Raw genomic sequence first — 142387 nt, forward strand, 5'->3', positions numbered from 1 at the left:
AAATTTACTAAAAATTCCAGTTGATGAAAAATCTGCTACTGTTGTGAAAACTGCAAAAGCCTTGTGAGAATGGAAGGCTGACAGGCAGAAGGTGTAAGGAGGTACCTGGGATTAGCAAGGAGTAAATGGTTACATTGCACTGCATTGCAATATTTGCCATCTTTGTTAAAAGTTCACCTTTTCTTACTTTATTTTACTTAAAAAAAAGTTTTAGGAATGTGCAAAGACACTGGCATTTTAGTTTAACTTTCATGTCAACACCAGAAACTAAGGCATGCATTCAAGAAAATGCAGCCCATGTTAAAATAATGGTATTTCAGTATACGTCAACTTTTTTCTTTGCTTTACAAGTTCCCCTGTATAATTACCAGCTTTAAAAAGTGTTATTTTTATGTGGTTTGGATGCTGTAGGGTAAGAGGCTGGTAACCTTTTCAACACTATCTGCAAGGTTTTAGTCTATGTAAAGACATGTTAAATCTTTGTAAAGTGTCACATTGATCAGCATTATATCCCAGATCAAAAATGTCACCACACTCCAAAAGGAAAGATCATCCAACCTGTTTTGTGGATCCATTTCCTCTTTGCACTGGATCGAAATTTCTCAAAGCTCAATGAAACCTGTGAAAGATGGCATTACTAACACTGAGTCTGTCCAGATATAAAATAGGAATGTCACGGCAAAGTCTAAACACAGGATAGGAGTAGAGCTGGAAGCAGAAATTTAAACAAACATTAGTCAAACCTGCTCAGGTCCCCCCTTGGTAGAGCTTGTGCAGTAAAAGGAGCAAGTAAAACAGCTTCAGCAAACACTCTGGGAGAATAAATTTAAATCAGGAGGAAAACATCCAGAGATATCAAATGTTTGGCTTCACATAAAAATGCACTACACAGTTTTGGCTATGGTCAATCTTGCTTTGGCTTTTGCCATTTTACTGAGTGGTGAGGTAGAGAAATGAGCTGGCTGACTTATGGTCCAGATTGCGTGTTGATGGCATTTGCATATGGAGTGTTGCTCAGTTACATGAGAGGTAGAGGATCTCTCACACAGGGAACTGCCCTGAGCTGGCTAATGCACTGGAGGATGTGAGAGAAAAAAGTGTGTTTGTATGTGTGGGCATGTCAAAAACTATTGGGTGAATGTGCGTGGATTAGAAAGTCCAGGGTGTTTTTTATGTTTCTCCATATGCTGAGGCCTTGTCCTTTAGCAGATCCAGACACAAGTGACAGCTCCAGCTTCCTGTGGGGAGACACACAAACATAGAGGCTAGAATCTTTGTCCTCCTTGATCTTTTCCATTTATAGGCTTGGCTGTAGCCTGTTTTAAATATACAGCACATGACATAGAGTATATAGTATCAGGCCTCTTGTTGTATATATAATAACATTTCTGAGAGTGGCTCTCAGCTGTTGTACCTTCGGGAGGCTGGGTCATTGGAGGCTTCAGGCAATACATGTGGTACCCTCTGTCACAGTCATCACAGAACAACAGCTGGTCCTGCGCAGGCAGCACACAATGAACATATTACTGTATATACAACTGACAGAATAATAAATATAAACTCTGCCTGGAAAATTATGTTAACTAAAGTATTTGATGACATTGCAACAGTAAATGTTAGCAGTGTTTAACAGCTGCATAGTGACAAAAGCATGCAACCTAATGGAATCCACTTAGTTCCAGTCTACATCATACATACATCATTCTCTGAGGTGCCACAGAGGCTGCAAGACTTGCACTCGATGCACTGCCACTGGTACGTCCTCACCGCCTGCATCATGTTCTCAGTGAACTGCAGGCATGTGGGGTGACCTGCAATGTGACGGTGAGGAGATACGAAAAAGTGAAGAAGGGGAGTTCGGTGGGAGGAGATAGTAGATAGCCAGAGGAGTCTCTAAGGCATAGTTAGATGTGTGGCAGAAGCCCTGAATTGGTGCTGACAGCTGACACAGATAAAGGTTGACATGCATCTAATTGTATTTAAATATTACATTAAAAGTACTTCAACTGGCTAATTCAGGCTATCAGGTACATTCAAAATCAACAGCTTTGGGCTTGTCCCTTCAGGGGCCGCCGCAGCAAAATGTCTTCCGCACGTTGATCTGGCATTAATATTTATGCGGGATGCCCTTCATGCCGCAACCCTCCAATTTTTATCCGTGCTCGGGATCGGCACCAAGGTTGCCCCTGGTGACTGGGCGGGGCCGTACCTGGTGGGGTGGGATTTGATCCTACGGCCTTTTGTGTCCCAACCCGATGCTCTAACAATTGAGTCACTTTCATTAATGATGCATGTTTTTAATATATAAAAAAACAACTATTTTGCTAAAATGATTGCTGAAGTTTTGTTTTTCTCCACTTATTCATTAAAATGAGATTGTTATGTCTTTGTGAGAGTTTAGAGTAAGTGCTAGCTCACAGTTATGTGTTTATAGTTGGATAAAATTTAGCATCCAAAGCAATTTAGCCAGAGATTATGCCTGAAACACAAAAGACTAAGATGATAATATGTATACAGAAAAACACAGCTGAGAAATATTTTATTATTTTCCTACAAACCCTATACAGCTGTGACAACCCAAAAAAAAAGATATCGAAGAGGAATCATATCTGTTATATAGGACATTTTATAATAGTTATTTAAAACAGTGTTATAGATACTGCTGACGTCTTTCATGGCCTCCCTGGAGCCTCCCGATGTTGACTTATGAGCAGTTATCAACATTAACCTAGCATCAATGGGGTATCAATGAGCCATGAATGAGCCATAATCCCGGATAAACTGATTTATCTCTGGGCCGCGACAGCAGGGAGAAACATCTAACACTTTTCCTATCAGCCTCTGATGGGTGAATAGAGACAAATGTGACCTGCCTCCCAAACTGTGTGGGGAATTGCAGTCAGGAAGAAATTAGCTGTAGAAGCTTTAACACATGGACTATCAGCCTAATTGGACACCAGTAGCAGGCATTAGACAAGCATTTCTACTCAGCATATACCGATGAAAAAAAAGATCTAGTCCTTAAAGACAGAGAGGAGCAATGGAGTGCCGACTGGCTCTTACCTCTCAGCTACCTGTCCTCTTTAGCCATTGGAGTGACTCAAGAGTCCACGTTCAATCCTGCCCCTGCAACTTTATTGGCCGCTCATGTTATTCTTTCCATTTTCTCTGGTCCACCATGTCTGCTACTTGTCTTTTCAGTCCAGAATTACTGAGATCATAGCTGTATGGTTTCTGATTATCATACGCAAACTAAGTGTGAGGATCTTAATCTCGATTATGAAAAAATAGGGAAAAAAAGCCTAATGGTACTGAGTTAAATCCATATGAGAATGGTAAAAAAAATGCAACTATGTCCATCTGAGACCAAATGTCCAAGTAGAAGCTGGCTCTTGTCCATCATCGTTTCTTAAAGTAAAAAAATTCAAGTGACATTTAATGTAAAAGATTCTTTAGGTTGTGCCACAGTAGTCCAATCTTTTAGTGTTACCTCATAGAAATTGTTCAAGGATTTATATTGCCACATGGTCCAACTATTCAAGAGGTCCCATTATCAGCTGTCAGTCACAGCACCATCATCATCTGTAAACAAAATATCTTCCGGCTCTGCGTCTTCAAAGCCATGAAACGTAGAGGCCTCACTGTCTGATGCGTTGCCGAACAATTCTTCGAGAGCACTCATCTTCCTCCCATCCTTCTTCGCTCTTCCTCTTCCAGCTACCATGAAAACATCAGCGTCAGAGCAACACAGACAAGGCCACACAATCTTGCAGCTGTCCTATCAAACTCTACCGTAGCAAGAAAACATCTCACTTGTTGAATATCCTACAATCTTACTGCTTAGGACGGTCGAGCTGATTTGAGAGATGTTTTGCTGAAACATCCAGCAGATGTAGCTTTGGGTAGTGTGGAAAAAAGGGGGGAAAAGAAACAAAAAGCAGCCAAATGTGCCTTAAGGTAATGCATGAAAACTGAGCAACAAAAGAGTGAATGCATGTTGTACACAGAGCTCCTTAATGATGAGGTTGACATGGAAAGCATGCAGGATGGACCCTATGAATCAACATTATTGATAATGGAAAATTGTAATAAGTTCCAGCTGTTGGCCCTGAATTCTCATGGTGTACAAGGCTCATTGATAATCCATTGAAAATAAACTGCACCATCATGAAAGCTCACTTTAATGGACAACATAGATTTCTAATTAAATGTACATAATTAGCTACAGGTAGGTCAACTATTGTTTTTTTATTTTACCGATTTTGTACCGAGTCTGAACTGTATGAACATTATTGAACATTTCAGCTTATAAAAAACATAACTGAAATAATTTATGGAATCATTCATTTACAGAAAGATATAAAGTTATTAATCCAAATAAGGTTTAAACTGCTTCAGGTTCTTGGCTATTAGGGAAGCACCATTTCAGTCCATGTAGTACAGGTAAATATTGCAAGGAAGCAAGAAATATACATGATTGAGATTGTGGAGAAAAAAGAAGTAAAGGGAAACCAAAATGAGAGGTGCTGTACATAGAAACTGAAGTATGAGTCTAGAATACAACTTGTCCCATTCCCCCCAGATTGTGGATGCGGGGCCTCACCGGAGCGTCCACAGTCAGAGCAGGACACCAGCTCCTCAGCCTGGCCTGTCTTCCTGTTGGAGTCTTGGTCTCCTAAGCAGAAGTCACAGTAGTCGTTGGGGATAATAGCACCATCTGGGCCCTTCTGAGCTGGAAGTAGCCAGAAAAAGACACGTGTTAGTTGTAGAGTACAGGGCTCGCTGTCATTTTCTAGTTTTCCTAAAAGCTTGTCGGTCTGAGTTATCATAAACTGTAATTTGAATAATTGTTAAACTGTGTGTGTGTGTGTGTGCATAAGCTTCTTACGTTTATGGTTTTCAGAGGTCTGTGGAGGAGACGGAGCCATCTCTGTCTCCTTTTCCTCCTCACCCTCCTCCTCTGCCAGGTGGGTGTGGGTGTAGTGGTAGCTCAGCCCAGGGCGGTTCTTGTAGCGCTTTCCACAGACTACAGGTAAAATATCACAGGTCCATTAGAAACATGTAACCTTGTGTGTGAATGTACCATAGTGCATTTATGTTTTGAGCAATTATTATAGTGGAAAAGAGCATACTAACAGTCAGCTCCTAACTAAAGACTAATGGCAGAGATTCTATATAAGGATACATTTGGAAGTACTCCGTAAAACTGTGGAGTAATGCACACTGCAAAAATCAAGTACACATATTCAGTTTCAGTTGACTGTCTCTATGTATAAAATTAATTTAAAAATCAAAGGATATCACTAGACTAACACATAAAACTTAGTAGTACAGGAGGTCATTTTAGATCATCCTTTTAGTCGATATGAAGAACTAAGGGCCCATGGAACCACACAGATGATTAGAATACTATAGCTAGATATTAATGAGAGACTATGAGGATTACTTGCAGCCTAAACTACAAAAACATGTTTTATCTGTTATTCCTGATTATTAAAAGCAAGCAGTCCAGGTTAGAGCTTAATGGTATTCTGTTCTTATTATAGTGTAACACCATCACTTAAAGCTATAGCATGCAACTTAAGCTGGTGCTAGCATGAAAAAACAAACAAAAAACAAACAAAACAACAACAACAAACAAACAAAGGGCACCCTGCTCTATCCAGCCCTTCCTCTCGGCTCTGTTACAATCTGTTACGCTCTGCCCTGTGCCTTGCATATCTGCTCTAATGAAATTAGCATACATTTTGTAGTACATTTTCTAGTAAAATCTGTATATATTTGTAAAAAAGATACATACTGTAGCTTTCATATAGTATGTAAAGATAGTTTATAGAAAAAAGCAAGCACGATGTGAGCCAAAAATACAAATCACTGACTATAGATCTAGGCTAACACTGTACTAGTTTTTAATAATAGTTAAGGACTCTTCACAGTGACCACAATGGAGCTGTAGCCATTGTAGGAATGTGTTATTCTCTATAGAAACAGAAGGTGGATAAGGATTCTGATTCTTGTTCTGGTTCCTGTTCCATCCTTGGTTAAAACTGGTATTGATTTTATAAAAAAAAAAAACTTCTACGATGGCTACATCTGTGGATCACATCTCAGCTATAAAGTGACCTAAGAAACATGCGTCATTTAGTGCAACATCGGCTAAGCTGCTGCCACCGTATCATTTGGTGCATGCTTTGCAATGAGCAAGCATTACTGCACATGGTATTAGTGTCATGCAAAGCTACTACTGCAGGAAGAGATGCCTGGATTGGCATAAAACATTCAGTCAGCCATTTCCACACCAGATGCCCAGGAGCAAAAAAAGGCAATCATAAAAACAGTTCGAAGAGATCCTAGAAAGACAAGATGGTGACAGGTTGAGATACCTTCTTCAGCCTTTTTTGAGTTATGCTTTTGTTTGTATCTATCTGGAACAGAGAAGACACAAAAGGAAATGATAAAGGAAAGACAGAACAAGACACAAAATGAGGATGAGATTCATTTGTTTGAGGGTCAGTCAGCTCAGTCAGCTACAGTCTTTGTCCACATCCCATTGGCAATCCATTCCCGGGGCGGTTTCTGTTCAAGTACGCAAGTGGCATGCTAGTCAAGTCTGGATTGACTGCAAAGGTTTCTTTCATGCTGCAGAGGACTGCTCTTAGAAACAGAAGAGGAGAGGCTATCATTGGAAAATGAAGAGAAACATCTTCGCGGTTGTTTTTGTAGTGTTTAAACCTACTGGATAAACTAAGAATGTGAGATTGGCATGTACAGAAAAGAATTAAGTGCAAGTATTGTTTAATAGTTACTGCAGATCTAAGGAGAAGAATTTCGCCATTTATCTGAGTTTTAGGGAACATTGTGACATTTTCTTGACTAACACGTAAACCACAAACTGATGACACTGATTACATGATGGCACAGGATGTAGAAACAATCCAGCTTTCTTTTTTCTTACTGTCACAGACGTAAGGTTTGTCCTGGTCATCAGTGTTAACAGGTTCTGTTCTCCTGCGGCTTGATCCTCTGTTCTGAAAGGAAACACAACACGGGGTTGTGTATTTAATTCTTCATGTTCCAACACAAATTTAGGTTTTTTAAATTTACATCCAAACAACACAGTGTGTCATGCGACACTATGGTGGAAAAGATTATACCTGCTTAGCATCAGCATTTTAACACTGACAGAGTAAGTTCACTTATTATTATTGGTTATTTAGCAAAAATAACAAAACTGCTATCATTGCTGCTTTTGCACCACACATACTCACACATACTCACACAAACACACACTAACTCAAACACACACACAACCTCTTTGTTGTCACTGGCACTCACTTTGCCTCTGTTTCTGTTCTTTCTCTTTGGAGTATCCAGTTCAAAGTCCTCATCATCTTGGAAACCATCCCCATTCTCATCTGCCTCCAGTACTCTCTACAACACACACATACATAGTGCAAGAGTGCAACACACATACATAAAGACAGAGGGTTAGACTACTGTAAAAATAGGAAGGAAGAGGAGAGAAAAGATAGTGAGCAGTAAGAAATAGAGGTATAAGTAACCCATAATCTAATATTTACAGTTTTACATTCTGTATATTTGTAACACAGAGACAGATCATACAATATTTATGTCAATGAACCACCATGAAAACATTTATTTGTAAACTAATACAATGAAATTATAGTCATCCATGTCAGGCTTTATTTAGAAATTGTAATTATCTTTGTATCTAATATAACGAAGCAATCAGCATATTTTAATGACGTCTGACGTACAAGTAACATGTAACCAAATAACCTGTATTTCCAGCAATGTCTCCTCATCTTTACTGAGGCTGTTTTTTTTCTCCAGCAGGCTGTCTCCCCTAAGGAGGGCTTCCAAGGCTGTGGCCTCCCCTGGAGCTCCATCACGCTTAGGAGCCAGCTCAGCTTCTGTGGAAGGAGGTGGAGGCAGGACAGAAGAAGATAGAAGGTATTTGAAATGACAGGTACAGGTGAGTCTGAGTGTGCATAAGCTGATGTCCTTACTTCTAATTTAACAAGGGCAAACAATTGTGAAATATGAATTGATAGAGGAAATTTTATTAATAGTTGCAAAGCAGACTGGCAGCATCAACATTATAAAAAAGCCAGGATAAACATCACAATAAAAGTGGGGATGTGATAAAAAGCAGAGGGTTACTGAGGCTGTAAGATCCACTTATTAAATACTGTACCAAGCTTCTGTATTGTGCCATCACTCTATATGTGATGGCACATCACATATAGTCTATGGCATTTCCTTCCTCCCTCACCACAGACCCTGATCCTGTCTTCTTCTGACACCTTCCTCACTTCTCATTTAACTCTCTGGGGCAAACAGGGAGAAAACAGAGCCGAATGTTCTGCTCTGCAAGCAAAAACAAAATCCTCGTCTCCAACCCCATTTCATATACACAAACAAAATCATATTCATCTGAACAGACTAATACTGTAGAACACCTGATTTATAGTACATCAGGACACAAGAACTAAATTAATCGTTAGAAAGGAATTATGTATTAGGTAAATGTAGACTCGGTGCTCATTTTTCATTTTTTGTTCATCCTAAGTTGGCCTCACAAAAATGTATGTAATTAGCCTTGAATGTCACCTACCTTCATGCATTTCCTTCCAGCACTCATCTTTACGCTGTGACTTAAAGCAAAATGGCTTCTGAGTCACAGCCCCTGACTTGAGTAGTGCAGTGAAGTAATAAAAAAAGAAGAGGATCCACAAAAACAAGCAATTGAACCCTGTTTTTAAACTTTTTAAAAGCAACTTAGTGACAGTGCCTCTGTGTATCTTCACGCAGACAAACCTCTCTGCTCAGGAAGCATTAAATAAACATAACGCATTTCCAAAAGCCCAAGAGGAGAGCACTCACATTCCTTTGCCGTGTTATGATAAATATCTGGGCCCAAATGTAGAATTAGATCACAGAAAAAAACTAAACGTGAGACTTGGACTCTTTCACCCTCAGCTACAAAAGCTCTCCTTTCCTTGTTAAGCACAGTATATATTTCTGGTGTTCTTTCTATTTATGTGCTTTAGTTGCTTGCTGGTTGCAGCTCTGGGGAGTTTCTTTGTTTTGTTTTTCTGAAAATGACTGTTCTCTGAAAGCTAAAATCATTCTTGGTGGAGAGGTCTGGGGTATTATATTGCGTCTGGAAGACAGCAAGAGGCAAACAATAGTGTGGCAAAGCAGAAACAAAGCCTTGCCTTTATATCTGCCCCTTATCAGCTTCTTGGGGCCTTCATTTATATATATGCATGCATGGCTTCACACGCACAAAAAAAGCACACACTTCCACCTCATAAGCCTCGCTTACATTCTAATGCCTCATGGACAAATGATTATAGAGGCCCAGTTAGGGTGCTTCCGTACTGCAGCAGAGAGCAAGAGTCATGTGTGTGTGTGTGTGTGTGTGTGTGTGTGTGTGTGTGTGTGTGTGTGTGTGTGGTGGGGGTGTTTGTGTGCTTATGTATGCATGTGTACGTGCATTTGTCTACTTCTGGAGAACAGTGAGAGGAGGCATTGATTCAGGGGACAGAATGAACCTGGAGACCTGGCGAGAGAGGCAGGCTAACCAGAGCCAGATGGTCAGATAGTGAGCATTAATGCCACTCGGTACGCTTGATGCTCTGTGCAGCTATACAATAGCACAGAGGGCACTGACATAACTGTATTGTAAAACTAAGGGAAATTAGTTTAAATGCAAAAATCAGGGGTTACACCTGGTATTGTGTGGCCGATATTTGTGGACAAGGATTTTCACAGTGTATGGAAGTTAATGTGCTGCATGGTAGTGTATGTATATGTGTGGGCTGTTTGTCTTACCTAGTCGAAGCTCACACAGGCGTAGCTGGGGATCCAGGGGAGGGTGGAGCCGCCTCTTCTTTCTCCAGCAACGAGCGGGATAGGTATACATCTGTCCCGCTGCCTGGCCTGGACACACACATAAATGGATATATATGCAGAATCCCAGGCACACAGGAAGAATGTTAACAACCACTGGCAGGCAAACGATTTAACAAAACTTTCATTGAGAACCCTCCACGCACACGCACACGCACACGCGCACACACACACACACACACACACACACACACACACAGCATAGTTTCTCTGATTTCAGTATTCAGCCTATTGGTCCAATTAATGTCGTCCAACTGTTTCTTACGCAAAACATAAATTTTGTTGACAGTGTTTTAGCAATAACTGCGTAGAAATGTTATCAGTCTTACATGAATTAACAATTTTAATAATACTGCGTTGTAACCTTTCCAGCGAAGCAGGCTTCTTTACTTGAATATTTTGTCTCTGTTTGTGTCCACCATTAGCTTAACAGGAGACAGGGATGGAAGCAGAAAAGTTTTTTTGTTCTGCATGAGCAGAGGAAAAAAGTCAAGAGAAGGAGGGGGCATGGATAAACCCAGAATAAATGCATATAATGTGAGTTAGGCCTGCCACAAAGTATAGGGTGGGGCCTGAAGGGCTTAGCATACAAGATGGAGAGCATGCTATTTGTGTCCAGTAAAGAGCAGATTGTTCCCTTTGGCTGAATGGGTGACCCACATGTGCACCAAGCATTCGGACTGTTTAGGGTAAATCAGCTAGTGATAACTCAAAAAATATATTCAAACAAAAGTTGACTTATATTTATATTGGGGACAAAAATGTATGAATTCATCCATTATAGCCATGTATGTTTTCTTTAATCTTAAAGTAATAGTTTCATATTTTGAGGAATACACATATTTAATTGCTAGTTAGATCAGAAGGCTGATACCAGTTTTGTGTTTGAACTATAACTCTGAAGCTCTGTCCAAATGTAGCAAAATCCAGCACTCTTACAAATCACTAATTATTCCGCAGTGAATTTCTGCTAATAATGGCAACAGGAGTCGCTCTTTACAGATTAACATAATAATCAGGGATCATTACAGATGCTGGTCAGGAGATTTTTTTAGCCTTGTGCAGAGTCAGTTAACTAAACTAACCTGTTTGGGGATATCATACAGACATGAGAGCGGTATCAAGTTTCTCATCTAACCCTTGCAAAAAAAAAAAAAAAAAAGATATATTTCAAAATTGGACTATATGGACTTTACAGTGTTACTCACCTGGTTGTCGGTGGCACTTCTCCATCCAGATATAGCAGTTGTTTTGTGCCACCCCAGTCTGCGAGTCCAAGAAAGGCATCCGCACGCTGCGCTCAGCACACAGACGGGCATTGTAGCTACGACAGTGTTCAATGGCCTCTTTATAGAACTGGTCACCAAGCCTGAACCAGATTATAGATAGTCAGAGAACACAGCAGGTAAAATGATGAAAAAGACGGGCAATAAAGACAGGGATCAGCTTAGATGTATAAAATGTAATGTATGATTTAGATTAACATGAACGTTCCCATTCCTTCCTCATGTGAAGTAAATTGAAAACATCACAAACATCCTTTACCATAGTGTCAAGTTATGTGGAGTATGCAGCTTTGATTTTGGTTTTCTGTGTGCCGAGTTATTCTTGCTCCTGAAGTCCTTTGAGTAAACGCTATTTTTTCGACTATTTTTTATGTGTAATAGTTTTGGCATGTGTTGGGCCGCTAATAATTTAGTATGGTCTGCAAATCAAGTAGGAGTTGCTCTGCTCAGTCTTGGGTAACTTTAGCTTAATGTAACACACCCAGACATTTTTGCTCTGTTTGGTGCATACATCATACTCAGCATGAAGACAGCTGTGCTGAAATGGAACATCTCCTTTTAAAACTACATAGTGAATGTCAGGAGGGTTAAAAAGTTCAGATAAGGTCATTTTGGTTTAGCGAATATACCCATGAACATGTATCTGCCTGTCTATTATCCTGTCTCTCGGAAGAGGGCACGCAGAGATGGACACTTTTGTCGATTCCCTGGACAGATATGTAAAGAATGCCAAGCTGGACAAAGACTAGCACTCTGGTGATGCTAGATTTTACAAAGACGTGCAGTGTTTAAAGGCAGAAGGAGTGGAGGCTGGCTGGAGTAAATGGAGAGTGGTGGTGGGGGGAGTAAAAAATGGGAGTCAACTTGGGGATGCATTTACTGCTGTAGCCAAAAAGGTGTGAATTCAGAAGAAGGGATTCGGATGAAGACGGAGATCACTTCCAAAAGAAAACAAAAACATATAAATAAAAAGTGGAACTACTGGACAAGACGAGTACAGATGATGGTACTAACTCTTATTTGCATTAAAGCATCTTGATTTACATCAAATGTAAATTACAGCTACTGCTACATCTGGACAGAGCAAAAGGACAAGTTTGTCAATTTTTTCCTCTGCTTCTGCTTTAGTGTTATCAGAAGGTGTAAAACTAGATAAATGGAATCTAAATAAACAACTCTGCATGCGTTCATTCATTTACTTTAAGTGTTTCAATTTTAAATATTTGTGGCAAAAGCGTGTGAATCTGTTGAATTATCATTTAAGTTTATATTAAACTATCAAAGTATAATATTGACAAGACAGGTTTGTTTAAGTGTGTCATGGGGTGAACAAAGGAGATTTGCGAAAAAGAGTTAATAATTTTTTATCAGACTAAAAAGAGATAATTTCTAAAGAACTTGGATCCCACCAGTCAGCTGTCAGGCAGCTTGTGTGCAAACCAACAAACAACAATATTATGTGTGGCAGAGATGCAAAGAGGAAACCACTATTCTCCAAAGGGGACAATTCTGCCTTTCCATAGTTTGCTCAAGCCAATGTGGATAAGCCAGAGGGCTGTTGGAAGAATGTTCTGTGTGAAAAGTGTTGTGTTTGGGGGATGACCAAACACTGCATTCCAACAAAAGAGCCTTAACCTATCTGTGAAACACGGTGGTGGCAGTGTCATTGCTTAGGCCAGCTGTGCTGCCTCTGCACAGTGTGGTCACGCCAGTTAGTGAAGGCATGGGTTCACATACTTTTACCACCTGCTACCCTACTATCAAAATGTATGCATGCATATGATTTTCAAACTTTGAAGAGAAAATGTGTTAGAACGATTTTAAGTAGCTTATACACAGATTTTAAGGGTCCTGAGCCAGGATAAAATGGGAAGGTTGTGGCAGGAAGGGCATCTGGCGTAAAAACTCATGCCAAATTAATGTGTGTGTGGAACATGTTCTGCTGTGGCGACCCCTGAAGGGACAAGCTGAAAGCCGCTGATCTCCGATACACAGATTAGAAAGATTTCAGTCTTCACCTCTTGACAGAGGTAACACCAGTTGCTAAGAGCATGGGTTCACATACTTTAAACACTCAAATGTTTACAAATATGAATCGGTGTCAGGTTTGCTTTATTGGTTTAATAGGGTTTCTTTCATGGACTTGCATGAACATCTGACAAATGTTTTTAGTTTATATTTATGCATGCATATAATTATTAAACTAAACAAAACATGTGTTAGGAAGATTTTGAATAGCTTATACACAGATTTAGCAGATGTCACTCTTCACTCTTGATTTTACTAGTGGCTGTGCATGTGGCTCCAGTGCCATACTGTAACATCTGGGCTTCAACATGCGGTGGTTGCCGGCTGAGGTATTTGTCTGGAGACGTACAGAAATTAGGAATTCAGCTGATGTTTTTGATGCTGCGTGTTTGTAAAGTACGACAAAGCAGACGTCCCAGTGATCCAGTCAAAGCCAAATGTGTCATATACCTCAAATTCCCAAGGGGAAATTGTTACTGTATCTCTGCTGTCACTATTTGTTACCTGAATTGAAATTTGTAGACCTACAGGCATTTTTCCTCATCTGACTCTTTTCTATTGTCCTCCCTGTGTCTCCCCATATTGCCTGTATGTTTTTGTCCCATTTCTAATAACAAAGTGTCTGTGTAACATCCTCGGGCAGCTTCAAAAACTATTACATAAGGGAGGGTTTGTGTCTGCTTGTTCGCCTGCTGTATATTTGTTCATATGTTTGGTCAGGGTGAAGAGACACTGAGTGTGTGCATGCATGTGTATGCAGCCGAGAGCATCTGTCTATGCGTTACTTGTCCTGAGACATCCCCCCTCCACCTCTCTGAACCCAAATCAACACAGGAGTATATGGCTGATCTTGGATGATGGTACTTATATAAGTTTAGTTTTGCATATTAGGCAACACATTCCTCCTGGCCAACAGCTTCCTTGATACTAAAAGAATCTGCAGTTGCTGTGTGTGTGTGTGTGTGTGTGTGTGTGTGTGCGCTGAGTGTATGCCACTGATTGTCTCAATTGCTCCCATACTCGCACAGAGAGAGTTTTGTTTTTGATGGTCATTCTTATCACTGCCAAGGAGAGAAGCAATCTCAAGCTAATCACTTACAGGTCAGTGTGAGGAGAGGAGAGGAGAGGAGAGGAGAGGAGAGGAGAGGAGAGGAGAGGAGAGGAGAGGAGAGGAGAGGAGAGGAGAGGAGCGGACCCTCTCATTATTTCAATCCTTCCTTTGTTCTCTGTTTAGATCAAGCACAGTAACCCTCACAGGTGCCCATGAATGATTTTTCTCAGTTTCATTTGCACTAGACTTCAGGTGAGATAACAGGGTCTAACACACACACACACACACACACACACACACACACACACACACACACACACATCATGAATATTCAAACTTGCACTTGTAGTGGAAGCTCTAACAATCAGACTTTGTGTTGAGGCATTTGCTGTCATTCCTCTCCATCAGTCTTCCTTTCATGTAATTTCAGTTCTGTATCACTCACAGCACTTTCTCTTCCAAATATTAATTCATTGAAAGAACTCATCAATCAAAAAACAATTACTATCATCCCTCTCTCCACTTTTCTGTTCAATTCTCTGTGTTTTCATCCACACTGTTTCCTTCCAGTTTCAACAAGCTTTGAAAAGTTTGCTTTTCTGTAACTAAAAGAATTAGTTGATTATTCAATTTGTCAGTCAACAGAACATCTGAAGACGCTATGTGAAAGCGTAAACTTAACTATTTTCTAAATTACCACATTTGCAGCCATGTCTTATTTAGAATTTAAGTTAATATTCGTCTCATAATCAAAATCATTTGGTTTAAGTTACAAAAATTATAACTTTAGCTCGAGGCTAGATGTGTTTGTCAGTCTCTTGTCCCCATCTCAGTTTACCTTAATCCCTCGTCTGTCAATCATTTTAATGAGTTCTGTACTGTAAAGCAACATTTCAGCTAATGGCTGAGCTTACTGCATCCACAAAGACACCGCAAGCATTAAAGACATCGACAATCATTTCAAGAGATGACAGACATAGACTTAAAAATGTAACAACATATTCTGCTTATGTTTTGTCAATGTTCATTTTAATATCCAAAGTAACATTTGGTAAAAAAGAAAAAACATAAAATTTAAATACTATCATTGTAAAAGTATCATAAGTAAATTGCAAAGGCTTTAGGTTTGACTGCACTCAAGCAACCACCAACTAATGCAGCTTCATTTCTACACTACAAAATGAGACCCCTAATTAAATTAACTGGTCTGGCAAGATCGCAGTTTGTGTGCAGCTAAATCATTGTTCAAATATTGCTCTTTCTCCAAAATTATTGGCATTTGCCACTTTTTTTTTTTGCCACATTAGAAGGATATTGCTTTTAGGTGCATTATATTATATTATATGCATTCAGTGTTTTTAAATTTACTACTAAATAGATATTTTATTAAACATATTTTTAAAATTAGTTTCATATATTATTTTATTAATATTAGTAATACGCTGTTTTTGTTGTAGTTTATTGGTATTTATTATATCACTCATGGTACAAACTATTATTGGTGGTTGTTTTTATTCTACAGTTTTCTGAATTACATCACTGCCTGTTGCGCAAACAAACGGTTCTTTTGACAAATCTACTAATTTACTAATGAGATGATAATAGCCTGTGAGAGAGACTTTACAGGCACATTTTCCAGCATGCAGAGCTGGTAAAATGTGTTTTGCATGACTTCATACTCATCACTGAGCCAGAGGTAAACACAATTCTGTAACTCTTTGACAACCTCAATACAACATCTGCATTCAGACTAATATGTTAGACTTCATACAGACACATCTTTACAACAAAGCTTCGAGCTTTGCCCACAGAAATATAAATATAGTGTAGCATCTCAAAGAAAACATTGAAATACAAACAAAATGAAGGGGTTTACCACAAATTTGGTTAAATAAAGTGAGTCCAATTTTTGGCTCTAGTATAGTAAGCTGGACCCGGGGAAGCACAGGGAGAGCCATCAGTATGTGTGACTTTGTAGGCTGGGCACCAGGTAACGCAGAGGAGAGGAAGATGAGGAGGAGCAGGAGCCAAGGAAGCAGAAGGCCAGGGAAGAGGAGGGATCCCATATGTCCTGAGGCACACGTGTTCCCTTTCAAATGTTGTCACACTTATTTTCTCTCATACACGCCAATGTGTACGCACGAGTGCACTCTCTCACACACACTTTTGGGTGCACAAACAGACCCACAAAGAGAATGAAAGAAAAAGGTGCAGAGTTCAGTTGAGGAGGGGAAAGGGGAGAAATAGAGCAGTTAAAGAGGAAAGGGTGTTGCAGAGAGGAAACCCTGATTCAGATGCTGCTACTGTTGTCTTGCTGTGGGAAGGGTTCGAGGGTGGTGGGGGGCATGATACAGAAGCTGTCTGTGGGCATGTGAAGGACTGGAAGATGTAGATGTGTGGTTGAACGGTAACGCATTTCAACTCAGCATGGGTTCCCCGGAGGAAATATGAGAGAATGTGTCCCTGAAGCAAATCGTAAGTCATTTGTTCACTGTCCTTCTGCACACGTACACATAAAAACACAACGAAAGAAACGTGCCTGGTCCGTGTGCAGAAAGGGGGAAAAAATGGATGGATCACTGCATAGAGCTCTCCCTAAAAAATTTTCCTGGCCGCATAATTCCCCATGCCTGGAAACCATTCACAGATATTCCCAGTCCCCAGGCTCAGATAGACAAAGGCCAGGGTTTGCCCCTGTGCTGCTGGTGTAGTATAAATGTATGCAGTAAATGCAGCCAGACAGACAAACCCCCCCATACCCCCCAGACCTCCATCACTCACTCATGCTTCCTCTCACGCAAACTGGGGGAGGGGCAGATGGCTACACAACCATGCATGCAACAAACACACACAATAACACCCCCATCCATCGTCTCTGTTACATTTCCCTAAATCTCATGTCGCACACTTTCAATCCTAAATCACACACTGCCAAACCACTTTCCACATGAACTCTTTGGTTCATTATAAACCCAAACATAATGATATAAGAAAGAAGGAATAAGGGACACGTAATGCACATAAACACTTCCATTTGTATAAATTATTCACTCATTTGAATACTTCTCATGTCAGCCCCTCTTCAAACCCTATCTCACACAGTCTAATGTCTAAGCAAAAATGACAACTCTAGAAAGCCAGACATATTTACGACCAGCTGCCGATGGTTGTATTTCATCTTTCAGCGCTGGGGAGTGGTTGGAAAGGAGCGCTAGATTATTTCCACATCCTTATTGACTGCATATTATTTGTTAGCCACACAGAGGACAAGTTGGCCCTATTGTTTCAAGCACAGAGTGGACTCAAACATCTACGCTGGCTGGAAAAGAGATCACACTGTTTACAAGAGTGGCAACTCATATGCTGCATGATATTAACACTTTCATTCCTAACATGATTGTTTCCGGATTATTGTAATGTTTTATGTTTATGTGCATGTCTGTATGCCTCTCCCCGCACTCCACACATACACACAATGCTTTCACTTTTAACAGATATTAGATGGGGTGGGGAAAATCCATATATACGTATATATGAAGAGTAGATGGGGCTCACTCCCTCCATCTCTGCCACAGCATCAGTCTTTCTTATTATGTACCTCTTATCGTTTCTCTTAACAGGACCCGGCACACTCCTAATCTGCTGCGCTACATGCACAACTGTGAACATATAACAGCAAACACACATACCTACATTCTCTGCAGCTTAATCTGTTTTGGCACACCAGATTAAAGCCTTTTTTATACACTGGGTGTACACTGGGTCAGTTTTTGGCTGTCAACAAGAAGCTTTACAAACAAGAGCATTATCGGTTCTTTGTACTTTAGGAACCTTTCACACTCTGTTCCTTCTATATTAATTCATAATTCAAGTATAATTTAAACATTAATGACTTGACATTAATGCTAAATAAAATGCAGGATATAGAGATGATGGCTGACAGTCGAAAGGATTTACACATCCAAAGAATTATAGGCTACTGCAGATTGACATTTTACTGTAACTGAGTGAAAGAAAATAGATGCATTTACACCATCAGATTAAGTTTCTTCTTTCTATTTCTGTCAGATCACATTTTGTTTAAAAGCTTTGCAGAAACGAATTATCTGCACATAATAGTAAAAAGATGCTCTCAGCCATGCAGGAAGATAAACATACAAATATGTAAAAGAAACTCAACTGAAAGTAAAAAACAAATCACTATTCCTTTGGTTAATGTTAAATCAATTTTTCCGATCATCAATAGCTTAGTCTGCAAAACTGATAGATTCTGTTTTCATATTTCGCATTTTTTTAATTAAGTTAAAAAAATCATGTATTCCGTCTGGATTGTTCGTGAGCAGATTTTTAAGATCAGATAAAGTCATCACACACACCCAACACCAACACCACAGTCTGTAATATATTGGTCGTTTTTCCTAAATCTGTTGTAGGTTTATATAATGTAAACATGAAATAATCTGCTCTGTTTACACCACTTAGAAAGTAGCCGCAAAAGATGGAGCCGCGCAGTGCGCTGGGGTCGCTTACTTAATATGCGCTTTGTGACATTAAATACACGAAATCGCCGATGCAAAATCGCCGATAAAGAGCCCACCATGCAAACTTTCTCTCACCCCTGTTTATAAAGCAGTTGTTGACAACTGCAACTTTCTGTCCACGTGAACGCGCGTGAATGTAGACATTTACGCGCGGTGTGTTTTCTCTGCAGATTAGACTGAGTGCATGCCTTTATATCAGAATTACACAACCCAGCAAGTAGTCAACGGGACTTGCAGACAACACACACATGGAGACTGTCTAAGAATATAACAAACGTGTTAATTGTGTTATGCATATTGCAACGCTCCTGGTCCCCCTATCTTGTGCGCTATCACTTGGTGCAAAAATTTTATCAAATATATGTAAAAAAAAATACTCACGATTTTAGAGGATTATGAATGACAGTCGCCATTTTCCTGCAGGACTGTAACGTAATATTCCAAATCTCGGTGTAGTTTGGGACCCTTACGGAAAAAAAGAAAGAAAGAAAGAAAAATTTTGCAGCCAATGCGGCTCTGGGCACCGTGCTCGCTACCAATACAACACCAGCATCAAGAAAATGGGCGTGGCTTCAGATAAATCTGTCAAAATCAGTGTCTCCGTTTTCAATTTGGAATAACATGATGACGCAAACTTAATTTAGCTTTAGTAAGTTTTGGTTTCACACACCATGGGCTGTATCTGGAAGACATGTATATAGTATTTGTTGTATTTGATGCTTGTGTAGTCCATAACAACGCTAAAGAAATGCAAGCTTTAATTATGAATTATTCAAAAACAATAAAGGGTAAAATAAAATACACTGAATACATGATCTAAGCATGTACTTAAACGTATTTTGACTGTATACTGTTCTGCAATCCAATCTACTGAAATCAAAATAAATTTCATTATAATCATCCTGATGCGTGGCTGATACATATGTCACAAAGAAATCAACCAATGAATGGCTACTGCGTCAAAAACTATTGTAAAGTATTGACCAATAAATGACATTTGGAGGCGGGACAATATGGCAGGAATTCATTGGATAGCAGTTAGCTCACAAGGTGTTTAGTTGAACTGTGTCGTTAGCATTAGTGTTAAACTGAATAACTTTTATAGGGCAATAAAGAGTGTGTATCCTTACGAAAAGCGTATTTATTGTCTCATAAAACGTTCTTTACGTATTGTGTAGTTCTAGCATGAGTAGAAAAGGCAAAGAAAGATGTTTAGCTAACATTAGGCCAATAGTGCTAACGTTAACAACTTGTTATCTTAGCTCACAAGCTAAACACGTTTGCTCTACTGGCTCCACACTTCCGTAAACACAGGACTGAGTGAAAAGAAGCTTTGTGTAAAGATCCCTAACTTTACTTTGGGCCCCAAACAACAGGGATGAAGAAATGGAACTGTCGAGAAGGGCAGCGACGATACGGTCGACAAGGTGGTGGTCACCGCCAGAGATGGAGCAGAGACAACCGGCAGAGATCGACACAGGACGAACAGCGGTAACTTATGTTGAGTAATATGCAGACACATATTTGAGGTACCTATGTCAAAGAATGATATTTGAAATCTGTCCTAGTCCATACTGGGCATCACAGTCAGCGTTTGTAATGTCAGTAATTATCAACCCCCTTCTTGTAGGTATGGAGAAAATGAGGCAGGGCCATCACACAGAGGACCCCAAAGAAGACATGATAACCAGTCTGCTTCTCCTTCTTCTTCCTCATCCTTCTCATCATCGTCATCCTCATCTTCTTCCTCAAAGACCAGCAATGGGGCCCCAGGTCAGTACCATACATCAACCATCTCCCTAGCAAATGACTGTAGGGAGCAGGTATGGTTCATAGGCACAGTATCAATGTGTGACACATGGGCCATCTAATACAAGAAGACACTAAACTATGATTGCAGATAACACATCTGCACTGGAGAATAGTCCAATGTAAATGATGGGCCCAATGATTAATTTGATGCGCACTTCTTTTGTCAGAGCTGCCTGGTTTCTACTTTGACCCCGAGAAAAACCGTTATTTCCGGCTGCTGCCAGGGCACAACAATTGCAACCCCCTGACTAGAGAGCAGCTACTGGAAAAAGAAAGGGAGAAACAGAGGAACAAGATGCTTGCAGAGGATGAAAACCCTATAAAAGTAAGCGTGCTATTTGGGAAATATTCTTAAAGTTTCTCTATGTTTTCTCAGTAGATTGAGCTGAGACATTTTAACCATGACAAGCAACTGCAGGGGTGCATATTGCACTTAGTTACTCACATTAGGGAACTAAGAGAACAGTCTGTGGGATTACTGTGAAAAGCCGCATAAACAGTTAATTTTTTTGTAATCTGTAGCAGGCAGGTGCTACAATATTCAGATTTATTCAAGAGAAGAAATGGGGTTTTATAAATCGTGTTTGTAAAAATATTAATTGTGATGTGTTTTTCCAAACAATTAGATGTGAACAAACCATGTTCTATAACACACAAACATACAGTGGGTTGTGATGCCTTTGTTGCTTCTTTAAGGGTATCTTCTACTTTTTAGAAAGCCCCAAGAAGAGGACTGAACACTTCACTGCTGTTACAGAAAAGACACCTTGGCCTGTTACCAAGGAACTCCTATTGTAGGTACTGTATCAAACAGTTTTTTGCACATGCATACATGGACATGTACATTGACCTGTGGTACCACAGCTGTAAAATGTTACAGAAAAAAAAAATCAAGACTAACTTGGTGCTAATCAGTTTTGACATAGATTTCAAATAGGTCACAGAATGTTAGAAATTTAAAATATTGTGCTGCCTGGCAAACATTTCTGGTAATAAAGAAATAGACTGACATTGTGAGATCGCTAAAAGAAAGTGAGAGAATTATTATTGTTTAAGGAACTGTCTGCAGACAGTGGTATTCTGCTTTAACTTATTTACGGTGTGTCTCCCAGGCTCATCCATGAGGTAAAGGTCAGTGGAATGAGACGCCACAAACTGGATATCCAGAGTACAGACAATGGCAACCCTGACATGGACAACTTTAGACTCATAGTGGTGAGAACACACTTAGGCATAATGGAAACCCTGGCCCTAATACATAACTTCAAACTGTAGAAGTAATTTATAGTTACAGAAAAATCTAGTAAACGTTTATCTCGCAGAACATTTTTCCGGGTTTATGTGAAAAATATTTTTTTCTTTGCTTATTCTCCCCTGTGTTCTGTGATTTTCTCAGGGAGACTCGGCATGTGAGCGAGTTTTTACAGTCAATGACGTCTCTCATGGAGGCTGCAAGTACGGCATCATGAATTTCAGCAGCAGCAGTGAAGGTTCTCTGTCTGTGGAAATGTGTGATAACCTTTACTTCACCAACCGCAAGGTGGGACTGTTACACTTGGAGCAGGAGAGGTCACTCTGAATAAATAATATCTATTGCAATTCTATTATATCTTAAAAAAAACTTTTTAAGTTTGGTTACTGTGGCCTTTAATATATTCATTAAATATCTGTATGAATCTAATTAGAAATTAGTTTTAGATGGCCTCAGATCTATTCAGTGTCCTATGAAGTCTGTTGTATATCTAGAAAGTTAGTTCTTTACAAAGATGTAAATGTTTGATTTTACAGCTTTGTTGATTTAAATATTTTTGTTTTAGGATTTTGACACTTGTGCTCTGGCTAAATGTGTTTCAGGTGAATTCCATCTGCTGGGCCTCAGTCAACTACCCAGACTCCCATGTGTTGTATCCTCCTCCAGCTTTACTTTAGACATTATTTTTGAATTTCATAATTGTCTTCTATTTTGGACACAGATTGTATGTTCCTTAACTGAGTTTACTCCTAGACTATGTCTGGTAGGAATGGCAGACACCCCTGGCTGTGTTAGTTTACTTCCTGCTTCCCTCTTCAGTAACTCCAACCCAGGTTAGATTAAATAGAAATTTCACAGGTTTATCACTTCATTTAATACTCTCAAATTAGCCCGCTAAATTGTATTATTCCTAAAGCAGATTACAGGTACTTTGCAAGATTTTGCAGGTACTTTGGTTTGAAATAGCAGTTTTGCCAAGATAATTACAGTGCACTTCAGTCAATGATCCCTCAGTTGGTTCCAAAATGACTTTGTTTGGCAAAAGTATTCATACGCCTTGAAATTTTCCACATTTTGTCATGTTACAACCACAAATGTGAATGCATTTTGTTTGGGATTTTGTGTGATAGACCAACACAAAGTGGTGCATAATTGTGAACTGAAAGGACAATGATAAATGGTTTTCAAAATTGTTTACAAATAAATATCTGAAAAGTGTGGTGCGCATTTGTATTCAACCCGCTTTACTCTGATACCACTAACTAAAATGCAGTGGAAATAATGGCCTTCAGAAGTCACCTAATTAGTAAGTACAGTCCACCTATGTGTAGTTTAATCTCAGTATGAATACACCTGTTTAGTTACATAAGTTCAAAGCAGGGTTGGATTATAAAAAAAAAATCCCAAGCTTTGAACATCTCATGGAGCACTCTACTATCTATCATCTGAAAATGTAAATTGTATGGCACTGCAAACCTTCCAAGAAATATCTGTCCTAAACTGACAGGCCGGGCAAGGAGAGCAAGGGCAAGGAGACTGTTAGTCATGCACTCCACAAATCCACAAGTGGGGATGCTTTTCTTCAGCAGGGACAGAGAAGTGGGTCAGAGTTGATGGGAAGATGGATGGAGCCAAATACAGGGCAATCATAGACGAAAACCTGTTAGTCTGCAATAGAATTGAGACTGGGAGGGAGGTTCACCTTCCATCAGGACAAAGACCATATACGTCCAACCAGGGCTACAATGTAATGCTTTAGATTAAAGAATATCCATGTGTTGAAAAGACACATGAATATTTTGCAAGGAAGAATGGGCAAATATTGCACTCTCTACATGTGCAAGGCTGGTAGAGACATAAACCAAAAGGTGGTTCTACAAAGTATTGACTCAGGGGGGCTGAACACAAATCCACAACACACTTTACAGCTCTTTATTTGTAAAAAATTTGAAAACCAAATAATTTTCCTATCACTTCAAAATTATATATCACTTTGTGTTTGTATGTCAACATAAAATCCCAAAGAAATACATTTGTGGTTGTAAAGAATGTGTAAAATTTCAAGGGGTATGAATACTTTTGGAAGGCACTGAGTCTGCAGACTGAGAGTGAGCAGAAAAGGCATCTTTCATGTCGTCAGTGTTCGTCTTCTTTTTAACGCCCCCCCTCTCTCTCCTCAGATCAGCCAGGTATGCTGTGTAGCTTTAAGATATCCTCTGCTTGGTCGTGTGCTTGGTGCCTCAACCCACAGTTTGACAAGACTTTCAGCACTGGTCAGTTCCATTATAACTGTTGCAATCATAAACGGAGTCATCTGCGGATGTACAGTTTGATTGGCTTGGCTGGGGCAGATGTTAAATAATATAATCTCACACATCCTACAAACTTTATTTTCACAGACAGAACTGCAGGACCTCTGTTATAATCTAATCATACATACATACATTATTCAAATTTACTTTAGGATCAGAGATGCTTCTATTATATTTAAAAGACGGCAGTATAGGCAGTATACAGAAGACCTATCAACTGATAATTGTTGTAGATGATTCGTAAAGATGGTTAAATAAATTTCTCCTCACAGTTTCACAGCAACACCTTTTTGCTTGCCTTGACAGGCCTGTCTCGTAGGGTAATTGTGAAAGATGCAGAGACGGGGCGAACACAGACGTACAGCGTTGGCAGCGATGTCTTGGCTCAACAGTTTGCCCTTAGAGTAAGATGTTTGCCAACATCAAATGATTAAACCATAGTTGAGTTCACAAGGAAGATCTTTTGAAGATTTCTCTCTGACTAAGAACTTACTCTGTTCAGGTTCCTGTGTTGTTCAACGGTTGTAGATCTGGGGAGATCTTCAGTATCGATCTGCGTCAGCGTGGCCGGAGGGATCAAAGCTGGAAGGCCACTCGCTTCCATCAAGAGTCAGCAATCACCTCTGTCCGTGTCTTGCAGGATGAAAACTATCTGCTGGCTGCTGACATGCTAGGCCAGGTCAGGTTATCTGCCCGACAAAAACATGTTTTATAAAGAACAAACTTTGAGCCCTGCTATAAACACTGGGTCCAAAATGGCTCAAATGTTACCATATTTCACAGCCTTTAACCAAAAAAAACCTCAGTTTGAACAATTGGCTCGTATTAACCTAAATTCAAACTACATTACAGGATCAAAGTTAAATATTGTGACACCTATCAGAATACAATAAAACCCACATGGATACTATTTTTGTATTAACTTTGATTGTTTTTTTCATTGATGAGCAGATTAAGTTATGGGATGTGCGAGTGACAAAGCCAGTGCAGGAATATAAGGGGCATTATAATGAGCATGCCTACCTTCCAATCCATGTCAATGAACCTGAGGGGCTTCTCCTGGCAGGTAGGAAGAAAATAAACATGTTCTATCAGTATATTCACTACCTAGGAGCCAGTTTGGTTTCCAAACCATTCAGTTTAAATGTTTTACTGATCATTGTTGTGTCCGCAGTGGGTCAGGATTGCTACACAAGGTTATGGAGTCTAAAGGATGGCCACCTACTGAGGACCATCCCATCACCACACCCGACTGCAAGTGACTTAATCCCAAGCATTGTCTTCTCCTCCAATTTGGGTGGCTGCAGGGGGCTCCCTGGCCTGCTCATGGCTGTCAAACATGATCTATACTACTTCCCATACAACACAGACTACCAGGAAGGAGAGCTGTCGACTGGATGTTATCAAAAGACTGAAACTGTTTCCTCTCTCATATGATTTCTTAAAAGCAGAGAGGATGCTTTTTTGCCCTCAGGAAAAGTTACAGTTAAGTCTCAGGGGAATGTTTTTTGTGATGGTACCAGGAGTGCTACATACGTAATTGCACACAATTGCTTGAAATCTGTTATCTGACATAGGATTGACTTTGACTTTGTGTGATTTAGGAGGTTTCTGGTCTGAATAGCTGAATGTCCTGTTAATACTATAAACTGTTAAACTTTCAATTATTATAAATAAATTTTAAAAAATAATTTGTTGTTGTCCATAAATAATACACAGAGCAGATTTTTATCGGTTTATTACATAATATATGAGCATATATGAACAGAGTTATTGATTTGTTCCATATGATATTTGTTTTCATGTGGTCTCTGAGATAAATTCAATTATTCAGGTCAAGTCTTTTTATTACAGCTTATTTGATATTATAAAATAAACTCCCAGTCACTGAAAACAATCCCAGGTTACCTGCACTGTTGTCAGACCATATAATCTACAGGGGTTTGGTTGGCTGTATCATACATTGCATTTATTACGTAATTGTCAGTTAGTATTGTTGCAATAAGGGCGACCTTACCATCACTCAGTCCCCACCAACTAGCTACATAGCCTGAGTCAACAGAGTAACAGATTTCTAAATGTCTCCTATTTTGAGGGGCCGGCCTCAAAAAGACAGTCTATCTTTTCTGTACCATTTCTATTGTGAGCCAGTCACTCTTTAAAAGCGGTTTCATGTTGTCACACTGCAGTTATTTGTCGTTAGAAGACAGTAGTTTTGACATACTAATGAAAAAACTAAGGTATTTAAACATTTGACTGTTAAAGTAAACATTTTCCTATATTTTATGTAAAATGTAATGTCAAGATTGACAGGCTTGATTAAGGCTGTGATCATATGCTTATTCTAATGCACAAACCACAAAGGAGTTAGGGCTCATGTACACGGGGGAATAATTGTTGGTACCCTGCCGTTAAAGCAAGAAAAACCCACAACGTTCTCTGAAATAACTCGAAACTGACTAAATTAATCTTTAATCTTTAAGACTTTACTGAAAATTAACTAATGTAAATAAGACATTGCTTTTAAACGGTGGTTCAACAGAAACATTTTAAAAGACAAACTAATGAAACCGGCCTGGACAAAATGGCTATGGTATCGTTAGAAAAGATAGGGACATTTTGTCTATTTAGAAAGTGAAAAGTAGTCCCAGTTCTGTTTGGTGCCATGGTGTGTACCACACTGAACACGGACTACAGAAAGCTAAGGAGAGAGTTGTCTCAGAAGATTAGAAAGAAAATTATAGAAAAGCATGTTAAAAGGAAAGTCTATAAAACCATCTCCAAGCAGCTTGATATTCCTATGACTATAGCTGCACATAATATTCAGACATTTAAGGTCCACAGAACTGTGAACAAAACTGTAGCCAACCTCCCTGGGAGAGGAAAACTGAGGACAAACTGGGATAATATGAATGGTAACCAAAGAGCACAGAACGTCTTCCAAAGAGATTAGAGATGAACTCCAAGGTCAAGGTACATCAGTATCAGATTGCACCATCCGTCACTGTTTGAGCCAAAGTGGACTTCATTGAAGATGACCAAAGACTCCACTCTTGAAAGCAAATCATAAGAAAAGCAAGACTGGAATTTGCCAAAGTGCATATTGACAAGCCACAAAGCTTCTGGGAGAACGTCCTTTGGACAGATGAGACAAAACTGGAACTTTCTAGTTACATCAGTTCAATGTTCACAGACACAAAAATGAAGCATACAAAGAAAAGAACACTGTACTGTAAAACATGCAGGAGACACAGTTATGCTCTGGGGCTGGTTTGCTGCATCTGCACAAGGTGTCTTGAATCTGAGCAGGGTACAATGAAAGCTCTGTGACCCAAAACACACAGCTAAAAACACCCAAGAATGGCTAAGAACAAATAAGTGGACTATTCTGAAGTGGCCCTCTATGAGCCCTGATTTACAACCCAAATTCAAAAAAAGTTGGGACAACATGTAAAACCTAAATAAAAACAGAATGCAACAATTTGCAAATCTCATTACCCATGATTTATTCACAATAGAAGATTTAAAAAAAATATATCAGATGCGCAAATTTTACAATTTCATGGTAACTATTAGCTCATTGTGAATTTATAGGCAGCAACACAGCTCAAAAAAGTTGGAGGGTGAAAAGACTCTGAAATGTTTTCATAACCAGCCATGTTACTGACCTGTTGCCAATTTACCTAATTAGTTGTCAAATACAAATTTTGATTTTCAGCAATTAGTTTTCCAGCCTTTTTTCCCCTTTGTTCTAACTTTTTTGAGATTTGTTGCTGTAATCAAATTCAAAATGAGCTAATATTTTCCATTAAAATGTCTCAGTTTCCACACCTGATATGCTGATAATGTTCTATTTGATTTGCAAATCATTGCATTTTGTTTTTATTTACGTTTTATACATCATCCCAACTTTTTTGAATTGGGGTTGTAAATCCTATTGCCCATCTGTGGATAAAACTGAAACATGCAGTCTGGACAAAGCACCCTTCAAACCTGAGACAGCTGGACCAGTTTGCTCCCAAGGGGTGGGCCAAACTACCGGTCCACAGGTGTAGAAGTCTCATTGTAAGTTAGAGAAACCTCTTGATTGCAGTTATTTTCTGTTTTTTGTCCTTTCGGCTTATCCCGTGTCGCCACAGCGGATCATTGTCCGCATATTGATTTGGCACAGTTTTTACGCCGGATGCCCTTCTGACGCAACCCTCCCTGATTTCTACCAGCCTTGGACCAGCACTGCACAGCTGGGGACGGGAAGGGGCTGTTAGGGGTTCAGTTTCTTGCCCAGAGACACTTCGACATATAGCCGGGACCAGGGATCCCTGACCCTTTGGTCTATTGACGACTACCTTACCAACTGAGCTACAGCTGCCCAAACCGCTTGATTGTGTTGATTGCCTCAAAAAGTTGTGTGACAAAATATAAAGTGTACCATCATTTTTGTCTCGGCCAATTTCATTAGTATGTTTTCTAAAATGGCTGCGTTGAACCACAATTCAAAAGCAACGTCTGATTTTTATTAGTTAGTTAATTTTCAGTAATTCTTTATTTTTATTTCATTATTTTAGTCAATTTTAAGTTTTTTACAGTGACCTTTCTTTAAGGGAAGGGTACCTACAATTTTGTCTACGTGTGTAAATTTGATTAAGTAACTCTATAGGTTGCATTGCATCTCGGTGCTACAGGACATCAGTGGCTTGTGACTGCTAAGGCCAGAGTGGGAGAAAGCTAGCAGGGTTGAAGTAGAGGTGATCTACAGTAGTCTTTTCCTTTGTTTCCTCTAAAGCTAGTCTTTAATGCTATACCCCAGGCCCCCACAGAAACAATTTTTTTTAGTTTTGATTGCTCAGAACTTATTAAATGTTTAACACATGACCTAGAATACAAAAGGTGCTTACTGTGTAATACTGGAAGAGATTATTTAAGGGGAGGGGCTATCGTGCATCAATACAAATTGAAAGCATCTAAAGGGCACATGGAAATTTACCTGAAATAAAATTTAAGCAAGCACACTGTAGAGTAATCGCCATCAGTACTTTGAGATTTCTTTTATCTCTCCTGCCTTCTTGTCAGTTAAGTCTCACTCTAATTGGTACTCTTCACAGTGTAAAATATAGGCATATTAAAGTGAGAAAGCTTTGAAAAACTGAAATTACACGAGGGCAGAGTTTTAAAACAAGCACAATCCAACCTGCCACATAGTCTAGTGGTAGCAGCTGAATTGTCAAAACGTAACTTCCATTTAACTGCTACCACTCCTCATCCTGCTAGAGGTCTCCAGGTTTCTGGTTGCAGCCATTGCAGACCCTCACTGGATGGTACCAGCCCCGGGAGGGCACAGGGCGTCGCGCCTGGGAGCAGTCGTCACACACGCCTTGGCCACAGGCTCGACAGTGGTGGATGGAGAGACGTGGGGTAAACTCCCTATGACACTCGCAGCAGGAATGGATGTCCTGGTCCGGGACCCAGTAGGCTGGGCGAGCTGCATCCTTGACAAGGCCTAGTCACACAGGGGAGAAAACATGGGTCGTTGTTAAGACCCTAAGCAGCCAGAGTCCAATGTGTCTAGTGATATAAAAATGTATGACTTCTAGTTTTAAATTACTGTGGGTACAGTTATGAGACATGTTAAAGAAAAAAGGTGCAGTTGATTTGACACTTTGGTCAAATCCTGGTTACTGATCTTTCATACACATACATTTGGTTTGAACTGAGGTTTTTAAAACTGAAAATAGTGTATATTATTCTGTAAAAATAAATTCCCCTAAATCTTCAAACGATAAATATAAATACAGTTAAAGTTTACAATTCAGCCACCAAATTTAAAGGCTATTACAGGTAAAATAACTAGTCGAGAATCAATTACACTGCTCCTTAGTGGCAAATGTAAGGCTAGATTCATATATTTGGCTAGTGATCATTTTAGGTTAAAGTAATCTTTACTGTGGCGATAATGCTGACAGCTCTTATGCTTACCGACAGGTATGTCAATAGCACCAACTACGGCTCCTAAAGTGTTTTGTACAGCCTCTCCAACCTTCCTGGCTATCAGGGTCCCTCCCTCCTCCTCCAAGGCCGCATCCAGCAGCTCTACCACATGGAAACATGAACACAAGTCAAACAAGAATCACATGCGGAAAACTGCTAAAATTGCATCAGCCATTAAGAAGGGCCCAGGTAAAAGCGACTCACTGAACAATGATTGAAAAGTGTTAAACTCAATTTGTATACCAGTTGGGATTCCCCTGTTGTGGAAACATGCATCGCAGACCCTGACTGGATCGAGCCCCCAGCCCCTCTCAGGGACCGGTCGAGTTTTTGAGGAGCAGGAATCACAGAAACCCTCTCCACAGGCGCGACAGTGGTGCTTGGTGTCATTGGGCTGGAACTCTTCCCCACATTTATGGCATTTCTACATCGCACACAAGAAAGGTGACACTCCATAAAATAGAAGATTTTAAAGATGCTTTTTCACTTCACAACAGTGTAGTTCTCTGAAATTGTGGTCAAAGTTGGGTTCTTTTGGGGAATTTTGGGTTACATTTAGTCACTCTGCTATATGTGTTAAATGTTACACAGTTTCAATTAAGTAATCAATTTGATGTTTTTGTTAATTATCTGACAATACAGCTCTATTATTTTTATTATTCTGAGTTTTTTTAAAAGTTATTATTTATGTTATATGGTGCATCTTTGGAGATGAAAGCAAACGGTTTGACTTTTGCAGTTGGAAAGTTTCTGCACATAACCAACCAGACAAAATATTAAAAGACATGAATGAAAACTATCACACGCAAGATAAAAATCTGCCTGAACATTAGTTGTTTCTTTCAGGTTACTAATTTACTTAACCCCTTTTGAATCGTCTTGAATAACTTTTAAAAATACCATATCATATAAAGCCCTGTTTTAATTGCGATCTCACAAACATTTGTCCTAAATTTTGCCTTGAGCATTGCTGCATCTGAACAACAGCTGCTCCTCTGGCTGCATTACTGCTATCAATTGTCAATTTGCCAGCTGTTTCCTCAGAAACTACAGTTTCACAGTTACAAATACTGATCAGCATGACATTCACAGCACAGTATTTGCTCTAGATGAGTAACTTTACAGTGAGAGCTGATGTCAGAATGAGTGAGATCAAGGCAGCAGACACTCAGATTTGGTTTCTTTTCCTAGCATTCAGAATAACACTTGTCACAGGCTGTGATTATTTTTTCTAGTTTGATTCCAGCTCTACTTGTGTGCTGTACCAGGATAAGGGAGTTGGGTTTCCAGTAGGTGGGAGCAATCTGGTCAGTAAGCCAGGAGGTGACTGCTTTTGCAGGCTTGACACTCAGTTCAGACACTGACTGGGAAATGTATTTCACTCCATCCAGCAATCTCTGAGCAGCGTTGTTGTTGTCTTTCAAAAATCCATCAGACTGAGAAAAGGCAAAAGGAGAAGATCAGACATACTACCTGACAGGCTCTTATGTACATAAAGTAAAAAAAAAATACAGCATGGTTTATTATTGCTGTGTATTCTTATGTGCTTCATGCCTTTCAATGAATATGGTTACAAGATGTAACATTAAAAATATCACAAGCCTTATTTTGCATTATTTTCTCGTGCATATACAGTACAACCGAGTGATAATAACTAACCCTGAACGCAGCTCACGGTGGCCCTGACAAGATTCATTCCACTTAAATAAAACCTTTGAGCTCTTGGCTTGCGTCTTTACTTAATTGCTTTAAGCATAAGCTCATTTAGGCTGCTCTACTGTGGCCTTACCCCAGGCCAGATGTGCTGGATCTCTGTTCTGACCACTGTTTCCACTGGGTCCTGGTTTCCATACCAGTATTGTCTGCTTCTGTAGATCACTGAACAGTTGGGGCATTCAATTACATACCTGGAGAAGATAAGAAGGTTCACGTATTAAGGGCTAATATTAACTGCTCTCTGTTGAGATGCTGCATATTTCGACAAAGGAATTTCTGTCCCAGTTTTGTGGGTTGTTCACAGTTAATAATGTTTTTCTTTTTTAAACACAATGATTAAGGGATTTATTCAATTTGCTGTGCTAGCAAAGAAGGCATTTCCAAACATCTTCCAAATGTTTCTCTGGCATTTGGACTCACCCAGACCAGGCATAGATGGCGAGGCCAAACCATGGTGAATCAGAGGATGCTGTTGTTTTTGGAACCACTATTACCTCTTTCCCTCCCTCATAGCAGGCCTGGAAATGTTCAGGGCAGATGCTCAGAATTTCATCAGGTATGTACTACAGCATTTCTATGGATTGCATTGTGAGTTGCTACTTGCCTTGCAGGTGTAGATGCGGTTGTCATACTGTGCAGAGTAGCGGCAGCGTTGTTTGGCTTCGTGGTCGAGTCCTTCCTTTAGGTGATTCATGCTACTTTTACAACCAGAGCTGAAAGTGGGAGCACACCAAATCAGGTACAAAGGTCCTAATTTATGCATCTCTTACTTTTTACATGAAATACATTTTAACCTCTACTACCATTTACAATTTATAGTGAAGCTGGGAATATAAACATTTGATGATTATTACTATTAGATTTGTAATGCTTTTGCAATACATATAAATAGTACCATAATTGTGTGAATCTAAACAAAAATAATAGCTCTGTTTGAGTTGTTTGAGTTTCTGTTTCTGTTTCTGTCCCATGTTTGTGTCTGTCCTTCTGTTACTGAAGAACATACCCACAGCTGAGGCAGATGCTAGAGCAGGTAAAGTACTCATCTGGAAAGAAGGAGTTACTAGTCATGTGCTCATCTGGAATCTCCCCACTGAAGCGCTCACTGAGGGCCTGAAGAAAAGAGCATTGAGATAAAAAAACAGTGTCAATAATATTTTCTGTGAGTTTTACTAGCTTTATGTACTGCATGAAGTATTAACAACACATTCATGCTGCCTATACAAAAATGTGTTCTCTCTAAATCACATTAGAAAATCTTCAGGTGTAGGATGGCAGACAATCAAGCATTGCTACCTGCAGAGCCTTGTATATAACACTTGCAGAACGTGCTGAACGAGTAGTGTTGTTATCCAGCTGTTGCTCCAGGCTGCGCAGCAGACCACTGAAGTCTGTGGGAGGGTTGTAGGTCCGAGTTCCACGGTACTGAATAGAGCTGAAGGCTTCTGGAAATACACCTAACTTCCTGAAACGCTCCTGGAGCAGACGCTCGGCTGATTCAGATGGTTTGTCTATATACGAAGAACAAATAGAGACAGAGACAAACTCAGAGAGAAAGAGAGATACTTGAGCATCTTTGAAGAATCTTTTACAAATCTTGCTTAGTAAAGTCCTAAAAACTATAGTCTGTGAGAGAAGTTGACTTGTTTAATGTACCTGATCCTAAAAGCTTAGTGTGGACAGTCTCATGGAAGATAATCACTGCCGGGCCCAGAGTGGACAATGGGACATCTAGACCACAGCGAGTGGTAGTCGCTTTCAACTCCCTAGAGAAATGTTTCAAGTAGGCTTCTGATGCATCACCAAGGAATTTGAAGAGATCATCATGGAGACGGTCAGCATGGGTCCGGTAAATGACGATGTCAGAGATGGCTAAGACCTTGAGCAGAAGCCTTGTTCGCTGGCCCTGGTTGGCTCCTGATGAACAATGAAAAAAAAACAAAACAGTAATGAATACCTGTTATAGTGGGGGGGGGGGGGGGGGGGGGGGGGGGGGGGAATACTCTGCCTGTCGTTTGTTTGTTCCATACCAGAGCCAAGTAGTCCCTCTGTGTCAATGACTACGATACAGTGCACAGGGTCCATAGCTGCCCATACACCCACAGTGCAAGACTCTTGGGTGGGTGAGGTCTTGAACACTTCTCTCCCAACAAAAAATGTGTGGTTCAGAGTATGAGACTTGCCCTCCCCGGTGTTTCCAAAAATGGAGACCACCTTGAGGAGCTGATCTGGCCTGCAGCCTAGTTTGTTGACAAAGTCATCCACATCTTTCACCTGAGACACAAGATCATCTATATCAACGTAACATCACATTAGTGAGGTGGTATCCAAAGTTTAAAATGAGTTGCCAAGCATTTACCTGCACCTCCTCCTTCTCATCCACCAAAAGGAAGCTGCACACCTTCTCCAGCTTGGCTTTGAGAATCTCCATTGCTGACTCCCCAGCAGCCACGCTGTTCTCCTGGGGAGCAGTAGCAGGAGGATAAGTACTCATAGGGTGCTTCCTTTTGTTAGCTCCACTATGGGTGCGCTTCTGGCAGTCCAAACACAAGTTGATCTTACATCCCTGGCAGCGGACCACTGCTCTGAGCCGTCCGCCATTGACAGCACAGCTACTGTCACCTTTACAGGAGTCACAAAAAGGAACATGACCGGGTGCAATTCGCACTCGGTCATGATTCCTCATTCGCTCCTGGCGATGGAGCTCCAGTTCACAGCGAGCACACTGCAAGCTACCGCATTCATCACATTCAAATGCAGCTTCATCTGAACCCCCACAGGCATAGCTTTCTTGACAGACTAGGACTGTGTTCATTCCTTTATCTACCACTGGACCTTGACCACTCATCTTAAGCCTGACAGGTCAGGGTGATGCCCTTGGTTTTGATAAGATGGACGAACTATGACCTAAAGTATTAATAGATTTCTAAAAGACGCAAGGTTATGGCACAGTTTGTCAAATCTTTATGACCAGATAGGATATAACTCTGTTTGTTCAAATTCTTCAAAAAAGCAAATTGACTCTTGTGCAATATTGTCAAAACGCAATATACAAATTATTCAGCTGAGAAACTTAAAACTGTTTACTATGAGGATAATTAGTCTGTAGAAGATCAGGTGCAGGCAGCAGTTTAAAACACAGTTGTCCAGACTGATAAGAACTTGATGATTTGGCACAACAATTTGCTAGCTAACATTATCTGCCCTGCATCTTGTCTTCTTTTAGTAACACTGCAGCTCTGCTGAGGATGCCACGTTATTAAAACAGTTGGATGTGCTCGTTAAGAATAAAAAGATTCCGTTAAAAGCAGTAATAGAAAGATATTAGTTTTTAATAACTAACGTAACACAAACATATACACTTCTGAGGAAACAACATTCATTTTAACAGACTGACCTAGCTGTGGTTACAGTCCGACAGACGACGACTGATTCGTCAACTGCAATGCTGCCTAGAGTTAACACAGTCTAAAACTGGATACGTGCACTGTCTAAAATGATACCGCCGACTTACATTACTGCCTCATAATAGCTTACGATGCTGAAAAAGCTCGCTATTTCAGTTATTTTGTGTTAGACTGCTGTAGATGTGGTTGCTTTTACACCAGCTGATCGGCTTGTTTTTATCCAGAGGTCAAAAGTCATACAACGCAAGGCATTTCGGGTAATGAAGGAGTTCTGATTTGCATATGGCTAAATTGTTGCTTTAATTCTGATTTCAAACTATTGCCTACGGTTTGTAGCACACGGCGTTATACCAGTTTACAGTCTTCATAGTTTCTAATGGTCATTTTAGAATTGCAACGTGATAAACAAACCATTGATGAAACGTATTGAAAAAAATGCTAATTGTTGCCCATAATGCTTTGCTCCTTCCAGCTGCTAGGACGTTAATTCTTTGTTTTCACCGTCATACACCGAAACTTGAACAGCGGTAGGCGGAGATAGTCTTTGATTATCACTACACAGCGTAAGGGTTCTGTATCATGTGTTTTTTATCATTGCGTCGATTTAGTCCCTGAGTGCCATGGGCTACTTTGAGGCGCTCGGTTTGCTGTCGTCTTTTGCTCCCTAAACTTTATGTTAGGTTGGCCACGTTTACTTCAACCACAGTCATTCTGCAGGAGTACGCAGGTGACAAAAACGAACGTTACAAATGTGCTGTTTAGTTGTGGTACCAGTACAGGGAATAATCTGCATTTTTAGCCTTTAATCATTACTATTTTATTTTTAAGATTTAGTGAACATCGAATACCTTTATTCATTTAGCACATCGTATCCGAAAAATAAAAAGCAAAAGTGCTTGTTTTCATATGCTGAAGACCTTCCCTGTTTACAATAAACAACCAGCGTTAGCTCAGTGCTAATTCTGTTAGCTTAGCTAGGCTAGCTAACTGCATCTTTGGGACCTCGGTCAATGCTAGTTTGTGGGGTTCACGATGGAAGATGAAGCCTTCACTGACATTAATGGCAAAGCCATATCACTGGACTGTCAGAGCCACTCCAGCTTTTGCAGGGAGTTTACTGTCAACTCCCAAAAAGTGTCTGTAGGCAAGGTGATTGCGTACACCTGCTGCGTTTGGCTTTTAGCGTACGCCGTGTTCTTCTTCACACAGGTACGTTGGTATCCCTGGTGTCACCGTACTTTCCCACTGAATCATTGCACCCACATTGATAAATATTGTTAGTGATTATTAATTACTGTATTATTAAGATGTTCTGCATCTTGCGTAGCCATGAAGGGATGTAACGTTTCTTTAATATTTTGTATCGTTTTAAACATGTTATACACACCACGTTGTGAGACATTGTATGAGAAGTTACATTGGCATATAGTGACATGTAGACATTAAAATGTATACTATTATTTGTTTAGTGTCCATATTGTCTAAATAGGATAGCAGTCATAGCTTTCTGATAATGTGGTATTTGTTTGTGCCGAGCTAGATCAGGACCTGCATGTGATTGTATTTCACTTTCCTGCAGAACACGGCTGTTCTTTCCAGTGCCATAGTCATCACCTTGGTCGGCATGATGCTTTACATCCATTTCGTGAAGGTAGACCACGAGTCCCTTCTCGTCATTGGTTCCATGGGAATTCAGGTGTCCTCCAGCTTTGCCTCAGGCCGTGAGACAACCACATTCATTGAGATGAACAAGATTAAAGATATAGTCATAAATGAAGCTATTTACATGGTTAGTAAGGGATTTTATGTCTCCATCACTTTCACAATTTTACATTCTTCATAGTTATTCTATATTATTCCTACTACTGTTGTGTGAGATTGTGTCTAATGCTTCGATTTCAGCATCGAATCATCTACTACCTTTGTGTACTGTTAAAGGACCCCTTAGAACCTGATGCTGTGTCAAGTGTTGTGCCACTGTTTCAGGTGAGGATGAATGCTGCGTGTGGTTATTTCTCAGAAAGAAATTTTCTCATGGAAGTTACTGTCAGTGTCCTGTTTATTGTTTTGTCCTCCATAAATGTGTTTGTTACACACAGTGTGGTTCACAGAAACCTGTTTCTATTTGACATAATTTTTTTCTCTTTCAGAGTTCAAAACCACGGCTGAACTGCTTGGTGAAGGTTTACAAAAGCTGTCAGGAAATTATTTCAAAGTGCCAATGACAAACAACTCATAGTGTTTCTCTATGTTAATGTAATCTGAGAGATGGTTACATTTCTCATTTGTATGAAATAAATACATGTGATGTGACTGTAGCCTATGTTGTCATGTACTGATCTTTTTCCTTTAGTCACTTGAAAAGCTTACAAACCTTGTATATTATGTTGTATTAAATGTTAAAAATCACGTTAAGTTTTTTTATTTATTTTATGTGTCCATTTAGATTTAAAATGAATAATTATACTAATATTTGGATTTTAGAATCTTTCTCAAACAGTATTTTGTTTTTCATAAAATGAGTCGAATTAAACATAAAAATCAATCTTGTACTGCATTTATTTTCTGTCACTGGTAGTTTGTGAAGGATGTGTATCTTTCTTTCCCAGGAGGTGGCAGCACCACACCTATGCCCACTAGATAGTTCATTAATCAACTTTTTGAGTTGGTAAGGGATATATGCTGCCAAAATCTATTAGTTTATCTATTCATTTATCTTAACCCTAGTAGGTCTACATTGTTTCTAACGTATGTATTTACCCTGTATGTGCAAAAACACTCCATAAAGGAGTTTTTTATGATAATCTGTGTGGTGTCAGCTGTATTATACGCACAGTACTTTTATAAATAAACCTCCACACCTTCTTCCTCAAATATATTTTCACTTCCTCATAACTGTACGTTCACCTCTTACAGACAGTTGGTCACGTTTATGTCTGTCCTCTAACTTACTTTAGCTGCTGATATTACCAGACCTGTTTTCAGAAATGTTACTTGAGGTTAACTCGAGAGCCCAAATGACAGTGGCAGTTTGTGTTGGATTAGTATCAGAATGGGTGTTGCTGCAGTGCAATGACATTAACATATACTTCTTTGAATTATTGGCCTCATTTCTTGCTAAGTTCTCATACTAGTGTTAAGAATGGGAAACAGTTTTTCTGTTAAATTGCAGCCAAAATTATTATTCCCCTACAAAAAGCATAATATAAATGTAATCTTAATTGGATCAGTGTGCAGGTTATTAGCTAGTGATTTTGTAGTTTAAAATAATGTAGATGTCAAAAGAAGCAAAACACTAACACATAATTAATACTGAAACACGCACTGTGCAATGGTGTTTAAATAATCTGCTGTATTAATGCAGCCAAGCAAAAGAATGTGAACAAGGATATAGAGTTCAGCATTTTCCACTATGGAAACTAAATATAGACTGAGACTGTTTCTGACTAATAGTTTAACAGTCTTCAGTGCCCACAGTTTAAAGTTAGTAGTCATTGTTTCTGCCACCACTCTCCCTGTGTTTCCCCCTAGGCCTTGTTTTTTTTCAGCTATTCTAATTCTCAGTGACCATCTGCAGCTTCCAATCAGACCTATGTGTGAACTCAAAGCTCCACAGGCCAACAAAACAAGCAGAAGGGTGCGATTTGCATGGGGCAAAGCATTAAACTGGTGTGAAGAGGGGTCCTCTGACAGGATAATAGTCCCTCCTGGAGGCGTGAAGCAGTTGGGAACCAGTCAGGGAGTACCACCTCAGGGCGTCTGAATAGACCTCATACACGAGCAACCCCCTATGAGTGTAAAGCTGACGATGGGCACGGCAAAAACACAGCAAGGCTTTTTTCAGCCAGAGGTGTGGACTGTTAATTATCGCTATTTAGAGCTGTAATTGCACTTTAACTTTTGGGGTTCATCAATCATCCTACTGATTCTATCAAAAGTGTTTTATACATTAAACTACTCATTACTGAATATGCTAGTGTTTTCCCGTCACTCTCACTGCTGGTTTTCATTTAACGTACATTTGACTTTATCACGTAGTTCTCTAGTATTTTAATCAAGGCTACAATGTTTTGGGTGTGAGAATCTTGTGGCTAACGCGGGAGACGAAGAATTGGAGCCCCACTGAGACAGGGAGTTGCCTTCTACCCCCTGCAGTGCATGCCCCCACCCAAAACACACACACACAAAGCAAATTCTGCACAAATATTAAATCATACTCATGATACGCTCACTCATCATAAGGTAAGTTAAAGGAACAACAGTTAGATACAGTACTATGCTTTTATAGTTTGAAACTAAAGCCTGTAGGCCATTCGGAAAATGCCTGCAAGCAGGGGTCAGCAGCTAGCACCCACCTATTTACCAGGCCGGGAAACTTCCTGAAGTCTGCTCTCAGCCGAAAATCCATGTGACACATCACCTTCCGTGAAACTGTAGATTGTATTTCTTAATAAAGGTTCAAGAAATGTTCATTGGGTAGTGTTTGAGTTGCTGTTAGATGGATTTTGTTTTTCTTTATTGTCTTTCCAGCTTTTATGCTAAGTAAGCAAACCAGTAACTATTGCCATGGGAATATTTACCTTACAGAAATTACAATTGTATTAATTAATATTATTACTTATGAAATGTATTAATTAATTGTATTAATTAATAAGTTTAAAATGCTGAACATATACTGAATAAAAATATTGATACAACAATAAAGTTTACAAAATATAACAGTATACAAAGGCTTGTTGTCGGTTGGCCCACCAAAAAGCGTTTTCATGTAGTCCCACCATGTTGTGTTTTGTATTATTCTTCTTGTGTATTGAGTTCTTGGTTAACAGACAAGTGCTGAAGGAAGAAAGCGTCATTGAATTGTTTGAAAAGTTTAAGTTTCCACTCTGCCTACCAGTTCATACTGGCAGGTGTAACTTGATGTCAGTTTGGATTTGAATCTCAAAAAAATCCCTTCCTGCCTCACTGGTAACATCAGAGGAAGTTTTACATGTCAGACATACTCTAACACAGGCCTGTGTGTATCTTCCTGTAGGAGCTACCCCAACCAGCCGGTTTCTTCAATGTTTACTTTCACATTTTTATGTCAATGGAAAAAAGGTATCACATTTTTATATTTGTGCATTTTTTGGGGAGGTAATGACTATTAGGTATGAGGGCTTGTCTCTGGCTTTGGTCCGCAAAACCCTATTGTTCCAATCCATTATACTCCAAAACAAAAAAACAAAAAAAACTCACTATCTCTTTTTGTGTCTTTGTATATATTCTGCATACAGCAATAACTCCTCCATTACAGTGTATTCACTGAACACATACTTTTAAAAACAATATTCAAAAAAGAAAAGACTTTGTTAGCAAGCAAAACACTTTCTACAAATGTGTTCATAGATTTTAACTAACTGAAACATAACAGATATGCAAATTTACAGAAAACAGAATGAATTCACCCTGAACTACACTGTGTTCATAATATTAACAACTAAAAGGCAGATAAGACTAAACTGCAGGTCTAATAGTTGCCTTTGCAGAACCGGTCTTGGCACCCAGGGGAACTTTTTGAATTCTGTGGAACCTCTGTGGACTAAAAATAAATCTAAAAATACTTTTCAATGCAGGATAACTCCATGAAAAGAAATGAAATGTCATTCTAAATCTTTTTTTTTTGTCTGCCTTTTCTGACAGTCTTTATTTCGTGACACTGATCTTGTGTTCAAATGATTCAACTGCTGCCCATTGTTCTTGAATTAAAGCTAAATGTTCCCAACAATGTTTAGTTTATGCCCAAAATTACTACTTTGAATAAATGGCTCCATCGTTTTGGAACACAAGGACAGAAGTTACACTTTTTGATAACAGCTCTCTATATAAATACATATTCAAAGGGTTTATGTAATCCATAGCCAATCAATAAAAACCGTGGCACACTGCTATGACATCAAAAGCCACAGTGTGAAGAAGGCTTATTTGCTCAAATACCAGTTTGCTTCTTGAAGAGGCAAAAAAGTGATGCCTTCACGGACAGCAGCCTGTTAAGGCTGCCAAAGTATATTTACTCAAACTGTGATCTGCAGTCAGCAGTCTGCCGCTGCTGTGAAACTCTTAATGGTATGGATGAATATGAACTGATGGATCCTGTTTAGCCGTTAGCATGGTGAGAGCCCCTCTTCCTCTCTAATCTGCCATTTGACATATTTATGGATTTTGTTTATACGTTGAAAGAAATTACCGAGGTTATGGCCTTGTTGTATCACCAGGTAGTGCTGAGGTAAGAGAGACTAACAGGTTCTTGTCAGACCAGCTGGAAGCAGATAAGAGGGCGAGAAGCCTGTTTTACAGGTCTGTCAGGGGAATTGACTGCAGAGCTACCTGCAAACACACATCCGTTTTCTTTTGTTTGTGTCTATAGAAAAAAGACAGGCCATTGTGTCACAAGTGTGTATGCAGTTTGCAATGCAGTGTGTGTGTATGTGTGTGTCCGCGCTAGTGAATCTAAACCATCTTATTACAAAGTTGCCTTTATTGACCTGGCATTAAGTCATTTGATTGTCCCTCTGTTGTGTGTGTCCTCATTAAATTGCTGTACTCCCACTTACATATATCAATGCTGGGATGACAGCTCCTCAGTTTTTTTCACTTTCAGTGGAGCCGTGTTGTCTGTGACCAGCAATTGAGTAAGAAATAATGTGGTTTCCATAAAACTTTAAAGGCAATAAATTTTAAAAGGGGACATTATTAAGCACACATGACTTTAGAGGGGGGTCTTCAAATTCATGGAGTGTTCAGATTTATTATTTTTATAATAAATCACAGCAGTAGCAAACCACAAACAGGCCTATCAACTTTTATGATTTTGGTGTTTTGTTTTTTTTTTCTTTTGTATTAATCCTCATGCTTAGCTTTTGTGTCAGACCTGATTCTGAATCATCCCATCATTCTTAACTAGTTACCAGAGTAATAACAGGGCTCCTTTTCTCATGTATGATAATAGATAGGCATGCACAGATAGTTTGTGTCAAGAATGAATGCTCTGTAATCAGCTGTCTTAGAGATGTGTATTATGAAGAAGTCACTAGTTCAGAAATGCCCTCATGATTACTACATACCGAAGGCATGCAGTCCACACGCAAAATGACATCATGTATAAAACCCAAAAGACACGAGGAGTGAGGGAGGATTAACATATGATCAGCATTAAGATAAAAGATATAAATACTGTATTATGTCTCCACAGCGAGCTAAACATTTTTATCCAAAGGAAAAATCTCTCTAAACTCAGGTCACAAATATAAGCTACGGTATTTTTTTTTACTGTATTTACAGTTCATGAGATAACCAGATATTTTCCAAGATACAAGGTTTATCAACATTTCTATCTTAGATTTCTAAGACGCGAAGGCTACGTACTTTGGAAAATAACATCCTGCGGGCTGAGCAATAGTCCTGGGAGGGCCCACGGCAAGTTTGTGTTACATCATGAATCTCTGCAACATCCATGGTGTCAATCTAATGTATCTGTTATCAAGTTTGGGGGCTCGCACCAGTTAATGAGCATTATTCAGTGTTGTTGCTGTGTCTTGGTCTGTGGTATTTTTATGTGTCAACCCAAGCTTCCTTTTGTTTTCCTGATGTAAACAGTTGTGCTCCATGGGCCTGTTTTACATTGTTTTGACAGGGAATAAAATGACAGTTCTAATATCACAAATCTTTTGTATATCTTGAATGTTTCTAGTTGACACAGAGGATTTTATGACTAACGTATTGTTTTATGGCTAACTTTATGACTAACTTATCATAACACATGTGTAGTGTATCTCATTTGAATTATATCTGTCTCAAATGAACAGTTATAGAGGGAAAAAGTTATTATTTCTGGGATTTGGATTTTTTGTTTTTTACCCAAGAACAGTTTTGAGTAGAGTGTTTTCTTTTTATTCTACTTTATACTTGTTATCCATCCATTCTAGTTTTAGAACAGCAGCTGTGACCAGCATTGGCCTCATATTTAGCATACAAACATGAGTGGTTTCGATGTTGGCATCTCACTCTCAGTAAGAAAGCAAAGTTAGTAAAGTATCTGAATATGTCTCCAACCCCTGCTAGCCAGTTATGGTGATAATAAAGTTATAGATGTGGCAAATACATTTATTCTAAGTGGGAAAAATGCCTAACTGGGTCTAGAGATCACATCCCATACTCTGATTTTGAAATTATATTTGAACATTGTTTCCCAACATTGAGAGCTGGGATGAAAATACTGATTCATGAAAACGTGTCTCTTGTTTTTTTCTCAGGAAAAAGTGTTCCAGCCATACAGACACAAACTGTTGACGGTGGGGACACAGACTGAGTAAGCTGATTTACTGTGCTGTGACTAACTGGACAGCTACCAGTCACTCTCTACTGAACATGTCTAGACACACCTTATTGCTCTCCCCGAAAGTTGACTGAAACACACAATATCTGTATTCTTTAACCCATTAGACCACATCATGGGATGGCAATAGACATCAGTGTCTCTCTGTCTGGGTTTTTTGGCAAAGAGGATATTAGTATGCACATGTATACTTTTACTTTTATCTACATACTTGTGCTATATTTCAGTTCTGATATTTCATGCAATTGTATACACGTGCGTATATAATTTCCTCTGTGCGTTTGCACGTGTGCATCTCCACATAGAACAATAAGGGTAGAGTTGACTTGCGCAGAGTTGTCTCTTGCCTCACTGCCACCATCATGTGTTGTTGTGTCAATGTGACAACACCCCCTGCTTCCTTCATCCCCCAGCATCACTGTGAGAACACCTCACCCCCTTGATTCCCAGAGATAGACACACCCAATACAGAGACTCACATCCAATCAAATCAAACACTCTCACAAGTGTCACTCAGAATTCCCTCCTAAACACGATTAACTGTCACTTTTCCAAACTAGGAATAAAAGTAACTGACACCTCCAAATTGAAACCGTCCGCTGCAGATTAGTGACAGATTAAGATGCATGTCGATAAATGTGAAACAAAACCCAATGTTACTGAGTTTTTACTAGTACAGAAATACTTCATCAAGTCATCTGACTTCAACATGTACCAATGTCATATAATATTAAATTTGACTTTATTTTTATCATATTCTAATAAATACTTACACAAATATGTGTAAGTATATGCACAGATATGTATTTTAAATTCCTGTTTTAGCAGAATGTGCGAGTCCTACTCAGGTTAAATTAGAAATTAATATAAATGAACTGAATCAGCAAAAATTAATCAATTCCAAAATTACACTATTGTTACAAAACACAGGTAAACATACTTGAATCATGTGTTTTAAATGTAAAAAACACAGGTAAACATACTTGAATCATGTGTTTTAAATGTAAAAAACACAGGTAAACATACTTGAATCATGTGTTTTAAATGTATCCTGTTCTCTAAGTTATGATCCAAACAGCAACAACAGTGAATTATAAAGCAAATTAACATTCACACACACTTAATTCTAATACACAACTACTTCCCCAGTTTATCTATTCAGTGCTTCTCACAACAGATTCCAATTGACTTTTTAATTCAAATAAGAAGGAAGAGATGACTTAGCTCTCTATTCTGGAAGGATAATACAGTCGTTTATTGGTAATCTTTGAAGATGTGAAAGGACTGTCTGTTACCGTGGCAGCTTTAGTGCATAAAATACAAATGATTAAGAGCTTCAGGTTACTCAAGTTCATAGGTTGCATCAAGTTCATAAGTTCATAAATGCATCTTTTTTTTTACTTAATGCCACAATACGCTAAATATATCTATTTAGCTTCACTTATAATGCATATTAATAATGTGTAACATGCATGAGCAGCAGTGCCGGTGCACCCAATTGTGAACTTTGTTTTGGGTCAGGATTAGGATGCAAATCTTTACTGTTATCTGATGCTTATTGATTTTTGCTGGTTGATGTACTGTAATGTTGCAGCAGTGTCCGTTCTTAATAAAACTGATCTACAGAAGTGCGTCTCCAAAGGATTTCACACACCAGTCTCCTCTTTTTGAACACTGCAGACAGTTGATTGCACTGCTTTAGTATTCAATTGTGTCCTGAGCTGATCCTGCATCCTGCATGTCTACCGGTCATCAGTAACCCAAGCTGAGGCTTGTTTGATGTGCTAATCACCTCATCGTTCACTGAGTGTTAAATGTCTCATCTCAATAGCAGCATGTACCACCAAGCCGCTTTGATCATGTGTGGCCATAGATGGTCATTCTGAAGAGATTATGTCCCTTGATGCAGATTAAGACAAAAGCTACAAGTGCAATTAGACTGCAGCTGATAATGCTTCAAAAGATAAAAGTGTATTTTAAAGTTTTCTAATACAAAATAAGCAAAGGCTTGTGATAATGCACTGTTGTAGATTTTTGCAAGTGTTGGAGGTCATTTGCATTTCAGGCTCATTGTGTATTACACAACTGCATGTATGACGAGCCCAGCAGATTCATGGAGGTGAAGAAAAGCTGTTGACGCTGTGACAGAAATAATCGTTGTTGCCTACAGGCACAGTCACAATCAGGATCTAAGTTGATTCTCACTGGTTTTGCTCGACACCGAAACTGACAGTTTATGTTGTGACAGTAATAAGGGGAGTTTGTTTTTATTAATCAACAGAGTTACACAGGTAATGTGACTGACAGGATTGCATTTGTTATGCAAATGAATCATGTAAGTGCCTTAACTGGGAAACACCACCTATTTAAACAGTGTCCAATTTAAAGAAAACACAACGATGATAGATGGTGGGTTTACTCTTATATGCTAGTCAATAAATATACTAATTTACTCAATTTTGATGTTTATAGCTAATTTATGCCTTCATTTTTAATTTAAAATGCTGTCACACAATCATAATGTCATATACACCTGACACATAATCAGCCAGTAAAGGTAGAAATACGACAACACCAACAAAAATCAGAACAGAAAGGGCTGAAGTCTCAGTGAAAGAGACACTTAAAGCCATGCCAAATCTTCCTCAAAGCACAACTGTTCAAACTGCCAATTTAGATGGCCGAGAAGCAGCACTGCTAAGCCAATAGGCTTTGTCCTAGTGCAGGCAGACCTGTTGGTCTACCTGCTGATTCCCAGGCCTCTTTGCCAATCTTCGACTACAGTGAAACCCAGCAAGGGTGAAACTGGCCTAGAGCCAGGGGAAGAGCTGGTTGACTACTCCTGATACAATTGCTTAAAGCAGGGGATCCTGGGAAGTGGACCAGCCCTCAGTGTGATGATGAGAAATAGATGACTAACCATGAGAAGAGAAACAGAGCAGCAGGAGGAGAAGGAACAATTCACTAATGTCCTGGGAACCTAAAACCTGTTCAGCATGGTTTTCATGATTGCTCAATGTACAACTTGTATAAATTTCTGTGTTTGCATTGTGTGCGTGTGCATATGTGTGAACATATGATGGTGAAAATGGGCAAGAAAATGTTTATACAGAAATTTAAAAAATTGCCACAGACTCTATGAATTAGAATATATCTAGAACATATAAAAATATGTACACAGTATTAAAAACACAAAGCTGTAAAAAAAACTTATATAGGTTAAAGTGAGGTATTATTAATGATATAAAGTATTTTGGTATTTTGCAGTATGTCTTAAACTCTCTTCAGAGATCCGATTCACTGCACATGTGTTGCCCCAGGTTTATTTATTAAATCCATGCAAAATGCCTCTTAGTAATTATTTAAGCTACTTTTGGTTGTATGACTCTGAGTTGGGTCTTAATACTTGTTTTGTTAAGCACTAAATACACATATTAGAGTTGTAAGATTTAAGTTCAATCATAATTTTTATTTCAAAATAATTACAGATTAATTAATTACTTTTTCTTAAAGAAACGAGAAGAAATCCTGCAAGGACCAGGCTCAGCATCTGGCAGCTTCATCTGGATGCCAAGATTGATCCCGCTACAGTCGGAAGACGTTTGATCAGGAACGGCCTTTGTGGAAGAATAACAGCCAGGGAACCACTTCTTGGAAGAACCGGAGAAAAGGGCTGAGATATACAAAAGGTCACAAAGAGAGTAAAGATCAGTGGAAAAAAGCATCATAGAGTGATGAATCAAACATTTTCAGGTCCAATTGTCAACATATGTGAGATTTGGAGAGAGGTGGAAGAATGAGTGCTTGTGGCCTCCACCCATAAGAATAATGGAGGGCCTCTCATGGTTTGGGACTGCATGTCTGCTGGTGGTGGTTAACTGAAAGGATTATGATTACTGAAAACTGTAGACTGGTTCTTTTTAGAAAGCATCTAATTGAGAACATGTTTTTGTGTGTTTTTTAGCATGTCGACCATCCCAAATTCACTAATGCAGGGAAGTTATGTATCTATGCAAAAAAAAAAAAAAAAAAAACTACTGACAGCGAGCCATGAACTGACCTCGACCTAGTCTAGTCCAGACTTGAATATCATGGAAGCAGTATGAGATCACCTGAATAGAGAAAGACATAAAGCAAGCTTAAGACTAAAGAAGAGCTCTGGGAAGTAAGAAGATGAAAGTTAAAAGAAGCCTGGTACAAAAAGATGACAGTCTCTTCAAAGAACTCAAGATGTGCTAGGTGCAAAGGCAGCTCACACAAAATACTTACTTGTGCAAGTAGAAACTGCTTTGTTCTGAAGAAAAAAAAAGATTGTTTTTCTTTTTAAGGTTGTGTACACAGTTCCTATACCTAGAAATATGTAACCTTGCTAAAACAACAGAGCTGATGATAGCTGAAGACTTTTGTACAGTACTGTATAGATAATGCAATGGTGGCCTGCCTTGACCCAGGACTGCAATCTTTCAAAATGTTAATAACAATAGTTCTTATCACCTTCGCTTTCCCTCGCACAAACCTAACCTTTTAGCAAAGCACACATGAATACCAAAGCAAAGCAATACCAACAGATTAAACCTTTTCATTAATGATCACATTTGAAGTTGTTTTCCTCTTTTCGTCTGGAGCCATTTAAACAACTAAACAGAGGACTTGAGAGGTACATTCAATTCTGAGGGACCATAACTCAACCCATCTGAGTTTTTTACTCTGCTTCTCTGCTGGTGGACAGGCAGCATACAGTCAGTTTTTGGAGGTTTTTAGTTCATAACAACTGCCTGCTGGTTTGGAATACAAACATGTGAGAGACATGTGATAGTTGAGAGTGATTGAAAACAGTATGTTCCAAAACTTGAAGACAAAACAATTGGCTAAAAGATGTTTAAACACTACAGAACTGACGGAACTGGTCTTGCACAGCTTTGTAATTATTTTCTGTGCATTCATAATTACATGTGACCCCTTTCACACAAAGAGTTGTTGCATTCACCATCAAAATAAAAACCTAAATCCTACGCGGCTCTCTTAAAATGTCAGCGTCGATCTTTCCAAATGTTCATAGTGGCCACTGCTCATTGAGATTTTAAGCCAAGACTATCATGAGTCCACTTATCAACTCCTTTCTTTGATCTCGCCTTATGAGGTTATTAGGCTGAGACGTAGGATGCCCTGCTAAGCCACCGATAACAGCCGTTCAAACAGAACCATGACAAATAACTGGGCGATGGACAGCCCACTGACTCATGGCAAACAGATTGCTCGTGTTTTGGAGTGAGTGTGCGTTTATAATCCTGTTGCTCATCTGTGACTCATCTGCCCTCTTTGGAACATCTGTGGCGCAGAGCTGTCAGGACCTCAAGTGTTTTATAACCTGGTCCACTCTCTTTTTTTGTGCATCTTCTGTTATCTTCTCTTCACTTTGCCAGAAAAAGAATCATGTGTCCAGGCTAATTTTAATGCTGTTTTTAGCAAAAGTCACTGATGATGTCAAGTTTCATAAACAATGTGCCTACTGTGTTGCTAAAATAAATTAAAAAAAAGAACACTACTGCTGTTTATTCTCAATCACTGAATGTGACTCAATCAATTTTTCTCTGAATGCCACTCTCAAGAAGTCATGCAGATTGCATTACAATCGGTCGACCTATGGCACAGCTGGTGGCCAGAGGTTACTTAACATATCCTTAGATAGAGAGAGACGGGTCAGGAAAAGAACCTGGTGAGATGATAAGCATTATTCATACTCCCTGCTGACACAGTACCCACTGCTTTTTACAGTATTGCTTTTGCTTTCTCTATTGAAAAACTCTTCCAGAAATGTAAAGTGGACCGTAGTAGACACAAGGAGTTCTAAAAAATATACATAACAGACACTATATTTCACACTTAATTTATTTTCCTCACATCAATAGATTGAAGTGAAACACACTTAGACAGGGATATGCAGAGAGGGTGATGGTCAATTGGGATTAGTGGCAGCCATACAAAATTGAACAAAAACTGTTTCATGGAGTACATAATCCATTTAAAACCCATGTCTTATGTAATATTATATAATCATAAACACAACAAATTAACTGTTTTAACAAACAGAATAGATTATACAAGAAAATGACTTCTACAAGAAGCATAATAAAGTTGAGCAATGGTTCTAGTCACATTTATTGCAAAATGTGATCTGAAATTTGTTAAGCACACATGGCTTGTTAAAAAAGTGTATCTTACACTTACATTCCCACGGAGTCCTCAAACTCTGTACACACATGGCTATTGAGGAGATAAACTGTAAGCAACAAAGAGGGCTGAAAACAAAAAGGCCTGGCTGATGGTGGTTCTGGTGGGAGGATCAGCAGGGTGGAAGTCAAGACCCCTGTGGTGCTTGCCTTTGCAAATGCAGATTGATAAGCCATAGGAAATAAAAGCTGCTCTCCTGCAACCTTTCACCTGAGACAGGAGGATTGTCAGATAAGTTCCTGTGCAGACCTCAACTTTCAAAACAAAAGCAACACATTTGTCTTTGCTGTGCTTGTTTTCCTATAAGTGTTAAGACAGTTAATAATCAAAATGAATCTCTGATGTGATACACTGTCATACATATAACATATAACATACCTGCCCAAACCAGCCAGGGTAGCTTACTTACACACACACACACACACACACACACACACAAGAATGTTGCTTCTTGCAGTACAACATTGACTCGCAGCTGCCACATATAAATAGGCCAGACAGCAAGAATACATCAGAGAAGTGGCTAACGCCCAGCTGCTCACCCAGAGCCTTCACACTTTTTTTTTTACCTACAACAAAAGGCTGCAGTTGGTAGCAAAGCACACAATGCAAATTCATAGTATTTACATAAAGCCCTGGTTTTTCTCTGTGTATTGGTTAACTTGATTTGTTCATCTTCTTTCTGGCCTCAATTCGCTCCTTTTTCTCCTCAGTGTGAAAAGCCTGCATAAGTTTATACATAAACAATGTACTCTGTACATTACTGTCCTGAGTCTGTCTTTAAAACCAGAATCTGGCTGAAAATTACTCAGAATCCTCTGCTGCCTCCACTGACGTCACTTTCCAATGCTCACAGTGATCATGATTTCCTTCCCTTGTACCATTTGGCATTCCAGAGTATAATAAGCCAAGTATACTAAACCACCACAGATTGGAGCTGTGACATCAAGAAAGAGTAAAGAATTTAAATAAATAAAATTTTTGTCCACAACCCACAGGGTTAAAAGTCTGAGCTTAGACGAAGCAGAAGAACTTTTTCCAGCTGCACCTGGAGAAAGCTTTGGTGCGCCTGTCAGAAAACCGTCTCTTCTTAGTCTTGCGAGCTTTGTTCTTAATGGCAGCAAAGATGGCTGCATCAAAAGCCTCCTTTAAGTTCTTTTGCGTGAGTGATGAACATTCAATATAGTCTATCGCCCTGATCTTGTCCGCCATGCTCCGGGCTCGGGAGCTCAAAACTGGCTTCACATTAGATTTGTCCAGGTTGATGAGGACATTCACGTCCAGTAAGAGGTCCGACTGAGTCCCAACAAGGATAATAGGTGAGGATGGGTTATGAGCACGGATTTCTGAAACCCACTTCTTGGTAATGTTGTGAAATGAGGTGGGGTTGACCATGCTGAAACACAGGAGGAAGACGTCTGTATGGGCATAGGATAGAGCCCTGAATTCATCAAACTCCTCCTGAACGGAAAATGAAGTTAAAAAAGAACAAGTTAACGATAATCAATTAAGGAACAGACATGTTTCAGAAATTAATATAAGAGACTGACTCATTGTTAGGAAACCAAATCCATTATCTTAGACTGTAAAACCATGTCATTGACTCATTGGATGTGATAGTTTGTAGCTTCTTGAGTCATCTCTCATTTTAAACAAATAAACCCAAGCCATATAATATTAAATGAAAACTGCTTTGGGTTTTCATTTAGTCAAAAGAAAAACAAATACAAAAACAGCTGATAATCTTACCTGTCCTGCTGTATCCAGAAGCTGAACTTTGACCGGAGATCCTTCTACTTGGACCTGACCTGTTGGAAACCAGAAACATGGATCAATTTCACTTTCAAAATTTTTTTACAAACAAATAAATAAATAAATAAACGTGTGACCATCGAAATTATACAGACACAGCACACATCATCTAAACCAATCAAGAAACAAAAGCTTGTTTTCAAATGAATCTCGATTGGCAAATGAATGTATATGTGCACCTTATAATACTTAAAATGTTTACGACTTGTTTACAAAATGTATGGTCTCTTATTTTAAGCAGCGAATGTGTAAAGTGTGTTACTGGGAGAAAAAATAAATAATAATTTATAATGATTCTCACCTGAGAAGACGTCAAAGCCTGTCTGTTTGTACTCTGTCGGGTATCCATTAGACGTGTAGCTGACAATCATACTGGTCTTCCCAACGGCGCCGTCACCGACCAGCATACAGCTGATGACACCGGGCTCCAGCTCATCCTCCCGTGTCAGTCCACAAGCGGAAGGGACTCGGGACTCGTGGTAAAAGTAATCCATGTGAGGTGGCATGTCGGGCCGCACAGTAAACTTCTGACTGAGAACTCCCCTCCCGTTTGATCTAGGTTTGACTAGTTAGTGAGAGTCAGCTGAGCAGATCTCCTCTCACATAGTGTCAGGCTGAACGTACTGCTGTGACTGATGGCGACATGTGGGGAGGCGTCTTTAGTTCACGTTGGGGCAGGTAGTGATTTGCATAGACACTCCCCACCAGAAAGCAAAGTAATTTCCCCTAAGATAGATGGATAGATAGATAGATAGATAGATAGATAGATAGATAGATAGATAGATAGATAGATAGATAGATAGATAGATAGATAGATAGATAGATAGATAGATAGATAGATAGATAGATTGATAGATGGAAGAAAGGGAATAAGTGCATACTATAAAATTACATTATAATACGCTAAAACGATATTGGTGAAAAGTGGCATGTATTACTGCGCAGAAATTGGACTCCTTTCCTCGTTCTTTACTGATATGTTCAGTGGCTTTTGTTGTGCTCATGCCGCTTGAACACTGTATAAATCCGTTGGTGTGCACACTCTACGGGTGCAGGACATCGCGTTAGGTCCTGTGATATTCGCATGCAGAGGTGCTGTAATTCTGAGTGTATGCCGAGCGCCACCTAGACACCATATGCTGTTATTATACCTAGAGACCAGATGCTGAATGTGAATCCTGGAAAGAGAATTAATGCCAGTGATGCTCTGATCAGCTGTTTTATTACCAAACCAAAAAACATTTGTAGAGACAATGATCCCCATAGTTCCTACATTGTCGATTCAATACTATTCTGATTTTTGAGACTGTTATGGCAACTGGAGGAGTTGTCAGAAGAGATCAAGCCCTTTGTAACATCCAGAGAAGTTGGGATGTGCCTGAATGACCCACTTTCAGCTAATGAAGAAAAACACACTGCGGAGCTAATGATGTACAACCAGCCACAGCTAGAGCTGGCACCACTATCCCAAATTATGGAACCCCATCTGACAAGTGTTGCTGGCAATAATGACAGACCACCAGGGAAAACAGCCCAGATGACTCCATCACTGCAGGGAGAAGCCATCCCATACAAACAAGGCCGCTTCACCTGTTACTCATAATTCAGACACAGCTGTAGAGTCTCCCAAAACTCGATGTTGTTCTAAACACACCGTAAACACACACAGGAGACAGAAGTGAAGTGAGTGTAATGACAGAATGAAAAATTTGATTTTACTGTCCTCTAAGTCTTAGCAAAAGTCTACATTTCCATTAATTTTTTTCAAAAAAACCCAGATTTTTCACCTCAACAGTAAAACTAGATGTAAAAATTAGATGTAGATGTCCTTGCAGTTATTTGTAGTAGAATAAGTGAAGTGTGTGCGTAGTTCTCACCGCAGCAAGTCATCTCAAGTACTGATCTGTAACTGTGACACTTGAGAGCTCTCTAGTCCATCTCATTAAGAAAACAGAAAATCACCAAATTAAATTGTTAGTCAGCAGCAAGTTTGGAGATCTGCTAGATTTACTTTCGTTTTTTAAACAACAGAACCTATTTTTATGTTTTACTTTCTGTAAGTGACAGAGAAGACAAGGTAACAGCAGTGTAGTGTCCATGGAGGAAATTCGGGAGAACTGCGCCCTCGGGTGTGAAAGAAAGGCATCGCTCAACTTGTGATCACATGACTCATTGTGTCACCTGATTATCTTAGCCCACCCTGTGTTCGTCGTTTGAAGCTAAGTTAGCTGTTTTGATAGTATTCCTGGTTGAAAATTTATTTATTCATGTGTTTATCCTGTTGCTAAAAATTTATATAATACACTCTTCTTGTCAGTTAGGACGCAGCCTGCAAGAGGAAAAACGTCAACTGGAAGTTAACATGTGGAAGCTGTGATAGCTAGCTAGCTAGCTGTGAAGCCATGTCGTCTTAAAATTAACTAAGTCTTCGTCAGTTTTTTGTATCTGGAGAAATCGTTTGCATTCAACCATGACTTCGATTATTGAGCAGTTTGAGGACTCGCAGAACACCAGGCAAAGTGTGCAGCAGCGCAACCGTCTGTCCAGTGCCAACATCGGGATGACACATTCAGGTAGGTCCGCAGACGCCCGCTAAGCTACAGCTAACGATGCTGTGACGAGTGTACCTGTCTAATAAACGCTCCAACTTAAGAGTTATTTTGTTGAAGTTTTTAGTGACATGTTCCTTCACGTTAGGGTTTGTGAACGTGCGCCTTGAAGAAGAGAAGCCGATATTCAACAAGCAGAGGATCGACTTTACACCACCCGAGAAGATAAACCACCTTGCTGTCTGCAACAATCAGCTATGCATGAGCCTGGGAAAGGACACTCTGCTGAGGCAAATGAGCATTATAGCCATTTAACACACCCATTCACTGATCACTAGTGTTTGCATACTTTTGACTGGTTTCGTTTGAGTTGATGGCTGTTGGTTTTTGGAGCATGCGGGGCTGCAGCTAATATCACTGTTCTCTTGTTTTGTTCCCTACAGGATCGATCTGGCCAAGCCAGATCAGCCTAATCAGGTTGAATTAGGAAGGAAAGATGACAGTAAAGTGTACAGACTATTCCTGGACCCCACAGGTGAGAAAAGGCGACACACTCATTCAGCTATTATTAGATGACTGAATTATTAGAATGCCTATTTGTTTGATTAAAAGTTTTTTTTTATTTTGACCTTTAATCATAGCATTTGATTTATATTGATTGTGACCACACATTGTATTTTCCTTTTGTTTTTGTAATCTGTGTGGTGACGCTGAAGGTAATTTTCCAAAATTGGCTTAGTTTAAAACTAATGTAACCCAACCATTCTGTATAAACAATAAACACTAAAAGGGGAGATGGAAGTTGGGATAGAGAACTAATATAGTATCTGGACAACCAGTCATCAAAAAGCTCAAAGCACACATTTCCTCACATTCATATTTTTAGACAACTGTGTGTGATCAAAAGATGAAATGTGATTAAAGTGCATCGGTCAAGCTACAAACAATAGGTTGTGACTAATGACCCCAGTCCTTAAGTTAAATCCCAATGCTACTTACTACATATTTTTCTAATTTTACATGGCTGTGTCATGGTTACGACTTATTAACAACAGCAGATATGTCCTCCTCCTTTGTATTTTACTATTACAGGCTCCCATCTGCTGATCAGCGTTAGCACCAGTGAGTGTCTGTACCTCAACAGAAACACCCAGAAGGTGCGTAGTCTGTCCCGCTGGAAAGGCCACCTCATTGAGAGTGTGGGCTGGAACAAGCTGCTGGGTAATGAGACCAACACAGGACCCATCCTGGTTGGCACGACTCAAGGCATCATATTTGAGGCTGAGATCTCTGCAACTGAGGGCAGCCTGTTTAACACCAACCCTGATCAGTTCTTCAGACAGGTCAGAGAATGTCTGTTGTTTTTTATCAAGGTTTATCAGGTTAATATGTATTACCATGTTTTAGGACATAGTAAAAAAAAAATTGTTTTCCCAGCTATACCATTATTTTGGAGTGCAATACTCTTCTGTGTGAATGCACATTTATTAACAGTATATACTAACTTATATAGGGAATTTTTCCCTAAACAATATGGATGTTGCGATGCCGACACCAGTATTGGGGATCAGGTCTGATCGTGCCTTTGCGTACTTGTACTCCAGACTAATGCGCTAGATACCACGTTATTCGTGGCAGGAAGGTGGAGGTGAAAAAAAGTCTGTGGTTTAAAGGTGTTTTATTATAACGGATGATGACCTAAGTAAAGCCGAAGGCAAGCTCTGCTGTGCTGAAGTCTTATACTCTAGTTACAGCCTTGTAACAGCTATACTCATGTGTCTCAAGAGTTTTTTAAACATATTTATGACTGACATCAGCGATAACGAGGGTTATATACAGTAACAAGAGCTTACCTGTAGTTTGCTTTGTTTTCCATATTCCTCTCTAGACTCTACAGTCGCTCAGAAAGTTGCCCCGTTTATAAAACACCAGTTGCTACCATATTTGTTTTGGCAGAAAAACAATATTTTCATTCTTGTGGGATTAGCTTAACTACAGTGGATTGGTAAGGATTTTACTGTCCTGCAACTCATGCTAGAATACTACTCATACTACTGAAACTGGTATCGGTACTTGCTATAAGCAAGTACTTGTATTGAGTCTGGAAAAAAGTGTTATCGTGAAATCTCTATCAAAAAATATTATGTTTTTATCCTGGGGCAGGTCCACTCGCTGGAGGAGGATGGGAAGCCAGCACCAGTCTGCTGCCTGGAGGTGGAGCGGGGCCCGGAGAACAAGTACTTCATCATTGCCACCACTCGCAAACGTCTGTTCCAGTTTGTTGGTAAGGTGGCCGAGGGGTCAGAGCAGCAGGGCTTCAGTTCCATCTTCAATCAGAACCAGGAACTACTGCCCAGTTTCCAGGAGTTTCCAGCTGACATGGGCTACAGTGAGATCACATTCTACACCTCAAAGTTGCGAACCTCACCTAAGGCGTTTGCTTGGATGATGGGTAATGGAGTTCTTTATGGCCAGCTGGACTATGTCAGACCTGATTCCTTGCTGAGTGATGTGCAGGTCTGTGTCTGGAAGACTAATCAGATGTATTAATAATGTCTTGTTTTATACTTTTCCCATTTATTGCTCCACATTTGATAAGACATTCATTTTTTCTTTCTCTTGCAACACACAGGTATGGGAGTACACGCCAGACATTGACATCAATCTCAGAAAGCCCATTTCCATTGTGCTGACACAGTTCCACTTCCTTCTGTTGCTCAGTGACCGAGTTAAGGCCATCTGCACTCTGAATGGACAAGTGGTATATGAGGATGTGTTCCCAGATAAATTTGGCACGCTTCAGAAGATGATCAAGGACCCAGTTGGTGGGTTAGTGTGGATTTACACCGAGCGGGCAGTTTTCCGGTACCACATCCAACGTGAGGCCAGGGACGTCTGGCAAATGTACATGAGCATGAATAAATTTGATCTGGCCAAAGAATACTGCCGTGACCGGCCTGAGTGCATGGACATGGTGCTTGCCAAGGAGGCTGAGCATTGTTTCGAGAATAAGCGATTCCTGGAGAGCGCCAAGTGCTATGCGCTGACACAGAACTACTTTGAAGAGATAGCACTCAAGTTCATTGAAGCCAAACAAGAGGAAGCCTTGAAGGAGTTCTTACAAAAGAAACTAAATAATTTAAAACAGACTGAAAGAACGCAGATTACCTTGCTTGTGACCTGGCTAACAGAGCTCTACCTGAACCGCCTTGGCCAGCTGGAGAGCGATGGTAACAGCATCATCTTCCAGGAGACCCGCAATGAGTTCCGCCAATTTCTCTGCAGCTCCAAGCATAAGGAATGCCTGTTCAACAACCGCAGCACCATCTATGACCTGCTGGCCAGCCACGGCAACGTGGATGACATGGTCTACTTCTCAGTCGTCATGCAGGACTATGAGAGAGTGATATCCCACCACTGTCAACATGATGACTACAGCGCAGCTCTGGAAGTGCTGTCCAAGCACTGTGATCAAAAGCTGTTCTACAAGTTCTCCCCTGTGCTCATGCAGCATATTCCTAAAAACGTGGTAGATGCATGGATCCAGATGGGCAAGAGGCTGGATCCAAAGAAGCTCATTCCAGCTCTAATGAACTACAGTCAAATGGGCAGCACCCAGCAGATCAGTGAAACTATCCGCTACATGGAATTCTGTGTGTACGAGCTCAATGTCACTGAGGAGGCAATACATAACTACTTGCTGTCACTCTATGCCAAGTATAAGTCGGACTCTTTGCTCTTGTATTTGGAGCAGGCAGGTACACATGCCTCAGAGATCCACTATGATCTGAAGTATGCACTCAGGTTGTGTGCTGAACATGGCTATCTCCGGGCCTGTGTTCTGGTTTATAGGATTATGGAACTGTATGAGGAGGCAGTGGATCTTGCTTTACAAGTAAGAGATGTACAATTTTGCAAATAAATCTTTCTTAGTCACAAAACATATCCAAATAATCCAACTATAAAATTTTCATTTTTATAATTATGTATAGATGATCATTCAGAATGTCAAAAATTCCTTTATCTATAATGTTTGACAATCTTTGACTGTTGTCCATAGGTAGATGTAGACTTGGCCAAGTCATGCGCAGACCTGCCAGAGGATGATGAGGAGTTGAGGAAGAAGCTTTGGTTGAAAATTGCCCGGCATGTGGTGCAAGAGGAGAAGGATGTGAAGAAAGCCATGAACTGTCTGTCTAGCTGCAATCTTCTCAAGATTGAAGATATCCTGCCATTCTTCCCAGACTTTGTCACGATTGACCACTTTAAGGTTTATATCACAGTATTTCCTTTAGGTCTTGTAAATAATATACATTACAGGTGCAATGACTAATTGATTTATCTGCAGACACAACATCAATAGACAACCTTTTGATAATCATATCATATTTTTGATAATAATTTTATTGGAATATTTTTCCTAGAAAAAACCTTTAGGCTTTTACTTTGTTGTGCACAATCATATTTAAATGTCTTACAAAACAAGGCGTGTGAAGATCACATCGGGGTGGAGGAAATTATCATACTCATACTATCTGACTGAAAGAAATATATAGAACATAATAGGTAATAATTTATAGTAGGTATAGTATGCTATAGTAGGTTATAATAGGTAATATTAATAGTGCTTGATAGTGTCCCTAAAACATAAATCAAATTCACAATGACCATGTTGTTAACTTGAATATAGAAAATAGTTGTATTATCAATTAATCAACTAATTATTCTTTACTCGTGATGGATTCTCAGGAGGCCATCTGCAGCTCATTGGAGGAGTACAACCAACACATTGAAGAGCTGAAGCAGGAAATGGAGGAGGCTACAGAAAGTGCTAAACGGATCAGAGAAGACATTCAGGAAATGAGAAACAAATATGGTGTAGTGGATTCCCAAGAAAAATGTGCTACATGTGACTTTCCATTACTCAACAGACCGTTTTATCTGTTCCTGTGTGGTCACATGTTCCACTATGACTGTCTATTCCAGGTAACTGTTAGAAATATACACTTCTCATTAATGTTTACTTTTAATTGTACATTTTTAAACTTTCTGGACATCTATGTAGTGTTTTTTTTTTTCAATGTCCCTTTTTTACTTCGCCCTTCTAGGAAGTGACTCCTCACCTTACAACCTTCAAGCAGAATCGTCTGGAGGAGTTACAGAAAAAGCTGGCTGCAACCACACAGTCTTCCAAATCACGCCACCGCCCGGTACCCAAGGATGAAGGAGACACTTCCAGCCTGGAAAAGGGCAATGCAGGCGCAAGTCGTGAACAGATAAAGTCAGACATTGATGACATGATTGCATCTGAGTGCGTGTACTGTGGCGAACTGATGATCAGATCCATTGATAAGCCTTTCATTGATCCACAAAAGTTTGAGGAAGATAAATCCAGCTGGCTATGAATGAAGCCTCTTTCTCTGTAAAAAAAACCTGCATAACAGGCATCTGTATGTCAGTATAACTGCATCTTCCTTAAGATAGACCCACTCAGTGGATACCTTGTTCTGTTGTTTTCTTCAGAATACACTTAATTTGTTGGCAGTATTTGAAGACTATTTAAAGATCTTTGCACTTATGGTAACGTATGGACATGTTTAGTAAAGAGTGAACATGACTTTATATTGTAAATGCTAAACGATGTTGTAGCAAGCAATGTTCCTGAACAAAGGTTTTTATTGGTTAAGAAAATATATACAAAAGAAGGGACTGGATATAACTGTTCTATACATCTACTAACTACAATAGGTTATGCACCTATTTGTCCCATAGCTTAATATACAATATCACTGATGTTCATTTAATACTTTATGTGGATCAGATTGACCAGATCATATATTAACTGTTTTGCTTTTCAGTTGTGGCATATTAAAACTTGTCAGTACAGCTGGACTAATTATTTTGGTTGTTTAAAAATAAATAAATATGCAACTCTCAGTTATACAAGGATAAGACATTACCCATCATGACAATTTCTCATGTTATTTACAGCAACCAGGAAGAATTAATGAAAAAAGCACCACATTATGAAACTAAAAGGGGACATAACCATGATAATACTAGAGCAACATAAGAGAAAATTATATAAATTATAGTTTGGGTTTAAACAATTTTTTAAAAAAGTGCTTTGGACCTTTACCAGCTTAGTTTGCACTATTATAAAAGGTTTGTGTATATCACCACTATAACTAAATATGTTTGAAAATCCAAAAAGTATATACTTTTTAATAATCTGGAAATCACCATTAACACCAGAAATCAGAAAATATATCTCTACAAACTGTCTCACCTTACCTAAAACAGAGTTCCCTTGTGGTGACGTAAGACGTAGCTCGGCAATCTTCGCAAGTAGCAGACACTATTAATCGTCATCGGAAATTCATCGATACATTGAATTAGTTTGGCGTATGTAGCCCTAAACGACATACATGGTGGACGTGTATCTCACTTTATTCGTGATAGATACTGTTGGTATTTACTGGTACAGTCATGTCCTCGAAGATACCAACGAGCGAGTATCCTTCTCTCTGAGTTTGATTAAAACACCTGCTCCTTGCTGTATCCTCGCCATGGCGTCGTGTCTCTGCTCTCTCAGTAACAGAAAGTGGCCGCCTCTCTGCTGTTGCTGCCGACTCAAAGCTCAGAGACTCGCTCGGTGCCTCATACCGCCATTTTGGAGTCAGAAACGTGAGTCGGCAGCGGCAAGGAGAGAGACGAAAAGGGGGACACGGGGCCGAGGTGAGAGACTCCGTGGTGGTTGTTATGGCGAATGAGCAATGGGGGACGATGGCCGGGAGGAAGAAAGAATTAAAACATGGGGATCATTCGTTCACCAGGCAACCGAGTCCCCGCTCGTGTCCGTAACAAGGGTACGAGAAGCGCGGGCGGAGGGCCTTGTCGCTGTATCGCGACTAGCTTGCTAAAGAATTGCTATTAAAGACCTCAAATCTTAAAACATTGTTTAGGCAGGGAGGTGGTGGCCTTAAAGAGACAGAGCTGATTTGAATAACATTACTTCATATTAATGGTGTGTCAAAACGCCTATTTGATAGCTAGCTTAACTATACTGATGAAAACTACCTTAGAACAAGAGATAGCAAAGAGAAAGTCGTCCTGTTATGACGGCTCGATGTTTGAAAAAGCACTACGAACTTTAATTAATACCTTTACGCGCGATTTACCGTAAACCAGTAAGCTGTCAGTGTGTGGGAATACGTGCAACTTGAGCCTTTACTAACAGTAAAGGGCAGCGGTTGTGCGCTAACCGACATAGCGAAGCAGCTAACGGTCGTTAGCTTGCAAGCTAACTACAATCCAGTGCACCATTAACGCTAAAAGTTAGCTAGCAAAGCCCGGGTTATGCTAGCTTGGAATTGCTAACTAGCTAATGATAACAACGCAGTAGCAAGGGCACACATATTATCTGAGAAAACACGGCTCTGGTTTTGTGTTTCTTAATAAGACCAGGCTCTTTTTAAGCTGTAACTTAATTCTCCATTCTGCAATACGTTCAACTTGTCGAAGAAAGTCGTGTACATGTCAATGAGCGGTTATTACAGAAGGCAACTCGTGTTTACTACGGTCACTAAGGTTTAAGCAGTTGAACGAAATGATAATTCATACAGTAACCTTATGTTATAGCAATAGTTGGGTACGTTAGTGGCGGAATTGTTGAAATCTAAATATTTAAATTTTAAGTGGTCCAAAACACGGGTGAAGTTGGGCAACTTGCTGATACGAAAATGTAATATTTAGATAGGTGTTATTGGATCTTATATGAACTACAAATAATTACAATTTCTTTAATTATTGACAGTATAAGCAGTAAGTATGTAGAATAGATTTCTGATTAATATGAAGATTTAAATTTTATTTACTTCATTATTGACTTAATTTTTGCTAATTGTGAAACAGTTCCTCCTTTGAAAATCACGAGCACTTACACTGTCATTATTTCACAATAAAGCAAACTCCCCATAAACAGAACACATAACATTTGAAAGTGCCCCCTAAATAAACAACTATGTGATTTGAATATAACTGAGTGTGAATTTCTTGTTTTGCAGTATATTTCATGTTTGTTTGACCAATAATCTTGGAATCAGGAACAATGATGTCCTTTACTGAGAAGGTATGTACACTGTATGTACCATGAGAGCATCTCCAATATGCCATATTTCACTAGCTTTTGTGAAAATGAGAGCCAACATCAAAATCTGGATTATGAGCAATTTTCAATACCAATTCCATAGTACAACTGTTCATATCTCTGATTATATAACGACAGAGCTTTATCCACCTCATAGTTAACAGTGTCCAGTGCTGCTCATTTTTGACTTAGCGGTCAGGTAACCATTTCCTTCTTTCTCCCGTCTACTTCTTTCTTTTAAGTAAAAGTTCCTCCCCTGCTGGGCGCAGGTGTTTGTGCTGCATGGCGTCAGAGCAGGGTGTCCGGCTGGAGGTTGGGCCTTCAGAGAGCTCTGTCCTGGCCAAACCTCTCTACCTGCAGCGCTTAGAAAAATCCCTGAGGTTGGACAGTTTCCTACGACAGACGGCTGCCGTCTTCAACAGAGACATAACTAGGTACATGCGGAAGGGAATTAGATGTGTGCATGTATCTCTGAGACTCAACAACTAGCTTGCTTTATGTGGCAGTTTCAGTATAAAGGTGACTGTTGCTTGGATGTAGAGATTACATCCATAAATGCATGTTACACAATGTTACACTAGTTTCACTGCTAACAGACATATCTCCATAGAGAAAAAACTAAATGGAATATAAGATGCTGGCTTGTACAATGGTCTTGCAGGTAAACGTTTTTTATATTGCAGTGATGACAGTGATGACAGTGATGGTGAACTTGGGAGTGGGCTGTCCCTGAACCCCTCCCCTCCGCATACAGCTTTGACAGTGAAGAGCGAGCCATGTGAACAGAGGGATGGGTTGACAGAGTTCAAGCCCCTCAACGGAGTTCTTCTGCAAGGTAAAGGTGAGATACATGCATTTCTCAGATTCCGCTTCTTCATATTCCTTTTGCCCTTTTCAAAAAAGCCCTTGTCATACATACATGTGGATTTTACATATAAACTTATCTTACATATAATCAGTATTTCTCGTTTCTCTCCTCACCACAGACCAAAAGACAGATAAAACAAGCCTCTACAATTTCGCCAAACTGAAGAAGAACAGGAAATGGCTTAAGGTATTTTATAACTATATTCTGCAGTAGACATTCAGGTCCAGCTTTACTGGACCTGAATCTTACTTTACTTTAATCACCTTTTCATTGCAGTATATATAAGACGCCAACAGCTTCTTGTAGTCACAGTCCTCCTCTTTTGCAGAGCATGCTTTTGAGTGATGACACCACAGACTCAGACACTGACTCTGATGACTCTGACTTCATTTTGTCACGGGAAGAACTGCATGACATGCTGAGACTACATCGCTACACAAGGCAGCATCAGAGCAAGTTTCATTCTGACAGGGAGGTACAAAGACACACACATGCACAAACATAGCTTCTAGTAATATGTCCCACTGATGCAGGGTTTATATGTCGTTGTTTTTTAATTTTCCTTATCTGTGTGTATGTTTTCTACAGCTACACCAATATCAGTACTACAGCACTGGACTTCTTTCCACCCATGACCCCTTCTATGAGCAACAGCGCCACCTTCTGGGCCCAAAGAAGAAGAAAATCAAAGATGAGAAGAAATTCAAGGGTAAAATCAGAATAACATTTCTGCAGTTTTTCAGGTTCCTGGTCATGGACCTGCAGTAAAGCAAAGTTTCCACTTTACTCTTTCAGCCAAATTGAAAAAGGTGAAGAAAAAGAAGAAACGTGGGGAGGGAGATTTTCTGGACGAGGGACATCCTTATGTCACCAAGATTTTTGCAAAGTTTTCCCATGACGCTCCACTGCCCATTGTGAAAAAGAAACATCTCACCATTGAGCAGCTAAATGCACGGCGACGTAAAGTCTGGCTCACTATTGCTAAAAAGGAGATCCCCAAGGTTAATATGCATACAGCTCATTTACACATGGTCAGAAGTCAATATTTCTGTGCTAATGTAAAATGTACATTGATATTTTGAGGTTTATTGGTCATAGATGTTCTATATATACTTTTTTCTCCAGTCCTTCAAGCAGAAGACCTCTGCTAAGAACCTTGTACAGACCAATGCAAAAAAGGTAAGTCAGGTGGATGCTCCACTATGTTATTGGTGATGTTTAGTAAAAAATAATCATTTTAAATTTGACTTGCATACACCAACCCATAATAAAACCCCAATTCAAAAAAGTTGGGACATTGTGGTAAACTTAAATAAAAGCAAAATGCAATGATTTGCAAACCTAATTGAAATGTTTTTTCACAACAGTAATAAACGATATATATCAGATGCTTAAACTAAGACATTTTACCACTTCATGAAAAATAGTAGCTCATTTTGAATTTGATGGCAGCAACACATCTAAAAAAAAGTTGGAAGAGGGGCAACAAAATGCTGGAAAAGTAATTGCCGCAAATCAAAACAGATGGAGGAGCATTTCACAACTAATTAGGTTAACTGGCAACAAGTCAGTCACATGACTGAGTATAAAAGGAGCATTTCAGAGAGACGGAGCCTATCAAATGTACAGATGAACAGAGGTTCACCAATCAAAACTGATTGTGGAACAATTTCAGAAAAATGTTCCTCAATGTAAAATTGTGAAGACTTTAAAGATCCAACCATCTAGATTATGTAATATCATCAGAGGATTCAGAGAATCCTGAGGAATCTCTGTGCACAAGGGACAATGCTGAAAACTGGATGCACGTGATCTTTGGGCCCTGCAGGCGGCACTGCATTAAAAATAGGCCTGATTCTTCACTGGACATCACTTCATGTGCTCAGGAACACTTCCAGAAATCACTGTCTGTGAACACTACTTGCTGTGCAATCTACAAATATAAGTTAAGAATAAGAATCCTGCATCAGACAACAGTGGGACAACATTCCTGTCCTAAACTCCCACAACTGGTCTCCTCACTTTCCACATGTTTACAGACAGTTGGTAAAAAAAGAGGGGATGCTACAATAGGATAAACATCCTGTTCCAACTTTTTGAGCTGTGTTGCCGCCATCAAATTGTAAATGGAACTAATATTGTCCATGAAATGGTAAAAGTGTTTTTTATGTTCTATTGTAAATAAAATATAAGTTGATGAGATTTGTAAACCATTGCATTCTATTTTTATTTAGGTTTTACACATCGTCCCAAGTTTTCTTGAATTAAGGTTGTAATACAAACGCCAATTGTAGCTTGAGAAAAAAAAAAAAGCCTTTATTTTGTTTGTCCTAGCTGGCTCATCAATGTATGCGAGAGGTGCGACGTGCAGCTATCCAGGCACAGAAGAACTGCAAGGAGACACTACCTCGGGCTCGCCGCCTCACCAAGGAGATGATGCTGTATTGGAAGAAATACGACAAAGTGGAGAAAGAACACAGGAAGCGGGCAGAGAAGGAGGCCCTGGAACAACGTAAACTAGACGAGGAGATGAGAGAAGTAAGTCCAATGAATGGTGCTGTTTTTAGAGGTTCTTTGTTTGGGTTTTGCTTTTTAAAGCTTAATATTAGGCGTTGGCATCAATGTTTTGACATACTGCTATTTGTTTGGAGTTTCAATGTATTATACTTTGTGGTGATATAAATGTTTTTTATATTTAACAGGCCAAGCGGCAGCAGCGTAAACTAAACTTCTTGATCACTCAGACGGAACTGTATGCCCATTTCATGAGCGGTAAAGCCAGTACGGGGGCTCCAGGAGGAGATGCAGCTCAAGAGGAAATCCTGAGAAAGCTTGAAGACACTGCGGCACAAAGACAGATTGACATTGGAGGAGGTGTAATGGTCAACATGGGACAGGAGAACTATGGTAAGAACAGTTCATTCAAGTCAAGAGTATTGTGTTATTGGAGCATAATCTAATAGTAACTGAAGTTCACTAATAATTGTTAAAATTTAGATATTTTCAATCACTTTGTGGAAGTGTTGACCAACTGCTTATAAACTGCTAGTTATCATTCAATATATTAACCTCTTAGCCTCCGTTCTATCAGTATATTAGCTTTCACTTATTTACCCCTAAACTTTTAATCAGGTGTTAATCTCTGTAAATGTATGTACAGTGAACTAATGCGAATATGAACCAGGTAGTTTAGAGGGAAGTTGCTTGTCAGTTAAAAAAATCACTTATGGCTGGGAACTATTATTAACTGTTTAGTAATATAACTATATTATATAAGTATAACAAATACTGTATACTAATATACTAATAACTTACCAATAATATAATTATATTACAAATTTTGAATTTAAAATATAAAAAGGTTGATTAAACGATAAATTCACTTATTCTAAATGAATCCTGGTGTCTACAATCACCATACAAGTGTAAAGCAAACATTGAAATCTTCTTGCAATACAGCTTGCAGCATAGAATGGCTCATTTCCTAACAGCATAGACCTCTGTTGTTGTCCAAAAACTATTAAAAACACATTAGCCAAAAATTGAAAGGTCACTGGAGAATGAATGAATTAGAATGAATAAATATGTCAACTATTAAGGATAAAAAATACTTTATGCTAATCCTAACTTTTAGAATTGTGGTGTTGGTTTCAATTGTTTTATGTTGCTATGTGAAATTTTAGACAGTGATTACTACAAGTCCCAAGCCCTGAGGAATGCCAAAGAGGCCTACCATATTCATCAAGAGAGAGTAAGTTGATGCATGCACATCTTCATGTGTCCACATCCCACACACACACACACACACACACACAAACACACACCACCCATTGTGTCTGTACTGTGTAAATCTTCAAATGTCCCCCTATAGACGCGAATGTTTGATGAGGAGGCAAAGGACAGTCGCAGTGCATCTCTACATGCAGCTGGTGGCTCATGCTTAAGCACTGGCTCTGGGTTTGGAGAGAGCTACAGCCTGTCCAACCCGTCCATCCATGCAGGTGAAGAGATTCCTCAGCCCACTATCTTCAGTGGCAAACTTAAAGGTTACCAACTTAAAGGCATGAACTGGCTGGCCAACCTCTATGAACAGGTACCTGTTTTGTGTAGACAATATTTTTTGACAAAATATTTAAACCACTTAAAGCACATCTTGTTTTATTTTAAATCTACTGTGGTGGCGGACAAAGCCAACTGATAAACAAAGTGATAAAAACATTGACTGTAATAACAATAATGGAGTTTAGTGCTATTTCATTAATAACATTGAATAATACATTACATGCAATGTCCTTTTTGGTTAGTCGATGTTATGGTTATGGGTATTGTGTTCTGGATATCATTGCAAGGTGAATTATGAATTGTGTTTTGCATTCAAATTAGTCCAAAATATTTTGTGCTTTAATTATACAGTGACAGTGATTTATGTTCCCTTGTTTTGTTTTTTGTTTTGTTCTCTGCAGGGAATCAATGGAATTCTGGCAGATGAGATGGGACTTGGGAAGACAGTCCAAAGTATCGCTCTTTTGGCACATCTAGCAGAGGTAAGAGAAGAGCACAAGGTCAAACTTTTTTATTACGATGCCCTTCCAAACATTTTGTGGAATATTCATCTGTCTCTATTGTTGCTACTGACTTGTGAAAACATCAAACATCCACCTACTGCACCTGCATCCTTTAAATAGTCCCCAGTTTCTAGCTGAGCTTTGTGCAGGTTACATTTCACTGAATTACTCAGAGTTTTATTGTTGTGGACAGCATATTTTTCCAGCTCTTTAGATCTTTAGCTCTCATAAGTCTGAAGGGGAAAAATGTGGAAATCAGGGAAAAAGGGAGCTTTTCAGTGTTGACTTAGTATCACTAACAGGAAGATGCATTCCATGTTCCTCCAGGGCTTCCTGTTGTTGATTGCTGTTCGCACATACTGATGGTGTATTCTCTTTTCTGTTTCTGCACAGAGAGACAACATCTGGGGTCCGTTCCTGATCATCTCTCCAGCGTCCACACTAAACAACTGGCATCAGGAGTTTACTCGCTTTGTGCCTAAATTCAAGGTGAGAATCTGTTGTGTAGAAACTCTTCACAAAATGTTTCTGAAGTCTCCCCAGTGTTCTCATTGCCACTGCTTTTACACTCCTCTAATGAATCCATCGCTATTTTGTTCTTGTAAAAAATGGTGTCAGAAGTTTGAGAGCAAACATGCCAACTAGTCTGAGATGCAAATATATCTAGAATTATACAATAGGGGGCAGTATTGTGTTAGAACTTCATAACTTTTTGATAGTTGAGTGGGTGTTGTTAAACAAAATCTTTCTTGCAGGCTTTAACTGGCCTTTTACAGGCTGTGTGCATTCTTGTAGACTAAAGACCATTTATCAACACATCACCACACTGTCTGTGCTTGGGTGCGCGCGCACACACACACACACACACAACACTAACTATGTCTATTTTCTGTGCTAGTTTGGAAATAAATCAATTTCAGTTTGTTTTGCTAATGAGGTGTGAAAAGAGCCTATCACACATTTTGAAGATAAGCTTCCTGTACACTCAAAGCATGACTGAGTAAAAACAATGGAATACCAGCTTGTGTTGAATGATGTAATGTGTAAATCTTTCTACATCACATTCCATACCAACAACTGAAACAGTGATTCATACATGTTGCTATGTGTTAAGTTTCCTTTGGGGACATCACTAGCTCTTTGTGTTGCATCTATCTACATACAGAAGTGTTCTGGAAAGGCTTAGGTTTAATATGAGATGGATAAAATAGATTCACATACATGGTAATTTGTTGCTGCTAAGCGGGTGTAATCATTTCCTTCTTTTTAACTTTGTTGATTTATCCAATAGGTCTTGCCTTACTGGGGGAACCCTCATGATCGTAAGGTGATTCGGAAATTTTGGAGCCAGGTGAGAAAGATCATAATGATGGTGATTATAATGAAATAGTACTTATGAAATAGATTGTGTGAAGTTAGAATCCTGTGAAATCTTTTAGTTTGTTGTTTTTAAATGTTCCACAGAAAACCCTTTATACACAAAATGCACCATTCCATGTGGTGATCACAAGCTATCAGCTGGTAGTCCAGGATGTCAAGTACTTCCAAAGGGTTAAGTGGCAGTACATGGTCCTGGATGAGGCCCAGGCATTAAAAAGCAGCACCAGGTAAAGCATGTACACAAATCCGTGTTCCATTCTCAAAGTGCATGTGTGTGTGTCTACATGTGTGTGTTTGTGTTTGTGTGTGTGTGTGTGAGAGAGAGTGTGTTTCAATTCTACATAAGAAATAGAAACAGAGCTTGTTAGTTGTTCTTCTCTTACATACTTGGCACATCATGCTTTACGTTTTTTTATCAGTAAATATAGAATACCATGTGTAATAAAGCAGTCAGAACATCCAGGACGCCATTTTAAAATCAACAAAAAAGTTTGACAAACTGTGCTATAGCTATAAAAGTATACATTTTTTCATGGCAGCTGCAGATGCTGGCCAAAATCAACAAATGTAGGTACTTAATCTTTTGTGTGTGTGTGTGTGTTTGTATATGTGTGAGTGAGAAATGCTCTCATCTCACTCATACAGATCATCTTTCACTTTGTTTTACACATGATAAAGTCCTGTTTTACTGGATCACCAGTCACTGTTTATGTCTGCAGTGTTCGGTGGAAAATCCTCCTGCAGTTCCAGTGTCGAAACAGACTGCTGCTCACTGGGACGCCCATACAAAACACAATGGCAGAGGTGAGGGGTGTGTGTGTGTGTGTGTGTGTGTGGGGGGTGGGGGGGGGGGGGTGGGGGGGGGGGGAGTAAAGTTGGTATTTGCAAAACACACCTGTTGATGTGTGTATGTTATTACTGTCTCTCAGCTGTGGGCCTTGCTGCACTTCATCATGCCTACACTCTTTGATTCCCATGAAGAGTTTAATGAGTGGTTCTCCAAGGACATTGAGAGTCATGCTGAAAACAAATCTGCCATCGATGAGAGTGAGTACAATTCTTACCTCTGAAAAGAACACTTTTTCTTTCAGCTGCCTATTAAAGTTCTGTCCTACTTTTCAAGCTGAACATAATAAATTTTCTTCTATTTTGTATGCAATTTTTTTAATGTGTGTGACAAAACTTATATTTTTGTTCCTATTACATGTAAAATGTTTTGTAGCAAAATATGATTTTGTGTTGTTCCAGACCAACTTTCCAGACTGCACATGATCCTTAAGCCTTTCATGCTACGTAGGATTAAGAAGGATGTGGAAAATGAGCTCTCAGACAAGGTAATAGAGAGCACCCATTTGAATTTGTTGAATTTGCTCAGTTTGTATCCCCTTACAGTGAAATGGCACATAAGGGGATGCAAACTTATCCCCATTCCTCATATGATAGTATTGCACACTCACTCCTGCATCCTTCCTCAACATGTCTCCCTGTACACCTCATTGACACAGACAGCACTGTGAGTGATGCTTGTGCTGACAAATCTTCTTGACAGATGTTTGACTCAGGGTCTCTTGCTGTCACACACGGAGCACACATGCTCACTCATACGCTGTGGGAGTCTCAATACACAGAGTCAGAAATGGCAGAGATCACTACTCCCCCACATCTGTCTTGTTCACTTTTCTTGGCAGTCATTGCCAGCCCTCTTCCTTCTTTCTCTGCTCTTATTGGTTTCTCTTGTTTTGTCAGCACAGTGAAGACAGTACTAACTAATGGAGTTGAATTACAGATGATGATTGGGCTTTAATGGTTTGTTGTTGTTCATTTTCATTGCTTTCATCAATAACACCAGACAAAACCAGACATTTGGACGTGTTGATCAAACTGATCTTGAATTGAGCCCATGAGAAAATACAACATGTTTATGGCATAATCAAAACCAAATAATTTTACATTTAGGTCATCAGCCACAAATCTTTCAATAATTTTGTATTCACTCTTTAATCCCTAAACTTTTAAAAACAAGTTGGCTTAAAATACTATATTTTTACTTTCAATTTAAAGCTGTCATAAAGTAAAATTAGTGGACATGAAAACCAGTTACGTCCGTATAAGACTCACTTCTTGCTCAAAAAGGACGATGGTAATGATAGTTGCTTTTGTAGCACACTTAGTAAGTTCTCTACTTACTGTACTTTCCCTCTGCAGATAGAGATCCTGACTTACTGCCAGCTGACATCCCGACAGAGACTTCTCTACCAGGCTTTGAGAAACAAGATCTCTATCGAGGACCTACTGCAGTCCTCGATGGGCACGGCCCAACAGGCTCACACCACCACTTCCTCTCTCATGAACCTGGTCATGCAGTTCAGGAAGGTACAGTCGCCTGGTTAAAATGACAAAAAAACTAAATATGAAAAAGTACGACAGTATTACAGCTATTAGGTGCTTTAATTATTTTTTGAGCTGCAGCATTTACAATAAATAATAATTAGTTTATTAATTTTAGGATAATTTTTGGTATCATGTTATCAGCATTCTAACTTTTAGCTACAGTGGTTTTTCAGAAGGAAGTTTAATGTGTAGAGATGTTAATGGACAGAACAAGAATTGAGATGTATGATTAAACAATACATTTGCTGTCCTAAAACAAATATTCATCTGCGCATTTTACTAACTTCACTGTCTGTGTGTGTAGGTGTGTAACCACCCTGACTTGTTTGAGCGACAAGAAACACGCTCTCCATTCCATATGTCCCTCAAGCCCTACGCCATGACTAAGTTCCTCTACCGTCACGGCCTCCTCCATGCACAAAACCAGGTCAAGAACAAGTAAGTTTCTGCCACTCTTATGATAATACATATAAATATAGTCAACTACGCACTTGACCCTGTCAAATGTGACAAATATGAAATCTACTCCTAACAAGTCAAGCTTGGGGTATTTCTAAGTTTCTATAAATTCGCTGACAAATGCACTTGTATTCCAGCAAATCATGCCGATTTTGAACTCACAGAAGACTATTATCCCAATTATCACTATTTGTGCAGAATCTGTGTGGGTTGGACTGGTATCAGATTATTGTTTTAAGTTCACAGTTGGCTTTTCTTCCTTATAAATTGTGTAACCTAGTCCTTCTTTCAACATCCCCTTTAGACTACTTCACGTGCTGTTGTCTCCCTTCTCTCCAAATAACATCCAGCAGTCTATTTTTCACAGAAAAGGTGAGCACACATCAACCGTTGATCCCAGTCTTACACAAAAAGCTTTTAAAACCAGTTGTTCTTTTCATTTCTTTCTAATCCCCTTGACTTTCTGTCCATATTATTTTAATTTCCAGGTGTTGACAACGGAAGTTGTTTCTCCTTCCTTCGCTTCATTGATGTGTCACCAGCTGAAATGTCCAATCTCATGCTGCAAGGCACCTTAGTGAGGTGGGCTTTAGTATTCCCTTTTTAGATGTGTCTTTTTCTTTCTTAGGAAGAAGGAACATAAAGTCCAATAGTACCTTTTAGCAAGAAGGACAGCTTTTGCATCATAGCATAATACTGAGTGTCTAAAAGCTCTGGTGGTCCTATATTGGAGCTGAGGAGTATAGGCCGTCCTATACTGCAGCTGCAGAGTACGAGCTATGCTCTTTTATTAAGTATTTATATCGCTCTTTCCTTTCACAGATGGTTAGCCCTTTTTTTGTCCCTCAAAGCTGCATACCGGCTCCACTATCAACGACTGTTTGACCTTGAAGAAAAAGGTCAGGACGAAGCCAGAGATGGGGGGCATGGCAAAGGGAAGTCACAACCCAGCAGTAAGTGTCTTTCATGTAAAGATCTGATTCTGTGGCTGAACAGACCCACTGCCTACCCCAACGTGCACACCAGCCCTGTACTGCAGGTAAGAAACAAACACTCACTCACAGAAGCTAAATATGTCCTTAACCAAGAATCGATTAATAGTGGAGTGATATGAAAACAGACTGCTGTTTTTACTGCAACTCAAAACTAGGTTTCTATATAAGAGACAGTACAAAACAAAGAATGTTGTAGTCATTCTGCTTTGCTAAAAAGCATAAAAATGTATCTCGTCACATTTTTCCATCTAGCAAAGATGGAAAGATCACACATGCCTTCGCAGGTATGTGTGACATTACCATCTTTCACTAATTTTAACTTAACTTGTCAGGTAGAAAATAAGCAGTAGAAAATGCTGCAGGGGTAATTCCATCCTCTTCTTTCTCTCCTGGCCTTACTGCACTGAGGCAGGCAGCTGCCTAGCATCTAAGGTTCCTCCCTAGAGCTGGTTAAGGAACACAAGCAGAAAAATCTAAAAGAGCAAGTCCAGATTTGAGCAAGAAATGGAGAAACTTGCAGACATCTGGAGATCTAATACTGCATGTGTACTGAATGACCACTCTGACCTCAGACTCCCACATGAGCTTCTGAAAATTACTCACTCCCACAGTTTTCACCGACTTCTTTCAACTCCTCATTTTTCATTTGAAGCTGGCACACAGAGTCTCTCCTTGGCTCATCTCTCCCTGGCTGTGTACATGACAGTGTGGTCAGTGTTGCTTTGAGCATTCTTACTGCTCCTGAATTTTTGAGAAGACTAGGAAAATCACAATAATCCCGTATCTCTGAGTTTTACCCATCAGAAGCAAATTGCTCCCTCTGTATGAGTCTTTAGTGCTCACACACACACACACACTCACCACATCACTCAGCGGCAATGAGTGCGGCTTTGCACATTTTGTAAGTGATCTGTTTTAAATTCAGTATAACACCCTCATCAGTTACAATTTAGGGACAATTTGCTCAAACATTTTCTCTCAGAGAGATCTGTGTTGTTGCCTTGAGTAATTTGCCTTTGGTGATCTTGTTTTGATAAAATAAATTCATCAAAAATGAGACTTGAATGCTCTCCCACCAGGGGTGGTCAGAAAGGATTTCATTTTTTATTTTAGCTCTACCATTAGATGGCACTGTGTATCCATCATTGCTGGGGTTTCACACAACCACATAACCTCTGCATATTCCTTTACCAGCTACCACTGAGTTATAGTTAAAGCATGGTTAAAGTCATAATAATCTGTTTACAAATAGCCTTTGCTCAAAATGTTTGTGATTCACATCTCGTCTCAGCTAAATGGAAGACTACATGATTAGGCTTGTTATAAATTCAACTAAAATCATATAATTTGCAGTAATCTTATATTGTACGTGATATTTTAAGCATTATGCTGAATTTTTATGCAACATTCCATGCATACAACATGTAAATATACCTATAACACAGAAACCTCAGTCAAGTTTTTTAGCTCTGTTTTGAAGCTTTACTCAATGTTACTTTAGTTTATAATAGTAGTGTTTTGTGTTATCTGCACACTTTGCCATAAATTAAAGCAGCAGTAGTGTTATGATTTTGTTATTAATTAAAACATAGAATCACACAGTCACTGTTTTTCTGCAGTTTTGTCATTTATTAAACAGTAATGTCGTCTTTTATTTGCATGTGTTTCCTGTAGGACCTGGTGTTCACAGCCTTCAGGCCTGACATAGTGGGACACACAGACGTGAAGATTCACAGCAGAAATTCTCCCACCTCCACTCTGCGACCATGCCAGCCCACACTGCCACCCAAGTTCTTGTTAGCTGCCACACCCAGGGTATGTGTGTGTGTGTATATCTGTGAGCAGCAAGCAAAACAAAAGGGGCACTCTTGCAAGACCTGCGTGTGTGTGTGTCTGTGTGTGTGTTTGTGTGAACAGTCTGCATTTGGGTGGTCGTGGAAAAGGAAGCACTGGTGCTTTTTCCAGCTTTCAACAATGACAAGCTCTCATCTGTAAAGTGTGTGGGGCACAGCAACTTCCAGCTGCATTTAAAACAAACACAACCTTAAAAAAGGGATTTTTGCTCAGGCTGTTCACAAGTTTTTCGGTTTCCTCTTGCAATCCTGCTATATACACAGAACCTGCTAGTGCTGTGAAACAATCCTTAATGTGAGGTTTCCCTAAATTTACAATATAGATCCCGAGATGAAAAAGTGTTTTTTTTTTAAATAAAAATAAAACTCTATAGTCAAAATAAAACAAAATAATATAAAAGAAAATTAATTTATCAAAATTGTATTCCTGTATGTTCCATACATTTTATCATACTTTTAACATGTAGCATGTAATGCTGAAATCTTCCTTCTTTCTCCTCAACTAAGTTTTATCTTGTATATTAAATCTTGAAAACACTATCTCACTCTTGTTTTCCTAGGTGACAGCAGTTCCCATGGAGCGTTATTGCGACGATCGCAGTGCTGAGTACGAGTGGCGGGTAACACGCGGTGGAGGTGGCACCATCTTTAAACAATGTTTCCTTTACGGCTCCCCTGAACTTGCCTCAGACTGGTGTGGAAGAGCCAATGTTTTCCACCCACAGTGCCCTGGTGGTGTGATGGCCCTCTATCCTCGCCATGGATGGTCCTTTATTCGGATACCTGGTAAAGGGTGTGTGTGTGTGCGTGTGTGAGTGCGTTTATAGTTTTCATATTTGGTAAAAGAAAGTGATGCTCACTAAAAAAATTGTATTTTATATTTTTAAATCATAGATGAGGCAAGCCTCATTTTACTAACACTATAATATGGGGAATATGGTGTTTTGATTTGAGGTGAGGTAAGGGCCCGTGGGAGAATCTACAGAGGATGGACCAGGGTCATTTGGGCACATAACCCTTCGGCCAGACAGCCAAACCCTTTACAATCTAATGGAATTGCTGAGATTTCCACTAAAACGATTTCCACTGAGGTGTGGAATCATGATTGTGTGTACGTGGGTGTACATGTGTGCTTACAAGCACTTTATCAGAAGGGCTTGGCTTGTTGAGTTAAGGGTCAGCTGGAGCAGAGTCGAAGCTGATTCACTGCCAGGATTCAGATGTCTGATGGATGTCCATTGTGAGAAAGGCCATTACAGTTTTACAGAAAACACTTCCCTTCTCACTGACCCACTCAGCCTTTCTACCTGTGATAAACTATCTCTGTCATGGATTATGATGACTGGTGTCTTTTGGTTTTGTAAGAGGTTCCCAGCACAGAAAATAGACAACTGTGTGCTTTTATAATTGGCTGACCTGCAAGCAAACACAGTTTTATCAATTTGAGAACTTTAAGATGCATGAAGACTTATTTTTTGCAACTTTGACTTACATTTTTTGATCACCTTTTAAACACAAATATCTTAACATGATTTAAAGTCTTTCAATCTGTATACTCTCTCACAGATTGTTGTAACGTAATACTTGATTTTTGTTTTATATGCATATTTGTTTACATGTGCTTGTGAGAGTGTTTGTGTGTAAAAGTGAGAAACAAAACAAGTATTTGTGTGTCTGTGTGAGAACAGCCTGAAAGCTCTTGTGAAGTTATACGGAGGCAGACAAAGCGAGGAAGTTTAGCTACTGGTCATTGTTCAAGTGCTTAGTTAGGTAACACTAATAGATGGTCCATTTGTGTGTGTGTGTGTGTGTGTGTGTGTGTGTGTCTGAGTGTGAGAGTGTCTGTGAACTATAGAGTCCATTCAGGGAACTGTGCAGCACTCACACGGGGCTTGAGGTGTCTCTCACCTCTCCCCACACACACTCTCCCACGCTCAACGGCGGTGCCTTTCCTTAAACACACACAGAAGACAGGCTTCACCTTGGTCTCTCTCGCTCACAGACATGACCATGCGCTGATCTGAAGTCTGTATTTGACTTCAGCCTCTCAGTCCGTCTAGTCTCCCACTTCTTTCTCAGCCTAAGCAGGAAGGAAGTGACCCAACACTTGGGCACCCGCTCTCCATCGAACACATTGTTGCCACATCAAGGCCCAGATATGTACAGTAGCCCAGTTGAAGTTTCCCACCCTCCCTCTCCTCTGTACTCCCAGCCCCACACCTTTAGAACAAATGCAGAGCTGTATAACTGTTTGTTTGAGCACCATGGCGTGATTACAGCTACCCATTGATATCAATGGAGGAATCTAATCGGAGGACTTATTAGGAATCAGGCCTTAGTGTAGGAAAAAACAATAGGCAGCAGCGTCTTGGTCCTCAGATTTTTTTACTATTTAATGTTATAGTAATAGATGAATGTTATTGATGGATTTATTTATTCAGAAAAGGATGAATTAGGTGGTTTTTGTTAATAATATTGATGATCATGTGATACTGCTTCGTTTTGTTGGGTTACAATTAAGTTGTTTGATTGCTAGATTGATACAGTTTTGCAGACACATTTCTTTCTGTCTCTGAAAATGTACATAAAGCTAGAAATACAGCTTCATATTCTTACAGAAAACAGTTTCATGCCAAAGCACATCATGTGTCAAGTTTAAAATTACCTTGAAACAAAGTGGTGTTGAACTTGCATGCTGTAGAATAATTTGCGGAATATTTGAGTGTTAAATAGCCTTTCCCACTGTCTGTGTGGCTCTTGTGTGTCTAACAGTAATTATATAATTATAAGTCATACCACAAAATGATATCTTCTGACTATAGCGTCAACTCTTTTTCTAGCTTTAGCTTGTTAGTGGGGAATTGACTGTTGATGGCATTTATGTGAACCTTAGTTAATATGTGTGTGTGTGTGTGTCTGTCTGTCTGTGCCTATGAATTAATCAGACTGAGAGAGAGAGAGGCTTGTCAAGTCTAGCCTCACAGCCTACATCAGGCTGTGGGAAATGCAGTTCTGCCTTCCTGTTCCTTCAAAGAAACTCCAAATGACAGGAAGCTTTCCCAGCCCTCTGACAGGCAATAAAAAAAGAAACGGCCAGTCTCACTACATCACTGTCTGAATCTGCTGTTCTACATTAATCTGGCAATAGTAACCATCTGTAGAATGCAGCATTCCTTTGTTGCCAGAACAGAAAATAAAATAAAAAAAACAAAACAAATTGTTCAGCCAAGTGTATAAAGGCACAGTGATGTTTGGATTTTCTAGTCAAATTTGTGTCATTATTGTATCCATGAGAAAACAATTCTTTTCACGATACTTAACCAACTTGAAATCCTCAAGTAGACTGAAGGGGGAGACATTACCCACATTATAGCTCTATGATACCGTCTCTGAACATGGAAGCCAAGTAATATCACTCGAGCTCACTCTCTCTCGTAGCCAGCTAGTTTTCATCTGTGGTAAGTGTCAAGTCAGTGCTGGCCAAGGGTAACTAGCAGTAATCCATCTTAATGACAGAGTTCACAATGGGGCACTCTGGTGTGGTAAGGTTCCCCTGCAAAACTGAGCCTTCACCAGACTGTCTGTCTCTTCCCTTGCTTAACGACTAAGCGAACTAAGAGAACTGTTCTTTTTGCAAGTTTGAGGGGAAACAATAATGTACCTGCAGACATGCTCCATATAGTTTCTGTCACTTTGTTACTTTGAATTTGTTTGGCAAATTCACGCAGACACTATATTCTTCTCTTTTCCGTGACTTCAATCTTGAGTTCAATCTCAGCTTTCAAAAATTCCTGCTGGCATCTGGCTCTTTGCTATGCTGAAGAGGTTGCAGCGAGAAAATTAAGTTTGAGTACATTTTTTGTCAATACATGCAGAAGAAGCAAAATAGTATCGGGTTAATATTTCCATCATCAGCAGTGCTGAACAAGTGTTGCTCATTGACTTATTGATTGCACAGTGTAATGTATCATTATACAGTGAGGGGCCGACGCTTGGTTCGATCGTTGATTCGACCTGTTCTGTGGCCCCCCATCTGTCTCTCTTTCTCACATAACCATCCATCCATCTTCTTTCATCAACCCCGGATTTTTTTTTCCTATGCGATCTCACTGCTGTTCATCTCCTTTTTTTTGATCGCATCTAGCCCACTCCCTCCCTGTTGAGGGCAGCTCCACTTCTTGCTTTGGCAGCAGTAGCTGAGGGGATGGGGACAGGACAGGACAGAAGACTGTAGTCACATATTAATGAAATTAGTGCTGTAGTTGGTTTGGAAGTATCAGACGCCAGGCACGAGGGCTGGGCCGGGGTTAATTAGCTGGCAGCAGGCCTTTAATTGGGTCAGGACCGTGTCAGGCCCCTTGCTCTGGCCCTACAGGGATTGGATTACACCATCGAGGGACAGACAGCAGGGGGAGGGAGAGAGGGTTTGTAAGGGGTAGTGGGAGGAACAGTTTGTAGTAGTGGAGGAGGGAAGGATGAAGAAGGAGCTGGAGGGAACAGTGCATGTGGTAGAAAGGGAGAGAGAAAAGCGGGACAGTACATTGTAGCCTAATCTGCCAGCAGGAGGTGAGGATAGGAGAACATGAGGAGGGTTGGCTGGGTGAATACCGCAGTTAGACTGAATTGGAGAGGGGTGCTGTGAAAGGGGGGCAGGGCAGGTGGTGAAGCTTGATATGTGTATCCATAGCAACAGCATAGTAGTGTGACACCACATGGGATTAGCTCCTGTTTTTGGGGTGTGGTCTTAATGCAGTCTTCATTCTTGTCACTATGTGATGAAGTTGTTTTGTGTGTATTTCAGTGCATTTAAAGACTGATTATTATTTTTAGGCATTCCAAAAAAACTACACTACAAAAAAGGGCCTGCTGCTTGGTTTTTGTGTGCCACACGTTAGACGTATAAACATCTATTTTAATTCCTTTTAGTACTCCATAATTCATCTGACACACTGGTGTACTACATCCAGTTTGCTCACATTTATGTTCATGCATTTCATTGCAGCCACATGTAGCTTATAATGTGTGCCATAAGTGTTATGTTGGAATGTGACAGACCACCAAAGCCCTCCCAAATCAGAATGATTCACTCTTTTGGCTCCAGTTTAATGGCTATAGCAGTAAAATTTAGAAATAGTGAATATCCGTATGCAGCACTAAATGATATGAACTAAGCCACGTCACTACATTGTTGAACTTTAAAGAGTTCAGACTATAGCTGCTGTTAAATTGTATTTCTGTTGAACTTTTTTCTGCTTTCCATCTTATTCGTACTGGTACTTATTGGTAGTTTATCGAATGCTCCTCACTTAGAAGCTCATTGCTTAAAGGGAAGAGCTTTCCGTTTAATTGTCTCATTCTTGATCCTGGCATATGGTTACCATGATTGAGATTTATCTTTATACAATATAATAGTGTCCAATAGTGTCCAACTGGTTAATAAATAATTACTTTAAAAACATGCAATATTTAGTCTATATAGTCTTTAGTACTATAAAATCTTAGATATCTTCTAGAATGGGGCTTTGACCCATCTTCAGACATAACACTGGAGCCTGGAGACTTAAATGTAATCTGCTAAACAGAAACACATCTGTGGCAGGGACGGAATTATATTGCTTTATAGGAGTATTTGCATGTTATCCAAGTGGTGGTTTTCCTCTAAGTGGTTGGCAGTGTGGGTTGGAGCCCTTGACTGAGCAGCAGCTTCTGTTGTAGTGGCACCTGTGGTGAGTAGGCCCTGTCTGATCTAACCCACAACATCACCGCTCCAGCCACTATGCTAATAGTACCTCACTCTAGCCGGAGCCACCACAGACCCCTTTCACTCTCTGCCTTCCCTGTCTGTCTGGACTTTTTTGCTTTCGCATATGTCTAATCCACTAAATATCACTTTTTCCCTTTTTTTTGTTGTGGTTTTCAATCTTCTTTCTTGATGCCAAATTCAATTATAGGCCTTTGATGGTGGGATACAGTAATTTTGTATCTCAGAACCCGTGGTGAGTTGGTTTCTTGATACACATAAGTCAGAGTCACAGCAGTGTATAAAAACTGCCTACCTTTCAATAAATAGTCAAGTTGGACTTGCTTCGGAGTTTGTCTATTGCCATTAGTATACTATGAATGTCTCTTAATATCGTCCTTTGTCCCTTTCCCCTATTGTGCTTGTCTCTCTATTCTTCCTTTGAGGAGCTTTGTAATTTTAGATTGAACACAAAAAATGTCAGCAGTAGTGAAAAACGTATGTAGTTACCTGGCTCTCTTGAAAACAAATTAAATGGAATTACAACTTTGATATGCAGCTTATCTTGTCAACACTTTGCCATGAGATTTAGGTCAGTGTATGACCATGACCGAATGTATTGACAACCTGGCACCCAATCACAGTGTCAGGGGAACGGGGGGAGGGGGGAGTGTTTCCCATGTTCATCTGTTCTAGTACTTCCTCTTTAACACTTCAACAGGGCCTGACCTTTGTTGGGGGGCTATACTAAAGGTTCACAGTTCAGGGTTCAGCCTGAGGACACATTAGCATACAATTCTGCAAAAGTTGAGAAGGCTCCAGTTGGTTTTGTAGGTCTAGCTGGATCATGGTTGTTTCAGTGTTTTACTGATTTTGAGGCAGAACACTGTCATGTGTGTGCTATTACAGTCTCAGTCTTCTCATCTTGTATTGTAGATTAATGCAACGTAGGCAGAGCATTTAAATTGATTTTAATGTTGTTGCTTATTTTTAATTAACAGAGCAAGGAAAGAGACTTATATATAGAAATATTTATAGGCCCAGGTTGTCACTGTACAAAAGGGGCCTGCAAACAAAAGTCCAACTGCAACAATTGCAAGGCTGCCATGAGTGACTCTCCCACAGGGATTCTCTTCTGACCCATGCCCAACCCTGTCACCTGACCCTGGACCTTGCCTTAGGTTTTCCCTACTTGGTGTCATGACCCCTTGGTCAAACAGCATAGTGTGCCTGTCACTGGGTCGATGAAAACCACAGGCTTTCTCTCACTCTGCCATTGTGCCAGATGACATTAATTTCTCATCAGCTGGACGTGGTGGGAACCACTTCAAACAGCAGACCCAGGGTTAGATTGCTCCCCATTTGCACTCTGCAGTCAATCATTTAAAGGCACCTGATGTGGTGTTGGAAGTAATGTGACCAAGACCAACTGGCAGGCCTATGTTTTTTTGTGTCGTTGTCTGAATTGAAGTGTAAGCTACATTTTCTCACAATCTTGCTTTCTGTTTTGTCTCCTCTATGCTTCATACATGTTCTCTCTCACCAGCAGTCCAGTCAATAAAGGCTCATGCTATTTTAATCATTCCCCAGATCAGGGGCAGATTTAGGACGATTGATTCCAGAGCTGATCTGCTTTGGTGAAATGTTTGTTATACAAGAAAATACAGTCTAATCTACAGTAGAAGACTATTACACACACACACAGTATTGATTAGTTTGGTCTTGTTTTCTTCGTTCTACCATTATGTTGTGATTGAAGAAAATGAAAAATGACTTGACCAGGCTCTGATTGAGGATTTCAGTACTTGAGAGAACTTGGTTGCTTACAATTTTGAAAAAAAAGAAAAACCTGAAATACATTCTAATTTGTGTGCTGGACACTTGATTGCAAAACATCAGTGTTGAGTAGTTGTGGTTTTTTATTTCTCTGTATCTCCCTATTTCAGATAAGGAAAGCCTGATCACAGAAAGTGGCAAGCTCCACACCTTGGATATCCTGTTGAGTCGGCTGAAAGCACAGGGACACAGAGTCCTTATCTACTCTCAAATGACGCGCATGATAGACCTGCTGGAGGTATAAACACACATACACACATGCAGAGCAGTTTTATTTGCTAATTTGCTGTTTTTCCTGTTCATTTTATAATAATTTGCCAATTATATCTTAAAAGCTGTGTAAGACAATCAAAATATCATTCAGAGATTTACACGGACATACAATTACCAGCCACCAAAAATCTTCTAAAAAATGACAAACCCTGTAGTCACACAATGCCCTTTTAATGTGACATTTACATATCTTTTTGTTTTTCCAAGTAAGTTCTTTAACTGGTCCACTTTCACCAGCAAGGTATTGAGCTCCAGTACCACTAATAAGCCTGTCTCTCCCTCGTTATGGCACTCATTAGACACCTAATTAACAGGTCCAAGCTAATTAGCAGGGTCTCATCTGCAGCGGAGGCAGCCAGATGGGAAGAATGAGTGGAAGGAGTGAGGCTTGAGGAGAAAGGGGGAAATGGGAGTGGCAGTTAGTGGAGAAAGAAAACACAAAGCCGGCACTGCACTGAACACTGAAACTGCAATGAGAATTGCCAAAGGGATTTGAGGATTTCTTTGTACTTTTGTGTACAAAAAATGAATTCAGTCACGGCGATTTATATTTGCATTTTTTAAATTTATGTTTAAGGAAACAACTACATCCAACTCAGGGTCGCTTTCTCTGTGTTTAGGCTTTTTGGTCAGAGTTCAAGGTGTAAAATGTGCGTCACTGGTCTCTGCATTGGAAAACAATAGCGCAAAGCTGTTCTGCCGGTGATCCTGTGTCGACAGCCTCGATGCAGTACTCCATTGTTGGCTCCATGTTTGTTGTAAACATCACTATGGAGCCAAAGGCCTCTGGCATGATGTCATTGGGAATTCCTTCCCCATTCACACAGTGTAGTGCTGTTTCCACAGCCAGACCTTTTGATGGCAGATGGACCCAACCCAGGTGGTTAAGGACTGTCTTCCTGTGTGTCTGGAAAACAGTGAGAATGCCTTGCCTTTAAAAGCCAAAAGAAACAGCAATGTTGCGAAAGCTTGAGATGGATGAGATAATGCAAAGTAGTCATTCTGTATTAAAGTTCTACCAACTGGCTATTCCACCTTTAGATCCTCCAAGGTATATAGCTTCCTGGTCTGATGAGGCACTAGTACTGTGCCTTGTTGGTAAATGACCTCATACAGAAATGGGGGTCTCTGACAGCATCTCCTCTGCTAATGGGCTAAAGATACTCTCAAATGAAATCATACACTGTATTCTCCCAATCTGGCTCCAGTTTACCGTGACCATATTAGCTTTTTTATTGCTTAGGGTATATAAACTCTACAGATGGAGTTGATTTCCTGAACAAGAGACTGTGACTGAGACTGTGACTAAAATGAGCCAAGGAGAGGCTGATCCTAATCTTTGCCATTAGCATTATTGTTTTTGTCGCCGGTTGGCTGCCAGTACTTTTGGTGACATCACACAGTTGGGGGATTGATCGTTGAGATCCGGGTGGCCCGAAGAAAAATACCATAGCTGGATTTCTCTGGCAGCAGCTAACAGTGGAGCAGAACATTAATGTGGCTGCTTAGGCGGCACTTTACTGCCCTGCAAGTTTGTGGCTTACATTACTGTGCTGCCGGGAACACTCATGCTGGCCTTTTGGCTCCACAGCCAAAAACTCAGCAATGGGTTTTTATCTGAATACAGACTATAAAGTGGACATACAGCACTGAATACTTATTTCCCTCAATTTGTTAATTTTAAGGTAAAATGTATTTAAAACACCAGATGGTGAATATGCATACTGTGTTTTTTGCCTAAGAACTGCAATCAATAAACACTAGGGCTGTGTATACCTTAAAGAGTTTTTCTTCTTGACTCTACTCAACAAGCAAACTGCCAAACTGGTTGTTGAGATACACAATTCAGTGTGGAAAGTACATTGCATCTGTGCTGGGTGAAATGCACTTTACAAGTTTTAAAATGGCAGCAGGAGATCTTAGTTGATCTTTATTTAAAACTTTGAGTCTGATGATTCAACTGAGGAAGGCTAAGTAACACTTTACAAGCAACAAATATCTGGAACATTCTGCTGGCCAGATACTAGAACCCATTTCAAAGAGATTAGCAGCATTTTGGTGAACACCGGGCTAATGGTCTATAATGTAGTTCACTCGGAGCAGATGGGGCTGTTGGGAACAGAGCCAGACACACAGTGAGGAGGGAGGTCCCTGGGTGACAAGGGTTTAGGGAGGTCACTGAAAACATAGTGTCAGATCATTGATATCATCAGTAATGATTGTGTGAGGTGAGTTTTGATGTGTGCCAGTAATTGCGACTGGTTCATTGGTTCAGGGGCACTGACATGTTTAAGTGAGGAGGTCGAGGGTTCAGGGCACTGCTTAAAGAGAGATCATCAAGTCACCTCATCACTGCTGCTGCCCTGAACACATCCCATCAGAAACACCCAAACACAAACACACAGAGAAGCTTAGCAGACTTGTTGGGGTGGGGATAGAATATCAGTTTTTGCATTTCTCTATGTCCCACGGCACTGGGATTGACGTTTCAACTCCTGCAAATCACATAAGATATGAGAAAGTCTGATATTTTTGATACAAAGTTGCTGTCAGACAGAAAAGCTTATACTAAAGATTAATATTACTTGACTTATCCAGTAGACCCGGAGGGCTAATCTGCTGCTCATATAAAAACGTAAATAGAATTGCATATATGAGAATTCCATGTATACTTGCTAGTGACGTCCGTGGGCAAAGGCAGAAAAACTATTTATGATTCAATACCAAGTTTTAGATGACCTGTTGGTTTCACAATAAATGGTGGACGGGATCCAGAAAGGGTCAGTTTTGCGAATCAATGAATTCAAAAAATCTTACTCAGAAATTCTATGCAGGGTTAGATTAACTTTTTTAATAACCTCAGTGCTTTGGTAATCAGTTTCTTCTTTTGCCATATAAACTGTTTAACTATTTTAAAAGTTTGAAATACTGGAAATAATCCACTGAACTGGGGTTGTACTAAGCTGGAACTTGGTACAACACCACATAACAGTCTAATCAGTTAAATTTTTTTGTCCCACCTTTTCAGGAGTACATGGTTTATCGTAAGCACACCTACATGCGCCTTGATGGATCTTCTAAGATTTCTGAACGCAGAGACATGGTGGCTGACTTCCAGAGCCGGTGGGTAGAGATAGATGCAATCTAAAGTGTGCATGTACTTGAAGCTTTGAGTCTGCCTTTCCCTGTTTTGCAGCATTCAGTGAGCTGTTTTATCTAACATGTACACTTACAAATATATGTGTGCGTGTGCATGCATGCATTTCCTAGTGAGTCCACATGTTCTGCTTTACATTAGTATGCAGCTCTGAGGTGCCATAGTTAGTCTGGTTGTTGTTGTGGGGTTGTAGGTGAGAGAGATTGTGGAGTATTCAAATTCAAAGCCTCATTTTTAAAACTAGTGTATCATGTACATTTAATTTTCCATGCCACTGTTCTGTCACTTTATGTGTGTGTCACGCATGTGTGTCTCTATATTATAACTGCAATCAGGCCTGAAAATATGTTTCAACACTGAATATTTCTCCCTCCTCCTCCTTCTTTGTTCCACTTTTCCACTGACTGCTCTTCATAGGACGGATATCTTTGTGTTTCTCCTGAGTACAAGGGCTGGAGGGCTTGGCATTAACCTGACAGCTGCTGACACTGTGAGTCATTGACACATTGCAGAAAAAACAATTTAGTATTGCAATATCCAAGTTGAATTTGAATATATATTAGCTAAAACAGAACAGACAACGTACACAGTCATAGTTTCCTAACAGAGCCAGAAAAAGAAAATTTGCAGTGTTTCAACATTATCAGTGTCTCTTAGCGTAATCTACCTTTGTGTCCCTATAGCCCTGTTCCAATGGCATTAGCTTTCACTACACTGACTGTGAAGTGATTGTTTAAAACAGGGCATTGGCCATGTTGAAGGAACAGTTTGCACATGAAAAAAGTATCGCTGTAAGAAATTGCTCTAAGAAATTAAAGATAAAAGTGTCTTCTTCATGTTTAGAAGGCCATTGCAATAAATTGTACCTTGTAAATCTTTAAGCTCTTAAGAATTTTGTTTTTATGTTTCCCTCACAGGTTATCTTCTATGATAGTGACTGGAACCCCACAGTGGACCAACAGGCTATGGACAGAGCTCACAGGCTGGGTCAGACGAAGCAGGTGACAGTCTATCGTCTCATCTGTCAGGGCACCATTGAGGAGAGAATCTTGCAGCGGGCAAAGGAGAAGAGCGAGGTTTGAAACGCAAACATGTAAAAATGTGACAATGGCTAGAAGTTTCATTATGTTAATTATTATTATTGTTCTTGTCCAACAAGATCCAAAGGGTGGTGATCTCTGGTGGCAACTTCAAACCAGACACACTCAAACCCAAAGAGGTGGTCAGCCTACTACTGGATGATGATGAGCTGGAGAAGAAATGTGAGTGTTTATAGCATGCAGGCACACAGCCTTGTCTTGGTTTAATTCCATCTTAAGAATGCTAACCTTAACTTTAAATAAGATAAGGACAAAATGTAATAATTTTTGTCTTCTCCTCTAGTACGTCAGAGACAGGAGGAGAAGAGGCAGCAGGAGGAGACCAATAAGGTGAAGGAGCGCAAGAGAAAGAGGGAGAAGTATGCTGAGAAGGTACAGTACAGCCTGATGGATTTAAACCTCATCATTCCCCTCATTGTGCATTTTTAACATAAAATACAGTGTGATGAAGAATGTGTAGAATAACTCGAAAGACAAAAACAAATGTGCGATGTAAGGCAGGAAGAATAGATGCACAACAGGAAGAGTTTTGTAAATGAAGGACGAAAAAAAGAGACACTGAAGATGAGATGCTTTAAAGGGCATAAAATCATATCTTTACCTGTAATTAGTTGTTGTGTTTGGTCTCACGTTTATTTGGCAAACACCAGCCAAATTAACATGTTGACAAAGATCCTTTGTCCTTGGAAACCTGAAAAAAGTATATAAAAGGTAACTACAGGGCATGGAAAGAGTGTAGAAACCATAAACCCTCATTTATATGTCCAACCTGCAGAAGAAGAATGAGGACTCAGACAACAAGAGGAAAAAGGAAGTAAACCTGGTCATCTCCCATGCACCTTCAGCGGACAACTCCAACCTCTCTGCAGATGGAGATGACTCCTTTATCAGCGTTGAGATGGACTCGACCATGCCCAGCCCCTTCAGTGAGGTAAGGAAGTCAAATGGAAAAGCAGTGATCACCCTCATTTTAGTGCTTCTCCAACTGAAGAGAGTGGAGGAGGAGGGAAATGCTATTCAGACTGTGATTTAGGTTACAGAGGATGGATGGTGGCTCCATTTGCTCACAAACTCAATCTCATATTCTGCATCCTGTGCCTTTTAAAATGTCTTAAGCATCTTCCTTTTTTAATCCTGTCTCATCTTATAAAATTAATAAATTTCCTACATGTTATTATTCTGTCATGATATACTTCTATCGCCCTTTTTCCCCTTTTCTTCCCTCAAATCTTACTTCCCTTCGTCATTTACTGTGTCCTTATTCATAATCTTCTTTCCATGTCCTTATTGTTCCATGCACTCTTCCTGTATTCTTGCCCTTTACTGTACCTGCCTGGTTTCCCTGGCTCTCCATTGTGCTGACCCCCAGCCTGTGTGTATGTCTGTGTTTGCTCCTGTGGATGTTCAGATCTCCCTAAGCAGTGAGGTTCAGCCCGGCTCGTTGCCACCTGACCCTGATGCAGACGAGAGCAGCAGTGACATGCTGGTCATTGTGGATGATCCAGTGTCTTCTGCACCGCAGTCTCGTGCCACCAACTCCCCTGCTTCTGTGTCTGGATCAGTCTCTGATAACATGAACGGTAAGAGAACCTTTAACTTATTTGTTTGACTACAACAGGGAGTGAAGAGGGCAGTATACTGTGTATTTCCAGATTAGGAATAATTAGGAATGAATATGTACTAGTCAGTGCCTCTTAGTGGGTAAATCTTTCTATCTTCCCTTAAAACTATGTTCCTTTGCATAATTACTATAATAATAATAACTATATATAATACTATATGATTAGGGTTTGTAATTAAATTCTGGGGTAAACAGAATTCTGAATCAATTTAAATTATGATATCTCTCACGCAAATTTTGAAATTTGAACAGTGGTTAAATGGGAACTCTGTAAACTGACTTGAGTACTGTACTTAAGAACAACTTTTAGGTGAATATACTTGAATTTTTCCATTTCGTGGAACTTTGCATCCCATTACCTTGCAATGAGTAAACAAAGTAAAACAAATACTTTTTTAATGTACATTGAGTGCAAATGTACAAATGTGCCTTCATCAGAAATTAAAGTAAAATTTCTATTCACTTTCCCAAGGTTTATGCAGATTTTGCAGCGATTTAGTTTTCATTAATTTTGGCATCACGACCAGAGCTGTTTATCCAGGGCTCCCAGTTAGATGCAGCTGGCATTGCTTTTTTGTCAAGCACAAAAGTCCTCAGGCCTTGACAATGATCGTCATGCTTCTCTGAAGGACAACTGAGAGACAAGTTGCAGAAAAATTTAATGGTGTTTATGGAATTAAGTCAGAGCTGCAGACCAGTGTGCGCATGCTAATCCGCGTCCACCATCAAAGGCACCTACAGTCATGTGAATTGGACCTTAGAGCACCTAACTCCGTGTAAATGCCACCTAGTTAGGTGCATCCCATATTCTGTAACATGACATTTATTTGGGGAAGGCACCAGCGCTGACTAACTGAATAAGTCAAGCCAGTGAGATTTTTGTGGTGTTTTGGCTACTCTTCTTTTGGGGAGCACTGGGTCCACGCATTATTGTGAATGTCAGTTTCAAATATCCTACTTATGTAAATATTAGTGTAAATCAGGGACACCTCTTCTTGGCAATGGCACTCCCCATGAAACTAGCCACATTTAGCAAGAAAATGTGCCATGACACATTGCAATGTCAAGATGTTGGCATGGCCTTCATTTTTTCCGCATCTTAGTCTGATAGAGCATCTGTGGGATGTGCTGGAAGAACAAGTTAAATTTGTTTTGGGTCCACCCAGCAAGTTATAGGACTTAAAAGATTTGTTGATAATATCTTGGTGCCAGATACCACAGGGGACCTTCAGAGGGCTCGTACAGTCCGTTCCTTGGTGGATTGGAGCTGTTTTTGATGTTGCATGTGTGTTTGGGAGATAATCTTAATATTTTGCCGCATCAGCGCATTACTTATGTCTACGTACATCAACAAAGTCAACATCTCTACCCCACAGTTTCCAGATCAGCTTGGATTGGCCATCCAAATGATTTAGTATTTCATTTAAAGGAAGTCTGGGCACATTTAATCTGTCCAGCTGCCCTTCATTGTAAAAGCTCTAAACTTGCCAAAGATAACATGAGCTGTGTGTTATCAATGAGATAATAAAATTGTGTTTAAACAATGGTGGAAAAGTAAATGGTGTGACCTGCATGAAGGTCTTGACTGCACATATACAAGTGTGGCTTTTTGGATTCTCTTTGATATCAGGACTGTGTATTAGTTGGCATGCACCCATTTACACAAGCAGTTGTTTACCTCAGATTAGTGTATAATCTAGATTTATGGGGGTGATATTTAGTCTTGGTTGCATGTTTCAATATGTTCTATTTTAGAGAACAGAACATATTAGATAGATAAGTGAGCCTATAGTTTTTTTATTGAAATCTGTCAATCCCCCTAAAAGAGTGATGCTTCATAAAATGGATTTGCTGCCATGCTAGGAGGCTCCAGTAACGGTATTGATGGCCCTTGCTAACCATGCCAGAAAGAAAGAAGGGTTGGTGATTTTAGAGATTCAGACCATGTTATAACGAACAATTTAGAAGATGGTTTGATGGTTAGAATGAGGGAGCAATTGGTAACATTTAACAAAAAAGTGAACAGGGAGGAAGAGTGAGATTAGCCTGAATGAAGGGTTACAACAAAGGATTTGTGAAGAATTTTCCTCTGAGGTGCCCTTGGTGTTAGTGATAGGATAGATGCATCTCTCCCCCATTGACGGGTTATATACCAAAGCATTCGAATTGAGTAATGCAAATAAAATGCAGACCAGTAAAGAGCCTGAGAAGGGAGAAGGTACTGGAAAGATTAGGCACATAACCAATGAGGCAGACAGTGGCTATAATGGAAAATTAGAGCAATATGCAACAGTTTGCCTGAGGCTGTACTTATGGTAATGGTGAGTAATGTTTAAATTGTAATGATTCTTCAAAATCACGGCAAAATGATCATGGTGTCTTTGTAGGACTGAATTAAGGCCAAACCAGAGAAAATGTCTCTTACAGAGCTGTAACTTACTTATTTAAGTTCTGAGAGCACAAGATAACAAAAAAGGCACAACGAGTGAAACACGACACATTTTTCAAACATATTTTTTTTCTTGCCCTCCATCTTCAGGTGTGTCGGCCTCTGACACCATCAGTCCTGGCAGAGGTAGGTCTGGGCGGAGTCGGGGAAGGCCTAAAGGATCGGGAGGCACAGCAAAGTCAGGAGGAAAAGGACGTGGTCGCAAGTCAACAGCGGGCAGTGCAGCAGCTATGGCAGGAGCGATAGCTGGTGCAGCAGCTGCATCAGCTGCAGCTTATGCAGCCTATGGCTACAGCGTTTCTAAAGGTTAGTGAGTCATTTAACCTCTCAGGCAAATGCATGCATTCAGAGTTATGATCTGTATCTGTCCTGTACATAATTCGTAATTGAGGGACTGTTATGAGGCCATATTTGCTTTATTTACAACATTTATGATGACTTTTGATGTCAGGTGATTGATGTGAATCAAACTAGTCCTGGTAAAAACTGAAAAGAAAGAATTCTGCTTGCAGAATCACAGGAACATTACTTGTGTCATCTTTATAACGTATTTGTGATTGTGTGCACAAGTTATACTTGTATATACCAAATAATTATATATACCGTGCACAAGTTATATATACATGTCTGTGGAATTTGTGTTGTTCATAAGAGATTAACCAAGTCCATGATCAACTGCCCTCTCAGCAGGCCTTTCTGCATCCAGCCCCTTGCAGACTTCCCTGGGCCGAACTTGTACCACCCCCACCTTCAACCATAGCAGAAGTTCCTCTCCCCAGGCCAAAGGAGGAACCTCCACCCCAAGCCCCCACAAACAGCTGGTCCATAGCCACCACCACACCAGCCATGGAGGAGTCAGGAAAGGCAAGGGCCCTAGTGGTCCTGGGGCTCGATGATGCTGTCATGCACACTTTAACCACATCAAAGTGCACTCACATGCAGACAAAACTGTCTCACTATAGAACACACACACTAGGGACCCGCTCTCACTGTGATCACCACAGACGCTGTTTGCCTAATCTAATAAATAGGGAGTACAGCATTTAGAGTAACTGAGGCTCAATGCCTGGAGGACCACTCTGGATGCTGGCAAAACAAATAAAAGGACCCTTTTCACTCACCCTACCAGCCTCCACATCTCTCGTCAGTTTTATTTTACTGTCCACTTCAGTGGAAACATCTGCCTTGAGTATTTTTGTCTGAATTGTGACAAGTATTTCTAAGTGTTTTTTTAAGTCAAACTCTACATTTTCCATGTGTGACAGAAAGCTGTTTTGATTTGCTACTCAGCAGTGACATTACAACAAAGACAGGAACCAACAAGTGTACATTTACAGGCTTTGGAATCCTTTTTTGCCAGGGTTGTAAGGCAAATGAATTTCTGTCTGATGCACTGAGCCACATCTACTTTTTTTTCTTTTTGTTTTTGTGTTTTTGATGCTCATACATGTACATTAGGTTATTTAAATGTTTTATAGTCATGTTCAGTTTAAACTGATAGATGACTGCATATCGCGAAGTTTAATGTGAATCCACACCTTACTTACCCACACTGTACCAAACAATACGTCTACAGCTTTTCTACTAAAGCTCTTATTTTTGTAATAAAAGACATGAGTACCCAAATAAATATGGCAGGTCGTAACATTATGAACATTTTATGTCCATAAAATGTATTCCAGTACATATGGAAATAAAAATCAATTATGTATTTTTGCCCAATGGGAAGCATAAATAAATGGATGGTTTAAAACTTATATTCCAAAATGAGGGGTACTGCTTAATATGGCAATGCTGCTATGAGTAAATTTATAGTCAACGCGGATTATTTGGTTGTCTTAATATTTAAGTTATTTGGGTTATGTAAAAAATGGGCAATTCATGACAATTGCATTGGAATATTAATCTGTAAAACTGTGTAAATTGTATTGAAGCCAGTTTTATTTTTCAGAAGAAATATTTGTTTGTGATGAAGAGTCTGTGGGTCTCTTGATGTTTTAGAAATAAAAGTTTGCATCTGTGTCCTAAGATGAGCACTACATCTGGTATATTATTGGTTTGTTTGTTTTGTGTTAATAGTGTGATTAAAATATGAAGTTCTATATTGATGTACATAAAAAAATGAGCGACTTTTCCTCTGGCTTTTCCCTCATTCGCTTGTCTATTTTTGTAGGTCATGTGTACATATGAAAAATTGCATCTGTCATTTTACTAACGAAGAGCAAACTCAAAATAAAAGTATAAAATAAGTCTTTTTGCTTATCTTATCTTTATCTGCTCTTGTGTTTGTTTTAATTACATTTTGTATTTCAATCTGTTGATCCTCAGGAACCGTGGTAAGTAAATTAGAACAAAAGTCACAAGCAAGACTATCTTGAACTGTTGTCATACAATTTCTTAAAAACTTGTGAATGAAAACAATTTTTACAAAGCGTTTAATGGAGATTTGGGAGCTCTTGAATATGTTAAACCTGCAACAAGGCAGAGGGGCATCCTGTAGCTTCCTGTGGAAGTAAAGCCATCTGCAGGCAGCACAAGGGTAAAAGATTGTTCATCAGACCATATTACTTTCCACAATTGCTCCTGAGTCTGGGTTTTGTGTTTCAAACTTGCAGCCTTGCTCAGTGGATGCTATTGATATCACCTCTATGAAGCTCATGTATATTGAAGTCATTTGCAACCATCACAGCCACACTGAATCAAATGTTGCATTTTGAAAGCATAATTATGTATTCTTTGGCATCTTTCCTGTTTCCTTTGCTGTGTTAAGCAATTTTGCGCTAACACCTGACATCCAATACGACCACGATAATAGTTTTCAGACATTTACACACTAAAATGAGAAACTGAAACACTGTGGTCATTGAAACCTGAAGGTCATCATAAGCAATCCCCCTCACCGAAGCACAAAAACTTTTATTTGGCTTCTCTTCATGTTTATGATAGTAAATCACATACATCCATAGAACTATTTTAGACAAATACAACTGAAAATCTCACTTTTAGGGGACTCTACATTTGCCCAGGATTTTTATTTAATCACATTTAAAACTGTTTTGTTTCAGACCTTGCATAAACTATAATATCCCATATCAATACCTCTGCCATCCACGATACCCACGCTACATGACAAACCACAAACCGAACAGCGAGGGGGTAGAGGGGGTAGCAGGCGATCTATTTTCATGTGGTTTGGTGCAGGGCCATTGAGATTTAATCTTGATGAGTGCCACTGCAGCAGGCTCTTTCTGATGCACTCTGACATGACCACAAAGCAGACTGTAAACACAGGATTTCCAGGTCTGGGCTTGTTCCCAGGCAGCAGTTATATAAGCATGTGCACCTAGATAGACTCTTTGACTTGAAACGTATCCAAGGTATAAGCTCCTTTGGGCCAGTGTTCACGAGGGTCCATTGCTTGTTTTTATATGTGAATACACTAGCACCCTGCTTCAAAATGTAGCTCAACAGCGTTATCACTATAATGTTGCTGAGCAACACCTGTTATTCAGTCACATGTGGAACATGGCCTAATGTGAAAAGACCTGTTATCAAGATATCACTAGGAAAATTAAATATTACTTAGTGGTCAGTCAAATGTAGCATGTGTCCGTATGACTCTGCATGCATGTCCATAGAAAATATTTGTAAAGAAATTCTACACATCCTATTCTTTTAGCATCCAGTGCATTCAGAATGTTCTCAGAGTCCCTTCACTGTTTTCAATTCTGTTCTGTTGCAGCCTGATACTACAATCATTCAAATGTATTTTTCTCCTCCTTAATCTACACTCAGTACCACATAATGACAAAGTGAAACTGAGATTTTGTAATGTCCTTAAAATGATTAAACTAAAAAACTGAAATGTCACATTTACAGTATTAATAAGTATTTAAAACCTTTACTTAATACTCAACTCAAGCGATTACAGCTTTGCACACTTTTGGTTATGACGCGAGAAGCTTTGCACACCTCAACTGGGGGATTTCCTGCAATTCCTACTTTGTAAATCCTCTCAAGCTGAGTCAGGTAGGATGGGGACTGTCAACAGACAGCCAATTTTCAGTTCTCTCTAGAGATGACCAATAGGCTTCAAGTCAGGGATCTGGCTAGGTCACTCTAGGACATTCACAGAGTTGTCATTAAGCCACTCCTGCATTGTCTTGGCTGTGTGCTTAGGATTGTTGACATGTTTGGCCTAGTTTAAAGTCCTGAGCGCTGTGGAACAGGTTTTCATTGAGGATATCTCAGTGCTTTGATCCATTCAGCTTTCCCTCAACCCTGACCAGTCACCTAATCCCTGCAGCTGAAAAACTCCCCCACAGCATTGACATTTAGTCATTCGAAGCGACTTACAAGTGAGGTACAAGGTAAGAAAAAATCTAAGTCAAGGATGTTGACACCGCTAGTTTCTTTTTGGGATGGTGTTTTGCAGGTGGTAAGAGGTGCCTGGTTTCCTCCAAACAGTTCAGTCTTGGTTTCATCAGAACAGAAAATCTTGTTCCTCTCAGTGTGAGAGTCCCTTCAGGTGCTTTTTTTGCAAAATCTAAGCAGGCTTTCATGTGTTTGGACTGAGGAGGGGCTTTCATCCTGCCATTCTGCCTAAAAGCCCTGATATGTGGAGGGTGGTGGAGGGAGGTAGTGGTGACTATCCTTCTGGAAGTTTGTCCCAATTCCACACAGCTCAGTCAGAATGAACCATAGGTTCTTGGTTACCTCTCTTACAAAGGCCCTTCTGCATCCATTGTCTACCCAAATTTGTTTTAGCCTTCCCCAGATCTGTGCCTTGAATAATCATATTTCTGAGCTCTGCAGGGTAAGTGAATTAATGAAAAGAATTTGAACAATTATAGAATCCGGCTGCAAAGTAAAGGGGAAAACCTTCTGAATGGCTGTGTCCAATAAAAACCTCAATTTCTCACGTGTGATGAGTTTTAATTTTTACAAAATCTGGGGATTTCAAGATGTGTATTGCATTAAATAGTCATGATCGCATGACCCCGACATGAAAGCATTTGTATTCTAGATTTTGCACATCAGCCTTTATGGCCTTTTCACAGACTCAACACAAATTGAATAATAGTTTTATTTTAAGTCTATGTTGAAAGATGCTGCAATGGACAAGATTCCAACTCATGCTTAAGACCTGATACTGGTTTGCACTACTCACTTTAAACAATGACAGACAGGATGGAGTTTCTTTTAACTTTATTGGCATTTGGCTTAATACTGGATGGATACATTACAATTGGGTTTTAAGACAAGCGTGACCCTTTAAAACATCTCAGCCGCCATCTGGTGAATTTTAGGTTCCAAAACCACAATTACTTGCTGTCCTGTCTCCATGGACTGGACGGAAACTGAACTTTCAAAATAACTGTTCATGTGGCTTTTAAAGACTGCACACAGAAGTTCGCAGTCAACAATTGAGTGATCAGTTTAAAACTAATGTACAAACATTAACCAGCTCTGACCTTACAGTGGGAACACAAGGTAATGCTTAGAGAAAAATAAATCAAAAGGTATTACAACTTCAGAACTATTTAAGTGTTTTATGTAGAATGGATTTAAATGTTGCTTTAGATGTCACAACAAAACACAAATGAAGTGGCATGACATGAAAAGCCTCAGTGTAGTGTATCTGTATGTTTTCTTATTAAATTAGTGAGAGCAAGGGCTTGAGCTACCACGGACCTCGCTGCCGCTTCGATTGAGAAGAGGTGGTGGTCTTCTACATGTGGGCAGCTGCTTCTCATGAACGCTGTTAACCTGAGCAAGTACTCAAGGTTGTGGCCTGTCTTCCCTCTGCACATAATGATCTGGGTGCCGATCTCCTCTGGGCTGGCTGGCCCCAGGTAGAGGGGGTTGTCGGAAGTTGCGATGTACACCAGCGCCTGAACAGCAGGTTGGTTCTCTTCCTTGGGGAAAAAATCCACCATTTTGGTGATGTAGCCACCACAGACCGTTTCACGTATATTGAGATACTTCAGGGACTCCTCAACCTGAGAGCCTGTCACCTCGAATGCCATGCCCCAAGTGCTCTCCTGTGGGGACAAAAAGAAAAACCCGTTAAACGACATCATTCAGGGGAATTTCAAGGTGTGATTATGATCTGGAAAATACGCTGCTGTTTCGGCAGCACAAATGGCAAACAGGAAGTACAGATTTCCACTTACGTCATCGTCTTCAATCAGCGTCACCACTCTTCCGGGCTGCAGACAGAGAAAGAGCAACGGGTCACGTCACTGACAACGCCTGATAGTATTAGCCAAGCAGCTAGTCTGCCCACGAAAAGCAAAACTATCATAATAAAGTAAACAAAACCTTAACGTGAAGCATCTTACCAACTCATCATTCCCGCGGTGGAAGTTATCTCCGTGCCAAAAACGTCTCTTGTAGCCTTTAATGTAACCGACGGTGCTCCTCTTGTACTTGAAGTCAGGCTTCCACACCAGTGAACCGTACCCGAAGATCCACAGACTGGCTTTCCCGGTGATTATGTCTTGAGGCTTCATTTTGATTGGTAGTGTTGACGACGTTCAGATGGATGGTTTCACTTTCAGTTGATGTTACTGCGCTAAGATGACTAGCTAGCTAGCGTTAGCTTCCTTCGGTCCAGGAGCAGGGGGACCGGCTGGCTCGCAGGTATACCGCGGGCGGTATTCGAGCCCAACTGCTTGGCAGTTGCGAAGATGGAATCTCGCAGTTGATTTTGCCTTGCACGATGCATTGCCATTGCATTAGAGGTGCCGCATTATGACTTAAAAATCCATGGCAGCCGCTTTGGCCCTCGAGTCAATGGCGAAACAAATATCAAAAACCGCTTCGACCAGCTGCTTCGCCAGCCGCTGACAGTATGATTCAAAAAGCGAACGAATGAAAAGATCGAGGCTGATGGTAACTACCGTCTAAGAGTCCTGGCGCTTGATGTTATCCCCGCCAGTCTGACGACGATTTGCGATGTTTGCCCGATAACACGCCGCACCGGCGCTCACAAATTTATAGTCATCTGCAAGGAGGCGAATCCCTGACAATGCATTCGACCAATACTTTCTAAAGAAAGTGTGACGTAAACCACGTGGTATCCAATCATATCTCAGTGCGCCGAAGAAGGCGGAATTTTAAATTAAATTCATTACCTTATTGGCTCAAATGTATCATAATACGCCCCCACACATTTCAACGTGATTGGTCGTCAAACCGTCACTCTAACTCATTCCGTGCATGATTGCTCGGATGCGTTGTCGCTCTCTGAATATATTTCCATGTTGTTCCGACCTAATCTGGCTGATGCAACTTCCCACAGCATTTCAGGGCCGAGGTATCTTCCAATCAACAGACCAAGACATTGCATCAGATTCAAGCCCTTAAGAAAGTCCTTAATAGGAGCGGTTTGGAAAGCATTTTTTTCTCACGCACTATGTCACAAACAATAAAAAGTAAAACAATTGAAAATAATATTTAGAGTTAAACAAAATACAATTGTAATAAAATCACATTTGCTGTGAAAATGACCAGAGGTGGCAGATGTACACAAACTCAAAACACAAGTAAAAGTGAAAATAGCATAATTTAAAATATGCTTTACTAGAAATGCCCCAGTTTACTGAGGAACCGAGGACATGCTGTATTTTAAGTACATAAGGGAAAGGAGTCTATTTGTCTAAGAAATTAATTACTGTATCATTTACATTTACTATGTTATGGTAAATTTCCATTTTATAGCTAATCATTTATATATATATATATATATATATATATATATATATTTTAGCATCATTTGAAGCAATAACATGTAGTTGATTATATTTTGTATGTCTGACAGGTTACAGTGTGCTTTCTCTGGAAAGCTGACTTCTTAGTGAATCAAAACTGCTTGCACTTTCCACAGTAGAGACATAACAAAACAGAAACATGATCGGAAAGATGTGGGCCCTGATCAGATACACAGAAATGCCCAGCACTTCTGGTGAATCTGATAGAGGCTACAGCAATAGCACAGGCTCATCTGTGCTGATAAATAGATTATCTATAAATAGCTGGCATTATCTGCCTTGGTAAGAGGCCAGGCAACTGTATCAGCTTTTCATGAATTTAAAGCACTACACAATCCAGGCCGTTGAGACGCCAGCCGTGTATCACGTACACACCTTCATTCTATCTGTGGCCTGTCATGTCACGTCATCTACAACTTGAGGCTGGTGTTAGAGTATTTGTGTGTAGCTCTCTGAACATGTTCTGCTGTGGCGGCCCCTGAAGGGACAGGCCTAAAGTCTTTTAATGACACTGTCTGTGATCCAGTGCAGTGCATTGTCTTTTTTGTCTTTACCGTGAAACTAATATATTGCATGGATCATTTAAGCCCCAAACTGAAATCTAATTTTTTTCCAGATTACAAGATACTGTGGAAAGTGTTCTTGCAAGAGGTGTATGAGGAGAAGGTGGTATTTATATTATGGTGTAAACTTTCTGAAGTGAGTTAAGAGCTTAACACTACATTACTGGATAGGTCAGTCATATTTAAAAGCAGGAATAATACTGCACTTGCATGACAACACATATTTGTTTTTAACTTAAGATACTTGAACTCTTCCAGTAATTTTGTCTGAGTAACAAAATACTAAATGTAACATAATGCAAATCAGAGGAGGACTGTTTTTAGGTTTTGTTTTGAAGTTTAATTAAGTTGCTTCAGACTTAATCTCGAGTGTACTGTACCTGGGGTTTCATTTTGACAGAGTGATTTCCTGTGTGGGTTTCTTACTGACACCTAGTGTTAATTAGTAAGTGCAGAACAAGACAGTTACACACCATTGGATAACAACATCATGTGCCAGTTTATGAGTGTAATTTGCCAAGACTTGCATAAAAAAAATTGATATTTGAAAGGAGCTAAATCGGCCTCTGATTAAAGGGATCAGATTTGCAATTGTAAGAGAAAGCTAGGACTTGAGGTTCGTAGATGTTTTGCCGCTTTGATTGTGATTTAGCGTCACAGTTTTTGAAAAAGAAAAGTGTTATGTACAGGCATTTCCACATTCATCACTAAGATATAAGAAAATTCATATATAGCAAGAAAGAGTTTGCATCTACTTCCTGGTTCTTTCACTTGACAAAATACGACATCAATTCATAAATTTTACCATCTCTGAGTAAATAGTGCTGATTAGCGTGTTTGACTGTGCCCTCATCTGTTTTGAGGTTGTTTCCTGAAAAACCAAATCATCTGTGTGAGCTATGCAGACTAAAAGAAAGCAATGCGTGAGAAAAAAAATGTTTGGCCCACACCGGCTTGTTATGCATTTTTTAATCAGTGAGGAAACTGGAACTGATGTCACTGGGTCACAAACAGGATGCTGTGATTATAACACAATGAAAGTGCCTGGCCATGCTGTGGAGACTTCAGAGGCCAAAGAGCAGAGCCCTAGCATGTGTTTACGACCGTGATGGGGTGTGTTGCTTCTGAGGTGTTAGTATGATGATGGTGTGAAGAAAGTCTTTAGTGCTATGAAGTTGGGTGAGGGCATTATGCAGATAATTAATGACTGTGATAACATGTTTTTTCTTGAGCCAGGTCAAAATCTATTTTTTTTTAAATATTTTTTTTAAACACAAACAAACTGTTACATGTGGATGCCTGGGTCAACAAGTTAAAAGGATGTGTGTGAAGGAAAAGCCGATACCGATTCTCTGTCGAGTGTTGATTGCTCCTGATTAGGGGGTGTTGACTCTTGCAGGATTTGTGTTAATTGGAGGCAGGAGAGGTTTTGAAATTGTGGATGACATGGTGCCTAGACACATAAATGAATTTTCAGACACATTTGGTCCCAGTCACCATCATAGAATGGAGAACAGAATGGAAAACTTTTAAATTGCAGCATTTTCTAAAATGACAAGAAGGTCATAGGGCAATAAGACAGACCAGATTGTCAGATAAGTCAACTTTTCTAGAATAGAGATCTTTTTATTTAAGTGGATTCATAACCTATCCACTGACTCCCATCTGGTTTCCCCTCCTCTCTGCTGACAGCACCAGTGCGAGGTCCTCTTCCCAGCTTTGTTTGCAGGAGTGGGTGGTACAGAACCGCGCATTGAAATATTGCCCTTAACCCTGAAGGGGAGTCAGGCAGTTGGGGAACCTATAAGTGCTAAAGTGTGTTTTTATGGGAGGAGAACTGTGCACTCTGTGTGTCATGCACACGGGGCGAGAGGAATGGCATATGCTGCTGTTTTTATGGCACCACAGAATTACTCCATGCTCCCCCACGGCATCTGTTTGGTTTTCTCTGTTGTGTGTGTGTGTGTGTGTGTGCGCACATTATGAGGGATGGGGCTTGGGGGGGGCGGTCCTCCCTGCCCTGTGCCTGGCTTTATTTCGCCATTTCCAGCTTGAGGGGGTGGTATCCGTGGAAACGGATTTGAATTCCAAGCCAATTGAGGGCTGGAGTGAGAACGATTGGGTGGGTGAGTGGGGCAGAAGCCAAAAGCCCTTTTCAGGAATCACTTGAGGTAGTGATGCCACAGTCAGGAGGCTTATTTGTCTTTACCTAATGTCCAAAAAATTACATACATATAGTATGATGTCATGTAACACAGCTGGTTTTCATATTTGTAAAGCTGTTCATGAGCATTGTATGTGAAATATAAGCAGAGGAAGAAATCTTTGGACTTAAGCTTTGATAGGTAAGAATTACAAGACACATCTCATCATCAGTTGTACTCATTTTCATTATTTCAAAACCTTAAAAAATATGTTTCTTTTCCATTTACTGACATCAAATTAAAAACAGTTTTCAAGAAAGTTTTATTCCTCAGAAGTTTGGTCCTTATAAATATGCATTATATACAAAATAACATTATAAAACATATAAAGAGCAGTGTGTCATATTTAAATTAAACTCTGGAAATAATCATTTTAAAAAATTACATTATTGGTTCTGTATTTTTTAAATTTATTATAGGCAGGCAGTGGTGTGACAGTCTCTTCTTCTTTTTTGAGTCTCTTTTTCCTCAGTTCGGTTGCATAAAAAAATGTTCTATGCACACTTTTTCTTTTTTCTTGTTTCTTGGATCTTGCTGGCACAGCACTATGACTATTGCGCTCCTGTGGTTTATTCTTCAAATCCCTCTTGATTACAAAGTATTTTCCCTGTGTTGTTGTTTTAGTTTTTTGTAGTGCAAATGATCCAAGAAGAGTCAAGGGCACAAATTCATCATTTAAACCCCCTCTTTAAGGCTTCTAGTGAACTTGGGCTGCATACAATCTTCACCGTTACATACAAGTCCAACCAGTCATTTTCATGAGATTGACAGTGGAAGATTAGTTTCAGACATTCATAACTCTCAGTGTTTGTGAGGTTGGATTGTGACAGTGGGAGAGTCCCAACCCTGAGTCTTGCATAGCAGGCAAAGCTGGCAGGAGTGAGTGAGAGTGTCTGTGTGGCTGTGTGTGTGGGTGTGTGAATGGGGTTAGAGGGGTCAAATATTAGGCACCTTTTCAACTGATTGGTTGGCTTTCAAAGTCATCATGATTATCACACAAGGCTGGGTCAGATATTAGGGGCAACGATCCACCTTCGCCTCCTTTTTACTGTCCAGGATGGCCGAGCTTATAAATTAATATTTCACTGATGCTTTGTCTTCACACCTTGAGTAATAAGTCTTTTTGTCAGTCTAACCATTGTCACAACTGAGAGGTCCTTCACTGTACATGTTGTTTTGCATACAAGCATAAAGTTTCTCAGTTTTATTCTTTTTTTCAGAGCAGAGATATCTGCTCTCTCCAGTTCTCAAGTGTTCCGGAGCAGCAGTGGACATCTAAAACAATCTCCAGTCTCTTCTCAGCATTTGTAAACAATCCAGAATGTTATATTCTGCCTCGATTGTGTATTTGTCCTCGTTTTTCTAGCTTTCACACCTCTCACAGTTTATACCTGTGAAAAAAAAAAAGAGGAAAAACTTTAGTTAAAATACATCATAATTAAATAACACAATCATCACAAAGCTTTCCTCTCCCCAGCTGTGCAGTGCCGGTCCAAGCTTGGTAGTAATTGAAGAGGGTTGCGTCAGGAAGGGCATCCGTGTAAAAAAAACTGTGCCAAATCAACAATCAACGCGGACAATGATCCGCTGTGGCAACCCTGAACTCACGGGATTAAGCCGAAAGGACAAGCTCTGGCATCACTGTTAAAGAAGTAAACTTGGAAACAAACTTCTTAAAAATTCCACTAAATGCAACAACAGTAAAAGATAGCACGTTAGAGACCAAGCGGAGCCAAACATGTGTAAGAAATTAATATAATTTTAGGCGTTCACATCACATGGTCATGATAAAGAATGGCCAGATTAATTCACAGAAACTAATAATGTAGTGGATTGGGCCAGTCTCAGCTAAATACATGACTGCACTTCTTCTAGAAAGAGTATCCTCCACTGACATAAATGTTGGTTCACTTGTGAGGTATTATACACTTGGGACAAAATAATGCATTTCAAATAGAGCATCTACAGAAATGCTGATGAAGATGTGATTTAAAAAAAATATTTATTTGGCTTACCTCTGTTGCTATGACGCACTCCCTCCTTTCCTCTGCTATAACAAATACCGACTGGTACATGGAGTCTCTTGAGGAACATATCGTTGATATCCTACACTCTGGCTTTTCACTGCAAGCACAAATCACACTTTGGGTTAAACTAGAAGCACATGGCAGAGCTATGCATTAAGCATAAACACATACAGTGCGGCAGCCAGGGGATAGATTAAGTTTGTGGCAAAGCAATAATCAAATATATATAAACTCTATGTACATGAAGAGTGTGTGGTTTCCAGGTTTTTCTAATCCACTGAGCTGTAGCATTGTGTGAGTTTGAGGTCTTATTAACAGTCATTTTCACTCAGCAGGATGCCTTACTATATATAGACTACTGTATGAAGACAATAAACAGAGAAGACTTATGGGAATTCTCTAGTACTTTAACTTTGCTCTAGAGTGTGTTAGTAAAAGCACAGGTTTGCATGTTAAAAGTTATGGAAAGTTACACATGAACAAACGGTTTCTCTTACCTGTACATTCTACTCAAAGGCATTTTATCTTCTAAACACTTGTCATAAATAAGACTTTTGTCATCTTGTGACTTTTCATCCTTGAACTCCTTTGATTTGGAGTTGTATGAGTCCAAGTGATAGTTTTTATGGATAAAGTTCGATTTCTCTGAACCACAGTCCACTTCCAGGCTTATTTTTTGGTTGGTGTTTTTCAGCTGGGACGCCGGGATCAGGTTATCCCTCTGAGCATTAGAAAAGTTGTTCATAGTCTCTGTGTCTCCCGTCTCTCTTTGGGCCTGCCTGTGGATGTGCCTCAAAGCCAGGCCCACCATACACAACAGCACAACAAGTGCCACCAGCCCGACAGCCAGAGAAACCGCCGCCCACTGGAAGCTGTCTTTAATCTCTCCATTGGTCACGGCAGAGGTGAGATTAGGGAAGAACTGGCACCGAGGCCCAGAGAAGCCAGAAGGGCAGATGCAAGAAGCTGGAGGCTTGCCTGGCCCACCGCCCCCAGTGCAAAGGCCTCCGTTGAGACAGGGGTGAAGGAAGCACTCATCTAGGACTCTGTCACAGTTGCGTCCACTAAAACCTGCAGGACAGGTGCAGGTGTAGTCATTGATTCTGTCTTGGCAGGTGCCTCCATTCAGGCAGGGATTACCTGCACACTCATTGATGTTGATTTCGCAGCGCTGCCCGGTAAATCCTGAGCGGCAGCTACACATACGAGTACTACCATGGATCAGACACAGACCACCTACAGAGAAGGAAGTGAACAGTTAGCATCAACATTAGGAGATTTTCCCAATAAAGCAGAACATTCAACCTTAGCCTTCAGAATAATAGAGGTATTTCAACATCAAGACATTTCAACACCAAAAAGAACACGATCTCCCTAAACCTTCCCTGAGGCTCCTTCAGTTCACACAACTCGATCAAATCCACAGTGTGACCACAACACTGTGTATTGTTCTTTTAACACAGAACAATCCCAGAGCCCTCCATGTTTACAAGAAGACAGAAATTGAGCTTCGCTGGATATTTGTCCCCTTTTATCAACAATCGCAGCGAGCTGTGGTGACATTTACAGGCTGTTGCTCTGAGCTGCTGAGTGTTTATACGGAGGACAATAGACACCAAGTTCCCAGCAATTCCTGTTGTTCCACACTGCTTCCAGTTGTGAGTATTTAAAGGGGGGAGAAAGAGCGAGGGGAAGTTCAGAAAGGGGGACAAAGAGGGAAGGAAGATTGTACCATTAGCACAGGGAAGCGACGTGCACTTGTCCACTCTCTTCTCACAGTTGAGTCCTGTGTAGCTGCGGGGACACTCGCACATGTAGCTGCGGCCGTTGTCCTTTTCCCAGCATTTGCCACCGTGGAAGCACGGGAAGTCGGCACATGTCAGCAGGCTGTGCTCACAGTGGGAACCCTCGAAACCTGAAGGGCAGTTGCACAAGTAGCCGCTTTCCAAATTCTGGCGAAATAGGATAAGAAAAGAAAAGTTGGTCAAGTGCTCATAATATGAAAAATGTAAAAAATAAATACCAAGCAATGTTCTTTTATTTCCAACATACTGTGCATATCCCTCCATTCCTGCAGGGGTTGCTGTCACACTCCTGCATCTTTAGCCCACACTTGACTCCTGTGAAACCTGGCAGACATGTACATGTGTAGCTCCCCTGGCCTGTGTTCATGCAGGTGGCACCATTCATACAAGGATGATGATGGGTGCAGTAGTTCAGGTCTGGGGGAGAGAAGAGTGTTTGTTTACAAGGAGCCTGCAAGGGAAAAAAAAACAAAAAAAACTACCCCGATAGTACGAATATGTATAGAGCTATATATGGAACACTTCTGAGGGAACCTAATTTACTAAGGCTTTCAAGTTAATTCAAATGAAAACAGTGCACAAGTAATATGAGAAGAGCTTTTAGAAAGTAACAGCAGCAGTGTTCTAAGTTGTCTAGTGTACCTTGGTCACATAATAGGCCTCCCCAGCCCTCCTCACAGGTACACTGCCATGGCAGCTGGCAGGTACCATGTTTACAGGCTGGGTACTTCTTACACTCATCACAGAATGTGCCCTGCCAGCCGTCTCTGCAGCTGCAAAATGACAGAAATATGTTTTTTTGATTAATCACTTGCACATCTTAATGCAGGTCTTACTAGCATATCGGAATAATGCAATTAAAACTTGTCTTTTTCAATTCAACATCGAAAACATGCAATCAGTCAACTAAAATTAAATTGAAGCAGCAACTATGTCTGTCATGAATTAGCTGGCTATTACATTAAGTAATCAATCATTAATCATGCAGCGTGATGTTACTAGCTTCCACGCAGTTGGATAGAGTTATTAAATTCTCATATAAATCCATCAAGTGAGCTGTTGTGGAGCTAAACGGGATATTTTCTGAGCATTTTTCTAGAATGTGAAATCAGCACTTGCAATTACATGTCGTTTATTGTTAGTAGTGGAAAAGCAACATGGATATGTGCTTAATAGTGATAACATTGCACTGTATACATTACGAACAATGTGAATACAGTAACAACAGAATAAAGGAGGGCCACTGTGAATAATGATATAATAATACAAATCTAAAACATTTTGGTAGCACGCATCAATCAAAACCTTTTTTACGATTCCATGATTATTAATTTGTTGGCCCACGTGAAGTCTAGTCAAACCATGAGATTGTGGGACTGTTTTATGGCTCCAACATTTTCTGCTGAGTGAGCAAACACATGGGAGCAGCTTTATGGTGTTGGGTGATTAAAGGGTTTACCTGGAATTGTGTCGGTTTCTGTGGTGGGAATGATGGATTTGTGTTTAAAAAAAGAGGGCAAAATGGGATTCGAGAGGAATGTCTCACAGTGAGGGAGCGAGTGTGTGGGCAAATTATCCTCCCTGGTGAGTGAGTGGGTGGGTGAATGTGTGTGAGTGGATGACGGAGATGGAAAGCAGAAAAATCAGTGAGTAAAGAGAGAGTGGATTTGTGGATTCAGTGAACTTTGAACTGTTTTCATGAAGGCTACACATGTATGAGTAGCTGATGTGAATCCTCAAATAATGAGCGACCTCTCCCCGATTAGTTGTATATCAACATCATTTGTAGTAGGCAGACGTGCTGATGTTAATATGACAATGAATTTAGAAAATGATAATGGAGTTTAAAGAAACATAAGCAAAGCTGGATGTAATGCAGATTGTTGCCATATGTGTTCGGTCCTACACAACAGACAAACCCTACTTCAGCACTATAGAATAATTCATACTTACACACACTCCCCAGGTCTGGAGCAGTTTCCATTTCTCTCGCTGCAGCCCTCCAGACACATAGCTGAAGATAAGAGCACAACAGAGATCCACGTAAATGCAATGCATCAAACATAGGTTAGTAAAATCACAACATCTAGCATGCTAAGGGTTGTTGTCCAATATGTTGGATGAAGTCAAAATTAGTCTATAGTTGCTAAAAGCCTTAATAACAGAACGGGACCCCCCTCACACTTCGTGACACCAGCCAAGGCTTTTATTGAAATACTAAACAGTGAGATTATGTGGTGAAGTACATGATCCTCCCTCTGTCTCAACTTTCCTTTCTTTCCTTTCTTTTCTTTGATCTAAACCTGGCAGCGTCGCCCACCGGCTGCCGTCGGGTGAGGGGCTTGTTTGTCCTGTTTTAAGTGTACCAGTCTTGCATGACACTGATTCGCGGGGCAGCAGATCAGGCGACTGACGGTAAGCGGCCGGTTTAGTGGAGAACAGATGCTTGCTCTCAATAGCAGACAGCTGTCGCTATTGTTGTTTGTGGTCTGCCACAGCCATATTTGCAGCTGCTTCTACCGCGTGCCCAACAATGGAAGGGACTAAACATCGATGGCGCGTGGCGGATAATAATGCTGCGATTAACCTTGGCGCGTGCAGGCACCCGGGCTCCGCCCCTCGATGCCCGCGCGAGGATTAGGTTACCCGGCACGCGCGGCACGGACTCTTCTGCAGGTACAAGAAAGGCCTCTTTATTATTTTTTTGACAGACTGCTTCTCCTCTCGGGTTTCGACCTTCTTTGGACACGACAGGATGCCAGGTAAAGACACACCTGTGTAACACACCTTCAAAACTTAAGCTAACAAGCGTGTTGTAATAATTCAAGAAGCTCAAAGAAATAAAACCCAATGGCATAAACAATTGTGTTCATTAGCAAGTTGTATCCCGTTTAATTAGCATTATTGTGGCTATGCTAAATGTTTGCAATTTGCTTAACATCTGGATGTCTACAACCTTCTAAAATGTATACTAGACCCAAATGACTGGGCTTGTTTAAATTGATGCACAGTGTGTCTGCGTTTGTGTGTGTGTGTGAGAGAGAGAAGAAAAATTATAGTGTGTGAAAGATGCCTAATCTGTCTTTCTCATGTATATTTTCTGTAGTCACTGACGATTGATGTGCCTGTAATTGCAACACGTGAGCCCATCTGGTTAGAATTTGGCGCCACAGTCTAAATAGCACATGCCAATTTCTCTTTCAGCACTAAGTGACAGATCCGCTGTCACCCATGTGGTCACATATCCAGCACATGGTAACTATTACTCTCTTGGTGCCTCCTTCCAATCTACTCTTTGATTAATTTGTTTTGGTGAAAGGGTCTTTGGTTATTGTGGAGCCAAATGGCATCAGCCCTCTTTATAGGCCCATTCAGAGCTGTCCAAAACACAGGAGTGTTGGTCTACGATTTGGCCAAGTGGGTTTGCACAAGTATAATGTGCCTGTTGTCATGCTAAGACGTCTGTCCCTCAAGCCATATCCAACGGGTTTTCACAAACCAACAAGCAATTACACATCAGAATTATATGATTACAAATTATGAGGCAGTGGTTCCTGAAAATGCATTCTACACCAAAATTGCCTGTCAGGCTTGCCAGATATCGTTATGTCTTTCCATTTTGTACTGCTCAACATCTTATGACCTTAAAGAAAATGACCTATATCTGGCAATTTAATTACTCCTCAATTCTGTAACTTGCATGTTCACAGTCTTTTCTGTCTTTAGGCAGAAATTCTAATGATGGAGGTCAAAGGTTACCGTGTGGAGACTGAGCAGAAGTAAGGCCTGTCAACCCCATCCTACTCAGGGAATCTTTTCATAACATGCTCTGCAGACACAGGCCAGTCATTTGCAAACCCCCGCATGACCCCATCATGTTAAACAGCTACAACCTCCGATTTTGGTGTTTCAAACATTCGAACTCCATGTCAACAGGCAGTCATGAAAACAGAAAGACATCCAATATCAGCCAGGTTTGAGTGATCATAGAGGTTTTGTTGATTTCTTACGTTCTTCGCAGTATTTCCCCTTCCAGCCAGGCAGACAGGATAACTCCCCATCTCGGGTACAGGTGTAGTGGCCAAATCGGTCATCCCTGGGTGTGCATTTTTTTGAACAACTTTCTCCGTAGTAACTTTCATTGCAGATGAACCGGTATGAATACCTAAGTTCTGTCTGCTTTCCAGTCTGTTTATCTGGAGACCATTCAGTCCCCACACCCAGTTGTCTTTGGATGGCAAAAAAGCTAATCAGAAAGTCTGGGTCGTTGGTATCTGAAAGAGGAAAAAGACAAGGAGGAGGAAGTCAGTATTAATGTAGGGCATCTGAGCCTGCAGCCTGCTTATGTCCTGGGATGCTTTTGGTTTTATGTCAAGAACTGAGTCACAAATGGCTCTGGGTTCAAAAGTCATCTACTTTCACTTTAATAATCTGCCCAGTACCAAGCTGCATCCCTTATCAAATCCCATACAGCTTAGATGAAAGATAAACTCAGGTTGAAATTTCCTCTTTCTTTCCGTCAGCAAAAACATTCCCAGGCTCAGTCCCCTCTTCTAGAGGGTGGAACAGAGTAAGGTGTAAAATACAGGAAGATGTAGTCAGGGTTTTTTGGCAGGCACTGTGTATTCTCACCAAAGCTCACAGCTCTTTCCCACGCCAAAAATAAACCGGAGGAAGTTCAATTGTATTGGCTATAAGAATGAAAAAGGTGTTCTGAAGTTCATAACAAAGCACTAAATAGGCATGAAAATGTGTGAAATCATGCACAGTTAATAGTTTGAACAGGTGGAGAGAAGCACGCTAAAATTACCAATTATTTATTTTTTTGTGGATGTATTTGTGCGGAGTGATAAACTAGTTGCAGAGCCTCGTGTGTTAAATGCACAGACAGAGCTCCCTCCTGTGGTACAAAATGTTGCACTTACCTACAGGTAGATTTCCATCAGGTGAATGCCAGGCTTCAATTATTAATGAAAATGAGCCCTAAGGAGAAAACACATGCAGTTAATTAATATCCTGTTTTTGTTTTTTTTTGCAGTACATAATTTAAGGAGAAATCCTTACATTCTTTTCTTTTTCTAATGTCCCTAATAGACTGCTGATTGTTGAATATAGCTATTTCATTACACTTAAGATGGTATGTGTTACATTGGTAATTGCATGGCCTTCTGGATTTTGAAAGAAACGACGTCGAAGCAGTCCAATCTGTTTGTCGAAAGAGTATTACCTAATGACATGGATTAGATGAGCTGACCAATAATCGGTGCGCTCCCAAAGTGCATAGTAGTTTCCTTAAAGTAACATGACACTGGTCGCTGGAATAAAACAAGTAAAGTGTATTCACTGCTCCACGCTCTTACCGGCCATCCATAGTTGAATGGTATTTGAATTGGTCTAGGTAAAGTGCCACTGTCCTTGGCGCTGAAAGAGTTTGTCCCCAGCACTGGTGTCATTGTACTTCCAAAAATGCAATCACCTGGCGACACCACAGCCTGATAGTTCTTCAAGCAAATTCTAAAATAAGTCCTGCAGTTGGGTTTGCACGCGTTCCCGTTTGCAAGCAAACCTTTATGATTTTTAAATTCCTGAAGCTCCAGCTCAAAAACACCGGATCCAAATACCTAAAAGAGAAGCAGATATCATTTAGAAAAACGTCGGTGCGGTTACATTTATCTTAAAAAAGACATAAAACCACTGGCTCTCCATCTGTTTTCGCCGAGGTGTCAGGGCCACCGGGGAGATGTATTATCCTCCTTCATACCTGTGTTATCAACGTGGTGCTGAAGGCGATGGTAAAGGTGAACCAGGCTGCCATCCTTCTCGCTTCTCCAGGGCAGCCGCGTCACCAGCCAATGAAGCAGCAAAACCTTTCTATTCCAAAGTATTTACACCGAGGTAAACAAATCGGAAACAAACACACACACAAAAAACTCTAAAACACATATAAATCCTTCTTCACTCCCAGGGTGTGCTCCAGTAGCTCCCTTGTGTTGTGAGTCAACAGCGTCCGGGCAAAGCGTTCCAATCTCCAAGTTATCCAAAGGTGAGGGAAGACAAATATCCAATATCCTCCTTGTGTGCTACTGTACTCCACAATGGTCACTCCACCGTGTGTGCGCTGATCAGAGCTTGTTTTGATGCTGAACTCGGTGCGTCAGTGCCCCACGGATGTTCATCACTCGTCTTATTACTAGTGAATGAACCGTGGTGTGCCTCCTCCCAGATATATAGACTTGCACTACGCTGCTCATTACATAAACTGTCAGTCACCTCACTGACACCGCCCACTTTACATATTCAGCCCTCTTCCCTTCCAACCCAACAATTATCCAGATTTAATACCCACTGGCACTGCGCTGACTGACCACCCTGGATACCGAGCGATTATTAACAAGTCCCAACATCTGTTGACTTATTTTTAGCGCACAATACGCCGGACGCACATTTCCACATTGCAGTGAGTAAGAACAATGAAAGAGAACCAAAACTTAGCGAATATAAACCATGAATTCAATTACTGCCCTAATCCACGCACCCCTTTGCCCTCGGTTGCACTCAATTGCACGCTTAATTAGCCCTCACTACAGCTTTGGAGCAGTGCGCACTTTTCCCTTTCACACTCTTTTCTCTCTGTGGCGCAGCACAGCAACAACAGAAATACGATTAAAATAAAAATCTCTCCAGCATGTCTTTTGATTGCTGTTACTGTTGACTTTTTTGCTGTGTTTCTTAGGTATTCAGGATATCAGAGTGAATATCTTTTAAGTCTATACAACATATATTAACCCATAATATTTATATTAACACCAAATAAAGCGCAATAGCAGTTCACTTTTACGCATGGACAAACAGGCCTTCATTCTGTGCACAGTTCTTACTAACATGTTATCTTGCGTGTGTTTCATCCTATTGTGGCGTGTGCCCCTTCGTGCCCACCCGTGCGTTTTACAGTTTAGCGGCAGCGTGTCCTCTATTGTTGCGGCGCGTGTCCCACTCTCGCCCTCATGCGGGTGTATTGTGCGGGACGGGGGACATAGCCTACGTATTCAGCTGTATGCAAATGAGCTCTCTTTCTTTCTCTCTCCCCCCCTCTCTCTTTCTCACACACACACACACACACACACACACACTCTTCCTCTTTCTCTCTCTCTCTCTCTCACACACACACACACACACACACACACACACACACACACACACTTGATCCTGCATTCTCAAAAAAGGTCTATTCATCCTCCCAATGGCCTGTATAACAGCGAATGACACAGGGCCCCCGGACTGAAAGGCAGCATTTCGCTTGATGGCTGTGAAATTGACAGTGGCGATGATGCGCGCTGTGTGTCTTCTTCACTGAAGCAGTTTGACACGACAGAAAGTACACACACTTCCAAAGATACAACGAATGATATCTTTCTGTAGACATAATTTTGGAATTGAATTTGCTACATGTGACCCCAAGACGACGTTTCTATAGAAATAAAGAAATAACATAAATAATAAAGTAAAAATAAACATCCTACTGGCCATTTAGAAAGGAGTTTAGTGGACACACTTTTCCTCAACATTTTCCTCTATGTGCACGGCTCGTTTTCGATCATCTGATTGGGAGTATTTGTTACCCGATCGCCCCTGTCGCTCTCATTTACCATCTGGTGAGAGACTGGCAGACCGACGCACCGTTTTCTATCGTCTGTTCACGAAGGGGACGAGCCAAATTTCTCCAACCTGTTCATCGAAATTCCGTTTGGCATCAGCTGTGCATTTGTGAAAATAAACTACAGTAATCATGTGATAACATTTAGACGTGCTATTGTGTTATTTCCCATATTGGAAATATCAGAAAACGTGCTATGCAGTAACAGGATTCGTCCACAATTATACCATGTGAAGTGGATACAGTAGCTTCTCTCAATTATAATAATTAGGTCAGAAGACATCAAATATTACTGTAACTTGTACTCCAAACTGCAAAATAGTTCATTTGTTTCTGTAGTAGCATGCAGTGACATTCAAACCGTTTATCTAGGCTGACAAGTGACATGAATATACGTTTAGTAACGGTTTACTTATTTCTCATATCACTGACTTTAAAACAAAAACACACTTTATAGCTACACTTTGCGAGTAGAATCTGTGAAAATAAGGAAGGTCCAAGCCAAAAACATTTTAACAGACTTACTATTATTTTTCCTACTTATTGTGCAATGTATCTGTACAATATTGGATGGTATTATGATTAAAAATTTGAATTAAAAACAATAAGTATGCCTCTTTGCTGATTTTCCTTTAAAGTTTACATATGTTCTGAATCTTTGCTTTTATGTGTTGCTGTGCAAATTGAGAGTAAAAATGTAGAGACTCTATATTTGTTCATATGTCTATGTTTATATGAGGCAGACATAGTGGATTCGTTGAATGCTTGTCATATTGACACACCTGTTGTGTCTCCATTGGATCCACAAAGACACAATGAGTCTTTATGCCATACAGTGCTTTTCTGTGTCTATATGGCCATGACTGCCAATTCTGTTACTTGTTAAAAAGGCAGCGTGAATGATTCTTTGCGATTTATAAAGGTGAAATTTACCTTGGAAAACAGAGTCTTTTTGTATCGGTAAAAGTGGACTCAGACTTTAGAGAATGACTGCATTACCTAAAATACTCACTGGCACAGCTTGTGTGCTAAACAGCAACACCGTTTATCTGCTCTTAATGTGTTTGTTTTTTGTCCTGAAGCACGACCTAGGTTGTGATTACAGGTTTACCATCATTATTGCTTCGCCTCTACTGGCAATAATGGTTTGTAATGGTGAATATTACCTTATCGCATTTTATAGCCATATGTCTCTAGTCCAGCTACCATGAAGCTGCCATAAAAGGCTGACAATTGCAGTTTATAGCAGGTGAGCACAGCTGAGAACACAAAACTATCTTCAATATAAAGAATAATGAATGACATATGAGCCACATGTTCTTTTCCAGACAGCTGAAACAAGCCATATATACACTGGCTTTACTTTATTATAAGGCTGTCAGTATCAGATGGTCTCTGCTTTTGTTATCTTGCATGCACTGAAGACACATCTCACATGCAAATTGTCTATTCCTTTTAAGTCAACTAGATATTTTGTCCAAAATAAATAATTGAGGGCAGAGGAGCTGCGAGGGCCTTTTAAAGCAAAACTTTGAAAATAAAAGGCAGAAAAACTCTCAATAACAATTTCTAAAATTTAAACATCATGATGTCTAAAGTCACCAACATTTCCAGCAAAGGAGCTGAGGGAGAGCTGAGCTGCTGTCAACAAATGCTTTCTGTGGCTTTATTTATAGCATGCCTCGCTGAAAAAGCATTGTACTGTTAAACTCTTATGCAATGTCAGGCAGCAACTGAAGCCTACAACAAAACAACTGCTCTGGTATGGCTCATGCCGAGACTATTTGGACTCATTCACTAAACCACAAGCTGGGGTGATGCATATATTAAGATGTTGCATCAAAGCTCTTTGCTTTCCATCAACACAGCAGGGTCTGAGTGACCAGGCGTTAGTTCACGCTCAAGCCTCCATCCAAAAGCTTTGATGTTTGCACGTGTGTGCGTGTGTGTACAAGCTTGTATGTGGGTGTCGTGGAAAATGAAGAAAGCATCTTGTGTCATGTCTCCTCTGCTTCCCCTCATCTTTGCTCTTCAGAGAGAGAAAACCCATGGGTTTGCAGGCCCTCTCAGATTGTTCCGTCCGCTTGACGAATGCCTTTCCAGTTGTTTGTGGCTTTGCAGGACACTATGGAGAAAGCCCCAGTTCCTGTTCTCACCATTCGGGCCTGTTCTCATGAATAAAGCTTGATCTTTTGACAGGGACGTGTAAACAGGCTGATTAGTCAGAGAACGGACACAAGAATATCTATTGTTGTCGATGGAATGTGAGAAATGTTGCTGTATTAAATATGAAGCAAGAATGCCATCATAATGTCAGCTTCTAATTTCATTGGCTGCTGTTTTGAAAATCAGCTGCTAGGAGCTTCTATTAATGTGAAGACACCTTTACAACAACTTAACAACATTCAGACAAACAGACAAAAATTATTTCTGATTTGTTTATGTGTTGTCTTATTGTCAACTTAACCAATAAATAACATATTTGCCTTAAAGCTTTCAAAAATGTCGTCCAGGCACTGTGGAATCAACTGAACTATATCTGTAATTGAACTTGTGCTATGAGAAGTTTAGTACAAGTTCTAACTCTCGTTTGGCATCTTAACTTATAGAAGCAGTATGTACTACATAATAATTGACAAATAATTTTTTAAATCAAAATATGATAAAGGATCTTATTTGTCCTAAAGGTTTGCACAATTCCACTATTAATAATTTTCATATAGCTTTTATTTTGTGATAGCTGTATCTAATGTAATGCTCTGCATGCAGTCAACCTCTTTCTCGTAGACGGAGCCATAATATGTGGAGTTTTAAGCGTTTTGAGAGGAATATATTCTGTTGTTCTCAGATAACACATGGATTCATTCAGAGCTTTGACACTTTCTACATGTCTCCATTGCTGACATGAATCGGATGCGTGTTACAGAAAAATAAGAGTCACAGAAATACAGCAGGTGAAATATATTTAGACTTTACATTTAGGGAATATGACAGCATTCTGAGTTGGTGCTATATAGCACATGTCTGTACTGTCGGTCATATTTATCTCTTCCTGTTAAGATGGTGCCCCACCTGTTATTTGGATCATCAGGCTCCAGATAAACCTGCCCTCCTCAATGTACTTAATGTTTGAAGTCCAGCTGGGCTTTATCGTAAAAGAATTATAAATCTTGATTTTAGTGAAAGCTGGCCAATGTATTGCACCAGACTGACAGTAAAGCAGCAGTAAGACCAGAGGAGGTTGGCGATTTATGAGCTGCTTTTTTAGGGGTACAGGTTTAATTCCCAAATGTGTGCTGGGCCATACCTGAAAGAGCTCCCTTATTGAGTCACCAGTGACCTACATAAAAGAAAATCAGAGAAAATCTGTCTTTAGATTTGAGTTTCTCTGGATTTCTCATTTGCTACAGCTGCAGGTGAAGGAAATGACCTGCAGAGGTCGAGCAGTTAAGGTTTTTCAGTCTCTTTAATGAAGCCCAATTCAATGTGGAAGTATTGTAAAGCGTTCTACAACCTGAAGCCATTTATGTTGGTTTGGATCTGATTGAAACATGTTTCCAGCTGTCTGTAATAATCATCCAACAGACTGCCCGACTCATTTAATTTAAAAAGCAAAATGCAATGATGAAAATGATTTAATGTCGTGCTGCTACAAAATTACAGTCACTAATCTTGAATACAAATGACCTGTCACAAACTAAATCAAGGAATATTCTGTCTATGTTCAAATGACCCCTTACATCTCATCTATCTGCCTTGATTATGTTGTCCCTCATATTCTGTTTTGGAACTTTCTTTTCATTTCTCTGACTTTTTTTTTGGTGTTTACTGCAAACAGCAGTACTCACCTGGCACCAACCCTTTGACCAGTAGGACAGCAACATGAACCAACTGGGTTGTTTTGCCGGACTGCAAACTACAGGGAAAGTGTTTTTGTTGACGTCATCAAAACTTGAAATTGAGGTTAGCTTTTTTAAATTCCTTATTTAGTTTCAGGTTGTTAAGAGCTGTGTTGGTCTGAGTTTAGACTCAGCCGTGCATCTGAAAATCAGGCTGTATTTAATTTGAGTGGTATTAAAAGAAGCTTCACAGAATTCCTTCATTTCTTGTAGTGGAAATCAAACACACAGGATTGTAGTGATTATATTAAAGTATCTATCACTTTTAGGGCTTTAAATAAAGCACATTTTCATGTAAGAAAATACTGACATAGAGTATGTCAGTATTTACTCAGTCTTGGTCAAAACTGAGTGATAGGTTTTTTTGGAAGACCCATTTCAACTGCATGTATTATGCAGGTAAATGAATGTCATTTAAGTAGGTTTGTATAATGGGATCAATGTGTAGATGATTCAGTTATCAGACAGACAGTGTTTACTGATGTGATCCTAGTGTATATACATTGTATAAATTTGTTATCTTCAGCACACTGTAACCTTTGTAGCCATGGAAACACAGGCAATATAGGCTAAATATAGTTACAGCAGATCCTGAAGTTTACAAAAGCCTTGAATATTACTCATCTTGAATAGGGAGCCTTCATTGTCCGTTCAGATAAGCGGAAGGACACACACTGTTCACTGATACTGAATAGTTTAATGTATTTATGAAGCATTTAGACCAGTATCAGGACCATACAATAAAAGGTTTAGTGTGCAGTGAATGGAAAATTACACAGTTAATATCAATAGCATGTCACTGCTTGATTTGGATGCTTTAATTCAAAAAGTAATAAGAAAAAATGTCATTCATGTGTCTAAAAATGTAATCAAACCACACATAAGATGAGCTGTGAATTGGAGAATCCACTACACAAATCTGTCCCCAGGCACAAATGTCCCAGCGAATTGGTGACACAATACCAGTGTTTGGTAGTGAGAGTGAAGTGGGTGTACACGGTCTCTCCAAAGCTTTAACCACAATGAGATTAGTGTCAGTCGGCAGCATTAATCCCAATAGGCTCCCAGCAGCAGCATCAAGCTGGCCCACCGTAAGCCGAGGAAAACACCATAGGGAGACTGAAGGGAGTGGGCTGTAGCGACTTAACCAAATAATGGAATCAGATTTGTCTAGAGGACAAGACGTCTTTTTGCATCTAAAGAAAGTTGATATTTAAAGAAAAGCAAATGCTGGGATGTTATTGACATACTAGTTTCAGTCAGAGAAAACTGAGTGACTTCATGAATTGGGGAATTTGTATAGGGTTCATTTTTGATGGGTCTTCCCCAAAATAGTCTTAACAAATCCCCCTGACGCAAACATTTCGAACACCCAGAAATTACAATTTTGAGATGTGTGTCTGAACTGTGAGCTGTCATGAATATCATGCCCTATGTTCTTTTTTTGACAATTATCAGTCATGGTGCCAGTGTTATCAGTCTGTTCCCTCTCGAGCAACAACAAAATGAATTCAGAATTCAGAAATTATTGATTAATTGCTTTAATCATAATTAAGTGAAAATGTGCTAATTTGCTTTATAAGAAATGAGAGTAAAATTTAAAACAAGCAACGTTTTACAAATGTCTGTCGTTTTATAGCCAAAAAATGATTATTTGAGAGAAAATGATTGGCAGAATACTTAATAATAAAGATACTTGCTTTTGACTTCCTACTGTCATCTATTAGTCTCTTATATCTCTTGACTTGAATAGTATCATTTAATAAGCATTCATTTGCAGAAGAGGACCATAAGATGCAGCTGAAAGCTCAGAAATGCTACTAAATGCACTTTTCAGCTTTGATACACATGTTGCTCCCAAACATAAAGAATGGACTTATTAATGGATCATTGCAAAGTTGTAATGGTTATAAAAAGTATTTTTGAACTTCAGCCAGTGTTAGTGATAATTTAGTAACACACTTATCTGTTTTATCTGAGATTAAACGTGCAGCTCTTATTGCAAACTGATAACTCTTTTGCTTTGCAGAATTCTATCCTACCCACTGATTCCCCACCAGAGACATCCCTCAGCTCCCGTCCCCTCCCTTCCCCTCCGACGTTGGTACGATCCAAAAGCCCGGCGGTCTGTTTGCTTGGGAAAGGAGAATATCCTCTGAGGTCAAGTCAAACAGGATGTGCTAGAGTGTGGTCCTTCGCTCCTATTGGTTCTTTGTAATAATGCTCTCAGTGGGGTTAACACACACACACTCCAACACACACACACACACACACGTTCACGAGCAAAATGCCATACCTAACAACCACAGATTTAGTTTTGAGCAATGCCTATGTGACATGCTATGCAGTTGTGTTTACCTTAAATGAGAAGTTTGTGATTGAAACAGCATGCTTGGGGCAGGCTTGTTTGAATAAGACATTGCGTTGGGAAAATGTCAAACACTAGAACTAATAAACAGACACTGCTGCAGATGAAGACGCCACTTATTGAAAGCTAGAGAGATCTAACCTCTAAATAAAGTTAATTAACAATAGTGGAACTGTTTGTTAATTGATGCATCTCAGCAAACATTAGATGTAGTTATTTGATAGACCGTAATTCCCACAAAACCCAGAAATACTGGCAAAGGGCCAATAGTGTTGGATAAAGAAAGAAAAAGCATATTTAAATTGTTTATTTTTGGCAGCGGTGTGGTCTGCAATTTTTGTCAACTGAATGCACAATAGACAAGTTTTGCTGATAAAGCATATTTTTATAGGGGATTATCTGCAACAGGGTGCTTTTATCTAAGCCAACTGTTTGCCAAAAATGTCTCATACTGTTTACAGAGCTGATAAACAATATATGAAGAAACTTTATCCAATAGTTATTTGTTATGAGCCCAAAACGAAGCTTTTGCTATTCTAGAATCAGTCTTCCAAATATAAAAGTCAGATTTGTGTGGTTTGAGCCAAAATGAAGCAAGTATTGAGCAATATTTTACCATACTAAGGCTTCTGTGGTGACGTTTTATTATCTCCATGTAAGTAACTGAATGAATAAACAGACAGAAGGAGGCCAATCTGTATCCCTCATAACTAGTTTAATTACCCTGATGTCATATTGTGTTTACATGCACACAGAGACGGGTTTGACTTTGTTTGAGTTCTTAATGGATGTTAACACATATCTGACAGGTTACTTTATATTTCACTCAATGCATTTCCATCATGTGAAGTGTCAAAACATTGGACAAAAAATCCAAGATTATGTCTCAGTCTACACAATGAAAATCTTCATCATGTTTTTCACCATCAGGAAAATAATGTAACACATTACTAATAGAATAGGACCCTGAAATGCAGTTTTGGACATTTACCACATGCCTGTATGTTATCTGCAGCATTTGTATTCTGCTCTGTACTTATTGTGGCCTGGAATCTAGCATGAAATCAAATGGAATCAGAACTTAAGTCACAAGTGCATAAGCTAATAACACAGTTACAATATTAAACACGCACAGTGGAAAGAGTTAGTGAAAATCGGGGATCAGTAACCTCAAACAAGTGCTCTTAGTAGCTGCAGAACAGACATTGGAAACAAAACTCCTTCAGCTCAGGCATATCCCTAGAATGCCATGTGTGAACAGATTTCTGAAGGTATTCCACAGCATCTGTGTTGATTTAAGGTGTGGTCTCTGCACTAGAAATGGTGGATTTTATGTTTTAAGTCATTCTGTAATAATTACTCCAAAGTTAGTAGTTGCATGCAGGTACATGCAAACCATCTAACCTTGGGCCTAAAAGTTATAAAATGTTTACAAAAATGTAAATAATTTTAAGAGTAGCTCGAAACCACACCTTCACTCTTGTTTCCCTGATTGCTAAATCACTAAATTCCAGGTTCCGGTTGTTTTTACTTCTCCTTGTTCCCAGCTTGTGAATGCAGGGCCGCTTCCTCACTCTCCTTCCTATTCTGAGCCTCTGATTGCATGGAGGTGGGGGCGGTTAACTGATTTTGTTGTATTGCTATATAACATTGTTCATCTATGTTGTCATTTAGTTCAGGTGAACTGTTCATGACTCAATGACCTTTTTTATTTATTTTTTTTTCGTTTGCAGTCCCACATTTACTGTGTTCCACTTTAGTTCAACAGATGACACCACTACTGTTTACTGCATTACTAAAAGGTTAATTGTGCTATTTATGGGTTGGGTATAAAATCATAAGGAGCAAAGTTTGTCTCCTATGGTTTCGGATAGTTTAGTTACTAACTAAAGAGCATAAAAATATTTTATGGTTTTTTGGGAGGGTTGGGGGCAAAGGAAGGGGATTTGAATGGGATGTGTTTGGGTCTATTAGAACATTCTAATAGGAGACCAATGGCTAGGAAATTGAATCAATTAGGAAGGAGAGGTCAGAGGAAATGACCTCAGGGTCACTAAACCCTATGCTTCACTACAGGAAGGTATCTGTCATGGTACTGTCCAGTGGATTTGACAATCTGATTAACTTAAATTTGCTGAAAAGGGCAAATGTTAATGAAAACCTTCTATTTACTTATATCTACTATAGGGCTACAAGGGACGACCCAAACATGTCATGCAAACGCTTCTTAGAAATTAAATAGTGCTACCAGTATCAATCTTTGGGTGCATAAAATAAGTTATTAGATGCAAAGCAAAGCCATATCACACAATTCTTTATAGGAAGCTCTTACTTTAGAGGAGCACAAAAAAATGGGCAAAACATGCATGAGTGTGGACAAATTGCTGGATGTCTGGTCTGCTACTGATGGACTCAGCTGAACTGTTTAGTGCTGATTAGTCCAGCGGCTAATGGGATTTACGGTCAGACCCTCCACATGGCTTTTCTGACAGGTGTAAGATTGACAGAGGCTGGAAAGAATTATCTGAAAAGCAACCACAGTACCCCAATATCAAAATGACATTGAGAAATGTTCCTCAAATCACAATTGAGGAGTGGAGGATGACATTAAGGAAGTATGCACGGAAAACTGTCCTGAGCTGAAGGATGAGAGTAATGATATTTCTGTTTATCTGTGAAGAAGGTCTTGAGGTATTTTTGGATGGCCGCTGTTTTTTCCTCCGTAAATTCCAGGTTCCGGCTGTTTTTCCTTCTCCTTGTTCCCAGCCTGTGAATACAGGGCCGCTTCCTCTCCCTCCTTCCTATTCTGAGCCTCTGATTGCATGGAGGTGGGGGTGGATAACAGGATAGTGTGTATATGTTTGTGTGTGAGCAAGAGGGAGTAGTGCATATGAGTGTTGTGAATATGGAGGAAGGAATGTTGCAATATGTATTTTTTTTTGTTCAGTCGGTTTAAACTAATGAAAGCATGTGTGTCCGAGTGTCACGGATGCTGGGTGTGGAGGATGTAACCATTAAGGAGATCAGTGTGTCAACTGTTCACCAAGTGCTGCTTTCTTCCATCCAGCTGGCGATGGGAGGTGTGTGTGTGCGTGTGTGTGTGTGTGTGCGCACACTCTATGCCCTGCAAGCTCCTCTCAGCACGGAACAGACAGATGGATCTTTGCTTTGGCCGGTGTTGTCTGAGTCTGGCTTCTGCTCTTAACATTCTGCCCTGCTGCAGACCAAATTACGTTGTATCTATTCTTGTAAATTAACCTGTTTTTAAAGCTAATGAGCAGTTCATTAACAAAATGAATGGCAAGCTGCAAACATCCCAGAGGAAAAATTAAATGCATGTGAAATCTTTAACTTTGCATAATTATACATAAGCATTGTGATATATACTTTGCCCATATGGTTGCATGACAGCGATAAAGCAATATGCTGAATGTGTTTGCTTGTCTTTGCCATAGTACCTTACATGTGAATACATGAACCTACGTTCCAACATTTCTTTAGATGTCTTGGGACAGGGTTATTGGAATGCACACCCCACCCAATACAGTGCAGTAAATTACACTAAACACAGGAAAAAGTACAGTTGAACTTTAATTTGAGTTGAGGGGAAATAAATGTAAAATATTATTAAAAATTTAATATAAGTTGTGTGATCACGTACAGGCCTATGTCCTAGTCAAGAAGCTACCAACTTGATTATCTTAGCTTAGCTCAGCATAAAGACAAAACTCATGTGAGTCTGGCTAAAGCACCAAGGACAAAAAAAAAAGCCTTTCAGCATGTTAAAACTAAATGAACACAAATCTCATATGCTACTACTATTGAGCCAGTACAGAGTAAATAGGAAAGATGAGGGAAAAGATTGGGTATGACATGCAGCAAAGATCCCCTGCCAGACTCGAACCTGGGATGCAAAGGTTACATAGCATATGCTATACATGCTCTCCAGAGAACGTACTGTTGAATGAATCAACAAAATAATCGTAGTTACAGCGCATTCGGAAACTTTTCAGACCCCCTTCAATTTTTCATTTTTGTTATGTTCAACCTGATACTACAAACATTCAAATTAATTTTTTTCTCATTGATTTATACTCGGTTCCCCATAATGACAAAGTAAAAATTGAATTTTAGCGATGTCTCTAGAAGTAAATTTTTAAACAAATTAAACAACTGAAATACCACATATACTCTAGTCTCATACCCTTTACTCAGTACTCAGTACTTGTTGTTGTCTTGTGGGCGACTGTGGCACAGGAAGGTAGAGCGGTTGTCTACCAATCTCACAGTTGTTGGTTCAATCCCCGGCTCCTCTGGTCACATGTCGAAGTGTCCTTGAGCAAGACACTGAACCCCAACTTAGTTGCTCCCGGTGAGTGTTGGCCAGCTGCATAGCAGCTCCCCCATCGGTGTATGAGTGTGTGTGTGATTGTGAGTGTGAATGGGTAAATAAGAAGCAGTGTAAAGCGCTTTGAGTGCCAATAGGTAGAAAAGCGCTATATAAGTGCAGACCATTTACCATTTATTTGTTGAAGTGTTTTTCACCCCCACAGCATGATGTTGCCACCACCATAGTTCACTGTTTTGATGGTATTGGGTAGGTGATGGTAACTGAGTTTAGAATTGAGGCCAAAAAGTTCAATCTTGGTTTCTTCAGACCAGAAAATCTTGTTCCTAACAGTGTGAGAGTAAAAACACAGTAGGTGTTTTTTTTTTTTGCAAAATCCCCGCAGGTTTCATGTGTTTTGGACTGCTGTTTTGCCCAGATTGGTGGAGGGCTGCAGTGATGACTATCCTTCTGGAACTCTGTCCACACAAGATCTCTGGAGCTCAGTCAGAGTGACCATCGGGTTCTTGGTCACCTCTCTTATAAAAGGCCCTTCTTCTCCAACTGCTCAGTTTGGCCGGGCGTCCAGCTCTTGGAAGAGTCCTGGTTGTACCAAACTTCTGCCATTTGAGAATTATGGAGGCCACTGTGCTCTTGGGAACCTGCAGTGCAGTGGAATATTTTTGTAACCTCACCTAGATCTGTGCCTGGCAATAATCTTGTTTCTGAGCTCTGCAGGCAGTTCTTTTGACCTCATGGCTTTTGCTCTGGTACAGCATGCACTGTCAGCTGTAAGGCTTTTTATAGAGAAGTGTGTGTCTTTTTAAATTAATTAAAAAAACTGGAATTTAAGGTTGCAATTCTGTAAATGGGGTCTGAAAAGTTTGAGAATGCACTGTACTGCCTGAGTAATTTCATGGAGGCTTTGTATGGAGTGATGCTCTTACACACTTTGTGTTCCTGGCCTAACGTACTCACTGGGTTGGGGTTGCATCATCAGCACATGTGTTTTTACTGAATAAATTGTCATGCAAAGCCCACTGGTGCCCTATTAGATACTGGAATATATCTGTGCTGTTGCCCTGCGTAGTAACTACCTTAGCGAGGCATGTTTAGGCACAACACCTGCTCCTACTTCATCTCGTCTAAAATCAAATTGCTCTAGACCATTGTGCTTTGTCTGATGTCAGCCTTTGTTTCTGCTAAGCCCATTTTCAGAATGGCTTAGCAATAAAGCTGAACTTGTTTCGGTCTTGGACTGCCTTTTTTGAAATCAAACAGTTTCAGTGCAGCTTAGCATGTTGAAATATCTGATTAATCTGCAGATTAATACAGTTTTCAACATGCTAAGCTGCATCAGATATATCAGCATATTTGTCACAGTTCCTCTTAAAATGATTTGAACTCATTTTAACATGTGGAGTTGGTGACGCACTGTGAAAGGTGGAGAAAAAAGTAGTATTTGGACGTGTGTGTAGGCTTTGGTTCTCTACAACAGCTCAGTGTTGACACAAAAACAAAGGCACACTGTAGCTTGATCTTCTGTTTATTGCACAACAAGCCACCCAAACAACTGTCATATTAGATTCTTGCTCTTTCTGCAGTTTTAAACTTCATGACCTAGCTATAATGTTTAATGCAGAGTGTAAACACACCATGTCAGTAAAACAACTACCTCGTTGTTTCACAGTGGGGGAGGTCTGCCATTTATCTTCTCATGTCTCCAAACTGCACAAGAGTGTTTTATGCACGCTGACTTGTAAGATTTATGAATATGATGAATCTCTCCAGTGCTTCCCTGAAGACTACTGAGGTAAACAGTCTAATGGTATTTTCCCAGTTCTGCTTTTACTTTCTTTTGGCATTCATGGTTAAGAATGTGTAAACGTTTAAATTTTTACAATTATTGTTTATATTTTTCCCATCTATCCCAACACACTAAATTTGACATGTTTTCCCTTTGTGTGCTTCCTTTCAGGGCCTTTGAGATTTATTTTGACTGACAACTGAGACACTTAAACTCTTTTTCATTCCAGCTATATCTAGACGGCAGATAGATGCTGTGGCATTTGCTGAGGGTTATGAAGAATATTTTTCCCTAGACAGGCAACAGCTTCTGCTTTAAAAGATCTATTCTTACCCTCTTTCTCTATCGGACGGTTGTCTGGAATTTCCAGCTGAAAGCAAAGTGATAGGGGTGGTGTTATCTGTGTTTAGACTATAAATGTTTATGAGGGATATATTTTGAACTGTAGCAAAGAAACAAACCTTTTGAGAGTGTGTTTTATCGTATGTACACATGCATGAAGGCCACAATTACAGGTTAGTGGACAAATAGGCAACTTACCAATGTGACTTGGTTGTTTTACAGGGATAGAAGGAATTTGTCTTTTCCTGGACTCATACATCAATATGGCAGATGTTTCCTAAAGGATGGATCATAAGGGCCTTTCAAAAGGATTCACAAACTACCTTAATTGCTGTTTGTTTTGTCTCCCTCCACCCCCTACTCTCGGTCTTGCGTCAAACATCTGAGGAGCATTTTCAAGAACAAAAAGGAACTCATATAGCCGCTGTGTATTTGGCTCTCAGACACACAGGGAACTTGGTATTGTTTCTAAGCTTTTATCCATCCACCATTTGATCTCTGCCCCCATCAACAGTCCAAAATGTGCTCAGCCTGCTGAAGCTCTCTTATTTTCACTGAATAGTGAATCCCATTCATGGTGTTTTTCCATGCCTGCGATGGGTATTGGGTGCTGATAGGATATCAAGCACACCTAAGTGCTTCCCTTTCCTCCCTCTCTTTATTTTCTTTCCTTTTCTCATCGGCCTCTGCCTCTCTATCAGGCCCCCCACACATGCTCTGTGTCACGTCCTGTGGTGAACAACAGCCTTACCTTCCCTGGAAGGCATGATGATTGCTTCCAAAGATCAATCTCCTACATCTGTGCATGATTGATGGAACGCGTGGAGACCAAATTAATGTATATGTTTGTTGGTAGATTTTAAGATTAGTGTGATTTTTATGCTCAAATCCTTGTGGTTTCCTCTCATTCCTCACCTTTTTTTCTTGTTATTCACGTATACAAAGACAGCCTTTTTGTTTTGTTTCCCCATCCCCCAGTAATTCACTGTGAAATAAATGCTCACGCTCCTTTCACCTTATTCTGTGCTGTAATTGACCAGGAGCCATCTTTCAGCCCCAATCATCATCAGGTGGGACTGTGTTTGTTGATGTTGTCTTGGTAACAACATGGATTGCCAGGAGTCATCTGACCACTGTTTCCAAGGAGCAAGACCCCAAAGCTTTTTAAAGAAAACCACTTTAATATCTTTTATAGCATGAGATTCATCCTGAACTCCCCATAGATTGAAGATATTTTCAAATTGTGAGATTGGTTTAACATTTTTGGAGGTTGCAGGGACACATCCAGAATTAAGGTGAACAGTGTCATATTACTCTTTCTTTGAAATCCTGGCAAAAGATGTGTTTGCTGTGAGACGCAAATGGCTTGCCAAGGACGTTTGAGCAGGACAAGCTCCATCCTGCCTGGCATCTTGTTTTCACATCCCAAGGAATTACTTAATGTCCAAGGGACCCAACAGTTGTCTCAAGTAATACTCAATGTAAGGAGTGTCAGTGCATGCAGCATGATAATGAAATAAAGTCCAGAGTGATGTGTGATAAGTGGCATTGCTTTACATGGTTTGAGGGGAAGGAATTAGCTCATTGCACAATGAAAGGTGCACAATGTAATTTGACTAACATGAATTAGGAAATTAGGATTGTAGTTTAGAGTTGCTGCCAGTCTCTCGTCCTTTCAGTGGCAGCGGTGATTCATGTGATTGAGAGGAGTGTGGGAGGGGAAGTGGAGTGGAAGGGGAGGAAGAGAGGCAGGAAGTAGGGGGGAAAAGCTGGTCTATCAACGAGGCCTGATAATGGAGACCCACAGGAAACTGCTGAGGAGGATTTTCCACGATGTAGCGCAGGAGCCCTGGCACTAGAGCTGACTGAAACACACGAACACACACATACATGCACGCATGCACACACAAACTCACTCACATTACTTTACCCCTTCCCCTCACCACCTCTAATCCCACACAAACAGGACCACCCACGCCCACATGGGTACCATGCAATAAAACAGTGTCCCCAAGGCCAAAAGGCAGCCTTTCATTAACTGTCTCAGTCAGTGTTTTTAAGTTGATCAGCAGATCTTTCGCCATGTTTTCTCTATCTTCTATTCTTGCTGCACCTGCTCCTAGTAGGGCCCCGTGCCAGCTCCCATCCCAGGCCTGTCATTGGCTGTCAGCTCTCAGGATCACTGAGAATGTTCAACAAAAAGCAAGATGGAATATGAGTGTACTGAGAGATAGACTTGGGCCTCATGTTCTTCTGGATCTGAAAGTTAAAGCTTAGGACACATGGGCTTGAGCTGCACAGCACTGTGTCAGAGCTACTGTAACATCAAAACATATTCATCAAATATAAGACGTAACCAACTAATCTCACAAAGAGGAAGGTGTCCAGAAGAACTTGGCTCCCCTCCACATCAGTCTGAAAAGAGAGCGAGGAGGCAAGTGTATTAATGTGTGTGTGTGTGAAGTATGTTTGTCCCATTCTTGGACAGGGAGGGGTCCTTGTTTTCCTCCTGCTCTTCCCTTTGGTTACACTGTTGTTTCCCAGCCCCCCCCCTTCTCTGTATACAACACATCCCATTAGGAAGGCTGCTGCTGAGAGCTCCTTCGCGCACACGCACCCTCATATTCATGCACACACATACACACTTCCACATGGACCCGGGAAGAAAATCAAAGCTGAGAAGAACCTGCTCCTCTTCCTATGGTGCAATCGTTAGGGAAATGAAAGGCAGTTGCATTTGTGTAAGCTAATGACATGAATGAATGTCAATTTAAGCGTTACAGTTTGTTAACTTATTGACAATTAATACCTGGTAAGATGGATCAGACTAGTCTTTTACTTTTTAGCTTTTATGCTGTTATATTAGCATGTGGGCTTTAAGGAGCATTAGCATTGCAAGTGAGGCCTGTTTACTGTGTGTGTGGCTTGACGTGGTTTGTTCCCTTTTTCAGAAGCCTGCTATTCTCAGGATGTCCTGTAGTGTAGCCCCTCTCTCTCTCCGCTGAAAAAGAAAAGCACACACAAACAGATACGAACAGAGCCAAACATACACACAGATACTACATCTGAGTGACCCCCCCCCCCCCCCCCCCCCCCACCCAAACTCCTGCTCCTTATCTACAGTGTCCAGGCAGCTGCGTGTTTGAGAGTGTGTGAGTGTGCGTGTGTGAAAAAGGAGAGACAGACAAAGTGTGTGTGCAACCATGTGGAAAAGGCTAAGAAATAGGTGTGAAGTACAGTCACCGAGGTTTCCTTTCAAGTTCTCCTTCCCCTTGTGACTGTAGGCAGTAGCTGGACTTGGGAGGGAACAGGATTAACAGCTGCACAGGTTCAGATGAAGGAAGGACTATGAATTGCCTTCAGACAAACATCTATTCCTGTGAGCCGTATCATAACCAGAGTTCATCTTAGGAATTTGTCTCCCAGCAGAAGTCCAGCTTGATGCCATTTTACAGCCAAAGTGAAACAATAAACACAGACTTGATTGTATATCAGACCATTGATGTTCTCTCACATCTAATGATTTTTGGGTAACGGCCATATTCAAAATATTTTTCACTTGTCCCTTGTTGAATGACCTATATGCCAATGTGCGCAGTGGCTCATTTTGTTTTTTTTTCTTTGACAAGACGATACTTAAATACACAATGCTGTTAAAACACAAATAATAAACTTTTACCATATAGAATATATGTACGGTATAAAGATTAAAAAAAAAATCCTGATTCATGATTAGATGAACATGAATCTTGCTACATGGGCAATCCAACAGCTGCTAAAACAAACATCTCAATGTGGTGCTAGAGGAAAGCTTAGGATCACCTAATGAGTAATGAATCATTTTGAGGCCAATGATGTTGCAAATGGTCCATTTACCTTACTGCATACTGTAGATGTTGAGATATTTCACTAAATAAATAAAGCTATTGGAAAGATCGTTAGACTTCAACCTCTGGGCGCCATTGAAATCTGTACCCCCCAGTCAATCCGTGACAGTTTAAATGTTACATTACAGTAATAGAGTGACAGTGGCGAGATTCAAAGAGATTCAAAATGTACTCATGTTTGTGGCATTGACATAGGTTGTGTGGCTAAAGGAGTCATTGTTTGAATGAAGCACAAAAGCTGCTCACTGCTTGTTGGCAGTGGTGTAAGATGCTGTGTACACGAACATCCCTCTTTCAAGTCTAATGTGTGAAAGATGTTACCAGTTTTGTCAAAATTCCCTATGTTTAGATCGTTGTTTATCCTTCTCTGCACACAGCTCTAGATGTTTCTACATGTTCGAGTTTGTGTTTACTGGGTTGTTTGGTTTAAGTCTTTGATTTTGTAAATTGGTGCATTTGATATTCTGTTTTTTTGCTGTGTGGCTTTGAATTTCGGACTGTGGGTTGTTTGCATTTTTCCCGTGTGTTGCTTTTGGGGTTGTTGTGAGTTTTTTCAGAAACTTGGGATCACATTTCCGTGTTATCTGCCACTTTGAGCCTTGCTGTGATTTTGGATTGTTTGTCTGTGTTTTTGTCATGATTATTATGGGATGCAGCTTGCTGCTGAGCCACTTCCTGTTTATTGCCCTCATCCTGGACCCGGGATTATCACTGACATCACAAGGTTGTTTACGATGTGGGAACCAAGGTAAGCTATATTTAATAGAGTGTCAAGCCATCTCTTAACCTCTGACCCCGTAAGTCAACTTTAGTCTTTTTTTATATTAAAGCCGAGCTGGTGCACAGACAAGCACAAATATAGCGTGATATGTTCAGTATTTCTTTTACAAGTTCATCGTTCATTTCCATAGATACATACCAATATAATAGTGGATGTAAACCTCAGAAAACGCAGAGTAAAACAGTTTGTTTCATTCTTCGTTGACTCCTTCTACATTTGTAGCCAAATGCCATCATGTCAATCTGTTTTTTTGTGTTTTTGTTTTTTTTAAACATAGCACAATATATATGAATGTCTCAGAGCAGCACATTTTTGATTCCTGTTCAGTGATATTTTCTGTCTGGCATCTCCAACCGTACTTTTTAAACAGTTGGCCTGTCTGCTTAGCACACTTAAGAACCGTTAATTATTGTTAAACCACATCTTTTTTCGATGATGAAAAATTGGTTTGTAATATCTTATCTGATAGATGCATATATCCGAGTTAAAAACTAATAAATTGCACAAGAACCACACTAACCATTGTAAACCATTACCATTAGTTTGACAACGGTCAAAAAAAGGTGTCCCCACACCTACAACATATAACTTTTTGCCTATGTTGTCTTTTTCATCCTGAGGTTCCAGCAGTGTGAATCACTGCTAAGGGTGGAGACTATTTGTTGCTTTAGTGCAAACCAGGCTGAGTATGCTGCCAGTTTCTGCCAGCACCCTTTGCAGGCACCTCCCCATTTCTCCCCTCCTCCTGTCCCTCCTTCAATTTGCTGCTTTTATTCCTCCCCATATTTTCGCTAAGATCTCAGCTAGCTTCCTCTTTCATTTTTTGCTTCATGCTGATCTGATTCCCTTCTGCTGTTCACCCCAGCGTCTGTGTGTAATTCACAGGGAGGTACAACAAATCGCTATTTAGCCGGTTAATTGATGTTTTGGGTGTTTTTTTCTTGCGGCTCAGTGTGATAAAAATAGTATTGGCAGTAATTTTTAAAGCATTGATAGACTATATGTGTTTCAGCAAAACTGGCCTTACAGGATCAGTCATCCATAAATTTAAAGATTTAAGGCTCAACAAATCAGAATACCAAGCTATACCCTCAGAATACCCTCTCACTTTTCTTAACTGTGCTACCCTTACTACCCATATTATTGTAATATTGCCTGCCTCACAAGCATATATTTGGTCTGATGGGTCCAAAACTCACAGGGGTATTTCTGGCCATGATATTCACGTCACTTTCAACATGGACAAGTAAACACTAAAGTGTTGGTTTTAATGCAGTCAATTAAACTAAAACATACTATAACCACAGAGAACAGATTTACTTACCTTAGTTATTTTTTCACAGTTATGCCACACAACACTGGATGGATAACATCACCACATTTTTCATAAGTAAGTCCAAATTTCATCAGATCATACTTTTACTCTTGTAACACGTTGCATGATGCCAAGTCCTCACTGAGCGAGCACTGAAGACACAGTGCCCCATTTTCTCTCTGTACTTTATGGTCTTTCTAGAAGACCAGCATAGATAATACTGGGGTTTTATGCAAGCACTCCAGGTTCACAGCATCATATAAAATGGTTATTGTGTGAAGCAAGCATATGCTGAACAAGGGTTATAATATTACTAGCAAAACCAATAAACCAGCAAAATAGCATAGTTACTGCTGTAAATGAATTACTGCCTTATGCTTTCTCCCATACTTTCTCTACAGTATGACTTGAAGAAGCTGTTTTAAAAAATTGACTTTATATTTAAATGTATTTAAAACGATCCGATTTGTCAGGAGCTAAGAGTTCAAGATATTGACTTTAGTGCCATTGATCTATACAGGTCTATAGGGTGATATGAGGTCTGGAGACTGGAATGTTGTGATCGATAGACATGACATTCATGATATACTACAGTCTTTGATATAATAATAATAATAACAATAACAAAAACAATAATAATAGCTTTATTTATAAAGCACTTATCAAACAAAGTACAAAGTGCTGTACAGTAAAAAGTCCATCCATTATATGTCTCACCACTTATTCTATTTGGGTCACTGGGGGGCTGGAGCCTATCCCAGCAGTCATCGGGCAAGAGGCAGGGTACAGCCTGGACAGGTCACCAGTGTATCTCATGGCCACAGAGAGACATGCACAGACAGACAACCAGTCACATCTGTGGGCAATTTTAGATTCACCAATTAACTTAACATGTATGTCTTTGGACTGTGGGAGGAAACCCACGCAAGCATGGGGAGACCATGCAAACCCCCCACAGAAAGACCACAGCCAGTCTGGGCACCAACCCACAACCTTCTTCCTGTGAAGTGGCAGCGCTAACCTCTCCACTACAAGAGTCTCACATATCAGGAAAGACAATTCGATAAAAATGCATTTTAAGACTTGAAAGATGACTGATACAGACAGACTGAATTATTCCGGCAGGTCATTCCAGAGTTTAGGAGTCATGATTGAAAATGCTCCTTGGTTGTTAACCGGGAAGTTGAACCAGACAACAGTCCACTGTCTGAAAATCTTAAGTTTCGTAATGACTCATATGGAATTACAAGATCAGACATATGAAGCAAAACCATGCAGAGCTTTAAAAGTAATCGATAAAATCTTAAATTTGCTCCTAAAACGAACAGTGAGCCAGTGTAGAGAAAGAGAAGACAAAGAGTAATGTGGCTGAGCTTTCTGGTTCTAGTCAGGAGACTAACTGCTGATTTTTTTGTAGGTTTTCCTAGTCTTTTTGATGAAGTGAGGAAAATAGACTCTTGCAATGATTAAGAAATGAGGAGATAAAAGCATGAGTAATAGTCTCAGCATCATTAAAATATTAAACAGGTCTTATATTTATAAGATCTTAGGATTCCTAAGATGATAAAAGCATGACTGAACTAGTTTAGTTATGTGATGCTCAAAACCCACGTAGCAGTCAAATAAATCACCAAGATTTCTAGCAACTGGCTTAACAAATTAAATTTTTTTTATTACTGTAAATATTTTCAAGTCCAGTTATAAATGTTAAATGTTCTGCACTTATATAGTGCTTTTCTACGTATTGGCACTCAAAGCGCTTTACATTGCTTCTCATTCGCCCATTCGCACTCACAATCACACACACACACCCACCGATGGGGGAGCTGCTATGCATTTGGCTTAAGTAGGGGTTCAGTGTCTTGCTCAAGGACAGTTTGACATGTGACTCGAGGAGCCAGAGATCTAACCAACAACTGCAGGATTGGTGGACAAGCGCTCAACCACCTGTGCAATAGTCACCCCAATAAGAGTTTCCAGTTTATTTGAGCTTAATTGTGTAAAATGTAAGGACATCCTGTTTCTAATATCAGACATACATTCTAGAGAACTCAGCCTACTATGGTCTATGGGAGTAATAGGGAGATACAGCTGAGTGTCATCAGCATAACAATGGAATGAAATATTGTGTCTGCGTATAAGCCTGGGGGAGCAAGTAGAGTGGGAAATGACTTGGACCAAGTATTGATCCTTGGGGAACACCATACTTAGAGGGGGATAGGGATGACACATAATTGTCATTGGAAACAGAAGATTTCCTATTGGACAGGTTAACTATTGGACAGTTAACCTAATGAATTTATTGGTTACTTTTGTTTTTCTCTTTATAAAGTTTGCGTGAAAACAAATCAACATGTAATCCTATCCCGCCCCCCCACCATATCTCAAACCTTACTTTAGAAATATTAGAAGCTAACAGCTTGCCAGGACACCACCCATGTGTCTTCCTGCTGGGGTCTGCCAATCTGGGCCAGCCGCAACCTTGTTAGCAGCTTTCAGAGCCCAACATCTGCAGCAGTAAAAGTAGCAAACTCTGTGTTTTACTTTTATTTAATTTAATTAGTCTGATTTGTTTTTATACAGAGACAATGTAATCATGAGCAGGGGAGTAAAGTGAAAGAGTCTGCGGAGTAAAGGGGGCGGCACTGCTGTTTGGATGAGTGATTTAAGGAGACACCTCCCCCTCCTTCATCTAGCTAATCAGCTTCAGGAGGTGTAGCTCAGGTCACCATGGCTACAAATGCTCCTGGTAGCATAGGGTTCCTCTCTCCACTTACCTTCCCTGACATCCCTCTCTCTCCCGTTCTCTCTCTCCCTTCCCGTTCAGGGCCCTACACCTCCAAGCCTGGGAGCGGAATTCTGGGAACATTTTTCCATGTGAAACAGCGAGGGTCAATGCAGGGGTGTGACGCCACGGCATTGTTCCCGCTGTGAGGAGAGGAACCGTGCGCCGTGAGGCCAATTCCTGTCCGCTCCAAAAAAACAGCCACTTTCTCACACCGCTTTCCTTCCTTCGCCAGACAGCTCAAAACAATCCCAGAGTGCTAGAGCAATGGAGGCTGGACAACAAGTGAACAGAGGGAACGGAAGAGGGAGATGCAGAAATTTTTAATTAAAAGAGTTATAAAAAGAGGTCTTTTTTTCTTTTGGTTTATCAAGACTGTTTATAGGCCATTGAAAACAAAGACTCACACTTGCTCAAACAAACGGTGGGCTGACATTGGTTCACTTTACGTGGGGCTGTGCAGCCGGCTGTTGTCCCACCCGCCTGGGTCTCAGCGTAATCTGTTTTGTTGTAATAACAATGAAACATTTTTGTCATAAAAGCGATTGCTGCTCCCTCCGCCGTGAGTTTTTCATCATTTCCTGTCACCCACATTCTCATAAAAATGCATCTGCACATATAATAAAAATGCTCCTCTGAGTAAACTTTGATTAAAGTCAAGTATGATGGAGAGTTCCTGCACACTTTGTTGTGCAAAATATATTGAAATGAAGTTTTCCAGAGCATCTTCAACTTTTTCTTTTTGGCCTGTTTGGCTTGTGGCCAAACCCATTTCCCCCCATTTTACCATAAATAGTCCCTGGAGAACCAAACTAGTGGCTGTAATCATATCTTAGAGACATTACCAAAACCCAAAACTAAATGACCTAAGCCTATTTCTGTCATCAGCAAAACTATTATTAAAATTGTTAGGATGACACACTAACAAAAGGATGCACTTTTGATATATATAATTAGTTATTTCCTATGATTTGGTAAATTGCAGCATTGGATGTTGCCAGGCTTCCACAGAGATTTAGTGAAGCCAGGAAGACGTTTACCCCCCTTTGGGTCTGAGGAGATGTTGCTCATCTTTGGTTGCAGCCCTCCTCAGTTCAGATGTTTAATAAGTTCCAAATGTGTCAGTGTGCATATGTCTGCTGAGTATTTGACAGGGGACTCAGCCTTGCATTAGTGCACCTCTCAGCACTGACTCAGAGTATCCCTCCTCCTTACTTTTCTCCCTAACTTCAGCCCTCCCCTCTCATGATGCCCCCAGAAAAAGCAATAGTCTAATTGTTTCATACTATTTGCACATGTGAACATAACACTGTACATTCACTGCGTAGTGCTGATACGCTGTAGCCTGGCAAAAGTCCCTAAATCAGTTTTTACTGTATTCTTTCTTGTAGATTGCAAGGGGGAAACCTGAAAGGAAGGATGAGCCATTCAAATCCTTCTCATACGTAAAACAGGAGACATCCTATTGTGGTACTTTTAACAGCTTCTTCAAGGTTTATTTGACTTTTTCCATCATGCTACATTTTATTTATTTTTTTTGTCGTCAGTGCACTTATTTCTACCTGTTTTGTCCTAAATGGAAACTGAGAGCATGGAAGAGGATAGAAAATAGCAGTGGCTGCTCTCTAGAGTTTCCTGCCTGTTGTCAGGCTTGTCTGCGTGCGTGCCCTGTCCTCCGTCCTCCTTGGCCTGCTTGTCCTCCCCACCCCGCCTCTCCTGTCTGAGGATGAATGTGTATGTGTGTGTGTGTGTGTGTGTGTGTGTGTGTGTGTGCGTGGGCTGGATGTCTGGGAAAGCCTCTGACACAGCTGAGGGGGAGGTGAGTAACAGGCCTAATATAGTTTGCAAGTGTCTGTGTGTATTTGTATATGTGTGTACGTGCAAATGTGATGTGTATCATTAAGGAAGCACCTGTCCCGTGTGACCGTCAGTTCTCTTGCGTTTATCTGACCCCTCTCACATCAGGTGGCTTCCTGGTTTGCGTCAGATACTGCTCCCTAAGGCCAACTGAGATTGGTCAACATAAGCTCCTCCTGTTCTTTTGCTGCTCTTCATTGATCTTTAGAGGGTTGTTACCTCCCTCATACATCTTCCAAGACTCAGCATTAAACGCAATTGTTTTTTATTCTTGCTTCACAGAATTGAGAAAAGTTATGAATGGAATATGACTGAAACATGCTGAATTTTTTTGCATTTAGATAAGGTCATGATTTTCTAGTGTTTGCAAAAAAAACAACAAGTTTAAAATCGAAATAAATACATTAACATTTGTACTGAGCATCATTCGGTCAGATTACTTTTTAGCTGGTTATTTTGAGTTTGATCCCGAATATTTTTGGTTTTAAAAGGGAGCAGTAAAAACATTTCACTTCAGTGAAGCCATACTCAGACTTTGTAGGAGCTCCATAATCCAGCTGTGACATTGTGCATGCTGTGTCACTTTGGGCACTCTGTCGCTTACTCTGTCATTATGTGGCCCCATACGCAGCAAGCTGCAATGCACTTTGTGTCCTGACACCGGTTGACCAGAGCCAGCATTAGATTTTTCCCATCCTGACCTCTGTCTACCACAACACTAAAACTAACTCTGGGTATTAAGTGTTGTTGCTGCCTACATACACGGAAAGCCTGTTAAGGTACAGTATAGGAAAAGTATGTAGAGACTTATCCTCAGTGCTGCAGAGTTGATGTAAACCTTTTACATTCTGTCCTGCTCTTTATTAGATTTGGGGAGGTTTACTTCAAGAGCTACTGCCATCGCTACCCAAGATAGCTCAAAAAGAATCAAATATTAATGATAACACTGCTTAGTTATGTCCATGTTCTTTTTTTATTTTTCTGCCTGGGCTGAGTCTTTTAGCAGGATATTACATCCTATGTGAGCTATCAAGCACATACTCAAGGTTCTTTTTATTCTTGTTTTGAAACAGGTCTGCTGAAAACAATATTTAAACCTATGTCTTTAACCAATTTAATAGAAAAGGTTGAACTCATGCAATTTGCAAACAACACTTTTGCTTTTTTGCCAATATTTTTGTTTCTGACATGACACGCCTGCTTTTTATACCACCTCTTATAGTGTTTTGTCACTGTTATCAATGTAAACTATATATATGCTGTGTGAAAATGAATATGCTTGACAGGTTTTGCAATAGTAACGGAGGGAGGCTGGTTTTAGCAAGCAATATTTAGTAGCTGGCACCACAAATGCTTGTTTAAAAATTGAATGTGCGTGTGTCCTGCAGATTTATAAGGCATTAACCATAGACAATTTAAACCCAGCAGAGACTTCCTTGACCCCTGCTTCCCTGAATCTTACACGCAACCATCATCAAAGTCTGTCTTGACTTGGTAAACAGGACACTCATGTTCTATTCTCATCCATCTGTTGATTACTCTGTTGCCTTCCCCACTGGCTCATTCCCATATTACACCTTTCTGATCCCATGTACTGTTTACCATGATCAAAGTATTGATCCTTGTTAGTCTTCTGGACTAATGCAGAAAACTCTTTATTTGAAGATTTTGTATTGATTAGTTGCTTTAATAGTTTTAGGCAAGTCTCATATTAAACAAGTAGAAGCCACAGTGCTAATTTTCATTCACACTCTTTCTTCTGTGGTGTTATTCACAATGTGCACTTTTCTCAGTCACTTTTCACTTCTCTTTCTCTGTCTCTGTGTGTGTGTCTCATCATTACATCAGCCCCAGACACACTGATCTATGAAAGCCACCACAGTTCATTACATTTGTCCTGCTTACTGTACAACAATTCTTCCCTGTTTTTTAACCCCCCAGCCTGTGATGTTTTGAACTCTGTTTGTTTACCAGCGGGAGTCTTTTCCTTTATCCCTTCAAAGGCGGCCTACTGTATTCTCTGATCCAAGCCCAGGACGAGGCCAGCTGGGTTACTGCACACATCATTTGGAGAATTAAATGATGGTGAGAGCATAGCAGAAACAGCAAACAGATTCAGCAGATCTCCCCTCTCCCTCCTCTTTCCAACATCTACCCATCAGACACAGTCAGGTAGTGAGTGTGGGTGCAGAAACAGTCTTAATAATATGATCCATTATTGATCACCACAATGAAATGGCCTTACTAGTTAATTGCTCAAATGCTGTACTGCAGTTGACTACAACCTAAAGACTGCGCATTTCATTGAAGAATGTAGGTTGAAAAAGCCTGAAAAGTGTTACACACATCGCACATCGGGTTTGTTGGCTTTGAACAGAATACATAAACATTAACCTCCCCATGTGTATTTGTGCTCTTCTGTGTACACCTCAGCTGTAGAAAGAGGGTTATGATTTCAAAGCAGCCTCTAAAGCTTGAGGCTATGATTATTTTCACTTTAGCCAACTTAAGCTCATATTAGTAAAAGTGAGAAAGTCTTTAGTAATGATTTTTTTTCACTGTCCTTGCCTGGACATGGATATATTCCCGGCTTCACCAACTGGGCATGTATAAAAACTCAACATAACACTGTATTTTGACAATAACGGTTCACTGCATTGCATTGAATTTTTGTTTTACTTTTATTGCCTAACAGCATCCTAAATGCCTCTCCTACTTAATAATGCATGGGACAGCTACTGCGGGTGCATTTAAGAGTGTCAGTAATTGACTATGGCTTAAAAGAAGACGTTTAATTACTTTGTGTGACACACTCTCTCTCTTTTCTCTAACGGTATAGTGCCTGTAAAGAATGCAGTCCAAAAAGCCCTCTAAAGATACTGGAGAGTGCTTTTCAATTGTCTAGAGTGGTCTTGGTCTTTAAAAGATAAGCAAAGGCCAAATCCTTGTGTGTATTGTACATAACATATTGACACTTTCTATGTCACTCACAGCCGAATTTTGAGTGACTGACTAATAAAATGCACTGTTCTTTATGTTCTATTACAGTACATTCACTTTTACAGCACTTTTTGTTGGTACTGACCATTGCATACCAGGAATACCCACAGGACCTGCCAGTGTTATCTGTTTCAGCTGTCTGTCCACTGCCTGGTTTAAATATAGAGTTTAAATAGTACTGCATTTCAAAATATGAGGTGCAATTGTGCATCTAAGGCTTCATATTTTCTTCCACTGGAGCTATTTTATAGTAAAAACCTGTTGATGTAGATAAGAGAAGGGGGTTCAACATGTTTGGCCCCAGCAGAGCGTCATCACATCTTGAGAGAATCTGATGTTTTCATTACATTCTGGTTTCTGACAAAGCCTCACAAAATCTGCTGCCGCAATCACAGTAAACATGTTGCCTTTTGTTTCTAATCAACAACACGGATACAAAACTTCGAAACACAACAGCATGACAGTAGCCTTATTCCCTCAAACCCGCTTGTTTTCTGGCACTTTCCACACCATTCAGGGTTGTGGCAAAGCTGTTATCAAGCAGGTGTCTTAACCCCAACTCCAACTGTCCTGACCTGCTGTGACACAGTGAGTGAAACAAGTAACTGTTAAAGGCGGCTCATTCCCTTATGGCTCCCCAACCCCCCAACGCAACAAATAATATACTTAATTGACTTGTGGGTAATTTTCGAGCAATTTCCTTTTTGATGGGCAACGGTTTGATGCCATTTGTTTAGTAAATGGCATGTGGCCTTAATTGTCTCCCTGTAAATTACCCCTCCTCCCACCCTTCCCACAGACACACACACACACATCCTTCTATATTAACTCCCAAGTGATCTTCAAATCCTCAGAGGCTTAAGTTTAAAAGTCTAATTTAAAGCTGGTCTTTGTACCCAAGTCAGACCACATCAAATTTCACAGGGACTGCTAATTGTGTGTGAAGAGTTGCTTTTGGATCACATTTCGACACAGGCTGATTTGGACTCAAGGTGTTTATCTCTGCATCTGATGCTGTGTATTGTCTGTGGATTGTTTGGACCTCACTTTATCTGCCAGCAAAGTTCCACAATACAGCGCCAACATTTCTGTCACTTGCGATTTAGCACAGAGCGTTTTGTGTTATTCTTTTTAGTGACATTTGGTAGAATGGTTTGGGCATGTGTATACATACATGCATTCAGCTGTGGAGGTTTTTCTCATCAGGGGCTTGGTTCCCAGGGATATTTTCTCCCTGAGGCATAAGAGTGACATTGGCCAGAGTGTGATTTGGTGGGAGAAAACAGTCCTTACATCATAAAGTGGAACACATGGCCTCACACACACACGCACACAAACGCACACACAACCACACAGAGCCATGTGGGCAAGGTAAGCATCAATTACATCCAATTCACCTCATGTCAATCACAAATTGAAGTCCTAGTGAAGTGTCATTTAAATGATGATGTCTACTGCTGTACAATAATATACTGCATAGACAAATGAGCAATACATATCTTTTAGGCTTAACTATGGGAGATGAAAGATGCCACCTTCAACCAACAGAAAAAATTAAACTGTAATAATGACTGGGCCACGTAGACAAATGGTGTGTTCAACCTTGTTCCTGTGCTTCGGTGAAAAAGCCATATTTGCTGATGTATTGGTTTAATTATCTCAAAATGACCCAACTGTGAGAAACCAACATGTGCCCATTTTTTCATGTCAGAATTATATACATGGAAGGAAATGTACATTTCCTGGAGTGTTCTGGGAAATGTACATCTAGAGGAGCTAAAGCTTCTGGAGTTGCTGAGACCTGCATCCTCTGCTTGTTCATGGGCAATTTGGTGATACAAATTCATTTGAATTGTGTCAGTGAAAAATCAAACAAACCCACAAGCTGTGATGGGCCTGCGTGATAAATGGGTTTTTTAAACAGAGACATGATGTCATCTGAACTCCGCAGACTCAACTTCATTGCTGTAGCAGTTTTGCTTTTTAAGCTGGAAAATGAATGAAAATCTTGAGCTTTGCTCCTGAGCATCTACACATTTGTTTCTCAGTAGATCAAAATCAAGATCAAGATCAAAATCAAGATATGGTTCCAACTAAACTCATAATAGTAGGTGACTATCTCACAGTTGCTTGGGAGTTCTGTGAGTCTTACTTCAGGGACGTGTCGATATCACCTCTCCAAATTCAGATGGATTACAGCTGCTGTCCTGTACTGACTTGTACAGTCTCATCTAAGAAGCATATCAAAGTAGTTTTTATCTGGTTGATCCTAAATCCGTCCATCCGTCTCTGCATTGTTACAGACTTACACATGCAGCCTAGTATGGACATTTTCCTTATCTCTTGTCTTGCATGTGCAATCTTGTTTTGAAGCATTCTTATCTGTGCCTCCCAAAACCATGTGCTGCACCAATTTGCTATCTGCACACAGCTTGAAGGAATTTGGAGAGTTCAGGGTATTTGTCTGAGGACAAATTAAATGTGCATGGACAGCACTGTATAGTTTGGATTTTATTCAAGAATTGCACATCCCCTTGAGAGCTGTCATGTCATGAAGATCTATAGTTTGCTTATTTCAATCAAAGTTGCTGCATTAACACACATTAGAAAGCTCAGGTAGTGTAAACCTCACCTAAAGAAAACACACCTGTATGTACCAATGTACAGTAAATAAGCAAATATGAGCATTTGGTGGATGTTTTAATTTACTCTTATTGTTTTTCTATTATTTCTGCTGGATATTGGTTTGTGTATCATTGGAAAAGCTTCATGTCATAACAGCGTGCTGTGTGAAGAACTGTACATGAATTGTCAGTGGCAGCAAACCCTCGTCGGTGGTTCCATAGTGCTGTCTCTGGTC

At 40.0% G+C, this 142387-nt stretch overlaps 9 protein-coding genes and 1 long non-coding RNA gene across 22 annotated transcripts; 4 read left to right on the forward strand and 6 right to left on the reverse strand.

The window, feature by feature from the left end:
* Positions 1-201: 201 nt before the first annotated feature.
* On the reverse strand, positions 202-19397 carry dpf3 (double PHD fingers 3). Of its 6 annotated transcripts, none has more exons than XM_067483126.1 (12): positions 19227-19393; positions 11148-11308; positions 9862-9969; positions 7801-7934; positions 7336-7431; positions 6956-7028; positions 6384-6425; positions 4889-5026; positions 4604-4732; positions 1699-1811; positions 1415-1496; positions 202-1238 (listed from the first exon to the last, which is right to left on the reverse strand). In XM_067483126.1, exons 1-12 carry the CDS (start codon positions 19256-19258, stop codon positions 1171-1173), a joined length of 1176 nt encoding a protein of 391 aa, XP_067339227.1. In that variant the 5' UTR covers positions 19259-19393; the 3' UTR covers positions 202-1170. The 6 variants fall into 6 exon arrangements, 3 of the variants coding, with proteins under 3 accessions (XP_067339227.1, XP_067339228.1, XP_067339229.1); XR_010911359.1 differs by lacking the exon at positions 202-1238 and adding an exon at positions 3064-3717 and having other exon boundaries at positions 1478-1496; positions 19227-19397; XM_067483127.1 differs by lacking the exon at positions 6384-6425.
* Positions 19398-19843: 446 nt separating this feature from the next.
* On the forward strand, positions 19844-25965 carry wdr21 (WD repeat domain 21). 2 transcript variants are annotated; one of them, XM_067483124.1, is made up of 14 exons: positions 19844-19895; positions 20222-20336; positions 20476-20618; positions 20825-20982; positions 21373-21455; positions 21770-21872; positions 22054-22197; positions 22512-22561; positions 22663-22742; positions 24090-24182; positions 24528-24625; positions 24724-24900; positions 25173-25287; positions 25396-25965. In XM_067483124.1, the coding sequence occupies exons 1-14, from the start codon at positions 19859-19861 to the stop codon at positions 25656-25658; spliced, it is 1659 nt and encodes a 552-aa protein (XP_067339225.1). In that variant the 5' UTR covers positions 19844-19858; the 3' UTR covers positions 25659-25965. The 2 variants fall into 2 exon arrangements, with proteins under 2 accessions (XP_067339225.1, XP_067339226.1); XM_067483125.1 differs by having other exon boundaries at positions 19875-19965.
* Positions 25966-26042: 77 nt separating this feature from the next.
* Positions 26043-35580, reverse strand: zfyve1 (zinc finger, FYVE domain containing 1). Of its 3 annotated transcripts, none has more exons than XM_067483123.1 (13): positions 35437-35580; positions 34282-34544; positions 33953-34196; positions 33579-33839; positions 33219-33433; positions 32929-33035; positions 32527-32635; positions 32343-32440; positions 31996-32113; positions 31472-31642; positions 30450-30630; positions 30195-30308; positions 26043-29718 (listed from the first exon to the last, which is right to left on the reverse strand). In XM_067483123.1, the coding sequence occupies exons 2-13, from the start codon at positions 34414-34416 to the stop codon at positions 29486-29488; spliced, it is 1986 nt and encodes a 661-aa protein (XP_067339224.1). In that variant the 5' UTR covers positions 34417-34544; positions 35437-35580; the 3' UTR covers positions 26043-29485. The 3 variants fall into 3 exon arrangements, with proteins under 3 accessions (XP_067339224.1, XP_067339223.1, XP_067339222.1); XM_067483122.1 differs by having other exon boundaries at positions 35320-35570; XM_067483121.1 differs by having other exon boundaries at positions 34282-35571.
* A 237-nt stretch (positions 35581-35817) lies between these two features.
* pigh (phosphatidylinositol glycan anchor biosynthesis, class H) lies at positions 35818-37987 on the forward strand. The gene is made up of 4 exons (XM_067483130.1): positions 35818-36538; positions 36909-37118; positions 37232-37315; positions 37480-37987. The coding sequence occupies exons 1-4, from the start codon at positions 36362-36364 to the stop codon at positions 37552-37554; spliced, it is 546 nt and encodes a 181-aa protein (XP_067339231.1). The 5' UTR covers positions 35818-36361; the 3' UTR covers positions 37555-37987.
* Positions 37988-49574: 11587 nt separating this feature from the next.
* Positions 49575-52446, reverse strand: rhov (ras homolog family member V). Its single transcript, XM_067483119.1, has 3 exons — positions 52048-52446; positions 51684-51742; positions 49575-51395 (listed from the first exon to the last, which is right to left on the reverse strand). The coding sequence occupies exons 1-3, from the start codon at positions 52250-52252 to the stop codon at positions 50949-50951; spliced, it is 711 nt and encodes a 236-aa protein (XP_067339220.1). The 5' UTR covers positions 52253-52446; the 3' UTR covers positions 49575-50948.
* A 1460-nt stretch (positions 52447-53906) lies between these two features.
* vps18 (VPS18 core subunit of CORVET and HOPS complexes) lies at positions 53907-60181 on the forward strand. Its single transcript, XM_067483118.1, has 9 exons — positions 53907-54319; positions 54444-54585; positions 54739-54830; positions 55388-55638; positions 56459-56812; positions 56928-58190; positions 58356-58565; positions 59045-59281; positions 59404-60181. Exons 1-9 carry the CDS (start codon positions 54217-54219, stop codon positions 59698-59700), a joined length of 2949 nt encoding a protein of 982 aa, XP_067339219.1. The 5' UTR covers positions 53907-54216; the 3' UTR covers positions 59701-60181.
* On the reverse strand, positions 59363-60862 carry LOC137103091 (uncharacterized). The gene is made up of 2 exons (XR_010911357.1): positions 60590-60862; positions 59363-59535 (listed from the first exon to the last, which is right to left on the reverse strand). It is a non-coding gene; the product is annotated as an uncharacterized lncRNA (long non-coding RNA).
* Positions 60863-60893: 31 nt separating this feature from the next.
* ino80 (INO80 complex ATPase subunit) lies at positions 60894-93381 on the forward strand. 5 transcript variants are annotated; one of them, XM_067483113.1, is made up of 37 exons: positions 60894-61033; positions 62362-62426; positions 62687-62878; positions 63128-63285; positions 63431-63498; positions 63641-63787; positions 63901-64021; positions 64108-64313; positions 64438-64491; positions 65647-65850; positions 66015-66219; positions 66996-67063; positions 67184-67405; positions 67776-67856; positions 68271-68366; positions 69169-69228; positions 69342-69484; positions 69977-70061; positions 70187-70304; positions 70506-70591; positions 71463-71630; positions 71953-72086; positions 72412-72479; positions 72596-72689; positions 72930-73146; positions 74777-74917; positions 75516-75741; positions 82642-82769; positions 85833-85927; positions 86379-86451; positions 86879-87037; positions 87121-87223; positions 87345-87433; positions 87837-87992; positions 88470-88641; positions 91222-91437; positions 91819-93381. In XM_067483113.1, exons 3-37 carry the CDS (start codon positions 62727-62729, stop codon positions 92025-92027), a joined length of 4722 nt encoding a protein of 1573 aa, XP_067339214.1. In that variant the 5' UTR covers positions 60894-61033; positions 62362-62426; positions 62687-62726; the 3' UTR covers positions 92028-93381. The 5 variants fall into 5 exon arrangements, with proteins under 5 accessions (XP_067339214.1, XP_067339216.1, XP_067339217.1 ...); XM_067483115.1 differs by having other exon boundaries at positions 91822-93381; XM_067483116.1 differs by having other exon boundaries at positions 63128-63279.
* A 2941-nt stretch (positions 93382-96322) lies between these two features.
* chac1 (ChaC, cation transport regulator homolog 1 (E. coli)) lies at positions 96323-98132 on the reverse strand. Its single transcript, XM_067483120.1, has 3 exons — positions 97476-98132; positions 97308-97343; positions 96323-97175 (listed from the first exon to the last, which is right to left on the reverse strand). Exons 1-3 carry the CDS (start codon positions 97644-97646, stop codon positions 96759-96761), a joined length of 624 nt encoding a protein of 207 aa, XP_067339221.1. The 5' UTR covers positions 97647-98132; the 3' UTR covers positions 96323-96758.
* Positions 98133-101918: 3786 nt separating this feature from the next.
* dll4 (delta-like 4 (Drosophila)) lies at positions 101919-111721 on the reverse strand. The gene is made up of 11 exons (XM_067482557.1): positions 111267-111721; positions 110866-111126; positions 110431-110488; positions 109516-109779; positions 107459-107519; positions 106148-106278; positions 105753-105922; positions 105433-105652; positions 104198-104936; positions 103689-103797; positions 101919-103064 (listed from the first exon to the last, which is right to left on the reverse strand). Exons 1-11 carry the CDS (start codon positions 111318-111320, stop codon positions 103059-103061), a joined length of 2073 nt encoding a protein of 690 aa, XP_067338658.1. The 5' UTR covers positions 111321-111721; the 3' UTR covers positions 101919-103058.
* Positions 111722-142387: the final 30666 nt, after the last annotated feature.

The sequence above is a fragment of the Channa argus genome, chromosome 17, assembly GCF_033026475.1.
Source record: "Channa argus isolate prfri chromosome 17, Channa argus male v1.0, whole genome shotgun sequence".
NCBI lineage: Eukaryota > Metazoa > Chordata > Actinopteri > Anabantiformes > Channidae > Channa > Channa argus.

Bases quoted from the DNA above. Each gene is read 5' to 3' on its own strand.
- dpf3 (XM_067483126.1), bottom strand. From the start codon at position 19,258: ATGGCGACTGTCATTCATAATCCTCTAAAATC. The intron at 7,935-9,861 runs GTAAGACAAACA...CTCCTTCCACAG, and splicing joins CCTGTGTGAGCTTCGACTAG to AAGCTGAGCTGGCTCCTAAG. The intron at 1,239-1,414 runs GTACAACAGCTG...GTCTCCCCACAG, and splicing joins AATGACCCAGCCTCCCGAAG to GAAGCTGGAGCTGTCACTTG.
- wdr21 (XM_067483124.1), top strand. From the start codon at position 19,859: ATGGCAGGAATTCATTGGATAGCAGTTAGCTCACAAG. The intron at 21,873-22,053 runs GTGAGAACACAC...TGATTTTCTCAG, and splicing joins ACAACTTTAGACTCATAGTG to GGAGACTCGGCATGTGAGCG. The intron at 22,198-22,511 runs GTGGGACTGTTA...AATGTGTTTCAG, and splicing joins TTTACTTCACCAACCGCAAG to GTGAATTCCATCTGCTGGGC.
- zfyve1 (XM_067483121.1), bottom strand. From the start codon at position 34,770: ATGAGTGGTCAAGGTCCAGTGGTAGATAAAGGAATGAACACAGTCCTA. The intron at 33,840-33,952 runs GTATGGAACAAA...ATTGTTCATCAG, and splicing joins AGAGGGACTACTTGGCTCTG to GAGCCAACCAGGGCCAGCGA. The intron at 33,036-33,218 runs GTAGCAATGCTT...TCTTTTCTTCAG, and splicing joins TTATATACAAGGCTCTGCAG to GCCCTCAGTGAGCGCTTCAG.
- pigh (XM_067483130.1), top strand. From the start codon at position 36,362: ATGGAAGATGAAGCCTTCACTGACATTAATGGCAAAGCCATATCACTG. The intron at 37,119-37,231 runs GTTAGTAAGGGA...CTTCGATTTCAG, and splicing joins TAAATGAAGCTATTTACATG to CATCGAATCATCTACTACCT. The intron at 37,316-37,479 runs GTGAGGATGAAT...TTTCTCTTTCAG, and splicing joins GTGTTGTGCCACTGTTTCAG to AGTTCAAAACCACGGCTGAA.
- rhov (XM_067483119.1), bottom strand. From the start codon at position 52,252: ATGCCACCTCACATGGATTACTTTTACCACGAGTCCCGAGTCCCTTCC. The intron at 51,743-52,047 runs GTGAGAATCATT...GGTTTCCAACAG, and splicing joins AGGCTTTGACGTCTTCTCAG to GTCAGGTCCAAGTAGAAGGA. The intron at 51,396-51,683 runs GTAAGATTATCA...TTTTCCGTTCAG, and splicing joins TTCTGGATACAGCAGGACAG to GAGGAGTTTGATGAATTCAG.
- vps18 (XM_067483118.1), top strand. From the start codon at position 54,217: ATGACTTCGATTATTGAGCAGTTTGAGGACTCGCAGAACACCAGGCAA. The intron at 54,586-54,738 runs GCAAATGAGCAT...TGTTCCCTACAG, and splicing joins GGAAAGGACACTCTGCTGAG to GATCGATCTGGCCAAGCCAG. The intron at 54,831-55,387 runs GTGAGAAAAGGC...TTACTATTACAG, and splicing joins ACTATTCCTGGACCCCACAG to GCTCCCATCTGCTGATCAGC.
- ino80 (XM_067483113.1), top strand. From the start codon at position 62,727: ATGGCGTCAGAGCAGGGTGTCCGGCTGGAGGTTGGGCCTTCAGAGAGC. The intron at 62,879-63,127 runs GTACATGCGGAA...TTTATATTGCAG, and splicing joins TTCAACAGAGACATAACTAG to TGATGACAGTGATGACAGTG. The intron at 87,434-87,836 runs GTACAGTACAGC...TCCAACCTGCAG, and splicing joins GGGAGAAGTATGCTGAGAAG to AAGAAGAATGAGGACTCAGA.
- chac1 (XM_067483120.1), bottom strand. From the start codon at position 97,646: ATGAAGCCTCAAGACATAATCACCGGGAAAGCCAGTCTGTGGATCTTC. The intron at 97,344-97,475 runs GTAAGATGCTTC...CTCTGTCTGCAG, and splicing joins ACCGCGGGAATGATGAGTTG to CCCGGAAGAGTGGTGACGCT. The intron at 97,176-97,307 runs GTAAGTGGAAAT...TTGTCCCCACAG, and splicing joins CGCTGATTGAAGACGATGAC to GAGAGCACTTGGGGCATGGC.
- dll4 (XM_067482557.1), bottom strand. From the start codon at position 111,320: ATGGCAGCCTGGTTCACCTTTACCATCGCCTTCAGCACCACGTTGATA. The intron at 107,520-109,515 runs GTAAGAAATCAA...TCTTATCTTCAG, and splicing joins GGGGAAATACTGCGAAGAAC to CTATGTGTCTGGAGGGCTGC. The intron at 103,798-104,197 runs GTAAGAGAAACC...TTGTGCTTGCAG, and splicing joins CCTTTGAGTAGAATGTACAG to TGAAAAGCCAGAGTGTAGGA.